Source organism: Vombatus ursinus, unplaced genomic scaffold (genome assembly GCF_900497805.2).
Source record: "Vombatus ursinus unplaced genomic scaffold, bare-nosed wombat genome assembly UNPS02014781.1, whole genome shotgun sequence".
In the NCBI taxonomy this organism is placed as follows: Eukaryota; Metazoa; Chordata; class Mammalia; order Diprotodontia; family Vombatidae; genus Vombatus; species Vombatus ursinus.
The window spans coordinates 38,720,091-38,864,269 of NW_020954559.1; the positions used below are offsets into that span (position 1 = coordinate 38,720,091).

General features: G+C 38.6%; 2 protein-coding genes across 2 annotated transcripts; one reads left to right on the forward strand and one right to left on the reverse strand.

Annotated features, from left to right (window-relative positions):
- Positions 1-4,835: 4,835 nt before the first annotated feature.
- LOC114046246 (lysosome-associated membrane glycoprotein 1-like) lies at positions 4,836-29,749 on the forward strand. Its single transcript, XM_027866506.1, has 9 exons — positions 4,836-4,943; positions 13,284-13,402; positions 14,341-14,563; positions 14,666-14,821; positions 24,026-24,231; positions 25,940-26,062; positions 27,866-27,932; positions 28,038-28,208; positions 28,685-29,749. The coding sequence occupies exons 1-9, from the start codon at positions 4,889-4,891 to the stop codon at positions 28,822-28,824; spliced, it is 1,260 nt and encodes a 419-aa protein (XP_027722307.1). The 5' UTR covers positions 4,836-4,888; the 3' UTR covers positions 28,825-29,749.
- Positions 29,750-37,253: 7,504 nt separating this feature from the next.
- LOC114046107 (growth hormone-regulated TBC protein 1-like) lies at positions 37,254-115,946 on the reverse strand. Its single transcript, XM_027866361.1, has 8 exons — positions 115,084-115,946; positions 113,284-113,435; positions 95,603-95,761; positions 91,366-91,490; positions 86,908-87,004; positions 50,179-50,351; positions 49,871-50,056; positions 37,254-37,664 (listed from the first exon to the last, which is right to left on the reverse strand). The coding sequence occupies exons 1-8, from the start codon at positions 115,173-115,175 to the stop codon at positions 37,575-37,577; spliced, it is 1,074 nt and encodes a 357-aa protein (XP_027722162.1). The 5' UTR covers positions 115,176-115,946; the 3' UTR covers positions 37,254-37,574.
- Positions 115,947-144,179: the final 28,233 nt, after the last annotated feature.

A 144,179-nucleotide genomic window follows, 5' to 3' on the forward strand; every position in this document is an offset into this window, starting at 1 on the left:
CTCAATGTACTAGTGTGTACTCCAATTAGTCTATATTTATTTTGTATGTGTACATAAACTTATGTGTGTATGTGTTATTTCCCCTAATAAAGACAGAAGTTCCTTAAGGATAGGGACTGTTTTATTTTTGCCTCAATATCCTTACCGCCTAGCACATTCTATGACACACAGTAAACACTTATTGGATGAATAAATGTGAAGGGAGGTAGTCCTTTACCTCTGGAAATTTACATTCTAATTGTATAAACAACATTGAGGAGACCACATGTTTAGGCCGGGCATTAAAAAATCAACTTGGGGGGCAGCTAGGTGGCGCAGTGAATAGAGTACCAGCCCTGAAGTCAGGTGGACCTGAGTTCAAATCTGGCCTCAGACCAGAAACTTGACACTAGCTGTGTGACCCTGGGCAAGTCACTTGACCCTAATTGCCAAAAAAGAAAACAAAAAAAAAATCAACTTTATAAATATGAGATGGGGGACATATGGGAGTCTGGGGAGCTTTAGGGTGACTCAATAACCATTTATTAAGTGCCAACTATATGCTAGGCACTATGATAAGCACTGGGGATACAAAGGAAGCTCAGTCTAATGAGAGAGACAATATGCAAACGACTATGTATAAGGAAGCTATATACAGGCTACATCGGAGATAATCAACAGAGGGAAAGCATTGGAAGTAAGAGATGTCAGGAAAGTCTTCCTACAGAAGGTGGGATTTTAGCTGCGACTTGAAAGAAGCCAGGTGAGCCAGGAAACAGAGATGAGGAGGGAAACCATTCCATTGAAAATGTCAGGATTTGAGAGATGGAGTGTCTTATTTGAGGTACCAAACAACCTAGTGTCACTAGATCCCAGAATATGTTTGGATGAGGTGGTGTGCAAGGTGTAAAAAGACTGGAATGGTTGGGATGGAGGAGGTTATAAAGGGCTTTGAACAACAGGAGACCAACCAGAAGACTATTGCAATAGTCCAGGCAAAATTGACTGTCTGGATGAAGGGGGCCTGGGAGAGTGAAGAGTAGTGACCTCTAGGCTTTGAGTCTGGGTGACTGGGATGATGGTGGTAAATAGGGAAGTTAGAAGAAAAGAATTTGTGTGGGGGTGGGGGTTGGGGGGAATAATGAGTTCAGTAAGGGACATGTAAGCTCCTTGAAGTCAGGATGGTCTCCCTTTTATATTTGTATTAGCAGTCTTCACTGTTACTCGCACCTCAAATAGCACTTTGCTGTGACATTTTATTTTATTTTAATTTTGACATTAGTCCTACTCTTCACTAGAGAATTAACTGTTTTTTGGACTGGACTGATGGCTTCTTTGGGTAGTTTATGGTTTTAGTTGCTTGAGACACTGAGGGATCAAGTGACCTGTCAAGGGTCATACACTCAGAGGTGGGACTTGCACCTAGGTCTTCCTGGCTTTGAATCTAGCTCTCTATCCACTACTCCATGTGCTGCTTCCACAGGGAACACGATTTAGTCTTTGCCTTCTCTCTCCCAGCACAAAACTAACACACAGTACGCAATGAGTAAATACTGTTGAGGAGACCACAATCCTTCTAGGGACCCAAGTTTGCAACTGCAGTGTCATCACGAGCAAAGAGGCCAGTATGGCCAGGATCCAAGAGCATGTGACTGAGAGTAAGGCGTAAAAAGACTGGAAAGGTAGGAGGGGGCTAGGTTATAAAGATTTTTGAATAGCAAGAAAAGGATTTTGTATTTGATCCTGGTAGTGGTAGGGATGGAGGTGGCTCAGCGGTTAGAGTGCTGGGCCTGGAGAGGACCTGAACTCTAATCTGAACTCATTCACTTACTAGCTCTGCAAGTAACTGGGCAAGTCACAACCTCTTTTGCCTTAATCCACTGGAGAAGGAAAAGGCAACTGCTCCAGTACCTTGGCTTAGGAAACCCCATGGATGGTCCACAGGGTCACAAATAGTCAAGAATAAGAACAGTGATAGGGAGTCATTGGAGTTTACTGGGTGGAGTGGGGTGTGTGTGACATGGTTGAACCTGCACTTTAGGAAAATCACTTTAGCGACTTAATGAGAGATTGGAGTAAGGAAAAGATGGCTTGAGGCCGGAAGACCCACCAGCAGGCTGTTGAAATGATCCAGGTGTGAGGTGCTAAGAGCCTGAACTAGAACAGTGGCAGTGTCAGAAGACAGAAGGTAGACTATTGGAGAGAGGTTGCAAAGGTGAAATCGACAGGCTTTGGCCACAGCTTGGATACATAGCTGTTGAGAGATAGTGAGATGAGGATGACTCATTCCTAGGTTTTGAGCCTGAAGGATCAGAAGTTTGGTGATGTCCTCTGAAATAATGAAAAAGGGGAGGAGGATTTTGAAGAAAGATAATGAATTCAGTTTTGGACATTCATTTATAAAGTAATTACTATGTGCCAGGGACCGAGCTAAGTTTTGGGGATCCAACGACAAAAATGTAACAGCTCTTGCCCTCAAGGAGCTTATATTCTATCACAACTTCTCTTGAACCTGTCCCCTTTCTTCCCCATTTGAAGAATCACTACCCTAGTTGAGCAGTTTATCACCTCCAGTATGGGCTACAATAGCCTTCTGATTGGTCTTCTGGTCTCAGGTCTCCACCTCAAAACCATCCTCCTCCATGCAGCTGCCAAAGTGAATTTCCTGAGGCACAGGCCTGACCATCACTCCCTTACTCAATAAACTCCAGTGGCACCCTATACCCTGTAGGATCAAATATAACCTTATGTTTGCCTTTTTGAAACCTTCACAAGCTAGCTCCGAACGACACTTCCTTCCCTGTTACACATTACTCATTTTACAAACACTTCAGTTCAGCCATACTGGCCACCTTACTGTTCTTCATGCAGGACACTCAATCTTCTGTCTCTTGCCTTTGCACACATGCTGTCTCCCTATTCTTGTTCCTCACCTCAGACTCTTCAAATCCCTTTTTTCCTTTAAGGTTCAGTCCAAGCTCCTCATCGAACAGGTTGCCCTTCCTGGCATCCACCCTCCCCCAATGATCTTTTCTCTCCTTTGTATATACAACTATATTAGGCAAGTGTCTCTCACAGAGAGGTTTTGAGTTCCTCTAGGGTAGGGATTGTTTCACTATTTGTATCCTAGCACCTAAATCGGGTCCTGAATCCTAGTAGGCACTTAACAGATGTTCTCTTTGACATATAAAGCCCCTCACACTTTTGGAGCGTCTTCCTACATTTGACTCCCCCGAACATCCTCTTAAGCATCCAGCCTCACTGCCCTCCTTGCAATTCTTCCCCGTCGTTTCTCTGGCTGCCCCTCACACCTGGAATGCTTGCTGCCCTTTGCCCTCCCTCCTACTGGATCCTTTTTGTTGTTCGTCCTTCCTTCTCGAAGAGGACCACAGCTGGATTCAAAGCTCATCCAACCCTCTGCGGGAGGGCTTCTCTCCTTTCTTTTTTATTGCTGGTGCCTTCCCTCGGGGATAAGCTCCCATTTTACACTGGTTTCTATCTCGAATGTACAGCGTTTTGCAGAACGTCTCCTCCGTTAGCTAAGTGAGCTCCTCAAAGGCAGGGGCCACGTTTCTTTTCTTTTTTTTTTCCTTCACATTTCCCAGTACCCCCCAGCGCTCAGAACAGAGCTTGACACACGGAAGGCTTGATGGACACTTGTTTTACATTGCACTCTCCTCCCCACCCAACCACGCGGGCCTCCCTAGCTGATCTTGGCACACGATTCTGTCTTTTCCCCGGGCTGGTGACCTCTATCGATTGGCTGATAACGAAAGAAGCGGTTAGTTCTTCAACCCTGAAAACCCTAGGGTTAGTGTGCCTATCAGCAAGCTGTCAAGTCACCTCCTCGACCCCTAAAGCAGCTAGATTAGGGCACCCTGCTCACACGCAAGAGATAACAAAGAGAAGGTTCCTCTATTAGAGACGTGGTCTTCTAATCTAAGCAGCTTATTAGTGAAAACAAAGCTGCTGCAGCAAAGTTTCCACTTCCCCATTCCGCTTCCTTTTTCCTCTCCTCCCCGGAAGTACTGTCCATTTTGTCAACCTTTCCTTTTCCCTTCACTTGCTTGCTTTCTCCTTTTTTCCCGCTCGGCCTCTCCCCGCGCTGAGCTCTGGCTCCGGTGACCAGGGCACGGCTCCAGGAAGGTCAAGCAGGAGGCCATCCTCCGGCGGGGCTCGCAGGAAAAGACGCCTTCCCTCCCTACTTCCCATTCCCAGAACCACCGAGCCAGCCGGGGTCACCCCCGCGCCCGAATGCAATGCTCCACAGACCCCGAGATAACCCCCTGCCCCGGGAATTCGGCCCAGCCCTTCTCCACCCCCACCCCAGGGAAAGGAGGGACTGGAGGGGAGCTGGAACATCAGATAAAGCGGGAAGCCTCGGGCTGGAATAACGGCGAGAGCGCAGGGGCTTCGAGCTTTAAAAGCGCAAAGTAGCCCGGTCTCCCCCGGTCGCTCGGAACACGTCATCTCGCGAGAGCTCTCCACCCCCACTCCCCCGCCTTCTCCGCAGGGGCTCACGTGACAGCGTGGGGGGATGGGGGGGCGGAATCGCTGCGGCGGTCACATGACCGGCAAAGCTGTCCGCCGGGGTCTCCTTGAGCTGCGGTTGCCGGAGCAGCAGGGGCTCCTTCTTTCGCCGGCTGGGGAGTCATTTGCCCCGCTCTACCCTTAATCCCCTTTCCCTACCTTCCTTCCTCCCTCGATCCACCACTTCCCTTCCACCCTCCCGCCAGCGCGCCCCTCCTCGGCGGTTAGCAAGTCGGGGTGCCCCTGGCCCCTCGCCGCCGCCGCCGTCACTGCCAACCGTCGCCCAGCTCCTTTCCCGAGCGCGTCTCGCGCCCCCGGCCCGCTCGGCGCGCCCTCTCCGCCGCATCCGTCCATCCGTCCGTCACTCCTTCCTGCACCCATGGCTGGCCCTAGTGGCGCCCGGACGCCCCAGCGGCTGCTCCTGCTGCTTCTCGGTAAGATGGAGGCGGCGGGGAGGGGCCCGGGCCTCGGCGAGAGAGAGGACCGGCGCAGGTCGGGCTGGGGGGTGGGATGCGGAGACGGAGGCCCCTGCGCCGGGCCTGGCTCTCTCTCTCCGGCCCGGCGGGCCGGCGTGGGCCTTGGTTGGCTCTGCCCTGCAGGAGCTGCAGTGGATGAGGACGATGTGGGCCAGAACGAGGTACGGGGTGGGGGGGGCGCCTTGTAGCATAAACGGGTGTTTTATGACCCCGAATCCCCCCAGTAGTAGCGATCAGCACCAGGCCCCGGAGGCCTGAGGAGAGGACACGGACTGGAGCCTCGGATTTGGCCTTTGCTAGCCCCCCAGGGAGAACGTTTTAAGTTGAGATTTAAACTAAAGCGAAACTTTTTTTTTTAAGCCCTTGCCTCGTATTTTATCTGTCGATTGGTCACTGGTTTTGAGATAGTTGTCTTTGCTGGCCTTGTCAGCGGGGCCAAGAGCGAAGGAAAACATGCGGGCCCTGCACTTGCTGCCTGTAAGAAGTTCGGATCTTGCCGGAGAAATCGACCCACCTGGTTGAGACTCCAGTTAATGCCGTGGCTTTCCCCAGGGAGAGGCCAGGAAAGTGATTCCCAGGGCCTCTTGGAGTGCGGCCTTTGATTTCGCAACACCACCCCCACCCCTCCCTTTCTTTGGTTCTTAAAATTAGATTGAAACCAAATTAATGTCGGTTTGGGAATTTTTTGAGATTTCGTGTTCAGCCTTGAAATATAATGGGGTTGCAAAAACCAGGATTGGGAGTTTTTTATAACATGCACGCTGTACGCTTTTGCTTCTCTGCTAGAAGTGGCTCCACATAATGGCCTTGCAGTCATGAGACTCGGGTTTCTGATTTTCTGACACTTCCCACAGCTTGTGGGATTCTTGGGCAAGTCACTTGTCTCTCTGAGCCTGAGTTCCTTGTCTGTAAAACTGGAACAGTACTGTTCACTGCCTTTCTCCTCTCTGGGCTGTGAGAGGAAAGCACTATACAAATAAATGAGTTGTCTTATTGACTTAGATGTTCTACCTCTCAAATGATATGTGCAGCTTCACACCTGAACCTCAAAAAGAGTTTAAGGACTTCTTGGAAAGCACTCACTGAAGAATAGAGAAAGGAAATGGAAAGAATTTGGCACCTATTTTCATAGTCTAAATACATCTATAATACCTATAAAACATACCTTAAGCAAAATATTGAGACCCATTCCCCCCATCACCTGTTTACTTATCTATGTGGTGGTTCCTCCCTTCCCCCCGTTACTTTAAGTTCTCAGCAAATCAGTGTTAGAAATGTGTTTGGTTTTTTGGAAGGTAGAATGTATATAAATGTGTGTGTATATTCACACACGTGAAATATGCCTTAAACTTTACCCTGTTTAATCAGAAATCACCACCGAGCGTACACTAACTTAATTCTGAATCTTCTATAGGTACAGAGATGACCTTGTTCCAGTAGTAAACTTGAAACCTTTGCATGTGACCAGTGAACCTTGCCATTGTGTGTAATTAGTTACAGGTAGAGTTGTTTGAACAAGTCAGCTCTTTTGTCAAGTCACCAATACAGTACCTACTGTGTTTTTATTAGAAATGCATACAAGTGTTATAACTTTCATTCTTCGTGTTGTTTTCAGAACTAACCTGTATAAATATGGGAGGAAAAGCCATTTCTTAGTCATGCACCAGTAGCTTATTTCCTTTGCTGAATTCAGAAGTAAGATCTTGAATTCCTAGAACCCAGGCAGCCTCTTGAAAGTGTTTGGAGGATGAGGCTAGAGTAGAGATCAGCAAGTCCTTCCTTATTTACCCCACCCAAAAAAAATGGAGGATATCGAATTTATTTCCAAATATAGACCATAAGATGCTATATTGATAATATGAGTTGAATTCTTGTTTTCTCAAGATATAATCCATCTCTCAACCATTCACTTCTTTTCTTGTTAAGTGTGTCTCAAAATTACATAATTGCTTGTTTTGTGGAAAGGCTAAGTCTTATTTTCACACCCTGTGTTTAAAATTAATTTAATTTCTAGAAATAAAATTAATTTGATTTAAGTGAAGTGGAGCCTAGCAAAAAGCAAAGCTCCTTTAGACTACATTAAAAGGAAAAAATTATATTCCTTCATTGACTACTGTTATCACTCCTAATCTTATGACAAGTTTTTGAATGGATTAAGAATCAATTGACCCTTCCTTAAATGAAAGAGAAGGCATAATCTACCACAGGTTTACAGTGTCTTCATTGGTTTATTATAGTCTTTCCATTTTTCCTTTCCATTGGGTGCATTGCATTGTGCTAGGTACTTGGTTAAACTTACTATGTATGCATTTATTTTCAGTTGGAAGACTTTAGCCAATTCAAATAATTTTCTTATAAATGATTGGGGTTTTTTTTTCTTCCCTAAGGGAAATCAAATGGGCTGGGCCTTGTTGCCTAGGGAACATTTTTATTTAAATTTAAATCAAGAGGCCTGTATCAGGTTTTTTGATACAAGAAGACTTGTATCAGGTTTTCTGCTAAAAGTACAACTTTAGGATTTGGAGCTTTAGTGCATATGATATTCAGAATTGTGTAGGTGTGGATTTCCATTTTATAACTATGTATACACTATTTAGGAGATATTTTTGTGACATCTACCATTAACAGATTTATTTAAACGTGTTTCCCCTCTGACTTTCTCCCTCAAATACATTCGTAAAGCTAGCTGTCATGTAATTTTGGATATTTTACTTATTTGCAATGTGTGGTTTTGAGAAAGCCACACAAAAATAAAATAGGCAATTTCAGCCAGGTCACCATTAGTGTCTAATTTCTTTTCCTGTTGATTCATAGACTGGGAAAGAGATTAGTTTTCCTGCCTTTAACTTCTAAACAATTTCTTAGTTTATCATAAAGGATAAACTTAACAGGAAAAGGAGTGAGTGGTTGAGAGATGGATTATATCTTGAGGAGAAAAGGTCTAGCAACCCGTGGAAAAAAATATTAACAAGCTCACAAGAAAACCCTAAGGCAAACTGGATAGATGTTCCTAGGAGGATTCCTGAAGAGACAGGAAAGACCTGTTGGGAAGAAATACCTATCTACACCAAAATTATGGATTTATTATGGTTCGGAGGAGGAAAGTAGTAACCTTTCTAAATCTAATAAAACTGTTAGATTTTGTTAGAAGAGTATTACCACTTAAGCATTTTTATTTTGGTAGTTAAGTGATTTCTTAAAAAGTGCCTTAGCAAACTTTCTTAATATATTGGAATATATTACTGAAACTGTGGGAAACTGATTTGTAAATAGTCCACTGACTTAAGGATAAATACTTGTACAAAGTATTTTCGATATTGGCAAGAATTGTGACCTACTTGTAAATTTATTCTTTTTTTTTTTCTTTTTTCTTTTTTCTTTGTTTAGGCAATTGGGGTTAAGTGACTTGCCCAGGGTCACACAGCTAGTACGTGTCAAGTGTTTGGTCTGAGGCTGGATTTGAATTCAGGTCCTCCTGACTTCTGGGCTGGTGCTCTATCCACTTTGTAAATTTATTCTTTAGAAAATTACATGAACATGGTTAATAGTTAAATGTGATAACCTCTCTTCCATGCTGACTATTTTAAATCAAAACTGTGTAGTTAAATGTGTATGTATAAGCATTCTAATAATATTTTGGTATCCCAGGGACTGGGAATTGAAAGCTGCAAGGGGATGTAATGGAGCTAATCTAATCCCCACCTCTCATTTTACATATGAGGAAATAGATTTGTACAAGTTAAGTAATTTATTAAGGTCATACCACAATATAGCTTTTAGAACCTTGACCCCAAACCCAAAACTTCTGCTTTTTTATTGATTTTTATGCAACTTTTCCCATCACTCCTGGTTTCAAGCATTCTAACTGTGATTGTATTCCAAGCAAGAAGTTCTTGGTTCTGATCAAATTATAGGAAGAACAACCTATCCTCGTTTAGATAAACAGGATTAAGTATAATTATACAATGGGACTTTTTGCGATCACAGACAAGATAGGAAATCCTTCTATTTTGGGCTGTTCCAGAATGAACTTTGTAGGGTTCCTTTAAGTCAGTTTTGTATTAATTGATGAAAAATAGAATAAGTAATTCATTGGTTATTTCATCTTGGGACTTAAATTTAGTATTTGGGACTTCTGGAAGGAAAATTGACATAGTATGGTTTATCTTGAATTTATATAGAGGTATCCAGTTTTAAGAGAACAAAAATTCAGGACCCACCCAAATAATATGTAAGCTTCTTGAGGGCAGGGAACGTTTTGGTTTTGTCTTTATGTCTGCCCCTAGTATGACAGCATATAGTAGGTACTCTTAATTGATTTGATTACTTTTTGCTTATAGAGGTTCCCTCAGGCCACTGTCACTCAAAGCTTGTTTTTGATTTCGCACAATTTTGGTAAGATTGGTTATAATAGTTCTAGGGAGATGGGGAAGGAACTAAGCATTTATATGGTACTTTGTGCCAAGTGCTTTTACAAGTATTATCTCATTTGATCCTCACAACAAACCTAGGAGGTAGGCGGTGTTATTATCCCCATTTTACAATTTAGGAAACTGAGGTAAACAGGTAAAGTGACTTACATTTTAGACTGAATTTGAATTCACCACTCCCACAGAACCTTAGAGATAATCTTTTTTCCCACCTCATACCTAATTTGAGCTATGGTTCTAGAAAATCAGGTATGCAAGGAAGCTGACATTAGTGCTTAAGCTTAGTGTTCTGGGATTATTTAGTGTAGGGACAAACAACCCCTCCACACCTTTGATCACTATTTAAGCACCACTATTATAGCAGCACTGTTATTATAGCATGTATACTGTAGCACAAGGACCTCCTCATTCATTATGAGACAGAGAAGTTCAGTGTCATATCCACAAGCCAAGGAAGCATGGAATGCAGAATATATTTAAGTTCCAGCTCTACTCCTCGTTTTAAAGACTGAAATTTGACTACTTTGGCTGATTAAAAGTCAGGGTGGCTGTCTAGGTAATTCTCATGTATTTAGACTTTTGGCCATAGGCCATTGCATTTATTAAGCACCTCCTGTGTGTCTCTCTCTTAGTTGCTGGTGATAAAAAAGACAAGAGTGAAAAAGTTACCAGTATCAAAGACCTTAGAATTCTCTGAGGGTAACAACATGAATCAATGAGTGAGTGAATGAATGAATGAATTTATTAAGTGCTTGCTAAACAGTTGGGATACAAAGAGAAAAGCAGAAACAGTTTATGTTTTCAAGGAAGGGAAGTTAGGGAGTGAGCAGGAAACATTTCATTTAGATGGTGACTTTCTAGCTGAATCTTAAAGGAAACTAGGGGATTCAAAGAGGTGAGAATGAAGAGGGAGTACATTTCTGGTGTGTGGGACAATCGGCTAAGAGAACTTAAGAGAGGAGAGGGCCTAGGACAGAGGCATGATTTGGACGATGCTCCAGCAAAGGAGACCAAAGGAGTGGTTAGAAAGCTAGGAGTAGGACCAAGAGAGCAGTGTCATGAAAATCCCTGGAAAGGAGAGGGACGTGTAGGTGGGTAAAGTTTTCAGTGTCAAATGCTACAGAGAAGTCAATAAGGATGCGGGTTGAGAGAAGGCCATTAGATTTGTCAGTTAAGATCGTTAATGCCTGGAGGGGGCAGATTGAGATGATGCTGATGAGGTCAGAAGACTGGAAGCATGAGAAATGCTCAAGAATGAAATTCTGAAGACCCAAAAGGAGAAAAAATCCAATGAGGAAGAAAAATGGGATTTTTTTTTGAAAGTACTGATTTGGATGCACAAGAAACTCACCAGCCAACTTAAATTAAAAAAAAAAAGTACACAGGATAGAAGGAGAGCAGGTTAACAGAAGATGAGTATAAGAGAGTTACATAGATCCATAAAATAGTGTAAAGAATGTTAAGCCTCAAAATAAGCTGAGGCTTTTTAAGTTATATTAAGGGGGGGGTAAAAAGGATGATCAAAGAAAGGAGATAGGACCTTTTGCTTGATGTGGATGGGATGATAAACTGACAACAGAGAGAAAGCAAACTGGTTCTTGTTTCTGTTCCTTCTTCGAAAGAGAATCAGTTTTACCCTGGAAATGACAACAAAAAGATGAGGAGGTAGTAACATATGACTTAGTTATTCTTGGTGAATTATTATTTTGATACCTATCTGAGCATTGCCTATAGATAAACTACATTCTTGGGTTTTGAAAGAACTGGCAGATGTGATTGTGCAACACTCAGTGATATTTGAATGATTGTGTGGAAAAATAGGGGCCACCATGAGATTGGAGAAAAGCAAGTTTTGTTTCTCTTTTCAAAAAAGGGAAGAATATAGAGTCTACAAAACTGTAGACCAATGAACTTGACTTAAATTCCTTGGAAAATCATTAAAAAGGTGGTTGGTGAATACCAGAAAGGGAAGTAGTGAATATAAAAAGTGAGCATGGCTTTCTCAAGAACAAGTCACTCTTGCCAAATTGACCTCATTTTCTTTTTTTTTTTTAAGGACAGAATTACTAGTAGATGTGGGGAATACTGTGGATGTGGTTTATATGTGGATTTTTGTTGTTCAGTGTCAATTGTATCATGACTCTTTGTGACCCCATTTGGGATTTACTGGAGTGGTTTGCCATTTCCTTCTCCAGTTCATTTGACAGATGAGGAAACTGAGGCAAACAGGGTAAAGTGACTTGCCCAGGGCCACACAGCTAGTAAGTAACTAGGGGCAGATTTGAACTCAAGGGGATGTCTTCCTGACTCCAAGCCTGACACTCTATCCACTGTACCACCTAACTCCTCTATATGGATTTTAGTAAAACTTTTTTTAAAGAATGTTTTTATTTTCTTTTTCTCAATTACATGTAAAAACAATTTTTAACATTCATTTTTATAATTTTTGAGTTCCAAATTCCCTCCCTCCCTTCCCTGCTCTTAATAAGGCAGGCACTTTGATATAGGTTATATATATGAAGTCATGCAAAGCATATTTCCTTATTAGTCATGTTGCAAAAGAGAACACAGACTAGAAAAAAGGGGAAAAAACAAGAAAAATAAAGTGAAAAATACTTCATTTCTTTCTCTGGAAGTGGATAGCATTTTTCATCATAACTCTTTCAAAATTGTGTTGAATCATAGTATTGCTGAGAAGTAGTAAGTCATTCATAGTTGATCATCATACAATATTGCTGTTGATTTTAATAAAACTTTTGATAAAAATATTTCTCACCATTCATGTGGGTTACATGATCATATATAGAATCAGAACTAATTGGCATTCTAGACTTAGAATAATGGTTAACTGTTCAGTGTCATGGCAAGGAGGTATCCAGTGGAGGATCCCAAGGATCTGAAAGTGGAAAGATAGTGCAGTTTAACAGTTTTATTAATGATTGGGATAAAGGCAGTGATATTATGCTCACCAAATTTTCTGAAGACATAAAAGGTAGAGGGAATGGCTAACATACTACATGACAGAATGGGGATCCAAAAGAGTCTTGACAGGCTAGAATGTAGGTCTGAATCTAATAGATAGGTAACTATAAAAAACCAAGCCCCCAAATAAAAGATGGGAGAGGCAGGGGTTAGCAGCAATTGTGAAAAGCATCTGAGGATTTTAGTGAACTGCAATCTGTTTATGAGCCAGGGGTGTGATATAGCAACCAAAAACAGTGAATGCAATCTTGGGCTGCAGTAAGAGGGGGCATCCCTTCCAAGAATAGGGAGGTGATATTTTCATCCTACTCCCGCCCTTTTCAGACCTCATCTAGAGTACTGTGTTCAGTTCTGGACACCGTGGTTTAAAAAGGACATTTATAAGTTAAGAGTGTCCAAAGGGAAGGAGGTTAGGATGGTGAAGGGTCTGAGGACATGATATGAGGATCATTTGAAGGGATTGGGCCTGTATTTGAGAAAACACAGAAGAGACATGATCACTGTGTTCAGTATTTGAAGGGCTGTCAAGTGAGGGAAGGATTAAACCTATTTGAGAAGAATAGGTTGAAAAGAGGTAAATTTAAGCTTAACATCAGGAAAAACTTAACAGTTAGAGCTGTCAAAGGGGAGTGGGCTGCCTTGAGAGGTACTGGCTTTTCTCCACCCCCAAAAAAGCAGAAATTCAAGTTTCTTTGAGTATAGAGGATATTCCTTCAGGTATGCATTAGATTGGTAGGTGACTGCTGAGGTTTCTTCCAGCTCTCAATTTCTGTAATTCATGATTGGGGGGGGCGACGACGGACGGACCACCCCTCAGTTTGAAATGACCTGTTTTCCAAAAGATAATTTTATTTGAATTCTTGATTTTCCCCCCTATTGTCAACAGGACTCATACATGTTGCATCTTCAATATTTGTGGTGAAAAATGAAACTGAAACTTCGTGCATAATGGCTAACTTCTCAGCTGCTTTTTTTGTGAACTACAGCAGTGAGAGTGGTATTGTGGTAAGTAATGGCTTGATTTGAACAAACATTGAATTTCATCTTATTTTTTTTGACCTTCACCCAGAGCCATGGTTTACTTTCAACTCTTTCTTAACCAGCTCTTAGGTTGACACTATTGTCATTCTTACTCTTAAAGCAATTTTTAACCTATTGTTGGAAGGGTAAAGAGGCTTAGGGTTTTTTTGACTAAAGTGTACCCAAATGACAAGCTTTAAAAAAAAAAAAGCCTGCCTTCGGGAAGAGTTTAATTGGGATCTGTCTCTCTATTGGAAGTGGTTCTTCTTTAAGCTGATGCTTTGCATGAATGTCTGCTCTGCACTTTCCGGGTAGTCTTATTTCAGTGAAAAAATAGGTTGTAAAAATAAATGGGCAGCTTATGTATTACATTTTAAGTCAGACATTTTTCTCACTGTAAGTATCGGTAATTGAAAGCAGATACAGAATGTTATTGTCAGGTAATATTGGGTTTTTGTTTTTGTTTTTTTCATTTTTTTACTTAAATACAGTGGAATGCCATTCCTTTGAACATATCAAGGTGTTTCATTATAATACAGTATTATTATTGTAACATATAATAGGCTAACCATTTTATATCATGTTTTTGCTGCTATATTTCATTTGGACTCTTTTTGACTTAGGGTCTTTGTGAGAGAGGTAAAGTGGCCAATAAAAAGCTACCCTTAGAAATCAGAGAATCCTTGGGTCATCTCCCACCTCTGGGTCATACCTGTTGTGTATAGTCAAATCACTTAGCCTCTGAAAGGCATCTTACCTAAGAATATGTGTTGTGGGACAAGTGCTGATCTGTATTGGTATAGAGGGAGTTCGCTTATGAGTGAGTTCCCTTATGAGTGAGTGAGCTCTCCCCAACAAATCACAGGTACGTATCCACTTAATAAACTTTATTCTAACAAGGTTTCAATGTAATTGTCTTGTAGAATACAACTTTTGAACTTCCACAAAATGCAGTGGTATTGAATAGCAGCAGTTGTGGTAAAGAGAATGCTTCTAATCCCATCCTAGTGATTGGTTTTGGAAAAGGACATACTTTGACTATGAATTTCACAAGGACTCCAAAGAGTTACCAAGTTCAACTATTACGTTTCACTTTTAACTTGTCGGATGAAGCTTTCTTCCATAATGCAAGTAAAAGTTCCGAAGGTAAAGAAAAATGTATTTGATCAGTTTATGGAGAAAATTTAGGGAGGGAACTTTTGTGAAATTATGCAATATTTGTGTTTTTTTGTTTTTGTTATTTTACAGAAGTGAGTGTGGAATCCAAAACTGATATTCAGGCAGACATAGATAAAAAATACAGATGTGTCAGCAGTAACCAAATAACTATGAATAATGTAACAGTTACCCTCAGTGATGTCACCATTCAGGCATACCTTTCAAATAACAGCTTCAGCAAGGAAGGTAAGTACTTTTAATTACTCTGTTATTTTGGCTTGTTTGCAGTGACTAAACATTACTATGTTCCTGTCACACTATGTCTGGGTAAAATAATTTGTGGATAAGCATTCATATTGGCAGACAGTAAGTTGGTAAACTGTACTGTTTAAGTAGAGCCAGACCAGCTCAGCTTTCAGCTAAATTGGCCTTTCAGATTAGGGTTGATGAGTACTGATGAAAAGGGTAAAGTACTGGGAACTTGTACCATCTTATTAGCTTCTCTCTGGGCCATTCTAAGTTTGTTTCTTGGTTAACATTTTGTACCTCTTGTTCCAAGCTGTTAATTTTCTTTACATTTTTTTTCATAGCTCTTAGATTTCTAGTTTTTCCCTTTAGCACTCTCATTTGATTTTTTTAAAAAATCATTTTTAATACTTTTTAACTATTGCTTCATCTCTTTCAGGAACTGTAGTTGAACTTGTTTCCCAAGCTGTGTTTTCCTTTGAGGTTTTGCTTGTAGATTCCCTTCTTTGGGGTTTGTGTCTTCAGCTTCCCTGTCAATATAGTAGTTTTTAATTGTGGGGTTCTTTTTTTGTTTGCTCATTCCCCCATCCTACTTCCTCATTTCAGACTTTATATCAGGGCTGAATTGTATGCACTTCTGGAGGGAAGCTGTGGTCCTATTGCTGCTTTCTTGGGATATTGAGTGTTGTATTATTCCAAGACCTCAGGGATATCTCAGATTGGGAATCTGCAAGCTTTTAGTTCTCCCAAAGTGGTTTAATCCAGGACAAAGTCTGAACATTGCAAATTCCTGACTTACGGTTAGTTGTGAGCAGTAGTCGTGTGAGCTTGCCCCATTTGGAGTTTCAGTAGACTCCTGCTGGATTCAGTAAATAGCTGGCTGTTCTGATGGTTCAGAGTGACAGAATTGCAGGTTCTCTTTTGGTTTAGGATTCCTGCCCTGGTTATGCCAGTGCAGGCTTCAGACTGGGCTGGAATCTGAAACTGATACCTCATTTTGCTCCTGGGGTTAGAACCACACAACTGCTGCTTGCTTCTGAACTAACTGCTTTCTCAGAACACAGCCTAGACCTAGGGCATGAAACTATTCCTCAACCTGGAATGCCACCCCTAAACATGAGTTCCTTCCTCATTCTGCTCTGCATCTATGACCCAGAACTGGGTATTGTGCAGAAGAAGTGCCAGTTGGCACTGTTCCTGTACCCTGCATGAGTTTATTCCCCTCTCTTCTGGATTCGAGACCTCTTCTTACCTGGTACACAGCCTTCCTGCTAGATCCCATCCCCAGTGTCTACAGATGGCTCTGATGTCCAAAGTTCACTTGTGCCAGAAAAAGGGCTCACTGTAATTTTTTTTCTTGGATTTCCCAATTAGAATGAAATCTAGTTCATTTTCTAGATCTGTTTGGAGGAGGCAGGGAAGTAGACCTTGTCCATGCTTCTTCCCCACTGCTCCTCAGTCCTGGTTCCCATTACCTTATGAGAGCAAGCTAAATGCCCTAACCCTGTCTCATGTATAGAGGAGAGACCACCTCATCTTCATGAGTAGGTCTAGAAAATAATTTGGAAGTTTGCTACCTTTTATAGAATTTTAGACTTAGAGAGTTGCTTACAAGAAAACTGAGGCTTAGAAAGATTTTTGGTTTGTCCATGGTCATATAGCTTTGGTTAGTGGCAGAAGTGGAGTGGAGTTACGTTTACTGACTCCCTTCTAGTCCATTGCCTTCAGCTTTCACAAACAGTGGTGCAGTCATAGCTGGCAGTTCTTATAGTATCACAGGATATACTGTTTGTTTGGGTGAGGTGATTTAATTCTCATTGAGTGCAGCAACATTTTCTTTTATCTCCTTATTTCTATGGGATACCAACTTCTCACGAGCCATTGTTATGTCATTTTCAGTCTAAAATGTATTTTCCTTGGCAGCAAAATCAGGCCAAATAAGAAATTAACAGCTTTGCCTTGTCTCTTGAGTTGTTTACCCTGGTGATCTTATCTTTTCTCTGGTCCTTCCTTTTTTCCCATAAGATGGAGAAACTTTGATCATTGTTTACATTGTTCTGCTTCTATGTACTTTGCTCTCCATCACTTCACAGGTTTTATGGTGCAATAATATCCCATTACATTCATCTGTCACAATGGATAGTACCAATTAATGGGCGTTCCATTTCCACTTCTTGGCCACTGTAAAAAATACTGCTATTGGGGGCAGCTGGATGGAGCAGTGGATAGAGCACTGGCCCTGAAGTCAGGAAGACCTGAGTTGAAATGTGACCTCAGACCAAACACTTGACACTTATTAGCTATGTGACCCTGGGCAAATCACTTAACCCCAATTGCCTTAAAAAAAAGTACTGCTATTAATATTTTTATATATAGACAATTTTTCTCTTTGGAGTATATGCATAGTGGTGCAGGCAATGGGTCAAAGGGAATATTCAGTTCAGTGGAAATATTCTCCAGAACAGTTGGACTGGTCAATAGATAACTCCCTCAATAATCCATTAATGTGCCTATCTTTCCTATCTTACTACAGTCTTTCCAGCATTTACCATTTTTGTCCTGATACTATTCATACAAAATTGTGCCATGTTTTTCTATTCTTACTGTTACCTTCCTTTGCTTCCATCTTTTGGATATTGATCTCAACCTAATTTCTACCAGCCTACTTTGTAGTTTTCACATCAATTCCTTGTCTTTCCTAAGTAATATATATTTTGGGGTTTATCAAATACTGCGTTACTGAGTTCAAATTAATTCTGATTCTTCTGTGTTTAGTCTTGTTTTATTGACCTATTTTTTTCCTTTTTTTTTTTTTTAACCAGTATTGAATGGTTCTGGTGATTATTGCTTTATAGTGTAGCTTGCATTCTGGAAATACTATTTCAATACCCTTCATTCCTATCTTTTCCCAGCATTTCCCTTGATATTTTGCATCTTTTATTTCTCCAAATGCATTTTATTATTTCACCTAACTCTGTAAAATAGCCCTTTTAGCTTATGTAACAGTTGATTTCTTAGTAAATTTAAAAGCAAAAGTCAGCCCCCAATCTATTAGGGTTCAAAAACTTCATTTTTATAAATTAACTTTTGGATATATTTCCCCATAGACAACAGTTTTGGTAAAGTAATTACTTTTTTGATAAGATTGCCTCATTTTGCAGGAATGTCACAGGCACCAAATATTAATTTATGGGCTGGGTGATAGTGTAGTGTAGTTGTATTCACAACTGATTGACAATTCAAATAAGTGGATTAATAGAGCAGAGTCAACCTGGAGAGAGGTCTCTAGTATTTTGCAGCAGTGATCTAGGTTTTATTTAATACTTTTGTTGATTTGGATGAAGTGACAAAAGCCATACTTTTCAGATTTTTTGGATTGCAAAAGCCGCAATCAAGATAACTAAATTCTGTCATCCGATGAATTAGTTACCTGCCTCATAAGATTTCTGTGTGGAAGGTACAATCTAACTGTAAGTTATTAATCAAGATTCACAAAAATCTTAGTGGGCTAGAATTAACAAATTGAAATATAATAAGTGTAAATGTAAAGTCTTATTCTTGTCTTCAAAAACAGTGGTAAAAGAACAGGCCTCATGGGGGAAAGACCTAGGATTTTTAGTAAATGTGAGTGCATGACTGCCAAGAAACCATTGTAAGATCAAGCTTCGTTCATAAATATACGATGTCCAGAATAAGTGAGGGTAGTCATTTCATTGTATTCTGTGTTGGTCGGACCCACGTCTGGAATATTGTGGTCGGTTCTGTGAATACATTTTAAAATGGTTATTGATAAACTACAGTGTACCCAGAGAAGGGCTCCTAAAATAAGGGGTCTGGAAACTTTGGCAGGGAACAAGATTCATTGCTGTTTTTGATAGAATGACTAGGTTACAAAAAAAACCATTCTTAGCCTTAACCGTAATTTTAACCAGAATTTGGGATCCTGGGAACAAAAGGTCACGAGACATAAATAAGACTTCTCTTTTGAGGGGGATGAAAATTATACACAGACACTTGGAAATAGGTAAACTTGGTTCCTTCTCCTCAGAACCTCGGTCTTATGGTTCATAGAACTAGAAGGGAACTTAGGATTATCTAGTAATAAAAAGGCATTTTACCTGTGAAGAAGCTAAGGCCCAGAAAGGAAGTGATCTCTATAAAATTAAACAGCTAGTAAGTGACAGAACTAAAATTCAAACCTGTGTTCTTCTAAGCCCTTCTCTACAACTTTCATTTTAGGCTCCTCCTGTCCCTTTCCTAACTCCCAGAAAGCTTCATGCTGCAAAATTAACCTGTCTCCTTTCCTACCTTTCCATTCTGAATTCAGTTAAACAGCTTGTGGATGACAAAAGCTGGCATCCAGATAACTACATTCTGTCATCTGATGGATTACTATGGTTGCTGTAAGGAAAAATTGATCTAAAAAGGAAAGCAACATAAGCCAAATCTCAGTAATACTAATACCATATAGCCTCCTTAGTCTTATAGAAGTATATGCATTTTTAAAGAGTTAATATTTGTTTTAACCCAAGGTTCAGTTGAAGAAGCAAAATATTTTTAATAAGAAGACTATGTCCCTGTCATTCCCTCCTTGCTTAGTGTTGTGTTCTATGAGTCAGTACTCCCAAACCATTCCTACTTTTTCTCTATTTCTTTATCTTATACTTTTGAATCTACAGATTCCCTGTTGCCTTGAGGCTACCACAGCAGGGAGAGAAAGGTCAGAGGATCCTAGAGGTTTGGAAGGGACCTTAGAGGTCATCTTGTCCTCTGTACCTTCGTTATACAGGTGGGCCTGTCTGCCTTGTCTCTCTTCACTCAAGTTGTCCACTCATCTACCAGAGAGCATTTCCTGGTGTTGAGGTCTGACCATGTTCTCCTTCTTTGGACCCAGCCTTTCCATGCCACCTCCAGTCCCCTCAGTAAATTCTTTTAGCTCCCTATTACCTCTAAGATCGAATATAAACTCCTCTGTTTGATATTTAAAGCCCTTTACAACCTGGCCACAGCGTGCCTTGCCGGTCTTTATGGTTGCCTTCACAGAATCTAGAATCCAGCTATACTGGTCAACTTGTTTCCAGACAACACTCCATCTCTTTCCTTCCATACATTTGCACTTGCTGTCCCCATACCTGGAATTTCTCTTTTCTCACTTGCTTTTCAGATTCAGCTCAAGCTCCACCTTCACCAGGACACATTTCCCTGTAGTCACCCTTCATGTCCCTTCCCTCTGAGACTCCCTCCCATTTTCACTGTATATATCTTGGACATACCTATTGATTTTCACTTTGTGTTTCCCATTAGAATGTGAGTTCCTTAAGAGCAGGGACTGTGTTTTTCTTTTTCTTTGTATTCCAGGGCTCAGCATAGTGTACATAGTTCATAGAAGGTGTTTTAAATAAATGCTTATTGATTGATGAAGAAGCTGAGTCCCAAGAGGTGTGAAATGACTTTCCCAGGCACACAGTGGCAGAACCATGATATTTCAGCCTTTTAACTTCAGATCCAGGGTGCTTTGTACTTCATTGTGCATCATCTTAATTACCATTTGTATTTATACCACATTGGGGCGCCTAAGTATTAGGAGCTCGAATGTAGTGGTTCCTTTCTCACTGATAATAAATATAGTCATAGAAATGTTGAAAACTGTATTCCATTTACATTTATTATCCAGCCAGTTTTATCTGTGGATGTCTTAGCATTGTATGAATGTTCTTAGCATTGTGTGTTTTTCCCTCACCCACCATTTTATACAGTAGTACTGCCTGTAGTCTTTTACCACTCTTCTGTAGTAGTTTACAGTCATTACAGTTATTAGTGTGGCCCTTTGCTGCCACATTTCTCTTTAGGAAGGAGAGCAGATGTTAGCTTGCTTAGGTTGTTTCTGATCACTTGTTTTTGTTTGTTTGTTTTTGCAAGGCAGTGGGGTTAAGTAACTTGCCCAGGGTCACATAGCTAGTGAGGGCTATGTGTCTGAGGCTGGATTTGAACTCAGATCCTCCTGACTTCAGGGCCGATACTCTGTCTACTGTGCCATTTAGCTGCCTCTCTGATCACTTTTAGCCTCTTTGTTCGGTGGCTATTTTCCATTGCTTAAAGTTGCAGGAAGCAGGGGAGATCCTAGTCCAGAGGTGGGGAACCTTCGGCTTTGAAACCACATGTGGCCTTGAGGCTCCGGGTTCACCACCCCTGTCCTAGTCATTATATTGTTGTCTTTTTTCTATTTTCCAGTTTTCACTTTTCACAAGTCAGACTGAAGTTGTTAAACGTTGCTTAGTATCTCTCCCTCATCCTTTGATAAGTAACTGGAAAACGTTCTTTTTTTGTTTTGTTTTGTTTTGTTTTTAGTGAGACAGTGAGGTTAAGTGACTTGCCCAGAGTCACACAGCTATTAAGTGTTATGTGTCTGAGGCTGGATTTGAACTCAGGTCCTCCTGAATCCAGGGCCGGTGCTCTAGCCACTGTGCCACCTAGCTGCCCCCTATGACACATTGACATGAAGCTTCTGAGTGCTTTTTACATTTTTGGCCCTTGAAGTAAAACTTCAAATCTGAACCATAATTTCTGACATTTACTGACATCTCCATACACATTCATTCCACCATCTCCTCTTCTCCAATATGTGTTGATGAATAAATTTGTATTTCTTCATCTTTTGTTCATGTTTTTAAAAGGGCACAGCAAAAAATGAGATGACCAAGTGTCCCATGAAACCGATTCAGACTACTTCTTTTTCTTCCCTGGCAAAGAGAGCCCATGAAGCTGTACCTCCATTTAGTGGCAACTTTTTTTTTTTCTAGTTTCATTTATCACAAAAATACCAATCTTGAAGTTATTTAGCTCTTCTAATAGTATGTCAGTTCAGTGATCACTGGACATAGATCTCACATCCAGAATAACTACATGAATAGTTATAAAGACTCGAGTTCCAAAATTTTCTTTCCATCTTTCCCTTTTTTCTACCACTCCATTTAATATTTCTTTGGAAAGGGAACCACGAGACTAAGGTGCCTTTTTTGTTCTAGAGAAAGTTAGGATCTCTGCCTTTGCAGTGCTTTAACAAGCACAAACCTCTAATTTCATTACCAGACCCAACAGTATCAGTACATGTAGGGCACCACCTTACACATACAAATTCAGAATTCAGGTTGTCTTGAGTGTATTTAACACTAAAATTAGCTGAGAAAGACACATTCCCTGAAATTACATGGTGATAGTATGCATACAACTCCAGAGGTTGTTATAAGTTTTTTTTTTTTTTTTAAAGAGGCTTAAGATTCATTAAAAATATGAAAGGCTGAAAAAACTATGGGACAGTTAATTAAAGCATGGGACATTAATTAAAGTAATTAGTGATAAAAATTTCAATTGCAAATTGTCTTTGTAAGCAGATTTTGCTCTGGTTTAGGCAGCCACAGACCTAATGAAGAATGTTGACCCCAAAATCAGGAAGACCTAAGTTCAAAACTAAATTCGGAGAGTTACTAGCTGAGTGACTCCGGACAAGACACTTAATCTCAGTCTACTTCAGTTTCCTGAACTGTAAAATGGGGATTAATTAATAGCATTTATCTCTCAGGGTAGTTGTATCAAAAGAGATAATGTTTGTAAAATGTTTCGCACAGTGCCTGTGGTAGGGACTTAATAAATACTTGTTTCCCTTCCTTCTTAGTAGCTATAGTCCTCACTAAACTTCTGTTTTCTACTTAGGCTTTTATTTCTATTGTACTGCCATTGGATGTATTTTACTTGTGTTTTCTAAAGTTTTATTTGTAGAATAAACTCTTTCATGGACCTTGTCAAAAAAAAATTAGGTTTCAAAATCAGTACTTCAGAAGCATGTTTCTTCTCTGAGTCTTCTGGAATTGTAATTGGCCATTATGTTCATAAGTTCCTAAGTCTTTGAAAGTTATTTGTCTTTACAATGTTACTGTTGCTGTATAAGTTGCTTTCCCAATTCTGCTCATTTTGCATCAATTGACACAAATCTTGGCCATGTTTCTCTGAAACCATCCCCTTCATCATTTCTTATAGTACAATAAATAGCCTTCTGTCATATACATATACCAACCGTGATTTGTTTAGTTATTCCCCAATTAACAGGCACCCCCTCAGTTTCTAATTCTTTGCCACTGCAAAAAGAGCTGCTGTATTTTTGTACATATGGATCCTTTTCTTTCTTCGATTTCTTTTGGAGTGTTGACCTACTAGTGGTATGGCTGTGTGAAAGGGTATGCACAGTTCAGTAGCTTGTATCTTCCCAAAGCCTTTCAATATGGACTTTTTATTATTAATCAGATGATTAATTTCTAGGTGTGAGATGAAACAGAGAGAGTTACTGATTAGCTTCCTCCTACTTAGGATGGACTAGATTCTATGGGCTAGATACTCACTGCCTAATTGACAAAAAATGTTGGTAGGATAAAGCAAAAAAAATATTTGGGTAGTAGATGCTATTTGCAACTGAATAACAGCTTGACAGTTTGAAGCAGTAATACATTGGTGTTTTCTTTGGATAATCCTCACATTTTATTAACTAAATTATAAAAAAGAAACATTATGATCATATGAAGTTAATAGTACCTTGTGAGTTGAATGTATTTTATTTTAGACAATTTAAAATACTTAAAATAGTAGTATTATTCTGTTCAAAAAACATCTATCATTCTGGTTCTTCTTCAGCTAAGGTTTTAATTATCTTTGGGGTTTTGGGGTCAAGTTACTACCCTAATTTAACAGACAAAGCCACCTTTGTGAACTATTCAAATATTCGGGGACAGCTGTTACCATTATTAATGGCATGTTGGTTAAGCAGAAAAACAGACATTTTCTCCAGATTTAGATGAGTTTTTATTCATAGGAGAGTGCAGTTCTACTAAAATAGATTAAGAGGATATGGGTAAACTATAGCAAAAGCAACTTGTATTAAAAAAATTCTCTGACAGGTGGTATTTAATATTTAACATTGACTAACAAAGAAGGCTGTGGAATTTCCTTCTCAAGAGCTCTTTAAAATTCTACTGATGGCTTTAGATATGTTATTTCCTTCATCTCTCATGATTTCTTCCAGTCCTGTGAATCTAAACAGATCAAAGTTTAGCCCTATTTAAAGACACTAGATTTTATGGGAGTTAATGGTTATAAGAAATAGGAACTTTCCATTCCTTCCATCATCCACATTCAAACCTCTCCTTGTTCCACCAGAAACTCGTTGCAGTCAGGACAAACCTTCCCCAGCCCCAGTGCCTACTACACACCCAACAACTGCACCTATACCAGCACCTACCACACCTCCTACACCAGAAACTCCAGCTGTTTCCAAGTATAATGTGAGCGGCCCAAATGGAACCTGTCTGCTTGCCAGCATGGGCTTACAACTGAACATCACCTATGAGAAAAAAGACAATACGGTATGTTTTTTTCATTGCATATGACATCTTTAGTGAGATATTTTTGTTTTTTGTTGTTGTTTTTTTTTTATTTGTTTTTGTGAGACAGCTGTGGTTAAATGACTTGCCCAGGGTCACACAGCTAGTAATGTCAAGTGTTTGAGGCCCTATTTGAATTCAGGTCCTTCTGACTCCAGGGCCAGTACTCTATCCACAGTGCCACCCAGCTGGCATGTGATAATTTTTCTACATATAGAAATTTAGGTTTTATATAATTGATACTAGTAATTCTTTTCCAAGTTTTAAGTCTAGTATAAGCTTTGTCTTCTTAAAAATCTTACATTTATTGATCTTTTTTATGTCACCTTCATTTCCAAATATACACAAAAGAAGCAATCGCTTTTAACAAAGATTTAAAAGGAGATAAAGCATTTCAAACCAACCAACATATGTAACAGTATGTGCATTGTTCTACACTAATAGTCTCCTCCTCCGCTGACCCTGCCTCCCTACCTATGTAAAGAAGCAGAGGGAGGTATTTTCTGGATTCAAGCTTTGTCTTAATACAGTTATCAATACTGTACTAAGTGAATACTTTAGGTGAAAAATTGAGTTTTTCTCAGACTCTGGTTACCTAGGACTCATTAATGACTCATCTTTTTGCTTCCCTAGTCAAGTAAATTGTGTGTGTCTAACTTTTTTTATTCTGGGTTATAATGGTCTAGAGCAGGGGTGTGGGAACCTGTGGCCTGGAGGCCACATGTGGCCCTCTAGATTCTCAGGTGCGCCCTTTGACTGACTCCAAACTTCACAGAGCAAATTCCCTTGATTAAAGGATCAGCTCTAGACTCCAGAGCTGACCAAAGTTTTGGAGATGTGGGCTATGGACATTTTTTTGTTAGACCTCTGGATGCTTCATTCTTTTATACTAGTAAGCAACATTTTTGGAATAACCAACAACAGCAGAGGATAATTCTTTTGAGATAACCCAGAGATCTGCACATTCATATACTTTTAACATTTTTAATGTGTTCATTTTCTAATATGTTCTTCCTGCTGGTCTTTAAAAAGATATAACAGCATAGGATTGTTTCTAAAGAATGAATGAAAAAGTATCACGATATAGGAGAAACAGTAAAAAATGAGGAAGAAGGAAATTAATTGAGAGCACACAATCTGGCAGGAGCAAGGAATGGGAGAAGTAGTTGAAGTTTCTGCTATTAATGTACATGTTATATTAATATATTGCTATATTATACATATTATGATGTACATATATGGTTGATATTTGTTAAATTATTACTGCCACAGTGAGGCCAGCATACAGGAGCACTTAAACAACACTTGAGAAACACAGCCAAAATGGAAAACCTCAATGTGTGATCAGTTATTTGATCCTTTAGCTAGTTTTGTTATCCACGTCGATATAGATCAGAGTATAAACAATGGTTTTCAGAGCTGTCCACCATTCAATCAAATTAAGTAATGCCTGTGAAGAGATTTTTTTAATAACTTCATGCTGTTTCTGTCTCTGTGTAGTGTTAGGGATTTGCTCAGAGACTTCTCATTAATTTTAAAAATAATTTCTATGGCACTGTCTACATTTGTCATAATAGAGCAAGGAAGAAGAAAAAATAGTTTATTTGGAAACAGTTTGAGAACAAACCGTAATGTAATTTTTTTCTACAAATGATCCATGGAATAATAGCTAACTTTTTTTTCCCATTAGAGTGTTAGAAGAATATTTAATATCAACCCAAATAAGACTGCTGTAAATGGAAGCTGTAGCCCGAAAGTGGCAGTCTTGGAGCTGTACACTGAAAATTCCACTCTTGTTTTCCGTTTTGGAATGGTAATAATTTTCACTTGGAAGAGGGGCGGATGGAGGAGGACTTTGAAGGGGATACTATACTTGCTTCAGTTTAGCCAATCTTTAGGTGTTTTAAGTCTTAGCAAAAAGCAAGAATCATTTTGATAGGTGACTGCATATCGAGGTCCTCAGATGACTCAGGGTGAAAACAGAAGAGCTGACAGGTTTGGCCTTGGCTTCAAAAGGTGTATTTTAGGAGGAGCAAGTCAATCTTTCAGTATAGTCATGTTGGAATTAATTGAGGACCTTGGCCCCGGAAATTCATGGATCTGTTGCTGTAAGGCAGTAGTGTCAAACTTAGAAACGGGGGACTGTATACTCTAGATTTAGTTTTTCTTAGACACTGGCAGAATAACAAAATAATTTAAAATTCTTGAGAATCTTATCCTAGAGCAGCAATTCTCAAAGTATGGTCCAGTGTGGGAAGTCTTCAATGTCAAAATTCTTTATAATGATACAAAAGATGTTTTCATTTCTAACATGATAAATATTGATAGATATAATTGACATGAACACAAGCTCTTTGGGGTCCTCAATTACTTTAGGAGAATGCAAAGGAGTCCTGAGAACAAAGGGTTTGATAGCAACTGGCATGAGAGTCATCCCTTTTTTTAATCACACGGCCACCATTCTATTTCAGGCCTTATCACCTCTCACCTTTTCATTTGTACTTCTGCTTTTCTCTGCAATCTCATTGTCCACACTTTTACTTTAAGAAACTTTTGTTGTTCCCTTTTGTCTCTAGGGTAAAACACAAACCCCTCCGTTTGGCCTTTTAAAAGGCCTTTCAGAACCTGTCTTATCCTTGGAGCCTGATTTTGCATTATTCCTTTAATATTCTCTGTGTTCAACTGAACTGACCCACTTGCTGTTCTCTGTACACAATTCTGTGCCTTGGCATACACTATCTCTTCTGCCTGGAATGATGTCCTTCTTTAGTCCCTGCCTCCCCTCAGCTTGAGTATGGCTCTTTTCAAAGCAGCTCAAATGCCCCTTCTTACACAAGGCCTTTTCTGATGCCCCCAATTGTCCCCACCCCCTCCAAACTACTTCCATATTTTCTTTGTATATATTATATCTATAACTACACAGGAATTCTTCTTCCTCCCCCAGTAGAATGCAAGCTCCTTGAGGGAAAGGGATTGTTTTCTTTTTATCTTCCTACTGAGCATCTGGCATGGTACCCAACACATTGTAGGTTCTTAAAAAATCCTTGTTGAATTGAGTTGATAATATGGAGTATTTTTTTTAATAGATTTAGGAATCATTTAGAAATGAGGAAGGGTAGGAATAGGTATTATAGTATGAGGCCTCAGAAAAAGAAAGACTAGGTTGAAATCCCACTTCTCTCATATACTGGCTTAGTAACATTGAACCGGTCACTTACTTTCCCTGTACCTTAGGCAAATTTAAAACTACACATTCCAGAGAGTGTTTGTTGGGGTGGGAGGTTGTTATCACAAATGCCAATGAAATCACAGGTCTTTTAAAAAAAATGGAAAAAATAATGGAATGAGTCTTTCATTCCCTATTCATGTTTCTTTTCTGTTTGAACCATCATCCAAGAAAAGTACCATTAGACCATGTTGCTTTAGCAAAATATAAGTTACTACTTAATTCTTCTGATTCTGTGAAGAGCTTGCTGAGGGAATTTATCTCCCTCATAATAGTTGCTGTGACTTCTCTAAACACGTGTAGGTTTATTCTGGTTCCAAACTCAGGGTTCTATTTGACCAGTCTTATTATCAAATATGTATAACATTTAATGTCTTTTTTTTTTTTAAGAATGCAACTACCAGCAAGTTTTTCCTGCAAGGGATCCTCTTAAATACAACTTTGCCTGATGCTAAACGTAAGAGTTTTACTCTTATTTTCATTTGATCGTGAGTAACTTACGCTTTTCTTAGTATTCTGCAGAATTATATTTGACTTTTTAAAAACTTTATGTATTATATAGAACCCACTTTTGAAGCTTTCAATGATTCATTGAAGGAGCTACAAGCCACTGTAGGGAATTCTTACAAGTGTAATGCAGAAGAAAATGTTCAAGTCACAGACTCATTTTCAGTCAACATATTCAGAGTTTGGGTCCAGGCTTTCAAAGTTGAAGGTGACAAATTTGGATCAGGTAAGTAAAACCTATTTAAAATATTTGCAGGTCTTCAGTAGTCTCCTCGAAAGCTTTAAAGTAATCTTACCAGGATGGGATCCTATGGATTAGTAAGATCATAGATTCCTGTTTTTAATCTCTTCTATAATGCTACCTTTCTTTTTCAAATCTAGACTCTATGGGGTGGAGAATTACTCTTTCTGTGATAAATAGCATAATTTAAGAGTTCTTTGTAACTCTTAAGTTATACTAAATGTTTAGGAACAGTGTAATTACTTTAAGGATTATGGCTCTTTAGTGATGGAAGGAATGGATTTGCTCTGCTTTGTATTTGCTGGGTTTGTATAGTCTGCTGTCCTCTTCAAGCTAGCTCCCCCCGCAATTGATATTTATATAAGTCAGGAATGAGGCTACAAAGTCTCTTTTAAAGAAGGGCTTAATTTTGGAGAAAAAAAATTCTCATTTAACCATTTGATGCCTCCTTTTCATTTTAGTGGAGGAATGTCTTCTGGATGAAAACAACATGCTGATCCCCATAGCTGTTGGTGGCGCGCTTGCTGGACTGGTCCTCATTGTCTTGATTGCTTATCTCATTGGAAGAAAGAGAAGTCATGCTGGATATCAGACAATTTAATGATTGCACTTATTTATCCACCACTATAGATCAACAGTAGTTGCAAGAAGCCTATGGTTCATTTCCCTGAGCTTAAATTGGTATTGAAAGGGAGTCACACTTTCTTGTAAACTACTGTCCCCTTCCTCCCCTCCCCCCCATCAAAGTCTGCTTTATCAAATGTGAAGTCCATCTTGCAACATTTACTATGCACAAAAGAGTATCTTCTGAAATGATGGTGTTAATTTTGCTAACTTGGTTAAATATTTTGCTAACTGGTTAAAGATTAATATTTACCAAAGTAGACATGTAAGCTAAGGTTAAGAGTGCTTTTCTAAATTGGCATTGACTTCATTATCATTTAACTTTTTAAGACTGGTGTTCATTTATTTCATTCTTTACTTCAGATTTAAGCCTCATAAAGGGAAAACTTCAGTCTTACTACTTATAGCTGCCCTGTGATGTAAGTTAGCAAATTGTTATGCTGATACACTTAAGAAATTCAAATAACAACTGAGAAATCAAAAACTAAACATTTTAAAGTACTACAGAAGGCAGGGCTCTGAAACTCTTTAAATTAAGCTTTAAAAACCAGAAAATGCCTGGCATGTGCAGAGGGTGAGCAATGCAATATTCAGACCTTATAATAGGAATTCAATTGGACAAAATATTTCTTTGGTATTTTTAATGCTCTGCCACTTAAAGAGATGGTACTTTTTTAAAATAAAATGGGTGTTATTTTTATTTACATTTTTTGTAAAGTGAATTTCACTCTTCTGTTTGAAGTTCCAGGGTGATCCTATTTCTGCACATGTGTACAATATAGATTTCACTCTGCTGATTTATCTGCTTAAAGCTTGGTTGGGGTTGTACACTTTAAGGATCAGTTCATATGTATGCATTGCCTGTAACAATGCTAATAAAAAATTCTTTTTCTTTGTTTGTCTGGACCTAGTACTCTTATCACCTGACATTTAGGTGTGTCAGTGGGATCATGTGTTTTACCCTATGTTGTATGTTTTTTTAGGTAAGGCTAATTAATTGGTACAATGTTTGGGGGGTGAGCCTCTTTGAAATTTAAGTGGATTATGGCTGAGATTGCACGCTCTGGGGGAGAAGGGGAACCTTCGGCCTCGAGGTTCCTGCTAGGTCCTCAGGTGCAGCCCTTTGAGTGAATCCAAACGTGATAGAACAAATCCCTGTAATAAAAAGATTGGTTCTGTAAAACTTGGACTCAGTCGAAAGGCTGCACCCAAAGACCTAGAAGGCCACATATGGCCTCATGGTCCCAGGTTTCCCATCCCTACTCTGGGGTAGATGTGTACTGGGTAGGGTGGAGGGGTGGGGGTGGGGGTGGGGGTGGCAACAGGAGCCAATTTCTTTTTTTTTTCTTTTTATCTTTCTAATATTTTTTTTATTATACCATGTTACAACGTTAAATAAGTTCCAATCTCCAGACTGCCATGCAGTAGTTGCTAAGATTTTGAAAGAACTTGTAGTTTTGATAATGGAACCACTCTTAATGATCTTTGAAGAATCTTGGAGAATGTGAGCAATTCTAGAAGCCTGGAGATGGACAAATATTGTTCTGGTTTTTTTTTTTAATTTATTTTGAATTATCAACAATCACTTCCATAAGCTTTTGAATTTTAAATTTTTCTCCCTCTCCCTCCCCACCTCCCTCCCCAGGATGGGGCACAGTCTGATATAGGTTCTACATATACATTCCTATTAAATATATTTTCACATTAGTGATGTTGTAAGTAAAAATTAGAACCAATAGGAGGAACCACCAGAAAGAGGAAACAAAACACAGTAGAAGAAAAAAATAGCAAATAGTATGCTTTGATCTACATTCAAACTCCATAGTTCCTTCTTTGGGTGTCGGTAGCATTGTCCATCATGAGACCTTTGGAGATGTCTCAGATCCTTGTGTTGCAGAGAAGGGTTGAGTCTATCAATATTAGTAATCGCACAACGTTGCTATTACTGTGTACAAACTTTTCCTGGTTCTGCTCATTTCACTCAGCATCAGACCATACAAGTCTTTCCAGGTTTTTCTGAAGTCAGCCTGTTCATCAGTTCTTATAGCACAATAGTATTCCATTACATTCATATACCACAGCTTGTTCAGCCATTCCCCAATTGATGGGCATCTTCTCAATTTCCAATTCTTGGCCACCACGAAAAGAGCTGCTATGAATGTTTCTGTACATGTGGGTCCTTTTCCCATTTGTATGATTTCTCTGGGATATAGCCCTAGAAGTACTGTTGCTGGGTCAAAGGGTATGCACATTTTTATAGCCCTTTGGGCATAGTTCCAAATTGCTCTCCAAAATGGTTGGATCATTTCACAACTCCACCAACAATGCATTAGTGTTCCAATTTTCCCCTATCTTCTCCAACATTTCTCATTTTCAACAGAAGCTAATTTCAAGGCTACTTAGTCCTTGCTCTGTGCCAGGGGTTCTTAAAACTTTTTAGTTTCAGGACCTCTCTCTGTAAAGGGCTTTAGTTTGTATATGCATTTACCATATAGCAAATTAAAGTGCATTAGTGTTACAATGAAAATAGTTTTGACCTTGCATACCTCTAGGGATCCCTGGACCACAATTTGTGCATTCATTCTGTGAGCTGAGTTATACTAGATTTTTTACAAATTCAACAGGTAGTTGAGTGCCTGCTATGCACTGTGCTAAGGATATTGAAAAACAAAACAATGTCAGCCTTCCCTTTAAAGGAATTTAATTGAAAACACTACTTTGAAACTCTTCTTCTTTCACTTAAACATTAATGTCATATAGTCCTTTTTGTCCACACTGATAGACCATGTGTGTTTTACCTATAACATGAGGAAACGAAGAACTCAACATCCAAGCCCATTTCCACAATGCTGTCATCACAGGAAGCATTTTTAGAATTGCCTTCAGAGTTGTCTGTTTTACAAGGAGGGTAAATCTTCATTATTTGAGGATTCAATTTTGGAAGACAACCAAAAGTCAATGGTAATTAAGTTTGATAGATAAAAATGTAAAAACAAACCAAAAAAACCAGGAGAAATCGTAGACTTTGCCAAACGTACCTATAGAGTTTATTATGCTAGATGAAATGCCAAAAAAGACCTAATGAAGGAAAGATGGCTCTGTGAAGGAGGTATCAGCCAAAGCAGTCATTAAAAGATGGGTCAGAATTCTATTTGAATATTAGGGTGTGCCAGTAACCTTAAAACATCCTGAAACACACACACACACAAATGTCTTCTAGGTATAATAGTGAAGCAGCATACACCTAATAATTGGGGGGGAAAGGGAAACTCGCCCACACTGGGGAAGGAGTAGGTAGAGAGCTTCATATTGGAGGAGATGGTTGAGTTTAGCCCTGAAGAAAGATGAGCAGAATGTTTGGCTTCCTACTTGCAGAAGCTTTTTGCCTCAAAGTTAAGGATAACTAGATCCAAAAACATTGAGAGGCTAGACTGTTACACTAAGTTTGATAAGCCAGGGATACAAAGCATTAAACACGAGTTCAAAGATTCATTTCCACCAATATTGACCGAAATTCAAAGGGTTTTAATGTCTTTGTGACCACCTGATCTACTTGTTCTCTTCATCCCATCCCTCCCCCACTCTTTCTTTAATCTTCCCTCTGGATCATATCCTCTCCTTATCAGGCTCCTTTGTTTTCCTGTAAACATAGTCCTCAGGTCTTCCAGATTTGCAAAATCTTCAATTGCTGCCATCCCTTAGACCTACAATTAATCCTCTATCTCTCCCCATCCAAATAATACTGCCTTCATTACCATTTATTCCCTTGCAACCTAACCTTCTGTTCCAACCCTCAACAAACTTCTCCAAGGACTAAATTTGATGGCCTTTTTTCTTAAACTTTACAAACAGCTGCTTTTGACTCGATGGCCTCACCTGATAGATAGCGTCTGGTTTTCGGCTGGTTCTACCAGTTTGTTTTCCTGTCTTCTTCTGGTCATCCATGTCTTTTGCCCTAACTTTGTGTCCCTCAAGCTCTGTGCTGGGCCCTTTCTCTACACCTCTGTTTTCATCAGTGACCATGTATTTAATTATCTTTCCATGTATGTCTCCCAAATCATATCTAGGCTTAGCCTTCCCTCGTGATCAGATCTTCAAGATAGCTCTATGTGGCTGTCCCATAGGTGTCTTTTTTTTTAAGGCAATTGGAGTTAAGTGACTTGCCCAGGATCACACAGCTAGTAAGTGTCAAGTGTTTGGTGTGAGGCCGAATTTGAACTCAGGGCCTCCTGACTTCAGGGCCAGTGCTCTATCCACTGTGCCACCTAGCTGCCCCCCATAGGTGTCTTTCAACATATTCAAAAAAAATTTCATCTTTCCCTTCCCCTCAAACCACACCTAGCAAACTTCCTTTTTTCCTGATAAGGTCGTTGGTATCTAAATAGTTTCCTAGCTCATTACCCTTTCATTGCACTAGGTCGCCACTCTAGTTTAGACAACCTTATCTCCTCTCACCTGATCCAAAGCAAAAGCCATTTCCCTGTTTGTAGTCTCTTCTGTCTCTATTCTTATAATTGTTAAAATAATCTTCCTAAAGCACAATTTTGACCTTGCCACTACTGTACTCCAAGGAGTATAATTGCGTTTTGGATAAAATACAAACTCATCTTCCTGAGTTTAAATCTGGCCCCAGACGCTAGCTATGTGACCTTGGGCAAGTCACTTAACTTTGCCTCAGTTTCCTCATCTGTAAAATAAACTGGAGAAAGAAATGACAAACCACTGCAGTATCTACCAAGAAAACCCAAAAAGGGTCACAGGGAATCAGACACAACTGAAACATGACTAAACAACAGAAACTGCTCAGTTTGGTATTTAAAAGTTCTTCACAATCTGGTTCAGTCTAACTTTCTGAACACCACAGACTTGACACTCCAGTAAAACTGGCCTGCTGTTCCCCAAACCCAGCATTCCATGTTTTATATCTTCTTTTGTACAGGCTATGCCTTAAGTTTGGAATGCTTTCCTAGCTCAACTTTTGAGAATCCTTCACATCAAGACAGCTCAGTTTTCACCTAAGAGAAGCATTTCCTGGGCACCCACCGCCCAGTTACTGCTCTCCAACTTCAAATTATTGACCTATTGAACAATTTAGCTGCTTAAATGTACCCACCAGTACAGCCTGAGTTCCTTTGAAGTAGGGATTGCTTTCTCTTTTTATCGTTGTAAATCCAGTGCTTTTCAAAGTCCTTAATGTACACCCAAGAAAGCTGATATGATCAGGCTCTATTAAGAAACATGGGATCCAAAATGCAAGGTAATTTGTGAAGGGAGAGTGTATTCTGCCCTGTTCAGACTATATATGGAGTATTATGTTTAGTTCTGGGCCCCATATTTTAAGAAAGCCATTGGTTAGTTGGACAGTGATCAGAGGAGGACAAGGAGGTGAATGAAAGACCTCTGTCATACCATATAAAGATCATTTGAAAGAACTAAGGATGTTTAACCTGATGAAGGGTTAGTAGGGACATGCCAGCTATCTTCAAGTTTGCCTCTTTGCAAAGAGGCATATTTAGACTTGATATCTTGGGAGAAATGAACAATTAGAGCTATTCAAGAGCAGGATGGACAGCCTTGGGGAGAAGTGGGTTCCTCCCTGTTGGAAACATTCAAGCCAAGGCTTTGTGACCACTTTTTAAGTGTGATGTAGTTGGGGTCCTTTTTCCACGTGTGAGTTGGACTAGAATAGCCTCTGAAGTTCCTTCCAATCCTTAGCTTTTGTGACAAAAGACATACAGGCTCGAATTTTAAGCCCTTCTCAATTGGACTATTTAGTTTTCCATCCAGGTTTTCACATTACTCTTCTCTCTCTCCCCACCCCCCCATTCTATCTTCAACCTTTATGCTTTGTGCTGTTTCTCATGCTTGAGATGAACATATTCTTCATCTCTGCCTCTCAAAAACCTTATTTTTGTTCAAGACGGGTGCCATGTTCTGGTTGAATACCTCACTGATTTACATAGTTTTTATCTGTTTTCCATTTAGCTATATGCCCCCAGTAGAATGCAAGTTCTTTGAAGGCTTTCTTTTTTTTTGGTCTTTGTATCCCCAGTCCTAGCTTTAAACATTGTAGATAACTTAATGCATTTTTATTAAATTGAATTAATATGATTTATGCAGAGATACTATGAAGATATAAGCAAGAGGAGTCAGAACTAATTGGATATGGGAAGAAGGTGAAGGACAGGAGAGTTTAGAACTACTTGCAGTTTATAGACTGGGAAGATGGTGGTGCTATATCAGTAGAAAAAGCAGTAGGGTTGAGGGAGGAGTGAGGTGTTTAGCGGTTGACAGGTCACTGGCTAACTTGAAAAGTTTCAAGAAAGTGGTAGGATCAAAAGTCAGATTACAATTAATAGACAAATGAATGGTGAAGAAATGGAAGGCCAAAAGAAGTATGAATTTAGCAGTGAAAGAAAAGAGATACAGGACAGCTTGAGGGTATGGCAAGGTCAATTGAAAGTTTTTTTCTTATTTTTTTTTTGGCTAGGCAATGGGGTTAAATGACTTGCCCAGGGGCTCACAGCTAATAAGTGTCTAGTGTCTGAAGCCAAATTTGAACTCATGTCCTCCTGACTTCAGGGCCGGTGCTCTATCCACTACACCACCTAGCTGCCCGGAAGTTTTTTTTTTTTTTTAAATATGCATTACTGTATTTGCAGACAATTCAGCAAGTATTTATTAGATGACAAGCATGGTGCTAAGTGCTAGAGACAAAGAAAAAAAATCAGCCCCTGGCCTCAGGGAACTTAATATTCTACTGGGAACGAAACCAAATGACAGGCAGAGATTGAAGAAAAGAGGAAGGAAATGGTTAGTGTGGCAAGATTCTGAAGGAAATGGGATAGAATCAGACACAAGTGGAGGGGTTAGCCTCAGCCACCTCTTTCTTAAAGCCTGGGGTGAAGAAGGTAGCATGTGCTTGATAATTATTTTTAATTTTAAGGAGAAGGCTAATAAAAGACAGAGTATGAGGTGTGGAATAGGAGGTTGTGTGAGTTCATTTTGTTGGTAAAGCAGGAGGTATTATAATCTGTTGAGGGACAGGAATGTGGCACTGAGGGCTTGAGGAGCGAAGTTTGAAGCAGCTGCTTTGCAAAATTACGACAGTCAATCATGGAGGGGAAAAAATGCTATGCAAAAGAGAGGGCCCATAGGAGTTAAGGTCACATGTATTTGTAATGGACTTAGTCACCTCCTTTGGGTGCCTTTTCCTAAGGCATTCAGCAGCTTAGTGGGTTCCAAGAAAGCAGATGGGAGGGTTGATCCATGTTTAAGGTTTGGTGGGTTTGAATGGCAAAACAGGGGACAAGGGATATGAAAGACTGACAACAGTATATGACTGTTGTCCTTCATTTTTTAAGAGGACCAATGACATCACAGGGTGACATCTTCACTCATGCATGAATTGGATTTTAAGTGAGGCAGAGTTGCAAAGTCATCAGCCTATCTCTTCCAGAGTTATCGATGTCCAGCGGCAAGACAAAAGTCAGGATGACTGGCGATGGCCTAGGATTCAGTGGATAACTTTGGCATCTTTGATGTCTGACCAAGCTCAGAGGGTTCTCCAGTGCCTGTTTCAGCTGCCTTCATGGCCATTGGAACATCTGCCCATTCCTTGGGGGGGATTCTTCACATACTTGAGGCAGACACCACACTGGCTTTGTGGCCCTTTGGTTGTCTTCAGCCTGGTTTAGCCAACTGCTAAGACAGTTTTACTGCAGTGTGGCCACTGAGCATGCTGCAGCTTCTTGGAGCCACAGGTGAGAGTTGAGTGCCAGGTGGACATCGAAGGTGGATGAGCAGCCCTGAAAAGGGCTTGGCAAGCCCTCACACCAGAGCTCAAACAACTCTTTGAACAACCATACACCCTTTTGCACTGATATAAATGAAGTAGCTGGTCTTGGAGATGGTCAGCATTGCTTCTCTCCTCAGCAGTAGCACCCTTGGAGGGGCTAGAGGGCACCCTACCCTACTAAAGAGTTTATTTTTATCTTATGAGAGATACAGTGAAGTAGGGGATCTGAGCACCAACCAAACTGTTCACCCATACCTGCAGCTCATGTTTTTTTCCTCAGGCTGTCTACCCACCATCAATAAGGATGACAGGACATATTGAGTAAGACTAGGTTTCTGGGCTAATATTTAGAGAATGAATGTAGGCTACATTCGAAATTGGCATTGTTATTACAAAGATAAATGTCTAACCACAGGAAGACTAAACAAAATTAGAAGCAAAAGGTAGACAAATCAAATTATTTGTAGATTATAGAAAACATTTGAATTTCACCCTGTGGTAAACAGAATGGGCCTAGTTCACTGTTGTGCCTGTCCTTATGGGACTTCACATGGATCCACATCTTTTGAAAGCTGCTGGTTGTGTTCAGTCACAAAGAAAGAACCACATGGGTTGACATAACTTTATTTAGGTACAAATACTTATACAATGTGTACAGATAGTTTAATTTTATATTATTATTATTAATGCCCCAGATAAAAATATTTCTCTTCAGAAATCAATGTGTAGCTCACATTCTAAGTGGAAAACAGAATGACATGATTTTGAATCATTAAAAAAAAATCATTATCAAAGTTTAGTGAAAGAGTGTGAGTATACCCACACATATGAGAGAAGCAGTGAAAACTTGGTCCTGTCCACTCTGGAAGAGACAGTTCTCTCAGCCAGTGCAAATGTGGGAGGAATGTGGAGTTGAAGACATAGTTGGTTTATCCCTGAACAAGTAGCTTTTCTCTACAGCTCTTTCGAAGTTTGGTGATGGTGGCTGTGGACAAACTTCCAGGTTCTGTAAATATTTTCTGGAACAGAGAAAATTAGTTAGGAAATGGTTTGCAGGTTCTTAACCCACCAGTATTACTGGATGGAGGATTTATGGAAACAGAAGATTCAAAGAATATGAGAAGGCTTGGGTGGGCTGACATATCAGTTACCCTGATAGAGGGAGTACCCATATGGCAAGATCACAGATCCAGTAACATCCCTATCTACTCTTAAAGCTATTCACTAAGTTGAAATGGATAATTACAATTTACTAAGTGGTTCCTATGAACTGGACTTTAACAGCTTCTAGACAAATGAAAACCCGGGCAGAAGACCATGTACATAATATAGTTCATCTAATTAAGACAAAAAAATCTGTTGTTTTTTCCTGTTTTCCTAGAGCATTTGTTTCTGTATTTCTCCTTTGCCTCCATTATTCCTTACCTAACATGTAGAATTCCCTCTTTCACATAAAAAGTCAGCTTGTGCAGGGCAGAGGCTATTCCATTTAAAAAACAATTTTTTATCCCTTGGGCATAGCACACAGTAAGCATTTAATAAATTTTTACTGAAGAAATTAATGAACTCTTTAGATTTTTTAATGAATTAGTAATAGTATCAAAAGTATATACAATTAAATCTTACAAAAAGCACCCTCTTTATTCAAAATACTTTAGTTACAAAACATTAACATACTGTACTATATGTCATTGACTTGATATGAAATTGTGGGAAGGTGGCAATAAGGACCAAAAGGAGCATAGATCCACCACAAACACCCCCAGGTAAAGCTCAAAAAATGCACCAGAAGGAATAATAAGGAGAACAAAAGAGAAATAGCTCTAAGTTTCATCGTTCTGCCTAGAACCCCATAAAAAGACTGCCAGAGTGAGGATGCAGCCCAAATGCACAACAGCAGACAAGAGATCAGAGCCAGGCCCAGGACACCTTCACCTTCTGTATCTCCAGCCAGAGGAAATACCAGGGTAGCAACTGAGAAGCAAAGGACCTGGGGTCTTGTAGGAGGCTTGCTCTCAGGACAATCAGAAACATCTGACTGGGACGTTTCAGGGTCACAGCAAGAGAGAGAGTCAATTCTAGCTTCAGAATGATGCAAAGAGGAGATGGAGAAGGGGTTGAAGCCAAAACCTAAGTTAAGCAAGTTGGAGACTGAACCAAAAACCCAGGAATTCTTACAGAAGGCTGGTCCCAGTCTTGGGGCTTGTCCATACCATCCAAAAGTAGATATAGATAAATAAAGCATTTGTTAAGTGTGTACTATGTGTCAGGCACTATGCTAAGTTCTGGGGATACAGACAGAAGCAAAGCAATCCCTTGCCCTCTCATTTTAATTGGAGAGGACAGGACATTAAAGGGAAGCTGGAAAAGGAGAAGGAAGGGATATGTATCATGGAGGGGAGATTGCCAGGAAATGGTATGACGACCTGGTTCCTAGCAAAATAAGGTCAACATTCAACTATCAGAGTCAGAGGATGCAGAGGCTGAGTACAGGCTTGTATTATAAGGAAAAGAAACTAATGGCCAGAGAGGAGGCAGTATGGTTGAGAAAATGGTGGGGGAGCATTTGAGAGGAAGCAGAGTATGATGTAAACATAATGCCCCCATCCACAAATGAGATAGAGGATATGAGCAAACAGAAGAAAATGACTCAACACTTAAGGGGAAGAGAGTAACTCCAATTAAGTCCAAGGAAAGACTCAGAGAAAAGAATGTTCTGGCCACAGAAACTATTAGAGTATCTGGCAGAAAAGAAGTTAAAGATAAAATGTAATTCTAAATGAAATTACAACTAGGGAAGAAAGAATGGCAAGTGGAATTAATAGAAGGTGGTAATCTTTACCCAAGAACTGGTCTTCCTGAAAACTAGAATGACCCAGAAAGCAGTAATTATATGAGAAAACAAAACTCCAAAAGATTAAAAAAGTAGAAAAAAATATAAATGATATACTATCAAAAACAACTGACCTGGAAAACAGGTCAAAAAGACCTGATTAATAGTCTAAGATTCACCTGAATCTTAAGATTTCACCTGAAAATTCTGACCATAAAACAAAATAAAACTGAGATTCCATATTTCAAGAAATTACAATCATTGTCATCATCCTCATCATCACTACTATTTATATACTATGTCTAAATTTTATAAATTTATAGATTTATTTATATGAATACATTTTACATATTTATTAAATTTTATTACTTAAATTTTACTTTAAAAGTTACAGACTACTTTGCTGCTGGTTCTCCTCACAACAAATTTGTAAGGCAAAAAGATGTTATTACTATCCCCATTTTACAGATGAAGAAACTAAGACTTCTTAGAAGTTCATTGATTTCTCCAAAATCACATAGCTAGTGAATATTTAAAACGGGATTCAAACTCAGGTCTTTCTGACCCCCAAGTGCAACACTCTATCTATTGCACAACCTAGCTGCCTCATAAAGGAAAACTGATCTATTAGAGCCAAAGGACAAAATGAAAATAGAAATGATCCACGGTCATCTCCTGAAAGAAATTCCCAAAGCAAATGAAAAGTGGACAACTGACATTTCTCTTTTAAGGGCAAAAATAGTTTAAACTGTGTTAAAGCAATGATGAAATTGAAAGAAGAGCTGAACAAATGGGTAGTGTTATGCTATATATTCCCTAACAGACTCAAACCCCTATTTATGAAAATACAGAAGGGTTTTTTCCCCCACCAAAGCTGTACCTTAGGACAAGGGACTGATTTTCCAAACTATAAGATTCGCATGGCAAGAGCAAAATAAAACTCCAGATTAATGACAAACAGTAGTTGCATGAACAACTCAAAAGAAGGAAGAAGTATCAATGTGGGAGGATGATGTTGAGAGAGAGGACAGAAGAGGAAAGAGGGAAGAGAGAAGAAGGGAGGTAGGGAGAGAGAGAGAGGGAGGGAGGGAGAGAGAGAGAGAGAGAATAAGAATATATATGGGAAGAGAAAGAGATGGAGAGATAGATGATAGGTGAAGACAGATAGATAGATATTATACATTTACCCTGTGCCAGGCATTCTGTTAAGCAGTAGAGACACAGAATCACAGAGTTTCAGAGTTGGAAGAGACCTTAGTGGCTACCTACTCCAATCCATACTCCACAAAAATATCCTGCTTATAGTACACTGGTCATCCAGTTCAAGCTTGAAGATTTCCAATGAGAGGGAATTCACTTTTTCCTAAGGCTTCCCACTTCGTTCCACTTCTAGATGACTCTTAATTGCAAGGAAACTTTTAAATAAAACCTAAATTTGCCTCTTTGTAACTTTTACCTACTACTCCTAATTCTGTCCCATGAGGATGAGCAAAACAAGTGTAAACCCTCTTCCATGTGACAGTCTTTCAAATACTTGAAGACACCTATTGTGTCCTGCTTCCTCCCCACTCTATTTTCACTTCTTCAGGTTAACCAATTTCTCCAAATGACCCTTGAATAAAATGAACTCAAGGCCCTTCATCATTTTGGGTGACCTACTCTTGATGCTCTTTGGCTCACTGACATCCACCTTAAAATATGATTCCCATTGACCACAATAATTGTAGTCACTAGAGGACCAACTACAGCGGGTACTACCACCTGCTTATTCCTGCATCCCTGGTCTGCTTCTCGTTATAATCCAAATGAGTCAAATGACTTGAACTTAACAAGGGCATCCAGGTGCTCCTTATTTATCATGAGTATCAAAGTAGCTTCCTATTACCACCAGAATCAAATATAAAATCCTGTGTTAGACTTTTAAATTCCTTTATAACCGAGTCCCTTCCTTTCCACATAATCTGGGATCCAGCGATAATGGCCCCCTTAGTGTTCCTCAAATACAACATTCCATCTTCCAACTCCAGTTATTTTTACCAGATGTCCACCTTATCTAGAATTCTCTTCCACCTCCTGGCTTCTTTCCTTTACAGCTAAAGTCTTACCTTCTACAACAAGCCTTTCCTAGTCCTTCTTAATCTTAGTATCTTCTCTATGGAAATATTCCCAATCTATCCGATATGTATGTTTTTTTAAAATTTTATTTGTTTCAATCAGCAAAAATCCACATTCTTCCCACCCCTCCCAAGTGAGAACATAAGAAAAATAAAACCCTTTACAAACATGTATAGTCAGGCAAAAATTTCCACATTGGCCATGTTCAAAAAAATATTTGTTACATTATGAATGCAATCTTTCACCTATCAGGAAGTAGGTAATGTATTTCACCTTTAGTCCTCTAGAATTATAGCTGGTCATTATGTGGATAAGAGTTCCTAATTCTTCCAAAGTTGTTTGCTTTTACAAAATGATTGTCCATTGTGTAAATTGTTCTCCTGGTTCTATTTACTTCATTCTGTATCAGTTCTTACAAGTCTTCCCAGGTTTTTCGGAAGTCATCTCCTTTATCATTTCTTACAGCCCAATAGTATTCCATCACATTTATATACCATAACTTGTTAATTCATTCCTTAATTAATGGGCAGCCCCTCAGATTCCCATTCCTTGCCACTCCAAAAAGAGCTATAAATATTTTTGTACATCCTTAGAGGTTGTTTTGCTTAGGACTAATCCCTCCCTTAATCTACCCTTCTCTAATTCCCCTTCCCCTCCTATTTCCTCCATTGAATGAAATATATTTCTGTGTCCAATTGTGTGTGTATGTGTTCTTCCTTCCTTTTACCAATTCAAATGTGTCAGCTGCTTCTCCCACTTCCTCATTGTTTGTATAGTTGTCTACTGGAGCATCCTAATCACGTAAGATAATTTTCCCTAACCTTTCTTTCCCTTCTACCCCCTCTTCCCATCCCCAGTGTTTCCTCTTCCCCTCTCTTTCCATTCTTTTCTGAAGATCAAGACAAACCAAATCACTCCCAGGCCTTGTCTATTTAGGCTCCCTCTGTGACTCCAATGACAGGGTTTAGTAGGTTCACACCTATGTATCATCTCTCCATATTGGAATGAAAGTCATTTGTCCTTGTTGAGTCCTTTATCACTATTCATTCATGTTTATCTTTTTATGATTCTCTTAATTTCTGTGTTTGAACTTCAAAGTTTCTATGTAGCTTTAGTTTTTTCATCAGGAATACTTGGAAGTCTTCTATTTCATTAAAGGTTCATGTTTTCTCCTCTGGCATTATACTCAGTTTTGCTGGCTACGTTATTCTTGGCTGTAAGCCTACATATCCTTTGCCATCTGGAATACTGTATTCCAAGTTCTTCACTTCTTTATAGTAGTGGCTGCTATATCATGTATGATCCTACTGTGGGTCCACAGTACTTGAATTATTTTTTCCTGGCTGCTTTGTAATTTTTCTTTAACTTAGAAACTAGATTTTCACTATGATGTTCTTGGGAGTTTTCATTTGGGGGTTTCTTCCAGGAGATGACAAGTGGATTATTTCTACTTCTACTTTGCCCTATTGTTCTAAGAAATATCTGCAGTTTTCTTTTAAGATTTCTTGACATATGATGTTTAGGCTCTATTTTTGGTCATGATTTTCTAGTAGTACAACGATTCTTAATTTTTTCTCCTTTGTTTTCTACATTAGTAGTTTTTGCTATGAGATATCTTACATTTCATTTTATTTTTTCAATTTCTTGACTTTGTTTTCATGGAGTCATTGGCTTCTATTTGATCTGTTCTAATTTTCAGGGAATTTGTTGCTTGGGTAAGATTTTTAATATCTTTTGCCAAGCTATTCATTCTTTTTCCAATTCTTCCATAGCTGTCATTTCTTTTCCATTTTTTTTTTTTGCCTCAAGCATTTATAAAATATTTTAACTCTTTTTTTAAACTTTTGGTTCATCTCTTCTAGGAATTCTAGTTGAGTTTGTGCTCAAGGTGTGTTTTCTCTGAGGCTTTGCTTACAGATGTTTTGGAATTATTTTCTTCCGGTTTCTATTTATGACAACATAATAGCTATTTATAGTAGAATTCTTTTTTTATTTTTTCATTCTGCCAAGCCAACTTTCTGACTTTGGGCTTGATGTTAGGGCTGGGACTCTACTACATTTCTGGAGGGAAGAGCTTTCTTTGTGTATTGAGTGTTGTGTTATTCCAGAATTTGTGACAGACTGGAGACCTGCAAACTTTCAGGGCTCCCAAAGTGGTCTAATCAAGGGCAAAGTCTGATTGCTGCTCCCCTGGTCTGAGAGCTGCAAGACTGCTGCTGGACTCAGCTTCTGCCAGCCAGCTGGAAAGCTCCATTGGTTCAGAGTAACAGAATTATACATTTCCCTTTGGCCTGGGATTCCTGCCTTGGTTATTCTTTTGCAGGGTAGGCTAGATGCTAGAATTGAGACCTCATTCTTTTCTTGGGATCTGAGGCACACAGCTGCTGCTTGCTTGTGAACTTTCTCTTTTCTAGGTATATCACCCAGGGTCTCCCTACATGGGAATGCCAACCCTGTACAGGTCCCCTTCTCAATCCACTTTGAAGTTCTGAGAACTGGGTAGTAGACCCAAAGATACTGGTTTGGCATTGTCCCTCTCATAGTATCCCATTATGGTTCTTGCTGTGGTGCACAGCCTCTCCCAGTCCTGGAGTGCTCCCCAATTCTCCTCCCCTCTCCCAGTCCCCACTGTCCGCAGACCTCTCTGTCTGCTTACGCTGGACAGACTTTTTCTAGATTTCCCCAACAGGATTCAGTCTGATGTATTTCCAGATCTGTTTGGAGGAGTCTTATGGAGGGGAGCTCAGTTGTATTGCTTTCTCCTACTCTGCCATCTTGGCTTTGCTTCCTATCCCATATATATCTTCTTATACATAGTAATTCGTATGTTTTTTCCATGAGTCAGTGAACTTGAGAGTGGAGACTGTGTTATGCTTTTCTTTGTATCCCTAGAACAGTATGTGGCACATAGAAGGCACTCAAATTCTTGCAGACTGACTAAATGTGTAATGGTCCCTTATCCATGTTTGCTCAATAGAGTTTAAAACAACAAAATCATCTTTTTTAGGTCAACATTCCTTACTAGTTTCAGCTCATTCTGAGCTCTAGTACTCAACACCATTCTTACAGGAATATATATATACAGGAATACATATATATATATATATACACACATATATACACACATATATACACACACACGCACATATATACATATATATAATATATATGTATACACACACACACACACACACACATATATATATGTACAGGAATATAAGAGGCATTAAAGCCCTTTCTGATAATTATAGCATATGCAATTATAATTTATGGATAGAAGAATATTGCATGTATCTATGGAGTTATCTCCATACAAATTATAAGTCTAAATAACATTAGTGTCAAAGGTTTCCTCCTGGCTTGAAGGGCCTAAATACACTTTGGAACTACTTATTCTCTGACTTGTAGCACTGACAACAGTGCAACCTGGACACTTCAATATCTGGTAATCCACCAAGGGTAACCTCCAACTTCCCTTACAAGCACTCAGGTTAACAAAGCTTCCAAATACAGAATAATTCTAGTTAAATAGTGAAGTATACAGACAAGACTTTTACTCAAGCCCATAGACAGAGTCAATTGGATCCATTCTTCTATGGGTCACTATATTTCCAGAAATCTATATGGTTTCCATGATTCATAGTTCTGTCCTTGGTAGGGGCCCCAGATCCAAAATACTGAGTTTTGCTCCTAGATAGCCATGCTCTTTTCCATAGTCCTTTCATCTGCTCCCTTCCAAGTTCCCATGTGGGTCTTTTGCTCTCCTCCAGTCACTGCTCCCCTGTAGTTCCTGGTAGGTCACATGGGTCTATTATTGCTGTCACTCAATTCCATTGCTATCTTCAGTTCAACTCTTGTCTAGCAGATAGTATTTATTCTTTTCTTTTCTCTTTAAGCAACTAGCTCTTCCTTATTTGTTCTACGGAATGAATCTCAAAGTACAAAATCTTTTTCATGCTTCCATGGCTTCTTTAGATAGCTGGGGGAATTCCTTCCCTCCATTCTGGGTATAATGACTCCCTCACGGTGAATCTGCCCCACTTGCCTCTTCTACAAGTTGAACCATGTACCTCCTCTTTGCATCAGCATCTTCCAATGAGTCTTGGAGTTTAAAAGGGGCAGTCTTATTTTCTGTTTTCCCCCAACACAGAAGACCCCATGGCTTCTTTTTGAAAGCTCTCCAAAAGGGAAGGGAAAATGGGGGACCTGGTACCTATAGAGGGACAACCCTGTCCTGAGGTTGAAGATTTAACATTTAACCAGTAACTGCTGGCAAAACTAAATGAAATTAGAAACATGTTCCTAAAATGAACTAATATTTCAACAATTTAGGCTTATTTTTTCTTTAGCTTTTGTTTCTGCTATATTTCTTGCACCAATTTCCTCCCCTGATTTCTCATTGTGGCATGCAGATGACCCTGGTTCCCAAAGGCTATGCCATCATAGCACAATCTCTAGCAGGTCCTAACCAAGCTGAAAAAACTTTGAACATGAGCCTAGAGATGGAGTGATTTGTCTATTGTTAAAAAACTAGCTTACCTAAATTCGAATTATCTTCCAAGTCATAGAGGGATAGTGAGCTGCCTTAATGGAGGCATACCAACAAAATCATGTATCCTTGTAGTGCTTTGTTCATTTAGTGGGAGAAGGATTTCCGACTCTTCTGCTTATTTCATTTTGTTTCAGTTCATATAAAGCTTCCTTTGTTTTTCTGCATGCTCCATATTCATTATTTCTTAGAGCACAGCAATATTCCACTATATGTATATACCACAAATTATACTGTCATTTCTCAACTGATGGGAATCTAATTTATTTCTAATTTTTTTCTACTACTAAAAGAGTTACAATAAACATTTTTGTGTATATGGGACCTTTTGTCTTATCTTTAATCTTCTTGGGGAATATGCTTAGCAGTGGGATCTCTTGGTCAAAGAGTAGGAACATTTTAGTCACTTTCTTAGAATAATTCCATATTACTTTCCAGAATGGTTGAACTAATTTGCAGTTTCAACAATTGGCATATCAGAGTGCCCATCTTTCCATTGGCCTTCCTACATTAACTAACTCCATTTTTTGCTAGACTCTTATCTTTATTATTTTTTTTTTTTGCTTTTTGGTGAGGCAATCAGGGTTAAGTGGCTTGCCCAGGGTCACATAGCTAGTAAGCAACAAGTGTCTGAGGCCTGATTTGACTCTTTTCTTAAAAACACACATACCTAGAAACCCAATAAAATTTTTTACTGAGTACTACATTAAAGGACAGAATTAAAGACAAATACTAGGAGGACAGTCTTATTCAAATTGAAGCCATTGGTGATGCTGAATGTATGGGCTACCAGCGAAGTCCAGAGTCCCTCACTTCTATTAAGTTTTTCCTGCCAAGGAAACAGTCCTGGTAGGATGAAAGCCAACTCCTAAGGCAACTAAAAGACTGGAGGCATTAGCTTTCACTCACAGTACTGCATTGTCACTGTTGAGGAAGAAGCAGCACGAGCTGAAACTTCCAGAGGGTCTTTACAATTTCCTCGTCCCCCAGTACAAACTGGTATATCTGTCATCTTAACTTTCTCCTTTATGAAGCCACAAAATTTTTTGATCAGCCATCTGGAAGCCAAAATTAACTGAGAACACTTATGTAAGCCCCCTAGAGAACTTGGAACCTGTACTAACTTACTCTAAATAGTCCTTTAATAGGCTCTGCAGCTGACAGCCTGTTAAGGTTTGCATCTTATTTAACAACCACTCTATATACCCTATAAGAGTACTATCTGTATCTGTATTCTACTTTGTTAATCTCATTAGCATGGGGATATATCTTTTAAATGGCTACATTCTTTCTCTAAGATTGCCTCCTAATGCAGGAAGGATGTTGCAGTCTGCATTTGTGTGGGAGCACCGACACCCATGAAATCCTGCATCTCTGAAATATCACAGTATTTATTTCTCTCAAACACACCTCAAAAAAGTCACTAAGATTCTTTTCTTTTCTTCAACAAGGAATCCAATCTTCCTTTGGACAAAAGTGTCCTGAATAGGGTTGGATTACTCCAAAGAATCAGGCCAGGAAGATTTCCATGACGCCAGGCCCCTAGGCAGAGTTTCCAGTCACAGTCCTAGCTGCTCCCTCTTCCCATCCCCCTCCGTACTCTTGATCTTCTTGATTTGGCTTCTTAACTGATTGTACTAGATCTATAATGGTATACTTAGCAATACTGTGAACTCTCAATTTTAAACAGGACAAAATTAAATCCACTGAAATCTGGTCAACAATTTTAACCACTTTTTCTCCTGTCCTCCCCAGGATTTTTGAGAGATGCAACATAATAAATAAGTATTCATTTTAGCTTTCTCTCTGGAGGGTTTCTTCCCCTCCCACTGCCCCCATCCCCTACATAAAGGTAGAGTTCCTACTTTCCCTTGAGGTAGGTATGAAGAAACTGTACAAATCCACACTAGAGTACTTCCAGGGGAGAAGCCAAGATGGCAGAGTAATGAAAACCCTCAACTGAGCTCTCAACATTCCCCTCCAAACAATAAAATAACACTTCACATTGAATTCTTGTCTGTTCCTGACTATCAGACTATAATTTGGGACTAGGGGGATTATCTATCAAGTCTTTGATAATCCAGTTGCTATCAATCAATCATCAACAAGCATTATTAAGCTCCTACAAATTGGCAGGCATTGTGCTAGTTAGAGGAAATAAAAATACACAAATGAAGCAATCCCTACTCTCCAGCATCTTACATTCTATTTAGAGAGACAGGAAATTATACACACACACACACACACACACACACACAAATAAAATGTATGTATGTATATATGTGTATATCTGTATATCATAGAGGCATTAATCTCTTTCTCTCTCAACAAAAGGTCAGAGTGAGACATTCTTCTAACCCAACCCAACTTAGCAGATTGAAAAGAGAGATCTGTGATATGGGGGTGAAGGCCAGCCCAGAGCCAGTGGGGGGATACCAGTGGTGGGGCAAGGAGGTGGCTGCAGAAGCAGCCATAACTTCAGCACCCCTCAAGCTAGGGACAGTAAGGGGACCTGGCAAATGGTCAGAAAGAGGTTACAGGGACTCTTGTGCATGCACTGAATGCAGCACCGAATTCTCTTTGGCAACTCCATTGCCTATAACCATTCTGGATCATAGTTCAAGGGAGCAGAGGAGCACTTTTAGTTAAGAGGAAGGAGAAGCCCTGAGGGACAGTATCACTTTTGGTTACTAGGTATCAGGGACCTGAGAAACTGATCAATTGCAATCCCAAGAGATCAAGGGCCCTTTATCAGTAAGGACCAAAGTGCAAACCAGGAGAGCAGTGACCACATTTCTCCCCAGGTCGCACTACCTTGCAAGCACCAAAAACTTTTTTTTTTTTTTTTGATGAGGCAATCGGGATTAAGTGACTTGCCCAGGGTCACACAGCTAGTGAGTGTTATATGTCTGAGGCTGGATTTGAACTCAGGTCCTCCTGACTCCAAGACCAGAGCTCTATTTACTGTGCCACTTAGCTGCCCCCACCAAAAACTTTCAAATCCCAAGAATCAGCTCTGAAAACAGCAGTGTAAAAAAAGTCTGAAGCCTGAGACAGTTCTCCTCCCTCTCACTTCTCACCTATTTAAAAAAAAAAAAGGAAAAACAAAACCTCACCAAACTATTAATTTATCCCTTAATTTAAAATAACAAATATGCATAGTCAAGCAAAACAAAATCTTGTATTGGCCCTATCAAAAATATATTTGTCTCATTCTGTACCCTAAGTCCATCCCCTCTCTTTGAGGAAGTGGGTAGCCTATTTCATTATGGGTCCTCCAATACTGTGACTGGTCATTGGGTTAATCAGAGTTGTTGTTTGTCTCTACAATGTGATAACACCTCAATCTTCATATACTTCACCAGTTTTATTTAAAGCCCTAGAGAATATGCTGATGAGCAGTAAATTAGCTAAGCAACAGAATGGGGAGAGTAAGCAAAAGCCTTATCATTTAGATAGTTGGTGATCCCTGAATAAAGGAAGCATTGATGAAATATGAGCATAGTGTAACTTAAAATAGTATTTTTAGTAGCATAGGGATCAAGAAATTTTTAAAAATATAAACCATTCTTAGCTTATGGGTCAAACAAAAACAGGCAGATGGGCTAGATTAGGCCTGAGGGCTGCAGTTTCCCCATTTCTGGTCGGCATATTATTTGCAAAGGACATCTACTACTACAGCTTCTCCTCCTTTTAGATTAAGCATGAAACAAACAAAAAAAGCTTACCTGCATGAATGTGTGACATTCGGTGACAAATGGCCCCTTTGTGACCTGCTTAAATTTTTCACATATATCTGGGAAATTAGTGGCTTCCAAAATAGAGGCTTGGTGTTGCTTAATTAATGTTAAGGCCACACGAAAGATAATTTTTGAACCCTCATAGAATAAACAATCCCAAATTCGGAGTACCGTCTGTAGAAAAACAAAATTGGAAAAACAGACTACTGAATTGTATGCAAAATAAGTGAAATATACATTTGAGGATTTTAAAAATGCTAAGGGAATGTCATAATGAAATGCATTTAAGTCCTTACCTCTACTGGGAGTATATCAATAAATAAACAAATAAACCAACGGGAGACTACTAAGGTCCACATGACGTTGTGTCTGTCCATTAAGTTTGCTACAGATGGAATTTTCATCTTCACAAGCTCACCAAGAACTTCCTGATCCGTTTTCAGACCCATCATTGCAGGACTATAGTAATCTTTGATAGAGAGAACAGGGGAATGGAAAAAAAAAATAACGTCATTGAATATCATATATTTTTTTAAAAAGGTATATCAACTTAATCATAAAAGTCACAGGATTTTAGAGTTGAAAGGCACCTTAGTACAATTCTTTCCTTTCATAGATGAGAAAGATGAAGCCCAGAGAGTTTTAAGTATATTGACTCTTACAGAGCTGATATTAAAACCCAGACTCCAAATCCAGTATTCTTTGGACTCACAAATAGCTGCCACTTTCCCTGCTAACCTTAACACATCTCCTTTGTTCATTCAATTTTTAAAAAATAAAACTAGCACCATGGGACACACATTCAAAATGAAGACAAAAACCTAACACTGTTTTGGTCTTGAAGTCAAATAGACTTCAATAACTGCTTCTTGAAATGACCACTGTGGGGAGCACTGGTGCTTTAAAATAAAGTATGCTCTCAGCCATGCACTCACTGGCCCTGTCCAGTTTATCTGATACGTACAAACTGCACCTGCTGTCTTTCTTCATAACAGGAGGGCTGGAAACATGCTTGAATTTTCTGAACAATGGGCAATTCAATTTCAGTTGTAAATTTTTGGGATTCTGCAAATCATTTTCACTGGAGCCAACAGGCAATTTACTATGGTACTTTTCAGAGGGAATTTCCAGGGGAGAGCCTCGAAAACAAGGCAGCTCATCTTGAAAACTAGGAGGAAGGGATGCTAAAGGAATCAGTGCAGTGACTGGGGCAAAGAATTTGTGTTTTGCTTGTGTTTCTGTCTAAGGTGGTTGGTCACTGCACGTGCAGCCCCTGAAAGCTGATCTGCCTATTACAAGAGAAAATAAAGGGCTTGTAGAATACTTCTCTGTCTTTTAATTTAATAGAGAAGATGGAGAGTTTCTAGACAGGATGAAAGAAATAAGTCAGAAAGTAAATATGAAAGAAAAGGATTCTGAAGAGGCGATGGGAATCAAAACAAGTGTTGAGTAGAAGAACGCGGCAGAAGAAAAGAAGTGCTACTGTGCTGGAGAAACAAACAGATTCTTTAGACCCTTCCCAAAAAGGATGAATTCAGACCTTCTGAAGAGATAACATTCTGTTTTTCAGAGACAAGAAAGGAAAGACTAGGGGTGGCACAGAGGATAGAGTACCTGCCTTGGAGTCAGGAGGATCTGAATTCAAATTTGGCCTCAGACACTTGACACTTACTAGCTGTGTGACCCGGGGCAAGTCACCTAACCCCGAATGCCTCACCAAAAAGCAAAAAAAAAAGGGGAAAGACTTAAGAAAGTGATGGAGAAAAGGTTAATAATGAAAATTAAACTTAAAGGTTTATCCCATGCACATTCCAGAGAGCTGGTTGTTAAACACTTACCAGTACACAATTCTAGCATCTAGAAGGTACACAAAATTCCATTGGGGGCAGGAAGGAGGGAAGGGCATAAGCATTCATATAGCACCTACTATGTGCCAGGTAAAACAGTGCTAAGCACTTTTATCTCATAACAACCCTTTAAAGTAGGTGTTGCTATTATCCTCATTTTTACAGTTGAGGAAGCTGAGGCAATCAGTGGTTAAGTTGACTTGCCTAAGATCACATACCTAGTAAGAGTCTGAGGCCAGATTTGTTATAGAAACTTCTCCTCAGGCTGACATTGATCCATTAAGCAACACATTAAAAAGAAATGAAGGCATTAGAAATGTTTAACCTGGAGAAGAAAAGGCTTAGGTGGAACATGATAGCTGTCTTCCAATGTCTAAAGATTTGCTTCCTAGAAGATGACTTAGGCTGGTTTTATGCAGCTCCAGCGCACGGGACTAGGAGCAATGGGTAGAAATTATAGTGAGGCAGATTTTGACTCAACATAAGGTAAAAAATTTTAAACTGGAACTGCCTACATTTTAAAGACTTTGAGCTTACCATAATTTGGGTCTCTACAAGTAGAAAATAGATGATTGTTGTCAGAGTATTGCAAAATCAATCTCTTACACTGAGTGGGAGGTTAAATTAATAGTAACAGTTCATATTTAAACTATCCTTTGTAATTTAAAAAAATTCTAACTGGGACACAGAGATAAAAGAGAAACAGTCCCTGTCCTCATGGAACACACATTCTACTGGGGGAGGTGTATGTATGTGTGCGTGTGTATATATATATATATATATATATACATACATATATATATATACACATATACACACATATATATACTCAATAGTCTAATATACATTATAAATAGTCAAATATATATTTATTATAAATAGTCTATATATGTATATGTGTGTATGTATATATATATATAAAGTCTAAAAGTACCAACCAGAGAAGTTTCTATTTGATCCTTGAAGTAACAGGGAACCACTGGAGTTCAGGGAGTAGGGGAGTGACAGAGTCAAATCTGCTCTTAAGGGGAAATCACTGTGGAAAATGGATTGGAGAGGGGAGACAAATCAGGCAGCCACTGCAAAAGTCTAAGCAAGAGGTGATCAAAGCTTTAGGTGTATGTGTGGGTTAGAGATGGGAACAGATGGGAGATAGGTTGTGGAGGTAGAAAGAAAAACAACTCAGCAGCTGATATGTGGGGTAAAGTGAAGTGAAATGTCAAAGATGATGCCGGGGTTCAAAACCTAGGTAACCAGAAGGATGGTGGTTCCCCTGACAAAAATAGGGAAATTCTGAAAAAGGGTGGGTTTGAGGGGAAAAGATAATGAACTGTATTCTGAACAGTCTGAAAAAGAATTTAAGATGGCTGTGGGACAAGCAGTTTGAAATGTTCAGTCTGAAAGTTTGTTCAGTTTGAAATGGCTGTTGTTGATGTGAGATTCAGGCTAAGGAGACAGACTAGGTCAGGAAATATGGATCTGGGAGCCATCTGCATAGAAATGAAAACCCAACCCATGTGATCTGATGAGGTCATTAAGAAAGAGGAGAGAATCTAGGATGGAACCTTGGGGTACTCCCACAGTCAGGGTGTATGGGATGGTCATCCAGCAGAGGAAACTAAGAAGGTATAGTTAGGTAGGAGGAGAACCAAGAGAGATGTGTTTAAAAAAAAAAAAATCCCAGAAAGGACACCACCATTTTACAGATGAGGAAACTGAGGCTTTAAGAAGGAAAGCATTTTGAGTGGGAACATAGGCAAGTGTATATCAGAAGTGGATCTTGAACCCATCAAATTGGCTGACTTCATGTCCAGCTTTCTATTACAACACATTAAATGGCTTCTAAATGATCTAATCTCAACTGAGCCCTCACTGAGGCAAGGCAATCCTTTTATATCTCTCTACTTGATTCACTACTCCACTCACCACAGTGCCTTTTCTAAACCTTTTCAACCCTTCTCAAACTATCTCATGGCTTCCCTCTCAACTGAGAATCGTGCCTTAAATTTCACTGAAAAATTTGAGGTCATTCACCAAGAACGCTCTTATCTCATATCACTAAGATTTTGTTTCGGCTGTTATCTCCTATCTCACATGAAGAAGTGAGCGGCTGCTTGTCAAGGCTAACCTCTTTATTTGCTCAAGTAATCCCATTCCATTCCATCTTTTCCAGCAGATTGTCCCTTCTACTACCTCTACTCTCTCACTACTTTCCTTTTAAAAAAATTAATACTGATTTATCTTTAACATTCATTTTTTAAAAAATTTGAGTTCTGAATTCTCTCTTCCTCCCCTCCCCCACCCATTGAGAAGGCAAGCAATGTGATATCAATTATACATTCTCTTGTTGGTCATTTTCAGTTATGTCTGATTCTTCTTCATGACCCCATTTTGGAGATTTCTTGGCAAAAATCCTGGAGTGGTTTGCCATGTCCTTCTCCAGCTCATTTTACAGATGAGGAAACTGAGGCAAACAGTGACTTGCCCAAGTTCACACAGCTAGTAAGTGTCTGAGGCTAGATTTGAACTCAGGAAGTTGAGTCTTCCTAACTCCAGGCTCAGTGCTCTTCACGGTGCCACCAAGCTTCCTTACTCTTTAATCTCTCCCTAGCCCTGCTGTCTACAAACATGCCCAAGTCTCCCCCATCTTCTTTGATGTTCCTTGCACCATTGAACTCTATCTCTCAACATCAGGCATTTTTCCTTGCCTGTCTCCCATGCTGGTATACACTCTCTACTCATCTCCACCTTCCTCCATTCCCTAGCTCCTTCAAGTCCCAACTAAAGTCCCACCTTCTACAAGAAGTCTTTCCCAGTCCTTCTTGATTTTAGTGCCTTACTTCTGAGATTATCTCAAATTTATCCTGTATATATCTCACCTGTATATAGTTGTTTGCATATTGTCTCCCTCAGCAGACTGTGAGTTCCTTGAGGGCAGTAGCTTTTTTTTGCCTTTCTTTGTATCCCCAGGGCTTAGCACAATGCCTGGCACATAGCAGATATTTAATAAAATTATTAACTTATTAACTTGATTTGACTGGAATGAGGAATTGGCCTAATAGAAGGTAGGAGATAACCTTGGGCTCCAAACCAATTCTTGGAAGAGAATTAGGAGGTCAAGAGGCTGCCATTCCTTAGGGTCAGGAATAGGCTACAAGTTGTAGTGAAGAAAAAGAAGGTGGCTCTTCACTGAAGCTCTGGCTTTTTAGTAAGAGCCTTTCCCCAGACATGCAAATCAGCTAGGGGCTATGAAAAAGGAATAGCAAGTGGATCCTTTAATTCTTCAAAATGTCCCAGTGGTACAGTGCAAGTTAACTGAGGATACAAAAGCAAAGCACAAAACCCCAAAAAACCACACCCAAACCCAATTCCTGCCCTCAAGAAGCTCACAGTCTAATGGGGGAAACTACACGCAAATGACTATGTAAAAACAAGAAATAGGATAACTGGGAGATAATAATCAAGCGGGAGAAGGCACTACTTTAAGGGAGGTCAGGAAAGACTTCTTCAGAAGGCAGGATTTTAGCTGAGACTTGCAGGAAGCCAGGGAAGCCAGGAGGAGGAGGTGAAGAGGTAGAGCATTCCAGGCATAGGAAACAGCCATCAGGAAAACATCTGTCATTGATGGGCTTGTGCAAGGCTAGCAAGGATGCCAGCATCACTGGGTAAAAGAGTAAGGAGTGAGAAGGCTGGAATGATAGGTAAACATGGAAACTGCAACCTGAAAGTCATTGGAGGGAGCTGGACCAAGACGGTGAAGGTCAGCTCTGAAGTTCCCCTTAAACATGATGAACCTGTATTGAGTGATGAACCTGTATTGAGTCTGCCCCTGGCTCCCCACGTGGACACTGCTCTCAGGCGATCTGGGAATGATACTAGGACAATGATCGTATAATGTACAAAACTTGTTAACCAGAACCACACTGAATCTTAATTCTATCTGTTCCCTGTATATAGACAGCATATTCTCAATTATCTACACTGGATTTTCTACAGAAAAGGCTATCACCCAGTTGGCCCCCTTGACTCTTTTCCTGTACCTGTCATTCCAGGTCAAACTTTCCTTATTTTTGTTTTGGCCTCACCAAACCATCTCTTGTTTTCTCTGCCTTCAGCAATTTTTTTAAAAAACAGATACATCAGTTAATGCCGTTTACTGTTTATATATTTACCAGGAGATCCTAAAGAATATGCCAAACTCCCTTACCCTTATGAAACATGATGGGGGGAAAGTGCTAAGACAGGCAAGTCTCCCCTACCTTCCTCTGCTCCATTTTCATTATATAACATCCCACTTGCAGCTGGGGATAGGGATGGGAACAGTCTTTTAACAGCATTTCTTTTCCTTTTTACTGGAGTCTTTAGCACAGTCTTGAATTCTACAACCAATGCCTGTGACATCAAAAACAGCCTAAAATGAAATTGGCTTCCAGCATCCCAGAACAATAGCAGGATTTGCTGAGAAGAAAGGATGAAGACTAATCCTGCCATGACCTTGTTCTCAGTTACAGAAAGCTTAAGAAGAGGTTCCAAAAATAAAGTCACTCTATCTGAAACTGTAATATGCTTAATCACAAGGCTCAGGTCACCAAGGTATGTTAATTAAATTAAATCCAGAACCCTCTCCACTTTCCCCTCTTCACAAGCCTGAGGTAGGACAACCACTGCTGATTCTGGAACTGCCTGTAGGATGCCCCCACACGGCTCCCAACTCCCAATACTGATTCTTAATCAGATGGACATCAAATTAAAGAGATTTTAAGGAAAGGTAGCCCCCATGGCACAGCAGATGGAACATTGGTATTGGCATAAAAAAGCCCTGGGTTCAAGGCCTGACATAACTAAAACGATAAGCAAAAAACATGTTTATTAGTAGTTCTGCCTTTTTCTTCATAAGCCTGGTATTGCTACATATATAAACACATGTACATAAAAACATGTCTGTCTGTCTCTCACGAGAGAGAGAGAGAGAGAGAGAGAGAGAGATGAGGAAAGACAGAGATCTAGATCTCAAGTAGATCTCCGAACATGGAATAGGGTATAGAGTTATCTAGAGAATCTTAAAATATATAGATGTATTTTATACATATATATGTATATATATACACATGCATATATACTTATGTGTATACATACACATATAGTATAAACACACATGTGTATGTACTTAGATATAGATACTCATGAAAGACAACATGGAATAATGGATTGAAAGCTAGCCTTGGATTCAGGAAGCTCCAGATTCATGTTCTTCCTCTGACACAGGCTATATGATCTTGCACAAATCACTTCATTTTAAGTGTCCCAGGTGACTTGAAGACTATAAGTTACAAATGAGTTAGCTGCCTGCTAATTTACTTGGGTAAAAACACTGGGAATTCTGCATACTAATGAAATTTCAGTTCAAAGGGGAACCCCCCACCCTCCCAGAATGTATCCTTGCACAAATATGGATGTAAGGAACTAAAGGAAAATGTGTTTGGATGTCACATAAATATACTGAGTTTAAATGTTACCAGTAAACATTTTTTGCTTTTCTAATAAAACAATAGCAACAAAAACATAAAAAGAAAGCCTTGCACGAAGTAGGTACTTAATAAACAAATTTGTTTCATCAAATTACTATCGTCATCCTCCCCACCATTCTCATGAAAGTTCAGCATCTTTATGGACATTCACACCTTTGACAATAATTTAAGAGGCAGTTAGGTAGCGCAGTGGATAGAGCACCAGCCCTGGATTCAGGAGGACCTGAGTTCAAATCCGATCTCAAGACACATAACACTTACTAGCTGTGTGACCCTGGGCAAGTCACTTAACCCCATTGCCTAGCCCAAAAAAAAGAAAAAAAAGAATGATTTAATAATACAGTCATTTCTTCCTCTTTCTCCCTCACTCTAGAAACACAATAGAGAATTCTTTGACATTCCCTTCCTCTTAGAGGGAAGACATTAGCTAAACTCTGACATCTAAAACAATGTTCTGTGTCTTATTAATGATGCCTTCTATAAGAAAACAACCTTATGACATATGAGCTCCTAGAAAACAGGTGCCGCTTTTGCATACCCAGGGTACCAAATGGAGTAGGTGAGGGCTTAATGGTATTTGATGGAAATCTGTAAACAAAGAAAGTTCTATAAATCTCAATGCCTATATCTTTTTATACTCCCTACCAATAGTTTACTGTTAACCATAGTAAGAATTCATTCCTCCTCTTACATGGTATTTTTTTTTTTTTTTTTTTTGGTTCAGACCTGTGATTTTAGCTGTGTAGAGAAATACCAGTAAGGAAATTCTTTCCAATTCAGATTGGCAACTGTTCCGTAATTTTTAATTTTTTTTTCCCTTTACTCTCAGGTAACTTACATTCTTTTTATTTTTAAAAAAATTTTTTTAAATTTTATTTTATTTTTAATTTATGGAATAAAACAAGCATTTCCATAACATAGTATAATAAATGTAATTTTTAATCTAAAGACAATCACTTCAGACACTATAGTGTGATATGGAATAAAGAGGGCTGTATTTGGATTCAGATCCTGAATCAGTCACTTACTACACTGGAGACCTTAGGAAAATCACCTTTTAAACCTCAGTTTCTTCAATTCTAATTGCTAGATGAGTCTACACAGTCCCTGGAACAAAACTTGAATATTCTCATTTCCTTCTATGAATTCCCATTTCATTACCTCCCAACCATTTGGCAATCATACTAACCCTTGCCCATTATCAATCTTATACCTATACCTTCATGTAACAGTAGTTTGGGAATCCCAGGTATAACCCTGAGACTCCTAGGAAGGGAAGATGAATCAGTCAGTCAGTCAGTCAAAAGACACTTATCAAACCCTTAGAATTTTCTAGGCACTGTGCTAAAGGATAATATATTATAAAGGACATAATTATAATTATATAAGGATATAAAGTCCTTGCTTTACAGGAGCTCACACTCTAATGTATTCCCAAGCAAAATCCTGGCTTCACACATATACTTGCTCTCTGAGTAGTAGAAGTTCCTAAAATTATTATGATGCTGCCTCTAGCTCCTGGCCACACCATCCACAGCCCATAGAGACTCTCCAGGAAGTGACAAGACATACAACAGGCAACGTAGTGACATGGAAAGTGTAGTCAGAGAACCAGGGTTTGATTCCAGCTTGGCCACCTGCTGCCCATGTGAGTATGGAAGGATGTGCATTGAATTAAGGTAAATAATGTGAAGTAAAGAAAGCAGACCTATAAAAAAGAATATTTACAGAGTTAAGATATATGGGGAAAGTCCACACAAACACCAGGATGAGTGGATAAAGATAATACTTATTTATTTGGTGACTGTTTTATTAAAAAGTCAAGATTTAATATACATCTAATCTGTCTCTATATTTAAAGTTAATCACAAACTACTTGGACAAAAGAAAAGAAGAAAAAGGATATAGGACATTAAGTATTTGAAACTCTTTCCCAAACTGTGTTTGTGTAGCTTGTGACATATATGACTACATGCACATAAGTGATATGGCAACATGTCTAAGGTCTACATATGCAGTTTATATAGCCAAGATTAAGCCCAGATAACTTTAGACAGACACCCCAATGATTCAAACATGTGTGACCATATGTAGTTAAGTGGTAGGGAAATATATCCAAAGTTTTAAAATTCTGTTTATAATAGCTAAGATTAAGCCTGGATAACTTTAGACAGGTACCCTGGTGATTCAAACTATGAAGAGATAATTCTTCAAAAACTTTGGGCCTATCATCATTGGTTGATTTAATAAGTGGGTATAGGAAGCTTAAGTAGATGTAATGAAAAGACAAACAGGAGTTGCTGAGGTTAGGTCAGTTATCACACCTGCTAGGCCTTGTTGTGGGTGGCAGGAAGGTTGAGGTAGGAGAGGGGGAAGGTCTTGACTATGAGAAGAAACCCATGATATCCTTGGTTAGCATTAGAAAGTTACCAGTGGCAAAATGGCAGAGTACAGGCAACAACCCACCTGAACTCTTCCAACATTCCCCTCTAAAGAACTTTAAAATAACTCCTCAAATTAAATTCTGGAGTGGCAGAGCCAACAAAAGGTCAAGGTGAGACATTTTTCTAGCCCAAGACAACTTAGGAGGTCAGCAGGAGAGTACTGTAGTGGTCAGCCCGGAACACAGCACATGCCACAGCAACACCAGCAGCAGGCCTTGGAAATGACTGCAACAGCAGCAGCAGCAGCAGCTTCAGAAGCTCTCAGCCCACAGATGGTAAGAGGGTCAGACAGCTGGTCAGAAAAAGATTACATGGGACCCTTTGCTGGTGCTGAGTTGATAACGCTGTTGCATTGCCATATGCAGCTTCAGGGCAATGGGGAACACTAGTGCTTGTGGTCTCTGGAAAGCAGGAGCCCAAGTTACAGTTCCAAGGCCAAGAGGGGTATTAGCACTTGCCGCTGTAGAGGAACAAAGTCCCTTCCTGGGTAAAGACTAGAGCACAGAGCAGAAGAACAGTGACCATAACTCTCCTTGGATCATACCATCTTGAAAGCACCAAAAACTTACAGACTTCCAGAACTAACTCTGAAAACACCAATATGAAAAACCTGAAGCTTGAAAAAGTGGCCCCTCCACCCTGGGAACAGAGCCTGACTTTAACACAAAGTTAAAAGTTAATAAGTCAGAAAAATGATCAACCAACAACAACAACATAAAAACCTGACCATAAAAAGTGACTATGGTGACAGGAAAAATCAAGACATAAACTCAAAAGAAGACAATGGTGTCAAAAAAGCTATAAGAAAAGCCTCAAAGAAAAAGTGTGAATTGGACACAAGCCCAACAAGAATTCCTAGAAGAGCTTAAAAAGGATTTTGAAAATCAAATAAGAGAGGCAGAGGGAAAAAATCAGAGTGATGAAAGAAAATTATGAGAAGAGAGTCAATAGTTTGATGAAAGAGGCACAAAAAATACTGAAGAAAACAACACTTTAAAAAACAGAATTGACCAAATGAGAAAAGAGGTACAAAAGCTCACTGTTAAAAATTAGAGTTGGGCAAGTGGAAGCTAATGACTCCATAATACATCAAGAAACAATAAAACAAAGTCAAAAGAATGAAAAAAATAGAAAAACGTGTGAGATATCTCTTTGGAAAAATGACTGACCTAGAAAATAGATCAAGGAGACATAATACAAAAATAACTGGACTACCCGAAAGTCATGATTAAAAAAAAGACCTGACACATCATATTTCAAGGAATTATTGAGGAAAACTTCCCTGGTATCTTAAATCCAGGGGGTAAAATAGAAACTGAAAGAATTAACCAATCATCTCCTGAAAGAGATCCCAAAAGTATCATTCCCAGGAATGTTATAGCCAAATCCCAGAGCTCTCAGATCAAGGAGAAAATATTGCAAGCAGCCAAAAATAAACAATTCAAATATTGGGTAGCCATAGTCAGGATAACACAAGATTTAGCAGCTTCCACATTAAAAGAACAGAAGGACTTGCAATACGATGTTCTGGAAGACAAAGGAGCTTGGATTACCACCAAAAATAACCTATCCACCAAAACTGAGTACAATCCTTAGGAAGAGAAATGGATATTCAATGAAATAGAAGACTTTCAAGCATTTCTGATGAGAAGACCAGAACTGAATAGATAATCTGACTTTCAAAACAAGACTCAAGAGAAGCATTAAAAAAGTAAGCATGAAAGAGAAATCATAAGGACTACTCAACAAAATTAAATGGTTTACATTCCTATATGGGAAGATGATACTTGTAACTCCAAAGAACTTTATCATTATTAGGGCAGTTGGGAGATATACACACATTCAAAGGGTACAACAGTGAGTGTATTATGTTGGGATGATCCCCCCTCCCAAAAATTACAGGTGGGGAAAAAAATGCACTGGAAGAAGAAGGAAGTGAGAGGAAGATAAGGAAAAATTATCTCACATAACAGAGGCATTCAAGGAACAGCTTTTACAATAGAAGGGAAGATGGAGGGGTCATGGGCAATGCTTGAACCTTACTCTCATCAGAAATGGCTAAAAAAGAGAATAACATACACAGTTAGTTGGGTAAAGAAATTGATCTTATTCAACAGGGAAGTAGGAGGGGAAATCAGATAAGAGTAGGGGAGAGGGATAATAGAAGGGAAGGTGGATTAAGGCAGGGGATAGAAACAAAATAGACTTTTGAGAAGTGTCAGAGGAGAGACAGAGAGAAGGATAAACAGGGAGGAAAAGAGGATGGAGGGAGATACACAGTTAGTAATCATAACCGTGAATATGAATGGGAGCTGATAGCAGAATAGATTAGAAACCAGAATCTAACAATATGTTATTTACAAGAAATACACTTGAAACAGAGAGACACATAGAGAGTTAAAATAAGGGGCTGGAGCAGAATGTATTATGCTTCAGCTGAGGTTAAAAAAAATAAAGGCAAGGGTAGCAATTATGATCTCAGACAAAGTAAATGCAGAAATAGACCTAATTAAAAGAGATAAACAGGGAAACTACATTTTGCCCAAAGTACCATAGACAATAAAGTAATATCAATACTAAACATACATGCACCAAATGATATAGCACCCAAATTCTTAAAGGATAAATTGAATGAGTTACACCAGGAAACAGACATTAAAAGTATACTAATAGGGGACCTCAACTTTCCCTTTTCAGAACTAGATAAATCTAACCATAAAATAGATAAGAAAGAAGTCAAGGAGATGAATAGAATCTTGGAAAGATTAGATAAGAGAAAACAGAAAGGAAATAGAAAGAAGCATACCTTCTTCTCAGCTGTACAAAGCACTTTCATAAAAACCAATCACATATTAGGACATAAAAACCTCATAAACAAATGCAGAAAAGCAGAAATATTAAATGCATCCTTTTCAGACCATAATGCAATGAAAATTACATTCAAGAAAGGGCCATGGAAACACAGCCTAAAAATTCATTGGAAATTAAACAATCTAATCCTAAAGAATGAGTGGGTCAAAGAACAAATCATAGAAACAATCAATAATTTCATTAAAGAGAATGACAACAATGAGATAACATACCAAAATTTATGGGATGTAGCCAAAGCATTACCTAGGGGAAAATTTATATCTCTAAACACTTACACCAATAAAAAGAGAAAAAATAGACCAATAAATTGAGCATGCAATTAAAAAAAAAACTAGAAAAGGAACAAATTAAAATCCCTTAATAAACACTAAATTGTAAATCCTGAAAATCAAAGGAGAGATGAATAAAATTGAAAGTAAGAAAACTAAGATGGATTTTTTCCTTTTCTTTCTTTTTTTTTTGTTTTTAGTATTTTATTTTTCCCCAGTTACATGTAAAAACAATTAACATTTGATTTTTAAAACTTTGAATTCCAAATTCTCTCCCTTCCTCTCCTCCCCCCCACTGAGAAAGCAAGCAATTTGATATAGATTATACATGTGTAGTTATGCAAAACATTTCCATAATGGTAATGTTGTGAAAGAAAACATGGACTAAAAAACTTCAAGAAAAATAAAGAAAGTAAAAAAAAGTATGCTTCAATCTGTATTCAGACTTCATCTGTTCTTTCTCTGGGAATGGATAGCATTTTTCATCATACGTCCTTTAGAGCTGCCTTGCATCATAGTATTGCTGATAATAGCTGTCATTCACAGCTAATCATCTTACAACATTACTGTTACTTTGTACACAGTACATTTCACTTTGCATCAGCTCATGTAAGTCTTTCCAGGTTTTTCTGAGAGCATCCTGCTCATCATTTCTTATAGCACAATAGTATTCATCATAATCACATACCACAATTTATTCAGGTACTCCCCAGTTGATGGGTATCCCCTCAATTTCTAATTCTTTGCCACCAGAAAAGAGCTGCTTTATATATTTTTATACATATAGGTCCTTTCCCTTTTTTAAAAATCTCTTTTGGGATACAGACCTAGTATTCATATTGCTAGGTCAAAGAGTGCGCACAATTTTATAGCCTTTTTGGCATAGTTCCAAATTGCTCTACAGAATGGTTGAATCAGTTCACACCTTTACCAACAGTGCATTAATATCTCATTTTTCCCAGATCCCCTCCACCATTTGTCATTTTTCTTTCCTGTCCTATTAGCCAGTCTAATAGGTATGAGGTACGACTTCAGAATTGTTTTAATTTGTATTTATCCAATCAATAGTGAGTTAGAACATTTTTTTTCATATGGCTATAGGATAGCTTTGATTACTTCATCTGAAAACTGTTCATACCTTTTGGTCATTTATCAATTGGGGAATGGCTTTTATTTTTATAAATTTGACTCCATTCTCTATATGTTTGAGAAGTGAGGCTTTTATCTGAGAACCTTGCTTCAATTTTTTTTCATAGTTACTATTGCTAATTTTATTTTCCTCCATCCTATTTCTATTCTCTATTTTATATTCTATTCTCTCTCCTTTTACCCTGTCCCTACTCAAAAGTGTTTTGCTTCACACCACCCCCTCTCTCAATCTGCCTTCCCTTCTGTCACCCCCTCCTTTCTCTTATTCCCTTCATCTCCCACTTTCCTGTAGGGTAAGACAAATTTCTCTATCCAAGTGAGTGTGTGTGTTGTTCCCTCTTTGAGTCAACACCTCCCCCCTTCCCTTCCACTGTAAAAGCTTCTTCTTGTCTCTTTTATGTGAGATAATTTATTCTATTCTACTTCTCCCTTGCCGTTTCTCCCAATGCATTCTTCTCTCACCCCTTAAGTTTCTTTTTTTTTAAATATCGTTCCTTCATATTCAACTCACACCCATGCCCTTTGTCTACACATTCTCTAACTGCCTTAATAACGAGAAAGTTCTTATGAGTTACAAGTATCATCTTCCCATGTAAACAGTTTCACCTTATTAAGTCCCTTATGATTTCCCTTTCCTATTTCCCTTTTTATGCTTCTCTTGAGTCTTGTATTTGAAAGTCAAATTTTCTGGTCTTTTCATCAAGAATGCTTGAAAGTTCTCTATTTCATTGAATATCCATTTTCCCCCTGGAAGATTATACTCAGTTTTGCTTGGTGGGTGATTTTTGCTTATAATCATAGCTATTTTGCCCTCCAGAATATCATATTCCAAGTCCTCCAATTCTTTAATGCAGAAGCTGCTTAATCTTGTGTTATCCTGACTATGGCTCCACAATACTTGAATTGTTTCTTTCTGGCTGCTTTGCAATATTTTCTCCTTGACATGGGAGCTCTGGAATTTGGCTATAATATTCCTGAGAGTTTTCATTTTGGGATCTCTTTCAGGAGGTGATCAGTGAACTATTTCAATTCCTATTTTACCCTCTGGTTCTAGAATATGAGGGTAGTTTTCCTTGATAATTTCTTGAAAGATGATGTAGGCTCTTTTTTTTTCAATCATGGCTTTCAGGTAGTCCAGTAATTTTTAAATTACCTCTCCTGGATCTATTTTTCACGTCAGTTGTTTTTCCAATGAGGTATTTAACATCATCTATTTTTTCATTCTTTTGTTTTATTTTATCGTTTCTTGGTTTCTCATAAAGTCATTAACTTCCATTTGCTCAATTCTAATTTTTAAGGAATTGTTTTATTCAGTGAGCTTTTGTACCTCCTTTTCCATTTGGCCAAATGTACTTTTTAATGAGTTTTTTCTTCAGTGAATTTTTGTGCTTCTTTTTCCATTTGGCCAATTCTGCCTTTCTTTCTTTCTTTTTTTTTTTTTGGTGAGGCAATAGGGGGCTAATGACTTGCCCAGGGTCACACAGCTAGTAAGTGTCAAGCATCTGAGGCCAGATTTGAACTCAGGCCCTCCTGACTCCAAGGCCAGAGCTCTATCTACTGTGCCACCTAGTTGCTCCCAATTCTGCTTTGAAGGCATTCTTCTCATTGGGTTTTTGGACCTCTTTTACCATGTGGCTTAGTCTGCTTTTTAAGATGTTTTTTTCCTTAGTATTCTTTTGTGTCTCCTTTACCAAGCAGGTGACTAGTTTTTCATGATTTTCTTGCATCACTCTCATTTCTCTTACCAATTTCTCCTCTAACTCTATTACTTTATTTTCAGAATCCTTTTTGAGCTCTTCCATGACCTATCATTTTCCTTTCCGTCATATTAGCCAATCTGATAAGTGTGAGGTAGTACCTCAAAATTGTTTTAATGTACATTTCTCTAATCAATAATGATTTAGAGTATTTTTTCAATTCATCAGTTGATCAACTCATATTTTCTTGGAGGCTTTGGACATAGGAGCTTTGACTTTGTTATCTTCTTCTGAGTGTGTGTTTTGATCTTCCATGTCACCATAGTAACTTTCGATGGTCAGAATTTTTTTCCATTGTTTGCTTATTTTCCCAGCCAATACTTGATTTTTAACTCTTCGTTAAGGTAGGACTCTGCTTCCAGTGTAGAGGGTGCACTGTCCCAAGCTTCAGGGGTTTTGTGCAGCTGTTTTCAGAGATACTTCTAGGGACCTGGAAGTTTTCAGTTCTTCCAAGGTGGTATGATCTAAGGAGAGGCATGTTTACTCCTCTCCCGGCCTGTGCTCTGGTCTGCGAGTGACCACAAGCACTCTTTTTTGCCCTGGAACTGTGAGAAGGGTCCCTGCTCCACGTGGCCACAAGCTCTGGTGTGCTAGTGCTCCTCCTCAGCCTTGGACTGAGACCAAGGACTGTGACAGTATGAGCAAAGCAACAGAATCCTGCCCCCAGTGCCGGCAAAGAGAACCCTGTAATCTCCTTCTGACCAGTTGGCTGTTTGTGGGTTGAGAGCTCTAGAAGCAGCCACTGCCACTGCTGATTCAGTGGCTCCCAAGGCTTGTTCCTGGTTTGCTGGGGTCAGGGCCGTGCTGGCACAGCCTGCACTGGACTGTGCTCCACTCTCACCCGGGTATGAGAGACTTTTCCTGCTGATCTTCTAATTTGTCTTTGGCATCTGTAGGCTGAGAGGTTTGGAAACCACCAATACTGCCACTGATTCAGTTGCCCCAAAGCCTGCTCCTGGGGCTTTCTGGGGCCCAGTCAGTGCTGGTGTGGAGCGTGCTCTTCTCTCATCATGGTGCGACAAACCTTTCCTTCAGACCTTCCAAATTGTCTTGGACTGGAAAATTGTTTCATTCCATCTTTTTGTTGATTCTGCTGCCCTAGAATTTGTTTAGAGTCATTATTTAAAGGTATTTGGAGGGAAACTGGGGAGAGCTCAGGAAAAGTCCTTGCCTTTGCTCAGCCATCTTGGCTCTGCCTTCCCAGGAGCTGGTTTTATGAAAAAACGAAACAAAAAACAACCAAAAGAACTGATAAACCATTGGTTAATTTGATTAAAAATTTTTGATTAAAATTTGATTAAAAAAAGAAGAAAACCATATTACTAGTATCAAAAATGAAAAGTTTGAATACACTACCAAAGAAGATGAAATTAAAGCATTTATTAGGAGCTATTTTGCCCAATCATATGCCAATAAATCTGAGAATTGTGTGAAACAGATGAATGTTTCCAAAAATATAAATTGCTCAGATTAGCAGAAAAGGAAACTGACTACTTAAATAAACCTAGCACAGAAAAGACATCAAACAAGGCATCAATGAGCTCCCTATGAAAAAAACAAACCCAGGATCAGATGGATTCACAAATGAATTCTACCAAACATTTAAAGAACAATTAATTCCAATATTATGTAAACAATTTGGAAAAATAAGCAAAGAAGGAATACTACCAAATCTTTTTATGATACAAATACGGTGCTGACACCTAAACCAAGAAGAGCAAAAAACAGAGAAAGAAAACTATAGGCCAAATCAAGGTAATAAAAATGACAATTATACCTAAATTAATTTATGTATCAGGGCCATACCAATCAAACTACCATAAAATTATTTTATAAAGCTAGGAAAAATATCAGAATTCATCTGGAAAAACAGATTAAGGATATCAAGGGAATCAATAAAAAAATGTGAAGGAAGGTGACTGAGCAGTACCAGATCCCAAACTGTATTGCAAAGTAATAGTCATCAAAACAATCTGGTACTGGCTAAGAAATGGAATGGTGGATCAATGAAGCAGATTAAGTATATAATCGTATACTACAGTACACAGTAGTAAATGACCATAGTGATCTAGCAGTTTATAAAGCCAAAACTCTAAGCTTTTGGGATGAGAACTCACTATCTGACAAAAATTGTTGGGAAAACTGGAAAACCATTTGGCAGAAACTCGGTATAGAGTAGGGCTTCTTAAACTTTTCCCTTTGCGACCCTTTCAGTGCTTTTTAAACTGTGGGTCACGACCCAGTGGGGTCGTGACCCACAGTTTAAGAAGCACTAGAGATCAACATCTCACATCATATACCAAGAGAAGGCTAAAATGGGTATATGATTTAAACATAAAGGGTGATAACATAAGCAAATGAGGGGAGCATAGAAAATTTTACCTGTCCGATCCATGGATAAGGGAAAAATTTATGACCAAATAAGAGACAGAGGGGATGACAGGATGAAAAATGGATAATTTTGATTATGTTAAATTAAAAAGATTTTGCCCAAACAAAACCAAAAGCAGGAAATGGGAGGAAGGGGAGAGAGAATTTTTAGAGCAAATTTCTCTGATAAAGGCTTCATTTCTCAAATACATAGAGAACTAACTCAAATTAATAAGAATACAAGTCATTCCCCAATTGATAATTTGTCAAAGGATATAAACAGGCAGTTTCCAGAAGAAGCAATCAATTCTATCTATCAGTTCAGTCATTTTGTAATCATGTCTGACTCTTCATGACTTCATTTGGGATTTTCTTGGCAAGGATACTAGAGTGGTTTGCCATTTCCTTCTCCAGCTCATTTTACAGAGACATACAGTAGTAAATGAGGGAAACAGAGTTAAGTGACTTGCCTTGGGTCACACAGCTAGTAAATGTCTGAGGCCAGATTTGAAATCAGGAAGATGAGTCTTCCTGACTCCAGGGCCAGCACTCTATCCATTGCACTACCTAGCTGCCCTATCAAAGCTATTTACCATCATACAATCATTCTTGATTACAGAAATGTTAATTAAAACAACTTTGAGGTACTACCTCACACTTATCAAATTGGTTAATATGACAGAAAGGAGAATGATAGATGTTGGAGGGGATATAGGAAAATTGAGACACTAATGCACTGTTGGTGGAATTATGAACTGATCTAACCATTCTGGAGACCAATTTGGAACTATGCCCAAAGGGCTACAAAACTGTACATACCCTTTGACCCAGGAATACCACTATTAGGTCTGTACCCCAAAGAGATTTCCAAAAAAAAAGGAAAAGGATCTATATATATACAAAAATATTTATGGCAGTTTTTTTATGATGGTAAAGAATTAAGTGGAAATTGAGGAGATGTGCATCAATTTGGGAGTGTCTGAACAAACTGTGGTATATGATTGTGATGAAACACTACTGTGCTATAAGAAATGATGAGCAGGATGATTTCAGAAAAAACCTGGAAATACAGGAACTGATGTAAAGTGAAGTGAAAAGAACCAGGAAATCATTGTACACAGAAATAGCAATATTATATGATGATCAAGTGTAAATGAATTAGCTATTATCGATACAATGATCTAAGAGAATTTTGAAGGACTTATGATGAAAAATGCTATCCATCTCTAGAGAAAGAACTGCTATAGTCTCAATGAAAAATAAGCATAATTTTTTCACTTTATTTTTCTTGCTTCTTTTTAAAAACATGGCTAATATGGGTTGGAATCATTAATCCATATTTCAGTCTACTCTGTCCTCCAACCTTCCTCATCATACTAACAAACCTATTTTAGAAATAAAAGTGTTTATACTTCTTTCTCTATACTGTTTCACCACAAAGCAGATGTTTGTCTATAAAAGTTGGCAAAGCCACAGAATCTTCCTTTTGGTTACCACCCAATTCCATGGTGCAATTGGCTGGCTTAGGGACATTTTCATGAGGCCAGTACCCTGACTTCAAAAGGAAAGAGATACTAGTAACAACAATTCCATTGTACCAACTCCTAGGTGAGCAGTCTGGTTTCTGTTAGATGTTAAGACAAACAAACTTTCACTTCCTTCCTTACATATACACACACAGTCCTTCCCAAGAACAAAGTGTACTCATTTTATTTTGTGAACAAAGAGTAAAATGACCCAAGATTTCCTACTACATCAGTGCATTAGGGTGCACTGTGATACACCATGAAGTTACCACAAAGGGGGTAATCAAGCTGGATGGGAAGGTAAGTGGTCAGATTTTTACAATGTGGTTTTGTTTTCTTATAAGCTTTCTGAATTCCCAGAACAGTAGAGATCCTGATATTTAAAAATTATAGCAAGACTAAAGAATAGCAGTCTGTATGTCACAATGTAGTAGATGTGTTTTATGGTTAATCTGTGGAAAGACATAGACAACAATCACACAAGGCAGATAAGGGCTGTAATCTGTACTGACACAAGGAATGCCCACATCCATAGGATCCCATATTCATCTAAGTACCTGAATAAATAAGTAAACTTTCCAATCAGTCAATCAGCAAGAATTTATTAAGTACCAGGGACTATGTTAGGTGCTGGGAACATAAGACCAAAAATGAATCAGTTTCTGCCACCAGGGAGCTTACATTCTAATGAGAAAGCTGATATGTATACATAAAAATATACAAAATACAGACAAAATAGTTTCAATGTAATTTGGGGAGGAAGAACATGGAGGGAGCCATAAGGAGAAGGCATTGCTTGGGCTGAGTCTTCAAGGAAAAAATAAAGATTCCACACACTTGGGCTGAGAAGGGAGGGCATGCCAGGCATGAGGAACAGTAAGAGTAAAGGCACAGAGCTGGGAGATAAAATATCATGTGTGAATTTTGAAGGCCCTTTTGGCTGGCCCATGAGGTATGGGAATGGGGAATAATGGATAACAAAGCTGGAAAGGTAAGTTGGAAAGGTCACGTTGAGCTTTAAATGCCAGAGAAATATATATTTTATCCTAGAGGCAATAGGAAACCACTGAAGTTTGGTGAGTAAGGGAATCAAACCTGAGCTTAAGGAAAGTCAAAGAAAGTATAAGTGATTTTTTAAAAAGTAATTTATTTTTAGTTTTCAACATTTGCTTTTATAAGATTTTGAGTTCTAAATTTTTCCCTCCTCCCCAAGTCGACATGCAATCTGACGTAGGCTTGTATAAGTGATTTTTAAAACTAGACATCATTTGGGATTTTTCACACATCTACAGACAGATGAGAATTGACTATCTATAGAATCCATTTTAAATGACAGAAAAGAACCCGAAGAAGGAAAACTCAAGAACTGTACTGTCTTTATTCTTCTTCCCTTGATCCTGGATAAAGTGAAAAAGAGAAAGAACGGGAGATGAGGAGGAAGAGGATGATTAATATTTATACCATCCTTACTATGTGCCAGGCACTCTGCTAAGTGCTTTACAAATATTATTTCATTCAATCCTCATAACAATCCTGGGAGGTAGATGCTATTATTCACATTTTACTATTAAGGAAACTGAGGCAGAGAGTGCTCAAGTGATTTGTCCAGGATCACATAGCTATTACATGTCTGAGGCTGTACTTAAACTCAGGTCTTCCTGACCATGACCAGTGTCCTATCCACTGCACCACCTAAAGGAGGTAACTCCTAAACTTATACCTGCACCTTGCATCTTTTACCCTAACTTGAATCCAACTAGCTATGAGACATCTGTATGCCTCACCTGAGATCCATCACATCCAAACCAAAATTTCCCCCACAAAACTAGATCCCCTTCCCAACTTCTGCCCCTTTTAGTCTGTAGTACCACCACTCTCTTAAGTCACGCAGGTTTGAAACCCAAAGAAATGGAAATAGTACTTAAGAAGATGAAACTAGAATGAGTGCCTTGCCTAGGCTAAACCAAGATAGAAGTTCACTAAAGGTGACTGAATTTTAAATATGCTCATGCTATTCAAGATGCCTCAAAGATGTGAGGCAGCTAGGTGGCACAGTGGACAGAGCACTGGACTTGGAATCAGGAAGACTCATCTTCATGAGTTCAAATCCAGCCTCAAACACTTACTAGCTGTGTGACCCTGGGCAAGTCACTTAACCCTATTTGCTTCAGGTTCACCACCTGTAAAATGAGCTGGAGAGGAAAATGGCAAACTACTCCAGAATCTTTGCCAAGAAAACCCCAAATGAGGTCACAAAGAGTTAGACACAACTGAAATGATTCAACAACAAAGATGTGAAAGTCAAAAAGAATGGAAAAGATCACAGAAAATAAAGAGGACTGGTTTTGAATTCAGATGAACTGGATTGGCATCACAACTCAGTTAATCACAATTGCTCGATTCCTTTCTAGGCTATACTCCTGACCCTCCACAGGACTTTATCCACCCAGCCACAGAAATCTCTTCACTCTGGAAGCTTACTCTACTCCTGGACTACTTCTCACACTGTAATTACCCTCTCACTCCTGATTCTCCACAGGATTTTGTCTATAACTCTCCCCTTATATACCTTCATCTCCCTTCCCCCTTTCAATTTTATCTCCCTTTTTTGTGTTTTTCCCCCATTGGAATCTAAGATTCTTGAGGGCAGATTGTCTTTCTTTTTTCCATTTTGTTTGTATTCACAGTGGTTGCCCAGTAGTAAGAGCTTAATAAATGCTTGGTGACTTGTTGACTTCTGTCTATGTGGCTTTGGGCAACAGCTTTCCAGCCTTAGTTTTCTATAGTAAAGTGAAGAGATTGGACTAGATGATTTCTAAGACTTTTTTTTAACCCTAAATCTATAATCCTGATCCTATTCCTGACTAGGAAACTGAAAAGACATCAGCAACTACAAACCCTTACGCCACATGACTTTGTCATCATTATAAAATCTTTTGAGGATGGTCTAAGTAGGTTTCAAGGGCATCCTTGATGAAAACATGTGAAGGAAACATAAGCTTTTTGCATATGATTTTCCTTTCCTTTCCTTCTTTTTTCTTTTTGAGAGAGAAATGAAATGATTTATTCAGAAACACGATTTTAACTGACGCCTTCCTTACTCCAAGTCTAACACCCTATACACTGGGCCACTTAGCTGCCAGTATTATGTCCTGCTACATAGGACCTTAATACATTTTTGTTGAATGAGTTGCATTTGACTTTCTACAGTAGAACACAATGAAAATACAAGATCCTCCATGGCACCCTTCCAACAATTCCCAGTGCCACAAACACATATCTTTTTAACTTTGATGTTATAGTGGTGACACTGATGTATGTGATCTGTGAATCATGGGTAGCCTTACAGGAGTGGGGAACCTGTATCCTTGAAGCCATATGAGACCCTCTAGGTCTTCAAGTGTAGCCCTTTGAGTCTAAGTTTTACAGAACAAGTCTTTTTATTAAGGGGATTTGTTCTGTGCAGTTTGTATTTAGTTAAAGGGCCACACTTCAGGATCTAGAGGGCCACATGTAGCCTCGAGCCCACAGGTTCCTCATCCCCTCGAAGAATCAAAACTTAAGTACACAATGTTATCAAAGCAGAGCCCACATTTGGATTTTGACACTTATATTTTAAAATGAATTACAAATAATTTTCTTTACAATTAATTTTGAGTTAAGAATTTCATGTTATCCCCTGAAATCATTTGGGGACATCCTGAGTTATGTCCCCAGATCAGAAGTAAATATCACCATTCTTAGTACACTGCACACAGTAAAAGCTCAGTAACTATTGACTGATGGGTCTTTATTTGGGCTACATGGCTCCTTAAAAATGCTAATGTAGAAAGGATAATTTATCAAGTACATGCATCTAAATGGAAGATACCAGTGCCAGTTGTGGAATTCAATAATTACATAGAGGAAGAGGACAGAATATGCTTCTTGAGTACAAGATTAAAGTGATGGATTATCTAGAAAGAGAGAGATATTTGATCAACTAGTTATTTAGCAAGAATTCATTGTGAAGTAAAGAAAGAATGCTGAATGTTCTTCTTATAAACATTTGCATGATAGTTATATGTTATTATATCAACACTATTTATAGATATAAAAGAAACTATCCAGGCTTTTGTTGAATACCTAGGTGCTATGCTCAATACAGAGGACGTGCCATCTCACCTTTGGGAGTTTTATAGTTAAACAGAGAAACAATTAAAGAATATATGGCAATCTGTAATCAAGTTCTAAACTGGGCTGGACAGATAATAAGTAATGTAGGAATTGAAAGAGGGCAACTGGGTAGAACAGTTGATAGAGCACTGTGCTTGGAATTAGAAGACTCCTCTTCATGAGTTCAAATCTGACCTCTGACACTTTCTAGCTGTGTGACCCTGGGCAAATCACTTAACTCTGTTTGCCTTAGTTTCCTCGTCTGTAAAATGAGCTGGAGAAGGAGTTTTGGTATCTTTGCCAAGAAAACCCCAAATGGGTTCACGAAGAGTCAGACATGACTGAAAAATGACTGAACAACAACATGAACTGAAAGAAAGGGAAGGCTACAACAGATAGGCCTGGTCACAGAAGAAAAATGTGACTTGGATTGAAGGTTGAAAAGATAGGGAGGATTTGGCTAGACAGTGGAATTTCTATCTTCTCTTCCCGTCAACATACTGTTCCCATAATTTCCTGCTGTTTCCATTTCTCCAGCAATAAATAACATTAAGGGTTAGCTAGTTGACATAGTGGATAGAGCACCGGCCCTGGAGTCAGGAAGACCTGAGTTCAAATCCGGCCTCAGACACATAACCCTCACTAGCTGTGTGACACTGGGCAAGTCACTTAACCCCAATTACCTTGCCAAAAAATAAACAAACAACAAAAAAAAGTGATATATTCAAGGCCATATTAAATATTATTCAAAATTATCATTCAGCTATAATTCCTATCACAATGACTTTTAAGCCCAGATCAGAGCTTTAAAAAAAAAAAAAGGCTTCAATTGTCTTATTCAATTTAAAGCAAAAAGCCTGCAATGGATGCCTACAATGTACTTGATACTCAGTGGACAAAATAAAAAAAAAACCAGTTCTGGCTTAATTCTTACATTCTACAGTAGCGATACAATATTCACACAAATAAGTACATAAAAGGTCATTTGAGGAGGGAGAAAACACTAATGAGTAGTATCTGACACTTAGAATTACCTCAACCATATTTTGTATTTACTTATATATCTATGTGCTATTTCCTCTGCTATAATGTGAATTCTCTGAGTTAATTCATTTTTGTTTTAATACTTTAAACTTAATACCTGTGCCTACAACAATGCTTAACACACAAGTAGGTGTTTAATACATACTTATTGATTGATCAGTTGAGATCTATCAGCCTATCTTATGGTAGGAGGAAGCACCTGAATCTAGTGTTGAAGAAACTTAGGGATTCTAAGAGGTAAGGTGAGGAGGGAGTCTATTCTGGGCATGGGGACAAGCTATGCAAAGACAATTTCAATGAGACATAGACTATATAAAGGGGAATAATAAGTAATAAATTTGGAAAGGCAAAGAATGAAGGGCTAAAGAATGAATAAATTTATTCTTTTTTTAAAAAAATGTTTTTCCCAATTTCATGGGAAAACAATTTTTAACACTCATTTTTTTTTAAATTGAGTTCCAAATTCTCTCCCTCCCCTCCCCCCTACCTAAGATGGCAAACAATTTTATACAGGTCATACACGTGCAATCATACAAAACGTATTTCCTTATTAGTCGTGTTGTGAAAGAAAACAGAGACCAAAAACAAACAAACAAAAAAAAAAAACCCATGAAAAAAATAAAGTGAAAACTAGTATGCTTCGATCTGCAGTCTGATTCTATCAGTTCTTTTTCTGGAGGTGGATAGCATTTTTAGTCATGAGTGATTTGGCACTGAGATTAAAATATATTCTACCTATCACATGAGGTTGTTAAAAAATGGATAATAGTTTAAAAATTTGGCAAGGTACGCTGTGCTTAGAATAATTTATATTCCATAAATAGAATATAGTTACAAGTATGCCTCTCAGAGTGAATTAAGCAGATGAAAATAATATTAACAATAACTACAATGATATAAATGGAAAGAAAAAGAAATTGATCACTGCATATTTATAATGACCAATTTTGGCCCTGAATAAGAATTGGGAAATGCCTTCCTTTCTATGAAGAAATGGGGGACTATGAGTCTGGAATATTGTATATACTGCCTGAAATGGTTTACCATGTGCTAGTTGGTTTTGCTGAACTGCTTCCTCCCACCCTCCTCTATCTTTTTAAAGTCTTTGTTACAAGGGCAGGCTCACTGTGTAAGGAATGGGGGACTGAAATAAAGGCAATGTAAAAAGAAAAGCTATCAATATAAAACAAAATTAAAAATAAAGATGGATTAAAAATAGTATATGTCTTGGGAATTTGACAGTGGCAGTTCCATAAAAAACCACCAGCACGACAACAGAGCTTACAAAACACAAGGATGACAATGGAGCTGAAATCATGTTCTTTAAATTAGATTTCAAAATAATTTCAAATATCAGAAAAATGCTCTCTACCTCCAGAGAAAGAGGTAATGGAGTCTGAATGCAGATCAGAGTATATGTTTTTTAACTTTATTGTTCTTGGGTTTTTTTTCTTTTGGTTTGTGTTTTCTTTCACAACATGACTAATACAAATATGTGTTGCATGACTCCACATGTATAACCTATATCAAATTGCTTGCCTTTTCAATGAGAGTGGAGGGAGAGAATTTGGAATTCAAAATTATAAAAAAAATGTTAAATTTTTACATGCAATTGAAAAAAAGTAAAATATTTAAAGTGCAATAATTTCAAACATCAGAAAGAGGTAGGGAAAAAAAAGGAATTGTCCTTTGGCATTAAGGAAAGCAATTTCCTGAACAAGATGACTTAGCTGATAAACTTATTACTATTCTATCTTAGGTCTGTATTCAAAAAGGAAAAAAAAAAAAGCTTGAGCAGGTATACAGTAAACTCACCTATCTGTGCTGATTATGAGGATTCCTTGTATACTCGACCCAAGAGACAAGATAATCCATAATATTTACACAAAAAGGATTTATTGAGCACCTAGTGCAAGCCACTGTGTTAGATCCTCTGGGAGAAACAAAGAAGAGACAGAAGGAAGTAAAAGCAAGATACTAAAAATTTTGATAATAATAGACTTTCTTTCCCTCCCATAGGAAGACAGCTATTGTAGAGGCAGGGTTGCACCTGAACAAGGTACTATGTTCTCCTTTCCCACCATGGCAGAATATGTGTTACTGACTGAACATGTGGGTACAATATTATTTCAAGTATCCTGAGGGTTAAATAGGCTTCTGAGGAACAGTCTGGGAACAGTACAGGGTGCTTGACTTTGAGAAGATGCAAGTTCAAATCCTCCTTCTGATACTTCCTTATTTTATGACCACAGGTAAGTGGCTTCCCCTTTCTGAGTCTTTACATCATCCATAAAATGGAGATAACTGTATGTACCTGACTGTTGTTTGTCTATCTTTTTAGAAGAGGACCAATGACATCACGGGGTGAACTGAATTTGGTAGAGTTGCACAAAGTCATCAGCCTTACTCTCTTATGGCGTCATTGAAGTCTAGTGGCAGGACAAAATGGCCTGGGATAAAGTGGATGACCTTGATGTTTTCGATGTTTGTCCAAGCTCCACACTCCACAGCACCTGCTTCAGTCGCCTTCATGACTGTTGGAACAAGTTGTTCTCTTCTGCCCATTCCACCAGGGGAAGTTCTCACATGCTTGAGATAGACATCCCCCCTAACTCACCAAGGGTTTGAGGTCTGTTGGCTACCCTCAACATGGGTTAGCCTTTCAGTCAAGCTGGTTTATTGGAGATATGACCACTGAGTATACCACAGCTTCTTGGAGCCCCAGGTGATAACCGAGTGCCAGGTAGACACCAAAGGTGATCAGCCCTGAAAAGGGCTTGGCAAGCCCCCATACCAGAGATGACAGTCTTCCTTGAATACTCCATATACCCATGTACTTGAAAGACTTCTTGTGAAGATCAGATGAAATAATTGTACGTAAAGTTCTCTGTAAACTTTAAAGGGTCATATGTCAGTAATTTTATTTTTTTCCTCTTTGGGAAAATGTATCTGGCATTTCATATGACTAACTCAACTTACAAATGCAATTTTACAATGTATCTTGTTCAGTAACTAGAGACTACTTGTAATGAGATGATGGTTTTTTTTTAGTGACAAAGTTTAACCTTGCAGTTTCTTCCTATAAAATTTCTATCCGTGAACACAGTCTTATTTTTATTTTTAAATTATTTATTTTTAACATTCTTTTCTTTTTAAATTACAAGTTCCAAATTCTCTCCCTCCCTTCCATCCACTGAGAAGGCAAGCAATATGATATCAATTATACATGCAAAATCATACAAAACATTTCCATATTAGCCATATTGATGATGATGTAGTAATAATGTCTAGAATTCATATAGTGCTTTAAATTTTGTCTGCAAAACACTTTATTTATCTCACTGGATCCTCAAAACAACTCTGTATAATGTAGGTACTCTACTTAATTATGTTAAGAATTTGACAATAAAATCTGCCATGAATAAAATGTCCAGGGACTACTTATAAAATGCCAGTATAACATGGCCTCACTTACAAAATGAAAATTACAAGCTGCATGACCCTGAGCAAGTCACTTAACCCTGTTTGCCTCAGTTTCCTCATCTGTAAAATGAGCTGGAGAAGGAAATAACAAATCACTCTAGTATCTTCGCCAAGAAAACCCCAAAAGGGGTCACAGGGAGTCAGACATGACTGAAAAACAACTGAACAAGTATAAAACATATGCAAAGAAAATACAATTTCAGGGGTGAAGGGATAGGACTAGCAATTGGGGCATCAGGATAGGTGTCATATAGGAGATGGCACCTGAGATGTGTTTTGAAGGCAGTTAGAGATTAAAAGAAGGAAGGAAGGATATGTGGGGGATAATCTGTGCAAAGGGACAGAGGAGGAACAGAACAGCAAGTCAAGTGAATTGTATTTAATTGAAGCAGGGCTATGCAAAGTCATCAGCTTTACTTAATGAGCAGAAGTCACAAAGAAGCAAATTTAGGCTTAATATCAGGAAAAATTTCCTAACAGTTAGCAATGTTTAAAAACGGATTGAGCTGCCTTGGAAGATAATGAGTGTTCCCATCATTGGAGATTTTCTAGCAAAGGTTGGATGGCCACTTGTCTGCTAAGTTGTAGGGGAGATTCTTTTTTGGAGTTCACGTTGACCTATATGACCTTTGAGGACCCTTATACCTATAAAATTCTATGATTCTGTGAATTAATCTCCTTTTAGTTCATATAGCCCTGATTTAATGGAATGGAAACAGATGAATAATCATGATATACAAAAAAGAAAAAAAGTTTTGATTGGCTTAATCTGCTGAAAGATTTCTCTCACCTCCCCCCAACTTAAAGTGGTGATTTATTCACCTGTTAATCATATTAATGAATTCACACTCTTACTCAGTCAATTCTGAGTGTGACTGTACTTGAAAAGGTGAAACATCCTCAGATTTCCTGTATTAAGTAAAATGATACAATATGAATGATGATGAATAAGCCATATTGTTGGTTGAATTACAATTAATGTAAGATAATAATTACTTTAAAAGTACACTTTTATAAAAAAAAAGTCTACTGATAATTGGACGAGATTATGTCTGCAAAGAAATAATTGTCAGGAAAAATGAAATTGTGTCCATATAAAAGAGCTAAAAAGTCATAGTGCTTCTATCTAAAAAAATTGCACAGCATAAGTCAAACCCTGGAGAGAATATTAAATATCTAATTTTAAACTTATAAACAATTTGCTTTCAACCTAGTATGCATACATATATCCCTTCCTAAGTAATCAGCTTGCGTATCCCGTTAGTGACAGATAATAAGCTCTCTCCAATACAGAAGAAAAGATTCTTTTCCAACACCTCCTGCATTCTCCTCCCCCGCAGCCCTGTATACCTCCCATCCTCAGGAAAAGAAAGGAGCTGGTTTCTGTTCCAGGACCCACACTGTTGGCTGCATACCACAACACAGCACATATTAAAAAACCCTACCATTTATGACAGCAAAACCAACTTAAGCCTCTCCTCTTCTACTCTTTGTACCAATTTTATGCTTGTCCATCCCCATAAATAGGTACATGTGGGATGGGGAGTACAGGATAAGGAATGGGCATGAAATTGAGAGCATAGCCATCCAGTAATGTTAGAAATAACAACTGTCATTGTGGATTGTGTCCCCCACAGAAGTATACCCACAATGGAGAATGCATCTGCTCTATCATCCCAAGCCTGGGTGAAGCTGTCCCTAGATGCTCTCTGTATAATGAAGGAAGAATCAGGTTTAACCAGATTTTCAGGCCACTCATATATTACCTTAACTGCTCCAGGTCAGAATGGGACATCCAGAGAGATAATCATACAGAATGGCTCCCTGGGCTCAGTGTTCTAGAATCAGTAATGGGGTACTGCTGTATGCTTCCTGCCTCAAAATTCCTACTCTGCTTGTGTGCTAATAAAGTAAACAAATCATCTTTGACCTGAAAATGTGGCAGAGCCTGCACTTTTCTCCCTGAATCCTTTTCAGGGAAGCTTGAGGGAACTGAGCCTTGGCTTAACCACAGTGATTAATTGTGAAAGTCACTTAGAGACTTCGAAGAAATATTTGTATCATTGAAGTCGTAAGTAAAGCCCTGGAGGAACAAAGGAAAATGCAAATTAATTAAGTTAAGCACCTACTAATATTGATTCCTAACAGATGGTCAAGAAGTGGTCATGAAGGGAGTGACCAAGATGGCACAGTTAGAGAAAGTAGCACAGCCAAGCCTTCTCTTAATAATTACTCCAATAAATATCTAAGTAGAGCATCAGACCAAGTAGTGATTAGGAAATCCAAGGGGAAAAAATATTAAGTCAGTTTTGTAGTCTAGGGAGCAGGAACAGGAGCTAGCTAGGAGTTGTGTTTGACTTGGATAGCTAAGATTTAGAAGGAGGCATGAAGCTAGGCACAGCCAGACCTGAGGCTGTGTTCTTGGGCAAGGAGTGGTCACAGATCCAACAACGATTAGTGATAGTATGTACCTTGCAGGGTGCAGGAACAGGAGGCCAGCCAGTCTGTGCCTCTGTGACCTCAGAACTAGGTTGGAGACACATGTGGCCCTGAGGCTAAGGGTGAGGCTGACTTGCAGCTGTGTTCCAGGGCAAAGAGAAGTCACCTACCTAGGGGATCCACGTCCTAAGGATGTGTACTGGGCAGGGATCAGGAACAGAACCAAGCAGCAGGTATAAGGCAATAACTCTAGAAAGAAGCTGTGGATTCAGACCTAGTCCACTCTGAGGACAACCTGAGAGATCAGGGTAGGGAAGAAGCTCTGTTGCTCCAAATTTGAAGATTCTTGCAGCTAGCAGACAGAAGCTATGGCTTGCTCCAACCAGGGGCAAGCCTACAGTTGTATCAACCAAACCCAAACTGGGATTTGCAAAATGATCACACTTCACCCTAGAACAGACTGCTTAGGGTGCATTAAAGTATGCAGGTCCCTGGTCTGAGGGGCCCCTGTGATCTCTGAAGAACACAATACTCAACACCTTGAGAAAGCAGCATCAGGACCCAGAAACTATAAAACAGGACTGAAAAAGGCCCTGACTTTCCCTCCAGAAGTATACAGAACTTGGCCCTAGTACAATTCAGGAAGTAAACTGGAAGAAAGAATAAAGAACAACAACAATAACAAAAAGACTTCCATGACAAAGAGCTATTATGGTGATAGATGCTCAAGACACAAACTGGGATGGAGAAAATAACTTCAAAACACCTACCGGCAAAGCCTCATAGAAAAACACAACTTGGTCACAAGGTCAACTAGAATTCCTGGAAGGAAGGAAGCAAGAATTTTTTTAAAAAAAAGTTTTAAAATGTTACAAATGAAATGACAGTGCTAGAGGAAAGAACTGGAAAGGAAATAAGAGTTTTGGAGAAAAGACTTGAAAAAAGTTAACAGCTTTGTACAAGATGTACAAAACCTTACCAAACAAGAGAATCCCTGGAAACTAGAATATACCAAACAGAAGTTAACAAGTCCATGATACAAAAAGAAATATTAAAGCAAAGTCAAAATACTGAAGAAGTAGAAGGAAATGCAAAATATTGAGAGGATTAAAATTGATCCTGTATCATTTTTTTAATTGATCCTATTTACAATTAATTAATTTTGTCCTGTAACTGCCTAAGTCACAATTTTCTGCTTATGTAACCTAGTTCAGAATTCAGCTGGCCTGTAAGAGGTTAGGTTTAGAAATCCAGTTCTCTTACTAATCATTGTTTTGCTCTTGCCTCAAGGGATTTAGTTAATCTTGGGGGAGTGGAGCTTAATATCTTTACACCAATAAGCTATCCTTCAAGGATGTCTGGTTTGCTGTCCAAAGAAGTCTGGGACACTATCTTACAGGTGGACTCAAACAATGAACATTTCTTAGTCGCAGGAGGGAAGAAGAGGAATTGTTGCTAGCCTCCATTACCAACTTCAACCAATCATATTGTTCCCCATGCCTCAGCTATGTAAACAATCCATGTTGCCTTCAACTCCATGATGTTACCTACCCTGTTCTGTTCTTTGTTCTGTACTCCCCAAGAACCCACAAAAAGGGAGCTGTCATTTTGCTCAGGGTCTTTGGCTGGAAACTGAGGCAGTCATTGACCCATCTTATTCTCAGGCTGGTTTTGATAATAAAAAAGTTATCTTGCTCAGAGAAATATCTCAGTTTACCTTTTTGTTAAATCTAACAGTATATCATAGAAAAAGCACTAACCTGGAAGAAAAATCAAAGAGAGATAATTTAAGAATCATTGGACTACCTGAAAGCAATGATTCCCCACTGCCCTCCCTCCCTAAAGAGCCTGGAAATCATATTCAAGAAATAATGAAAGAAAACTGCCCAGATCTTTTAGAACCAGGGGGCAAAGTAAAAACAAAAAGAACCTATTGGTCATTCCTGAAAGAGGCCCCAAAAATGAAAACTCTCAGGAACACCAGAGCCAAAACACAGAATTTCCAGGTTTAAAAAAAAATATACTGCAAGTAGCCAGAAAAAAAAAGAGTTCAAATACTGTACTTAGAAATCAGAGTCAGAATTACTCAAGATTTAGCAGCTGCCACTTTAAAAGGAGCAGAAAGCTTGGAATATGGCATTCCAAAAAGCAAAAGATATAATAAGCTTACAACCAAAAATAACTTATCCAGCAAAACTATAAATACAAAGTGGGAAAAAGGATCTTTAATGAAATAGAAAACTTACAAGCATTCTTGATGGGAAACCCAGAATTGAATAGAAACTTTGAAATACAAATACAGGAGCCAAGAGAAACACAAAAGGGTAAATATAAGTGAACAATCAGGAAGGGACTATACAAAAATGAAGTATTTATGTTTCAGTGGGTGAGTTGATATGTTAACTCAAAACCCTAATAAATCATGGTTTATTGAGGGAGTTAAACAAGACAATAGACCTATGAATGGTTTTATTATGTTTTACTGATCACGAAAGAATGAAAGGGAGGGAAAACAGAAGGGAAGAAAGGAGAAGGAAAGATTCAACAACTTATCTTACATAACTGGGTTGAGTGATAGAAAACTATACACAAATAATGAGAAAGGGGTAGAGGGAGTGGTTGTCACTTGACCCTCATTTTCATCTGTACCAGTCAAAAAGAGGTAAACACAAACATACATAAACATATAGAGAAAGAGTTTGGTGTAGAAATATATTAAACTCAACAAAGAAATAGGAGGAAGGGAGATGGCAGGAGTAAAAAAAGTAGGTAGGTTTAGGGATGTATTAGTTATAAAAAAAAAAATTCTAACTTCAGAGAGTGGATCATGAAGAGAAGTTTAAAAGGAAAGAAAGGATAAGAACCTGGGATTGGGGTCCTGATGAAGGGAAGAGAAAAGTGGCAGGAGAGCAGAAGAAGATTATTTGAATTACAAATCACTAGTGCTAAGTATACTCCTCTCTTGCCACATTCTTTGTAAAGAGAGTTTAGGGAGCAAAGAGGAGAAAAAATATAAGAAAACTCGATGGTGGGAAACATATAATTAGTGATCATAACTATGAATGTGAGATAAAATTCACCCATAAAATGGAAGAGGATAGCAGAATAATCTAGAAAGCGGAATCCCATAATATGTTGTTTATAAGAAATATACTTGAAACATAAAGACTCACACAGAACTAAAATAAGGGACTACAGCAAAATCTATCATGCCTCAGTTGAACTAAAAAATTGGAGGGTAGTAAACGCGATCTTAGACAAAGCAATAGCAAAAATACTCTTAATTAAAAGAAATAAACAGAAAAACTACATTATTCTGAAAAGTAGCATAATGAATTAATATGAATACCTAACATACATGCATCAAATGGCAAATACCTAAAGGAAAAGGAAAAAGAAGCAGAGATAATAAAACTATAATAATGGGGCACTTCAATGATTCACTTTCAAAGTTAAATAAAATCCAACAAAAAATATAAGAAAGAAGTTAAATACCTGAATAAAATTTTAGAGTGGTTAGATATGATAGAACTCTGGAAGTTACTGAATGAGAATAGGAAGAAGTATATGTATGTAAGTGTGTGTGTGCATGTGTGCGTGTGTGTGTATTTCTCAGCTGTGCATAGCATATTTGTAAAAACTAACTATGTATTAAGGCACAAAAACCTTAGAAACAAATACAAAGAACCAGAAATATTATACAACACCATTTTCTGACCACAATGCATAAATATTATATTTAATAATGAGCCATTGAAGAAAGCATTAAAATGAATTGTAGTCTAAATGACTAAACTCCAAAGACTTGGTATGTAAAAGAACAATTAATAGAGACAACAGACAATTTTATTAAAGATCATGACAATATTAAGATAATATACCAAAATTTGGGTGATATAGACAAAGTAGACCTTAATGGAAAAAATATTTCTAAACACTTTCATAAATAAAAGAGAAAAAAGATATATCAATGAACTAGACATGTAACTAATAAAGCCAGAAAACCAATATGTCAAAAAATTCAATTAAACACAAAAATGGAAAACCTGAAAATCAAAATAAAGGTGAAAAAATTTAAAGAAAAGAACCAATGAATTAATAAATAACACTGGGATCTATTTTTGTTTTCTATAGAAAAACCATTAATCAATTTGATTAAAAGAAGAATGAAGAAAACCAAATTACCAGTATCAAAAATCAAAAGGAGAATTTACAACAAATGAAGAATAAAGGAAATTATTAGAAACTATTTTGTCCAACATATCCCAACAAAACTGACAAGTTAGACAAAATGGATGAATATTTACAAAAACATAAAATGTCTCAATTTATGCAACAAGAAATAAAGAATTGATATAAACCAATCTCAGAAAAATAACCTTTCTAGGATCTCTTTTTGGACTCTACCAGGCCAAAAGAGCTTCCTTAACCCTAAAAGTTCACTCTATTCCTGTGGTCCCTTCCTCTTATTGGCTGTTTCTGTAGGCTAGATTCATGAATAAGTTACTGCCAAAAACAAAGTTGTATAAATCAGCATGCATCTGAGCAATGGATCAGTACTGGGTCAAACTGAGCAAGGCCTGAAAAAGTAGTAATAGGAAGATAAAGATTTTAACAAAAATGTATTCATGACACTTGTGCTATGGGTCTTGACACACAGGTGTTCACTCACTATATTATGAGGCCAAAATCTAAACAATACAAGTTTCCCCCCCCCAGAAACTAAAGGACAAGGCTGGTTTAATTTGGATAACCAGATGTTTGCTTAATATTCGAATATATATATTTTAGAGTACGTAGCTGCCTGTCTCCCATTCCATTTGGGTGGCTCCATATTGTTTGAAAAAATAGCCTATTTCAAAGCAAATTATATTTGGGATGGAGGGGATTTACAGTGTGACATAATTACCATAAATCTTGGCCCCCCTCTAGTGTTTTTCCTGGGACTGGAACTGATATAGGATTTCAATTCAATATCTGAAGGCTAGGCTTGTGGTTTCATCAGTATAATGATCTTTAAGTATGGAAACTCCCTCCATCTATGCAGACCAGGAAGTTGATAGTCTTTTTTTTTCTTTTTTTTTAGGCAATCGGGGTTAAGTGACTTGCCCAGGGTCACACAGCTAGTGAGTATCATGTATCTGAGGCCAAATTTGAACTCAGGTCCTCCCGACTCCAAGGCTGGAGCTCTATCCACTGCGTCACCTAGCTGCCCCTGGAAATTGATAGTCTTAAGAGAGTTGCCTGGAGCCCTGAAAGACTTGTCTAATGTCACAAAGTCTGAAAGAATTACAAGCAAAACTTGAACCTAGGTCTTCCTAACTTCCAGGCCAGGCTTCAATCCATTACACCATGATGTTTCTTAACCATCAAATACTTTTAAAAAATAGTCATTGCTTTACACTTCTCCTTTTTGGAGCAATTGGGGCTAAGTGACTTGCCAGGGTCACACAGCCAGTAAGTGTCTGAGGCTGGATTTGAACTCAGGTCCTCCAGACTCTAGGGCTGGTGCTCTGTCTACTGCACCATCTAGCAGCTCCTATACTTCTTTTCAAGACCTCTGTAGTCATGATTGTGTCCTTCTTTCTATTCTCCACAGTGACTTACTCAGTATTTTGTGCAGAATAGGAAAGCAACAAATGTTTACTGATGGACCCAAAAGATGGGGAGGGGGGTTTCCTTAAAAATAATGTCCTTTTAATTGACAGTGTCTAAGAACACATTAACAAGTAAGCCCCTTTCATCTTTTCTAGTGGCTAGGAAAGAAAATAGCTTAGCAAGAGATCTAATATGTCCCTTGAAGTTTCATTGTAATGGGCACAGATTGACTAACAGATGATCAAGTGTATGGTCTTAGTCCAACACTGGGATCTGAAAGGAAGAGGGAATAAACTGCAATAAGTACTAAAAAAATTCATCTGTTCTATCTGAAAACAATCTGATTCAATATTTTTCCTACTTCCACCTGAAATGCAATAAAATGATAAACTTCAACTCCCAAACCACTGAACTCTGTTTTAGCTAAATGCTGACTCATTAGCTATGCCAAAAAAACAAAAAAACAAAAAACAAAAAACCAAACCAAAAAAAAAAACTGATGGCTGGAAGAAAATCCAACATTATAGAAGGAGCTTTCAACATACCAGGCAATATTCTTCCCACAAGAGCATCCAGTAACCAAAAGGACTGCTCTTCACTCTTTGTAATGAGAAGCAGATATCCCGCCAGGAAATTCATTCCCTACAATAGAAAGAACAATGAAGAGGAATTCATAATGGGTCTTAAAATATTCTTTAAGTCCACATCAAAGACCAGTTTCCAGTTTATCCTGTTTGACCCAATAAATATAATACTCCAGATATAGAAATAATCATAATAATAAAATGGAACTCTGGAAGCCATTAGCATTCTATCCTGTCTGGTTATGAATTACAATCAAGGACATAGTCTCTTTGGAAAGGACTAGGAAATGGAGGAAGGAAGGAAAAGAAAAGATATTTATAAAACTATTCCAACACGTCCTTTGAATATTGATATTTAGCAATAGTTTTCATAATTTGATGACAGCCTAAGGGAAGAAATCACATAACCTATACCAGGTTTTCCCAAACCTTAATCTAATATATGAGGTGTCTCAAAAGTCTTTAATAGCTTAAAACTGCACTGACTTTTGGGACATCTTTTAAATCAATCACATAAAAATTATCATAGAGCATAAAATGTACTAGACAGCTAAAATTCATATGGAAATAAATAGTCAACAAGGAAAAAGTCTATTAAGAAAAGTAGCTAAAAAAAAATAAAGAAAAAAATAAAAAAATAAAAGGAGCTGTAATGATTGTCAGAAATTTAGAAGATAATTTGGAGATCAAAACATTATAAATATAGAAACAGGGTTTTTGAAGAAAAAATAAATAAGCCTTGTTAATAAAAGATAAGGTTTCAGTCTTTTCAACTCTAACAGGAACAACAGTTTTAGCTTCATACATTCAATACTTACATGTATACAAAAGAACGTGTAAAACTATGATCCAGTGAATTATTTAGATGCAGTGATAACCAGTATCTATTACTCTTCTTTGAGGCTGGCTTTTTGAAAAGCATCTCTTATTTCATTCCTCTCTCCTGTACTTTCCCTTTCCTTCCTCCCTTTCCCCCAGAATTAATCTGTGATGACAGGCAGCTAAATGGCCCTGGGTTCCTCAAACTGTATCCAACCACAAGAGAAAACAGTGTTCCAATTGGAGTAATACAGCTAAAATCAACCAGATTCTGCTGGGCAGAACTCTGCATTAAGCAAGTTACTAGAATCATCTTGCAGAACTGAGTTTTAGGTTGAGGCCACAAGCTATTTCAGTTATCTGTCACTGACCCTTTGCGAAAATCTTTGAGTCAGTCTGGCTTTCTCTGTGTGTGCCTCCTGCACGAAAGCCTAAAAATCTCAAAAGCTGTTTTTCAGTTCTCATGACAGCAGATAGCTTGATGCCTGCAACCATGGTGACAGAAGTCTGTTTGGTGCTTTCAGAGTGGGCACAAAAGACAGCTCTTCTGAAAACATTCCAGGAGGCAGCATTTCAGCAGCCAGCAAGGTCTGCAGAACAGAAGCTTACAAGGCTGGACTGGCCCACACCTTAAAACTCTCTTGGTTTTGTTTTTTTTTCCCCTAGCCTGGTGCTTTGACCTTTACTCTCTAGTGAGCCCAATAACTGAAAAAGGTATTATCATAGAAAAAAATGCAGACAATCGAAAGCATATACACACATAAACATATAATGTCTGACTCAAACAGCTTCATTAGATGTAAGAAGTAGGTGTTTTTCAGACTGACATCACTTTACACGTAGATCACTGGCAAGGATGTTTTTTCTTCAGTAATTCATGCAAATTTATACTGAAAACTAAGAACATGATGAAAGGTTAAAGTGCTTTACAAATGTTAGTTACACTAATAATAATATTAAAACCATGTGGAACCAGGACATTATGTCTGCTGTTCTATCTACAACTAGGGTGGCCCTAAAGATAAGTGAGCCTATAGAAAATGATCTTAGATCCCAATACTCTCTTCCAATTACAAAAAGCAGGCATTTTACCTACCTATTTAACAGTTTGCATAATAATAATAGCATTTATATGATGCATTAGGGTTTACAAAGTACTTTACAAATATCTCATATAATCCTCACAACAACCCTAGGATGTAGGTGCTATTATGATCCCCATTTTACAAATGAGGAAACCAAGACAGACAGCAGTTAAATGACTTTTCTAGTAAAGGTATAAGGCTGGATTTCAACTCAGGTCTTTCTAATTCTAGGTCTAGAACATAAAAGAATAGTAGCAGGATAGAGACTTTCATTCAATTACAGAAAGCAGTCATTTTACCCACCTATGTAATAACAGTTTGAAGAATAACAGAGCTTAAAAGAATAGTAGCAAAATAGAGATTCATCCAAGGAATTTAAAATCATTGTGTATGAATGTCATAAAAAAAAATGAGAACAAAATATTATTACATATCATTTTTGATTGTCCTGTCTGCTGGAGTTATCCTGAAAATGCTTTCCATGAGCATATAGAAGACAGACTGACATTCAGATACTTTAATTCGATTATTAAAAGCAGTTAAACATTTAACAAAATGACTAATAGTATTTTAAAGTTTGTAAAGCATTTTATAGACATACAAGGGTTGGGTAGAGCCCCAGTGAGACCAGCAAAAACGTAAAGGTCTGCAGAGGCTAAAAGTCAGAGACCCAGAAAGGTAAAAGTGAGAAAACTTCAGGTGGAAAGTTGAAAGGCTGGGAGGGGTGAGTAACTCAATTGCATATTATGGAAGCATATTAAAAACCTCCTTAGCTCAAATGAAAATTACATTTCTCAAATCTAGAAACTTTCTAGACTTTCTTTTTTTGAAAATGTAGAAAAGGTTAAGAACAAGAGCTAAAGTTCTAGAAAATAGATCAAAGGTGATCATCAAATTTAACTCTTGCCTTGTTTAGATCATTGCCTTCCTACCTCCTGGAGTTGAGCTATTAAATTACTCTTCTTTCTCCATTGATTTTCCATTGAGAAAGGATTAATATACTCATGTCAGGGAGGAGGTGTCTTTGATTACTCCAGGAGAACATTTCATGGGAGTGGTCAAACAAGGGATCGAATAGTGACTATTATTTTGGAATATTAACCCCAAACTGTATTTTAATATATAATTATCTTTCCCTTGTCCAAAACATCTATAAATATAACTTTCAAATCCTCTTGGAGAGAGGGATATCTGAAGTCATGGTGGAGGAGAGTGCTTTGCCAGTTTGGACATTTCTCTCTTTAGGACAAAAATGTTAGTATTTAGAATAATGTTTTTTTAAAAAATGGTTTCTGGAAGAATTGTTCCTAAAACTCAGAGTACAGTATTAATATGTTTTTCTTGACAATATGAAGAAGCTAGCAAGATGATGAATATGTCTCTAGGTCATAGAAAGCATTTATACCTTTGTTTCTAGCCTGTCTTCATAAAATTCCAAAGGAGAATCGAAGGTAAAATGACTTGAATTGAAACTGATTACTCTAAGGCAACAACAAACTAATTATCCTAAGTAGCTCATGGAGGGAAAGGACTTTGGAGAAAGAAAAAATGTTGCCATAGCTGAAAAATCTTGGTGTTACTCTAGCTGACTTACAATTTATCCATCAAAAAATGAGTGCAGGAGATCAGCTGATTGACCAGTCTAGCAGAAATGTTGTGCCCTAAGAGTGTAGGCAAGAGCAGCATTGGAGACGGGTAAGGAGCCCTACTTGACCCAGCCCAGTGGCAGATTGTCCTTCCAGCCAACACACAGAACCCCTAGGAAAAGCAACTAAGTTGCAGGTCAAGTAGAGCCTTTGTGCCCTTCGAGGAGCCCGCCCAGCAAACTGCCAGCCCAGTTAACAGCAAAATGAATTGTAGTGAACTCCACAAAGACCTTTGGCCGCATGGGCATCCTCCACTTGTACCTCATTACCACTATACCTTAAGTTTGTGCCCACTCTTTTTGACCTTAGACCTGGTGTATGTATGGGAAAGCATGCTCCTGGCATTGAAGCAAATGTTTTCTAATCACTGCCCTTGCTAAGCCATTTGATTAAATAATGACTCTGCTAAAGAACTGAGTCTATTGGCTAATTAAGGAGAAATACACCAGTGGGGGCTAGTGAGCTGGTGTTCAGGATAGCCACACACAGGGTTATCCCTAGATCTCCAGAAGTAGTAACAGCTATCCCTCTGGGGACCCAACCTGCTAGTGCTATTATATACATGATCTTATTTGAGTCTCATAACAATCCTATGAAGTAGGTGCTATTATTATCCCGTTTACATATGAAGAAACTGAGGCTTTAAAAGGTTAAATGACTTACTTAGTCACATAGCTAGTAAGTGTCAGAGGTAAGATTTCACAGTATGTCTTGACTAATTCCAAGACCAAGACTACATTCCCTCTATGTCAGAAATAATTAATTTCCATATCTGCAAGGAACATAGCTCTTAATGTTCAATATATTCGTGGCTTTTACTTTTTCATCTATGTAATACAATTATTTACGGTAGCTTAGACTGTACTTACCTGGCAATATCCTACACCTCGATTATGATGTCCATATGCTACCAATACATTGTACAGGGTATGTTGTAAGCAGGGATCAGCAGTCTGTCTGAATTTTACATTGTCTGGAAATGTCCTGTTCATGTCTATGGATGAATATGAGGAGAATAAGAGGAAGGTATGAACTGGGAAAACAGATAAAAACATGCACTCAGAATGACTGTATGTCTAACACACACAACCACTGGGAATGCTCAGGACCATGCCCTGTAATGTTCTTGTAGTTTATTCGAATTCAATTCATCTAATAACCCCTTCTTAAGGAAGGGAAATTTTATAATCCCAAAAGGATTCAAGATGGAGTAGTGATTCCTTCACTATTGGATTCATCCCTTAAGCACTTCTAACTTCCTTTAAAGTAACTGGCTTACACGAACTCACTCCTTCAAATCAGGGAAAGAAATAAACACACTCCTGGGTTCTACTGATGGGAGTGCAAGGTTGGGTTGACAAAGGACCGTTAGGGACTGCTGGAGAAAGACCTGAAGCTGTCTGCTCCATCATCTGCTGCAACTCAAAGCTGGAGCTCTGTGCAGGGAACCCATGAAACAGGACAGGAATGAGTGGGATTCTTGATGCCCTTGCTCTGAGGGTCATAAGAACATGTACGAGAAAAAGAAAGGTCAAAAATGCTATAGAATTTTGTCTCATCCCTTCCCTATCCCTCTCTATGACTGTAAGCAAATTCCTCCACCTCACCATACCTCACTCTCTCAAGTTACATAAATATGCTTTTCCTTTTCAAGTTATTCTCATAATAGAAGATTAAGGTACACTCAGTTAAAGAGGATTTTTAACTGTAAAGGCTATGGGCTATGAACAATAATAGATGAAAACTTTTTTTTTTGCCTGGGATTTGGAAAGGAAGTCACAATTCTGTCAGTTCAGAAAAAGGGGAGATTTTTGAGACCTCTTCCAGAAATATAGAAAAGAGACAAACAAAATTAAATGAAATTAAATGCAAACCTTCCTCCCCACTTCTTTGCAAAGGTGGGATGAGGGTAGGGAACTACGTTTAGGGAACACATCATGTATTGTCAAACACACCTAATTTATTATTGGTTGCTATTTTTCTTCCTTTTTTATTCTTTGCTTCAAGCTATGGGTCTTTAGGTGGGAGGGTAGAGAATATTTGGAAATCAAGGTAAGAAAACAAAGGATATCAATAAAAATTAAAAAAAATTTAAATTGGTTTAAAAAACCAAATTAGATGAAAAGCATTAACCTGACCATTGTGTGCCCTTCACTGAAGCCTCTTCTAGGCCAGAAGAGCCTCTTTGCCCCACCCTCTTCCTGCGGATGCTCCCCTGCTTCCTCCATCCTTTCAGTATCTCTCACACGTCCAATAGCTTTCAGCAAGGTCTCTCATTACCACATCATCTTCCTTCTGATCCACTCTCCACTGACAACCAATTCTGTAAAATTTTGACATTTTAATAGTTTTTCAGAACTTACTATTGCCTTGTGAGTGGCCCGACATCACTAAAAATAAGCAGCAACATTTTAAAACTGATTCTTAAATGTTAATTTTGTACATAAGCAGTAAGAACACAGATTCAATATCAATTCAGTGTTTTCCCCCCTCCAAATCTGGGGGTGGAAACTCTCATTTAGATCAGTAAGTGTTTGCTATTCCATTATTTATGGTAATCATAATGGACACTGACAATTTTACATGAAAATCAGACCTTTGGATCATAGCTTTAGAGCTAGACGGGACGTTTGAGAATCTTTTAAAAATTGTTTTGATTCTTCTGTTTTTTATGTCATAATAGTTATCCTCTCCCATTCTCTCCCTCCACCTCCCAGAGAGTCATCCTATTGAACAAATAGTATTTTTTTTAAGAGGAAAATATGATCAGCACGATTGATTGAGACATTGAAAAATATGTACAATATACAACACCTGTGGACCTCCCACCTCCATGGAGGAGTAGGTGGTGGGCATTCCCAACCCCTTAATTTTATAGATAAGAAAACTAAGCCATGTGGAGGCTAAATGACTTGCTGAAGGTCACAAAGGGAGTGTCAGTGAAACTAGCTCCTCTGATCTTGGAACCAGAGTCTGTTAGACTGTACCAGGCTTCCTCCTTACTTGGAGCCATCAAATAAGAAATATCCAGACAGCTCATAACACCACAATGAAAGTTATCATGGGGATCAAATGAGAGTAAATTTCATGAATTATCATGGATTGTCTATAACTCACTCCGGGTTTTAATTCCATTCAATTTTAAAAATTTAACCTCATTGGCAATATGGCCGAAGAGAAAGAGGACCAGACGGGTTTAAAACAACAACAACCTCCCATTCCGTTTTCCTAATCTGAGCATTCTACCCCAAACCAGGTTTTATTGTTCCAAATTCGGGATGGGCTGTTTTAGCCATGATGAGTGATTAACCGCCAGGCTGATTATCTGGGGAGTCAGTTACCACCTATGCTATGAGACCTTTGGCTGTACATTTGTTCTGTACTGACCTCAGCTGACCAAGAATTCTGAAACCTGGGGACAGGTTTACAACCATTGACCAGAACGCCTGTTCAGCTCTCAGTTCTCTGGCCCTCGGCTGGAGGCCCTTTGAACTTTGAGTTCCAGGTGCTGGGGAAAATAGTCATAATAAGATCACAGGACCAGGAGCTATTGCAATGGAGGACACACTGGACCAAAGTCTCATTGATATCCAAGGAAATGCAACTTTTGAATAATTACAGGTTCTTTTAAACTCACACCATTAAAAGTTCATTTGATCTCCAATAAGACATTAAGTACGATAGGTCTACATTTTTATTTCTCTCAAAAAAGGTAAGATCTAAGAGGCAGAGCTATTTCAAAAGAACATAGACACAATACAAAATGTGATTTTTTTTTATAAGTTCTCTCAACTGGCAAAGTACATTCTACTCTCACTTTTCCTCTTTCCACCCTTTGACAACTGATTGTCATTTACAGTGCAGAAAGGTATAAAATGAGAGGTCTATGGGTAGTAGGAATATTTTGAAGAACTTTATAAATAAAATATAACTAAATGAATGATTAGGATCAAAACTTTTTACTAATATAAAGAATGAACTTTCATCTTATTACTGTTCCAGTGAATAAAGACTGGATTTTTTTTGGGGGGGGGGGAATAGGGAGCTGTTGGCCAGTTAATTCTAAAATATCACCATTCATCATTTTAGTTTAGTCTTCAAAACTCTCATATCCTGTTACCTGAATTGTGTTACAACCTCAAAAAATACTGATTCTTCCATATGAAATGAGAAAACCAAATGCTAAGAATCATCTTCCATTGATAATTTAATGGTAACCAATTCTAAGATGATGTGAAGATGAGGTAGACACAGGGATAATAGATGAATAACATGAAAGCAAATAAGAGAATAGGAAAATCAGCCTCCTTGGAAACTTATTATAGATTGAAACTAAAAAGGAGGTTCTAAAAATTGAAACCTAAGTGTGAGTATCTATATATCCCCACCTTCCCCAAATGTTCAACCCTGCTTTTTTGTTGTCATTCTGTTGTGATTTCCCTAGTGGAGGGGAACTCTGGGTATGGAAACTCCCTTCACCAAGGTAGAGTTATAACCTGTCTGCTGCTTATAGTCTTAAAAGGTTGCCTTGAGGGCATTGAAAGGTTATGAAAATTGCCGAGGGTCACACAAATAGCATGTATCAGAAGAAGAATTTGAAGCCAAGCCTTCCAAAATCAAATGCCCTCTAACTACTACACCTTTCATTCCCATCTTCTCCCACTCATTCCCCCCTTTTAAAATAAGACCTGTGATTTTATTGGTGTAGGGATCTCCTAGGGAAGGACTTCCTCTTCCAATGCCAATCTTTGCCTGTACTGCTATTTTGAATCTAAGGGTAATCCATGGCCCTGAGAAGTTAAATAACTTGCCTAAAGCCACAGGTCTTCTGATTCTGATTCTAGCTTTCTACCACACTGCCTCATATTCATTTCTCCCTCATGAACCACCAAAACCATTTTCTTAAATGAGTTGCATTTTCAAATTAAGAACAATTTGTTGATCTTCATTATTATATTCAATATATTATTTCATTTGCTAGTGCTAAGTCTAATTAAATGAGTCAAGCTGTGAGAGCAGAGTTTGTTGGCCCCTACAGCACTGTCTAATCTTCATCACTTAACACTCACTGCCATTGGTGAGAAGTAGGAATGAGGAGGACGTCACCTGTCTTGATCGACTCCACCAGTTTGTCATTTCTTTCACCTTCCAATAGCTTCCGATAATATCCTGGGTTCTGGTCCATCTGTGCCTGGGCTCCACTTATGGCCATCCAGACAAATGCTCGGTGTTCATTGGGAACACCTTTCCTTACATATCGCTTTACTGAAAGAAGAAAATACAATAAAGTCAGTTTTGGAAGGAAAAGATAAAGCCTAAGTAGAACTAGAAATTCAGAGAAAAGAAGGACCTTGGACCAAATGGTAATGAAACTCAAATGCTTCCAACCCTTGCCACATAAGCTCAAAGACAACAACAACAAATACCTGATACACCTTCACCAAAAATTGTACACACTCCAAAACCTACTTTTAAAAATAAAATATGCATAATCAATAAGCAGTACACATTCTACACCAAGGCCAAATTATTTATCAATCATATCAACCAATAAGTTATATGTGCAAGGCACCATTCAAAGAAAGCAAAAAACAGTCCTTATTCTTGACTAACTTACAATCTAATGGGGAAGACAATTTTATTTATTTTTTTTTTGTTTTTCTTAGGCAGTTGGGGTTAAGTGACTTGCCCAGGGTCAAACATCTAGTAAGTGTTAAGTGTTTGGTCTGAGGCCGGATTTGAACTCAGGTCCTCCTGACTTCAGGGCCGGTACTCTATCCACTGTGCCACCTAGCTGCCCGGAAGACAATTTTAATAACACTGTTCTAGGTGTGTTCACAGGGCAGCTAGATGGTGCAGTGCATAGAGTGCAGGACCTAGTCAGGAAGATTCATCTTCTTGAGTTCAAATCTGGCCTCAAACACTTACTAGCTGTGTGACTCTGGGCAAGTCACTTAACCCTGTTTGCCTCAGTTTCCTCATCCATAAAATGAGCTGGAGAAAGGAATGACAAACTGCTCCAGTATCTTGGCCGAGAGAATCCCAAATGGGATCACAAAGAATCAGACACAACTAAAATTGACAGGTGTTTCAATGCTACTAGTTGTCTTGTTATTATTTTAATAAAAAGTCGTGAGCCATAAGGTGTTTATCAATCATTAAACATTTATTAGGCATCTACTGTATGCCAGTTAATGTGCTAAATATTAGAGATACAAATACAAACACGAAACAGTCCTTGCCCCTGAGGAGCTTATAACAAATATGTAAAAACAGGTATTTTAAATGTAGATAAAGGGTGATTGGGGGTAGGTGGTGAAGTAGAAGATATTAGAAGCTGGGGAAATCAGGAGAGGTTTCATATAGAAGGCGGCCCCTGAACTGAACCCTAAAGGAAACCAGAAGATAGATACAACACTTAGGATGTCATTACTTTAATAGTAAGCTCTCTGTTCTCTCTTCTTGCCTAAACTATTGTCAACCACGCCACGTCTCTCTACATTCCTTTTCAGGACCTAGTCCCAAAGTCACCCCATTTAAGAAGTCTGTTGACCAAACCCTACTGCATGGTGATTATTGCCATGTCTTATATCTCTCAGAACTCACACATAGTCTGTATGTCCCCACAGTACTGTAAATTGTTTTTGCCCCCTAAGGGTTTCTTGTCTCCTCAACTTGAATGAAAACTCCTTGAGGGAGGTCCCTGTTTTCTACCTTTTAATGCCTTCTGGAGCCCTCAGAACAATGCTGTAAGTATAGGAGCCATGTAACATGTTATTGAATTGGTTTGGAGTAAAGCCATTAAAATTAAATCAGATTTGATCAATCCGGAGGTTAAGCGACTTTCTCAAGGACAAATTAATATATGATGGAGGCAGGATCCTTCCTCTGTCTCTAAATCTGGTGCTCTTTCCCGGGTACCACACTGCTTCTGTTATGAACACCCACTCAAACCACTGGCACATGCATGTGCGCACACGCGTGCGCGCGCGCACACACACACACACACACATACAGGAAGTCAAAGAAAAAAGAAACGCAATCGTTTATCACAGTATTGTTTTCTAGAAACTAAGAAGACATTGGTAAAAATAAATAAATAAGAGGAAGGGATACCTAAGTAACCTTCCAGGGATAAAGAGACAAAATTCATTACAAAGCACCAAACAATTGAGGCCCATCTACTCTTCAATTAAGGTTCTTTGTAGTCACAAAAGCCCCTCCATCATATGTGGAATCAAAATTGGGATTCTTTAGTTCTGAGGGCTCTAAACCCTCCTGAAAGTCTGAACCAGACTAAAATGTAATTGGGAGCGATTTAACAAATTTTTTTTAAAAATGTGGTTTTCTAAGTCAATATGTAGCCAGCAAAAATCTTTATTTTTTTTAAACTTTGTTTATTTTTTTTAACACTTTTTGGTACCCAAAAGTATTGATTAAAAGTTGTCTCCTATCCTTTAAAAAAGAAAAGAAATGGTTGCTCCTTTGGTTATAGGCTTGTTGCCTATAACTATGTTGTAACTCTGGAAGTGTACTTGTTGCAATGAATGACATTCTTCCTATCCAAGTCAAGGTGGAGGAGTGAAGAGTTTAGCACGATTTGAAACAGTATCCTCACCAGAAGAAAGGTGTCCTTCCAGCAGAATGTACTGGAAAATGCTTTTATTTCTTTGTGCTCTCCCAGTTTCACCAAGCCGCTCTCTTGTGAGATGTTAGATAAAACACTAGAAACAATAGTCCTGAAAATGTTGAGGTTTAGGGTACACCCCAAAATGTTGGGGTACAAGGTCATCTTGAAAAGAATTTTCTCAGGCTGTCTCCAAATCAAGCAAAGGCATTTATTGTGGATAGCACAACACACCAGGCAGGCTCCTCCACTCCTTAAGGGAGACTCAGCTTAAAGGAGACCCCAGCTTAAGGGGGGTGGCAGCTCCCCAAGGGAGAGAGTTGCTTCAGGGAGATGGCTCCTTAAGGGATATGATCCCCCCTTAAGGGAGATGACCACTTAAGGGGGACAACCACTAAAGGGACATGCCCTAAATCTTTAGCTATGGTTTAGTGGCCCTGTTTCTATCCAATTTCTGACATCACTCTTTTAGGCTAGCCTATTCCTAACGCCTAATTTTAGGCAGATCAACCTGAATTAAAGAAGAAGTTTGTGACTTTTTCAAGTCAATCCACAATGTTTAAGAGGCATCTTGTTGTTTTGTTGTTGTTTAGTCCCATCCGACTCTTTGTTGACCCCATTTGGGATTCTCTTGGCAAAGACACTGGAGTGGTTTGCCATTTCCTTCTCTAGCTCATTTTATAGATGAGGAAACTGAGGCAAAACAGGGTTAAGTGACTTGCCTAGGGTCACATAGCTGGTCAGTGTCTGAGGCCAGAACTGAACTCAGGAAGACAAGTCTTCCTGACTCCAAGCCTAGCACTCTATTCACTGAGCCACCTAGCTGCTCCTAAGAGCCACCTAACACATAGTAAAACCAAGAATGGTTTTGGATGCAGAGGACATGGCTAAAGTATCACTGCTTACCTAGGGCAAATCATGTCTCTTCACTGTGGCTCCATTTCTTCCTTTGTATGAATGAAGGGCTATGAATAGATAGGTGACCTTTATGCATCTATGCATCTCTAGATCTAAATCCTATGATTCTCAGGTATGCAGTCAAATAGCCAGACTTTTCCACCTTATTTTGGCCAGAGGGAAAGGATGCAATGAAGAAAATGCGTATCTTTGAAAGGCCAGGGTCATATGCAGAAAATTTGTACTAATATTCAGAAATCATTATGGAATATACAAAATTATATAACCTATTTATACTATATAGTATATACATACATAATATTTTTACTATATATTTAGTAATTATGTTATAATTATTTACTAAATAATTATAAAGATTTAGTAACTATATATTATATAAATATGTTTATATATAAATATAACATTCTAATTATAATATATTTACCAAATATATTTTTACTAAATATATTGTATTATACATGTTACATATGTTATATAAATATGAAATATAATTCTGTGTATTCCATAATGATTTCTGAATCTATATTAGTACCCATTTTCTGCATATATACATATGTGTATTCTATAATTATTTTATATGTCCCTATATGTATAAATCATATATAAATATTAAATTTTGTGTGTTCTATAACAAATGTAAAATATTCTATAATATATAAAAGATTCCTCTATATCTTTTGTTCTTACATCACTCATATTTTCCAATCTGTCTCTCCTCTCTCCCCCTCCCAGAAAGCCATCCCTCATGACAAAGAATAAAAAAGAGAGGTGAAAAAACTGCAGCAAAACTCAAATAAGATTTCAAAAAAGTCTGACATATGTAGTATTCTACACACATAGTCCCCCACCCCTGCAAAGAAGTGGGATTCGGTGCCTTCTTATATGTCTTCTTTGAGGTCAAGCTTGTTTATCAAAACCCAGTATTTGGTTTCATTTGTTTTGCTGTTCTTTCCATTTAGAAGCAGCTAGGTGGCTCAGCGGATAGAGAGCTGGCCCTAGAGTCAGGAAGACCTGAGTTCAAATTCCCCCTCAGAGTTAGTAGCTATATGACCCTGGGCTAGTCACTTAACCAGTTTGCCTTGGTTTACAGCAGGGATAGTAACAACACTTATCTTGCTGGGTTGTTGTGAAGATCAAATGAGATAATATTTGTAAAGCACTTGAGAACAGTACCTGGAACATAGTAGGAACTTATTCTTTTCCCTTTCCTCTTCCCCCATTTATGTTGTTGTATTCGTGGTGTATAGTGTTTTCCTGGAAACACAAAAACATCCAGGTATCTCGGAGCAGTTGGGAGAGGATTTTCCTGGCAGGTCTCAAAGAATGTGATATGAACCAGGGCCATATGCTAAGCATGATTACAGCCCATAAAAGAATACTCTTAAAAGAGATGGATTAATATAAGCTATTCCAATGTTAGTATTATGATATCAGTATAATAATCAGCAGGTGGCTGAGTGTATACCATCAGTACCACTCATGGAAGAGAGGGGCCTTCTTCCTCCCCCCCAGAGCCTCTCTGACATTCATGGCCATTGCTATCTATGCCTTTATGGGTATCAATTACAACTATTTCTACACATATAGCACCTGGCACGGGCTGATGGCCAGTGGTGACAGAAACAGAGTCACAGAAACTCACCTGCTGCTACCAACTCTCTAAGAACACCCAGGAGGAGCTTGATACAGTGACTTGCGGTTACCTGGTGAGTGGCCCAGCTGTCCTTTTGCAGGAGGGACTCTGGCAGGATAGGCTGATTGCTCTTGCCTCCCAACTCGGGCAGCTACCACTACTCCTTCCAGGAACGGAGAGCTTACACTTCCTATTTGACTGCTGTCTGTCTGAATAAGACTGTCCCGTGCCCTTCCCCCCAAAAAAGTTCTGAAAAGTTGTTTCTTGCTTCCCTGTGTTCTATTCTACACCCACCATTTTCTAAGTTGCTAACATGCTTGAGATCACTGCTTCCCTCCAAGGTCCTCTGGTGCTGCCCATACTCCAGCTTACACTACACTTTTTTTACCGATAATCTCGCTCATCCTACTTACAGTTCTGTCTTCAGGGAGTCCTTTAATCCTCAAACCTATACTCCTTAAACAACCCAATGACACCCTTCCTTTCAACATTAGATTTGGTGGTTGATAACTGCCTTTACCACACTCCCTCACCCATCTCAAATTTTTACTATTCTCAACCTGCTGACCATTCAGCCCAGCATCTTTCTATTACCACCTCCTTTTGTTCTACACCCATGCTACATGGCACCATTGGAGGTGATTCTGCAAATGAAATGACCATCTTCGTGACTGGTTTACCTGTCTCACCTTGCAGCTTCATCTCAGGCACTGCTAGACAAGGTTATTACTTCTTTAGGGATGGATTCCTTGGCTAGCTCCCCACACTGGGTGCTTGAAACCTTGCATGATACCGTAGAAAAGAGAGCTGGAATTGATATCAGATAACCTGAACACACACCAAAGAAAATCCAGCCTCTGCCAATTACTACATGTGTGACCAAGGAGAAGTAATTTCAACTCTCTGGGCCTTAGTTTACTCATCTGTAAAATGAGGAATTTGTTCTAAAGTAGGCATAATAATAATACCTATCTCATAGGGTTGTTTTGAGGGTCAAACATATGTAAAGTGCTTTGCAATTCTTAAAGCAACATACACATGCTATTATTATTAAAGGTTCTGCCTAGGTGATTTCATTTCTCTTCTTAAACTTGCTGCCTTCCTAGATAACTTCATACCTTACCTTCATTTACCTCAAAACAATCAAGGATTCCCATTAACATTTCAGTATATCTCTGAGAAAATGCAATTCCTCCTTTCTACAAAGGCAGAGGAAGACTATGAAGATAGAATACTCCATATCCTGTCAGATACATTTGCGGTATTGGTTTTGCTAAACTGATTTTTTTCCTCTTCTTTCTTTTTTAATCTTTGTTACAAGCATATATTGAGCAAAGAAAGGCAAAGTGAAAATAAGAGATATATTTTTTTAAAAGAGAGGCTGTGGAGGCAGCTAGGTGGCACAGTGGATAGAGCACTGGCCCTAGAATCAGGACCTGAGTTCAAATCCAGCCTCAAACCAGACATTTGACACTTATTACTTGCATGACCCTGGGCAAGTCTCTTAACTCCAATTGCCTAAAAAAACAAATGATGTAAAAAGAGAAGCTGTGTGTGGTATATATAGCGGAGAAAGAGCTGGCCTCTGGGTCAGGAAGATCTGGATTCTAGTCCTACCTTGATACATACTCTCTGAGTAGCCCAGGGCAACCCATTTAATCCATTAGTGTCCCAGGTGACTTCCTCACATTCCATATTGCCAAGGAGGTACAGATCTTAATTGGAAGAGGAAGTTTGTTTACCACAAGTTCCCTACCCTAATAAAATCACAGGATTGGTAAATGAAAAAAATTAGTAAAAATAAGATAAAAAACCCAACAACTTCAACATCTCTATACCTCAGTGTCTATCCTTTCATACATTATCACTATCTTTGAGCAGGCATCTCTTCATATCTTAAAAACTAGCTCTTCTGTAGCCCATACCTTGCTGCCTGTCCTATGAAGGGTCCCACTCCTCCATTCAAATCTTCTGCCCACTCTGGCATTTCTACTCATTTCTTTCAGTAACTCCTTTATTTAAAACAACAACAACAACAAACAGAAAAATGTTCACTTGACCATGTTCAACTCTCATCTTATTTTTATCTCCTAACAGGAATAAGCTTCTTAAACCTTATGCCTTACTCCTGCTATATCTCTTTTAATTAATACTCCTCCCAGCTCCCTAGCTAGGTGGTAGTGTATAGAGTGCCAGCCTTGGAGTCAGGAGGACCTGAGTTCAAATATGGTCTCAGATACTTACTAGCTGTATGACCTTGGGCAAGTCACTTAACCCTGTTTGCTTCAGTTTCCTCATCTGTAAAATGAAGTGAGCAGAACCAGGAGAACGTTATATACAGTAACAGCCACTTTGTGTGATGACTAACTTTGATAGACTTAGCTCTTCTCAGCAATGCAAAGATCTAAGATATCTCCAAAAGTCTCATAATGGAAAGTGTACATCCAGAGAAAGAACTGTGGAGTTTGAATGCAGATCGAAGCATACTATTTGCTCTTTTTTTTTCTGTTTTGTTTCCTCTTTCTTGTGGTTCCTCCTATTGGTTCTAATTCTTCCTTACAACATGACCAATGTGAAAATATATTTAATAGGAATGTATATGCACAGCCTATATCAGATTGCACACTGTCTTGGGGAGGGAGGTAGGGAGGGAGGAGAAAAATTTAAAACTCCAAAGCTTAAGGAAGTGATTGTTGAAAACTAAAAATAAATTAATAAAAAAGAAAAAAGAAAAAATCAAATATGAGTAATAGAAGAAAAAGTGGAAAAAAATAAGAGCAATGTGAGAAAATTATCAAAAGACAATTGGTAAAAGAGGCACAAAAGAAATATTGAAGAAAAAACTTCTTAGAAAGCAGAATTAGTCAAAAAGGAAAAGAAGTATTAAAGCTCACTAATGAAAATAATTCCTTAAAAATTAGGATTGGGCAAGTGGATGCTAATGACTCCCTGAGAAATCAAGAAACAACAAAACAAAGTCAAATGAAAATAGAAGAAAATGTAAAATATCCAATCAGAAAAGCAACTGACCTAAAAAATAGATTCAGAAGAGATCATGCCTGAAAGCCTTATCAAAAAAAGAGCCTACATGTCATATTTCCAGAAATTACAAAAGAAAACTATCCCAAAATCCTAGAACCTGAGGCTAAAATATAAACGGAAAAAACCCATCAATCACCTCCTGAAAAAGATCCCAAAATGAAAACTCCTAGGAATATTATAGCCAAATTCCAGAGTTCCCAGGTCAAAGAGAAAGTATTGGCAATATATCACAAAAATCACATACTATAACCAGATGGGATTTATCCTAGCAATGTAAGACTCATTTAATATTAGGAAAACTATAAACATAATTGACTATATTAATAACAAAACAAAAAAATCATATGATTATATCAATAGATGCAGGAAAAGCTTTTGATAAGATACAACTCCTCTTCCTATTAAAAACACTAGAAAACATAGGAATAAATGGAACCTTTCTTAAAATGATAAGTAGCATCTATCTGAAAGCAAGAGCCAACCATTATCTATAGTGGGAATAAACTTGAAGCCTTCCCAATAAGATCGGGGTAAAGTAAGGATGCCCATTATCACCACTATTATTCAATACTGTATTAGAAATGCTAGTATAGTGATAAGACGAGAAATAAATTGAAGGAATAATGATTCTAGAGAATCAACTAAAAACTAGTTGAATTAATTAACAACTTTAGCAAAGTTGCAGGATACAAAATAAACCCACATAAATCATCAGCATTTCTTTATATTAACAATAAAACCCAGCAGGAAGAGATAGAGAAATTCCATTTTAAAGAACTGCAGACAATGTAAAATATTTAGGAGTCTATTTGCCAAGAAAAATCCAGGGACTGTAAGAACACAATTACAAAACACTTCACACAAATGGGGACAGATTTAAACAATTGAAGAAATATTTATTGCTCATGGGTAGGCTGAAGCAATTTAATAAAATGACAATTTTACGAAAATTAATGTATTTATTCAGTGCCATACCAATCAAACTACCAAAAGACTTATTTTATAGGGCTAGAAAAAGCAGTAACAAAAATCATCTGGAAGAACAAAAGGTCAAGAACATCAAAGGAGTCAATAAAAATAAAATGTGAAGGAAGGTGGCCTAGCAATACCAGATTTCAAACTATATTACAAAGTGGTGATCATCAAAACATTCTGGTACTGGCTAAGAAATAGAATGGTAGATCAGTGGAGTAGATTAAGTATACAATAGGTACCCTACTGTGCGTACTGTAGTATAATCTCATGCAACCTGGCTTCTGACCTCATCACTCAGCTGAGGCTACTCTTTACAAAATTACCACTAATCCTCTTAACTGCCAAAGCTTAGTCCTTATTCTTCTCAACTCTTCCGTAGCATCTGACACCTGAAACACCCTCACTTCTTGTATCCTCTCTCCTCTCTCAGTTTTTGTGACATTGCTCTCACTGGTTCTTCTTTCCTTCTCAATTTCCTTTGCTGGATCATAATCCATACTCAGTCCCCTGAAGTAAGTGTACTATAAGGCTCTGTCCTGGACCCTCTTCTCTTTTCTCACTTCATTTCTCTCACGTATCTCCTCTATACTCACAGGGCCATCACTCAGGTTCAGGCCCTCATTACCTCTCATGTGGATTACTGCGATAGCCTCAGAATTGATCTTCCCATCTCAGGTGTCTTTTTCTCCAATTTATCTTCCATATAGTGGCTCCTTGACTCTAAAATGGGGGAAGGTGAATACCCATTTATATAGCACCGGCTATGTGCCAGGCACTGTGCTAAGTGATTTTATAAATAGTATCTCATTTGATCCTCACAATGACCCTGGAAGACAAGGGCTATTATTATTGCCATTTTTGTTGTTGTTCAGTCACTCGCAGTTGTGTCCAACTCTTTGTGACCCCATTTGGGGTTTTCTTGGCAGAGGTACTGGCAGTGATTTGCCATTTCCTTCTTCAGATCATTTTATGGTTGAGGAAACTGAGGCAGAGGTTAAGTGATTTGTCTGGGTCACACAGCTAATAAGTATCTGAGCCTGAATTTGAATTCAGGTCTTCCTGACCCCAGATCCAGTGCTCTATCCACTGTGCTACAAACTGTCTCTGATCAAATATAAACCCTTCTTTCAGTATTTAAAGCCCTTTGCAACCTGATTGCAACATGTCTTTCCAGCTTTATTATACATTACTTCCATTCAAATACTCTATGTGGATTAGTCCAACTAATCCTCTTACTGTTTCTCAGACTAAACATTTCATCTCACCTCTACACCTTTGCATAGTCTGTTCTCTATACACAGACAGCACTTCCTTCTCCACTCCTCTTAGAAGTCCAGGTTCAGCTCAAGTAAAACCTTCTACATGAGGCCTCTCCTGATCCAGACACCTGCTTATTCCTCCCTCCCTAAAATTACTTTGTACTCAGGCATGTGCTGCAGTTAGCAAAACTCCAACCAACTTGAGAATTGCTAAATTTTCAATGCTGAATATTTACACCTTGGAAATCAGCAAACAGTATAGAGAAAGGCTTGATTTTTTAAAAATGTCTAGACTTAAGAGAGTGATAAAGAAAATGTCAATATTCAGATTAAACTTAAAAGTGTGTCCTGGATACATTCTCCTCCACCTCACCCCAGGAAAGCTGGTTGTTAAATAATTATCAGAACACCCCCTGCCTGTACTTATTTTTATATACTTATATATGTATCATATGCACGTGCGTGCACACACACACACACACACACACACACATTCTTTAGGGGAGAGAATGCAAAAAGCTCTTGAGGGCAGAATTGTTCTTGACTTCGCAAAGCCAGGTTCCATGCACTTAGCCTGGCACATAATAGCTGCAATATAATCATTCCCTACCTTTCCCCCCAAGTGAGATTCAATAAATGCTGGTTAATTAATCCCAATCAATTAGTCCATCACTCTGGGTGGCTTTATCACTTAACCTTTCAGTTTATAGATATACACTACTGATGTGTTGCTTTGTAATTGTTCTCATATGCAGGGTATCCCAAAAGTCTTAATAAAGTTTTAAGATTTGGTAAACTGCACTAAGACTTTTGGGACACCCCATATGAACACAGTTCACAAAGGACCTTACGGATCACCTAGTCCAACTTACATAATCTAGAGATTAGGAAACAGGGTCACACAAGAAGCAAGGAACAGAAATGGGCTTTGAATTCAAGTTATTTTCCTAAGTTTTGTTTCCATTGTAACCTGAAGGCACCTTTACTTCTACAGGATCAGGGACCATGATTTTACTTCTTTTTTTATTCCTACCCCCAGCATCTTCTATAGTATTGTCCACAGAGTAGGCCCTCAATAAATGCCTAAGTCACATTAGACTAGATACTCTCCAAAGTCCCTTCTAGGTCTAACATTCTCTGATTCCAAAGTTTAGCACAGTACCTGGCACATAGTAGGCACTTAATGTTTGTTAATTAATTGATGGCCCTAGATCTAACTACTCTGATAGAGAACCTTAGCTAAAGGCTTAAAAGGATTTAAAGCTGGAAAGGATCACAGGGGCCAACTTACACAACCCTCTAAGGCCCAGAGAAGTAAAGCCTTGGCTTGCCAAGGCTCACACAGGTAGGTTTAACACATATCAGAATCCAATGCTCTTTCTACCAAGCAAATTTGAATACGTCTTTCTTTGTAAGAATATTAGTTAAGAGATTTGAATGGAAAAATATTAAATCTTTTGGTTCCTGAATTTCAGTTTTGGTGATTGCTCCAAACTCTCCTAAAAAGCATGTATACCAAAAGTCTGTATTATTGGCTTTATGTCAAATACTCATTTTCAAGTAAGAGAAGTCCTCATACAAAAGAAAAAACTAATATTGGTCTAGATATTTAAAAGGAAAAAAGCTTAGCACAAAAACTGTTTCCTAAATGGTAAAATCAAAAGAGTTATTTCATATTGATTCCAGCATATGGATTAAGCATTTCTAATGGTCATTTTAAATGGCAGCTAGACTGCTAGAAATTTGAGAAAAAAAGAAATTAATAAAAACTTTCTCTAGAAGAAACCTTTATCAGAAGGTTAATGGCAAATGCCTAGAAATCAGTGTAAAATCTGAGAAGGAGAAACAGTTCTTACTTTCAGGCAAATTTTATTTTGCTAAATTTCCATTTATTTTGGCACATTCTTTATCCTGTTTCAAATGTTTGTGTCATGGGTATTATGGGAGTATTCACTCATACATTGTTTGTTTTCCACTAAAAAATAAATCTAATTAGTCCTATACAAAGTGCTTTCTATGAATAAAAAACATGTGTAAAAGTGAAACTAGTACAATTTCTAATAAATATATAAACACAGAAGAAAGGGAGGGGGTTGAGGAAACTTGACCTAACCTATTTTTCATTAAGTAACCTCAGAACAAAAGGGACACTGTGTAGCTGACATTCAAATTACATCCAAGCCTCAGTGTACAACAATGTTATTTTGAGGATGTTGCCTTACCTTAAAAAGAAGCTACATGGTCTAACTAAAATAATGTAACTATTTTATTTTCCTTTAACAATGTTTTAAAGTACTATTTTCATATGCAATCATTGAAAAAAACCAACAGTTACTTATAATCAGTGAATTTTTTTGAAGTGAAAAAATAACCCATTAAAACTTTATGGTTACTATTAATATGGCCCAAAGGAATTTTTCTACTTCTTATGTTAACCATTAATTTCCCCATAACATCTGTGGGGTAGATATACAAATACCTAATTTCCTCCATTGCACAGATGTTAGGATAGGAAACAGAAATTAGGCAACTGTTAGTACTTTCTCCTCCTGAAATTACTTTATATTTCCTTATCTGTGTACATGTTGAATCCTCCAGTAAAATATAAGCTCCTTGAAGGCAAGGGCTATTTCATTTCTGTCCTTGTATCTTCGGCATATAGAACAGAATCAAACACAGAATATATACTTAATAATTGCTGAAATGAGATTACAGGGGGGAAAAGAGGAACAAGCATGTATAAAGCACCTACTACTTATTATGTATAGTTTTAGTCACTATGCTAAATACTTTACAAATATCATGAGGTCAAGAATGGATTTATGAGTCTCAGGAACAAAACTACTATGTCTTATTTATACTGGACTGGTTTACTGATGTCATAACTAAAATAGCATCAAGTAAGAAAATCTTGATGAATTTCCATTACTCATTCTGTCTTTTGCCTGGTATAGCCGGTTTTGCTATTTATGTTGTTGTTCAGTCATTTCAGTTGTGTCCGACTCTTCATGACCCCTCTTGGGGTTTTCTTAGCAAAGATACTGGAGTGGTTTGCCATTTCCTTCTCCAGCTCATTTTATAGATGAGGAACCTGAGGCAGACAGGGCTAAGCAACTTGCCCAGGGTCACAGAGCTAGAGAGTGTCTGAGGCTGTATTGGAACTAAGGTCTTTCTGACTCCAGGCCTGGCACTCTATCCACTGTGTCACCTAGCTGCCCATTGCTATATATGTATACATACATGGATATTGTAGGCACACTTCACATAGGTCATCTGACTATTAGGGGATAAAGCAGAGACTTTATAACAAGTAAATGTTATGTAGTAGTAGTTATATAGTCATGTAGTAACATGACTGTACTAAAATATATATATATTCATTTCATAATACATATACAGTTATGTGTATATATGTAATTGAAATATGTGTATATGTTTAAATACATAAATATAGCCAAATGTACATATGTAAGTGGGCAGCTAGATGGCACAATGGATAGAGCACTGGGCTTGGAATCAGAAAGACTCATCTTCATGATTTTAAATCCAGCCTCAGACACTTACTAGCTGTGAGACCCTGGGTAAGTCACTTTACCCTGTTGGCCTCAGTTTCCTTATCTGTAAAATGAGCTGGAGAAGGAAATGGCAAACCACTCCAGTATCTTTGCCAAGAAAACCCCCAAAAATGGAGTTACAGAGAGATGAACATGACTGAAATGACTCAATGTTATATGTATATATGCATATATGTGTGTGTGTGTGTGTGTGTGTGTGTATGTGCATGTATGTACATGAGAGGAGCATAGAATAGTGAATAGAAGGTTGGCCTTGGAGTCAGGAAGACTTGGATTCAAGTCCAACCTCTGACAAATAAATACTGACTGTGTGACTCCAGGCAAATCACTTAACTCTTCAGTATCAAAAGAAATTAATATTATAATTAATATCATGTGACAGTATGAGTTTCTTGATGTTTAAAAGGGGTTGGGGATCCCTATAGGATGCCATCTGCCTAATTCTACAACCTGTTTCCATTTACCATAACTTGTTATACACTGTAGCATAGAATTAAGAAGATTTCTGGAATTTTTTGGTAGCAAGTGTCTTATTTAAATGTATAATGTAGATCTATTTCTGCAGATGAGAATTAAATTATTTAATTTTCCATTCAGATTCTTGTTCTTTCCCAAATGCTACATTAGGTTTTTAGAAGACCAAAAATTATGACTTGGGGTAATGTGACCGAACCAACTCAAATGGCTGAAGGAACAGATGCCAGATGCCCGATACAATCAACGTTCAATTATCTACATCAAAAGGGCTGAGCAGTAGCACAGATAATTCAAAGGGTGAGAAAATCTCTAGGATTTCTTATTTTCATACTTTTAAGAATGTTCTTGCAATTGCCAATTGTGTATTGGTAAATATAGCATTCTGGAAATTGACAAGCCTCCCAGCCCGCTCCCCCCAACTCCCAAATTAGCCACACTGTGAAGCACTTAAGAGAAGCCAGAAGGTTATTCAGGCTTTGTCATCTTTTCTCCCTTATAGAAATATACTTTCCACTAATGAAATTTGTGTCAGAGTGAGAGGAAAGGTTAAAAGTCAACAAAAGGATAAAGAGACCTTATAAGCTTACTGGATTTGAAAGTGTTCCTTAATTTAGTTACTTCTTTCCCGGTCACTGGGCATAAATGAGTGTTTCCCCTTAAAATACTCTCCCCTCCTTTAATGGTTTCAGAGAAACCTGGGAAGACTTGTAAGAACTGATGACAAGAAAAGTGAAAAGAATCAGGAGAACAATTTATACAACAACAACAATATTGTAAAGACAATCAACTTTTAAAAAACTTATGAATTCTGATCAACACGATGACCAACCACAAGATTCATGATCAAACAGGTTACACATTTCCTGTTGAGTGATGGATTAAGAGAGAAAACATTTTTCTTTGACATAGTCAATGTAGGAATTTGTTTTGCTTGAATGTTTGTAAGAGGAGGGTTTTTTTGTTTGTTTTGCATTTAGTTAGGTTTTTTTTGCTTTCCTAATTTGGGGGTAGGGATGAGAAGGAACATCTTCATTTGAAAAAAAATTAAAAATTACTCTCCCTTTAGATATTAAGCTGAAGGAAAAGTAAAACAAGAAATATTTGATTGTAACACCAAATGATTAATACATATTCTGCTTACGCTAAAAGAACATAGAAGTCATATTTGTGGTTAATATTGTGAGTTGGAAACAGCAAGAGCTGGGAGGTAGAAACTGTCTATTCTTATTTAAATGTAAGGACATAATGATGGGGAAAATAATGAAGATGACAGGAAAATTGCAAAGAATTTTTTTTAAGCACAAGTTAATCTCCAGAGGGGAAAAAACAATAAAGGAAGGTCCAAAAATAGTCAGAAGTTAAAGAGCAGGACAAGGTGATCTGTGTGTATGTATGACACTTGTAAGTGTGTGCATATTAAAAATCAGTGACATGATTCTTAAAAATTATCCATTTGATTACTAATTTCTAGAGTGAACATGTATTATTCAGTTCCATGAAGGCTTTCACCTTAGGACGACACAAAGCTGATTATACTGAAGTTAACCTAAAAAACCAAAGGAGGAAAATTCATGGGATTTATGCATCCATAATTAGTCCAAGCATAGCAATTTTGTGCTTGATATTTAATCTGTAATGATGTGGTTATGCTATCAACCTTCTACCACTGACATACAAGAAAAAGAAAACCCAAATTCCAAAAACAAGGTTAAACACAGTATACAAAAGGATATCAAAAAAGGAGAAAAGATAAATGGGTATAATAGGTAGGATCTTAAAATAAACAAGCAGGAATGAGATCAGCAGGGGAAAGGACACTGACTTAAGAATCAGAGGCCAGGGTGTTGGTCCCAGGCAGTTGTCACTCATTAGTTGGGTCACTTTGAATGGGTTAAGGCAACCTGGAGGTCATATGAACCTAGAATGCTGGTCTTGGAGTGAGAAGGGCCTGGGTTCAAATCCTGTCTTTGACACTTACTAGCTGTGTGACCTTGGGAAAGTCATTTAAATTCTCTCAGCCTCAGTTATTTCATATATAAAATGGAGATAATAATACCTGTAGTATGTACCTTGAAGGGTTGCTGTGAGGCTCAAATGAGATAATATATGTAAATTATGCATGTAAATAATGCATGTAAAAAATTTGCAAACTTTTAAGTATCACATAAATGTCATTATTTTTTAAGACTGTAAACTAAAGGCCTGATTTAGTGAAGGGAGTGTCTCTTTAGAATAATAACAATAGCTGACATTTATATATTGTTTTGAGGTTTGAAAATTTCATTTGATCCTTATGAGGGAGAGAATACTTTGGTTGTTAGTATACCCATTTGACAGATGAGAAAAATGAGGCTCATAGACCTCACGGTAAGTGTCAGAGGTGGAATTTGAACCTACTCGCTCCTGATCTTGAGTTCAGGACTCTTCTACTACGGCAAAGGTGTCTTCCAGTTCTTGCACTTAACAGTGCCTGGCACATAATTGTTGTCACTCAGCTAGAGGCAGGTAGGTGGCTCAATGGATAGAGTAATGGGCCTGGAGTCAGAAAGACCTGAGTTCAAAATTGGCCTCAGACACTTACTAGCTTTGTGACCCTGGGCAAGTCACATAATCTCTTGTTTGCTTTAATCTACTGGAGAAGGAAATGGCAAACCACTCCAGTATCTTTACCAAGAAAATCTCATACCAGGTCACAAACATGACTGAACGACTGGCATGTAGTAGGTGCTTAATAAATGTTTCTTGATTGATGGATTCTAAATCCTTGGTCCTCTTTCCCCCTTCCATTCTCTACCCTTCTGTAGTAGGAAAGAATGCAGCAAAAATGCACAAAACCCTTTGCAGGCCTTCCTAGCAACAAGGGTGACCACCTTTGTAGAGAAAGCAAGAGCAGAGACAGCTAACTAGTCCAATAAACATTTCAAAAGCCTCAATCCAGTTTAAACCCGTGAAGCTTCAAAAACTTAGAAAAAACCATCTCTATTCACCTTCTTTCTCTGTCCCACAGAAATCCTACTTAATTGTCAGAGTGCCACTGAATTTCCTCAGGGAAAGACTCAGGTGTTCCTCCCCCGCCTCCCAACTCTTAAGTGCTCAGGCTGGACTGTTGCCTTGTAGCATTTTAAGTTCAACTGCATGGCCCTAAAAATATCTAAGCCAAAAAATTCAGCACATATCAACTTCACTGAAGTTGCTAGACAACGAAGTTTGTCCATTTTTAAAATAGCACTTGATGAGAATATGAATGAAATTATGTTGATGTATGCCAACTTAAAACTCACCTTTCATATTTTTCTGGACACTATTTTTTCCCTTCAAAAGCTTTGACCACTTGATTGCTCTGTTAGTGAGTATCCTTAGATAGGTGGAAAAAAAGTCTTCATAAGAGGCATAATCAAAGTCTGCAGGCCTTTCAAATCCATATGGATCAATCCTGAGATTAGGAGAGGAAACAATTACAATTAACTTCGTAAATATTTTGCATTTCTTTCTCTGTGTGAGTGTGATTTCATTCCCTTCCATCCCCATAAAAGCTCTGTGAGGGAATTTTTGTCTGTCTGACACTTCCAGAAGTGCCTGGAACATACTTTATGAATGCTTAGGGAATTGAATTGAATAATAATTTTAATTATAATAAATAATAAATAAAAATAATTTTAAATATAAAGATGATAGCTGCTAATAACTTCATTAGGCTTAGCTCAAAATTGTACTATCAAAGCAGGAAGTTAAAAGCAAAAACAAGAATTGGATATGTACATATACACCAATTTAAAAAATATACAGAATAAAACTTTCAATCACCTGCTTCTTTTTAATAGGAAAGATTTTATCATTAACTCAAGTATGTTTAAAACCCAGACACAGTCCGAAGCTTTTTTTTTTTATACATTTAACTGAAGCTAATCCTCCGTTTTTACATGTGGGAGATCTGCCCTAGAATGGCAACAACACAAGGCTATGTGGACCAAAAAAAAAGATAGTCTCATGATATGCCAATACTTAATATTTAACTATTTTAGACTGAGGAAAAACAGTATGAAGTAGGAGATCAGAGCTAAGAATTTGGTAGCAGAGTTGGGACTAGAACAGAGGTCTCCCATGTACGAGGTGGGGCAGTGAAAAGAGCCCCAGGATCCAGATTTGTATTCAAATCTGGCCTTAGACATCAGCTGTGTGACTCTAAGCAAGTCATTTAACTTCTCTCTGGCTCAGTTTTATCACCTGTAAAATGGGATAATATTACCACGTGCTTCCCTGGGTGGTTATGAGGATAAAATGAGATAATATTTGTAAAAACAATTTGCAAACCTTAAAGTGCTATACAAATGGCAACTATTATTATTATTATTACTACTACTGCTACTACTACTAGGCGTCAGATCTGGTTTTTCCTTCCAATCGTGCCTCTTGGACTAGCTTGCTGTGATCTCGACAAGTCACTAGGCCTTGGTTTCCTCATCTGTAAAATGAAGGGTGACCTTAATATCCCCTTCCTATTTCAAAAATCCATAGTTTCCAGAAAGGTACCATTAACCATCTCATGTTAGGAGACTGAATGAATGTCTTCTCTTCCTGCTTCTCAAAGGGAGACCACAGCGACCAGAATGGGCTGAGGCCCACTCAGGTGGGGGACAGAAGCGCTGTAGGCCCCTAGAACGAACCCCTGTGGTCCTGGAAAGAAATTGTCGTTCTGCCAACTAGAAGGGAGGCTTGTGGATACTATTCCAAGTGAAATGATTAGACAGACAGAGAGAGAGAGAGAGAGAGGGAGAGAGAAAGGGAGGGAGGGAAACAGGGAGGAAGGAAGGCAGAGAGAGGGAGAAGGAGAAGGAAAGGGAAAGAGAGGGAGGGACATCAAGCACCTATTGTGGGAAGGGAGAATGGCTCACTAAAAATCTGCCTGGAAAAGAATACGCCCTGTGCCAGGACAGCCCCCTTGTTCCTCACTCAGCCCAGCTCCGCGCAGCCCAACAGCGCACACCTGCAACCCTCCGGTCCGGGCAGCGGTTCGTGCCCTCCCTCTCCGTGGCCGACCAGAAGGGCCGGAGTTAGGGAAGCTCCGAACCCACAGCAGATACCTGGGGATCCGCTCCCTGGCCGCCTGCGATGCCTCGTCCTCCCCGCGCCCTGTTTCCATGGAAGGCGGCGGTGACCTCCGCGAGGGTTCCATCCCGAGCGAGTGAGGGCTGCAGTTCGAGCGCTGCGTCCCAATGTGGGGCAGGGGCGGGATGGGGACGCGAAAGAGCCGGGGTGGGAGGAGCAGCCCGCGGCCGGGATGAGAGGAGAGAGCACCGGCTAGGACGGGAGAGGAGGCTCTCTGCTCTTGGCTAGCTCGGGGCTGGCAACACCACCCGGCAACGCTAAGTCCCGTCGGAGTGAAAAGTGTCCTCACTAAAAACAGCGGCCTCCACAGCTCTTGCGGGAAGCCAGGTCAGATAAGGAAGCAGGAGAGCAGTGGAAGGAGGGTGGTGCAGGGTCCAAAGTTCATCGCCTGGGATTCCAGGAGCTACTTGTCTCCTCTCCGGCCTGAGAGCCACCGGGACGAGATAAAGCAAGCAGAAAACGGAGGGCGCGGGTCCAAGAGAGCCCAACGGACTGGGGGCGCGCCCATCATTTAGGACCTGGGGGCGGTGGGCAGGCTTTCGGCCCCATTTGCTCTGCTCCCTTCAGCCTCAGGTTCTTTGGCTCTCACCAAAAGGCCTGGAAGCAGCCAAGCGCAAAGGCGCAGGAAGTCACCGAGGTTGCACCTGGCCCTGATTGATTTAGACGGGTCAAACTGTGGCTTTGCAGCAGACAACTTCACAAGGAAAACTTGAGTTAGGACCCCAGGGACGACAGCGCACAAATCTCCTGTTCGCACGCTCCTAACCTGCTTCCTCTGGCTTCCCACTGGCAGCTAGCTCGCTTCCCCCGCGTCCGCGTCTCCTTTTTTTTCCTTTGCCTTGACCCAGGCTGTCAGTCATACGCCGAGGGCGGAGCCTGTCTCTCCACCCCTCAGTCTCCTACTTAGCTGCCCGAGGAGCTGGATTGGGAGTGGGCTAACAGGGAGTGGACTCCGGTATTACTTGGGCCACCAGCCTGCCTTGGGGGACCTGATGAAAGACACTGCTAACCGCTTGTGGGAGCTGGGTAAGGGGTGCTTAGAGGCGCTGCGAGCCTGAGGGGTGGCCCGGGACTTGTCGGTCCCTCCATCCCTCCTCTGACTTAGCACTGTCGTGGTTCCGGGCTGGAAGCATGCTGCTTGGACTGGCATTTGTAAGTTTAAGGCGTTCCTCCAGTCCAGGGGAAAGCGAGAGAGAGAGACCGACCTACCCAAGGGAAGGAGAATAAGGTAGAAGTGGGGTGGGGAAGGGAGGGTCACCAAAATAAAAACTTGAAAAAACCAGACGTAAACTAAACGCCCGTAAGAAACGTCCGACCTCTGTGATGCGGCCGGACGACTCAAATACTAGCTGCTTGGCAACCCCGGGGGGGGAGGGGGATCGCAGGGTGCGAGCCATAGTGTGCAAGAGGCGAAGGCAGGGAGCTCTCGTGGAATCCTGCAAATCCTGGCCACCAGTAGAATTCAGTTACTTGTGGTTTGCTTGCGGAGTGTCCTGCCTGCTTTTTAAGGAAAGAAAATGCTATCCCTCCTCCTCCCGCCCCACTCTTCTTGGAGCTTAGTAGAATGCGAATTTTTAGCTATAAAGATAAAGGCGAGTCTGAAAGCTCAGACTTAGTAGTTTTAGGTTTGTGCTTTTATTTACATCTGCAGAAGAGAAAACACTACTAACATTTTTCTTTTCTCCCTTCTAACCTCCCTTCTGACGTGTAAACAAGTCCAATAACATCACTTCAATACCCTCAAAACTGATTAATCCTGTATCCCTCCCTCCACTTAGAAAGCCCACCTAAAAGTGGTATGTCTCATTTCCTCTTTCCTTGCAGTAGCCACGAAAACACCCCCGGGGGTTTATAGCTAATTGCCTGAAACAGACTGAGAAACTGAACGAAAGGAGGCAAAGCCATAATCTTCTTCCTACTCTTCTTGCCTCCACACCCTTAATCAAATCCTGACTTTCCAGTGAGCCAGCCTTTGGAAAATTATAATTGCTGCCAGAGAAACAGTCTGAAAAATAGTCAAGCAATGGTTACTGAAAAGATTAGCAGATGGGATTTCTCAAAAGAAATAAATTCATGATCCCTGCCTAGTATGGATGAGGCCACCTTGTTGGTTAATCCCAGATGACCTAAGGAGATTGCTCCCAACTGAAAACGGAGATAACTATGAAGACTTGTTAATCTTTTCCCCTCCTCCATGTTACTTCTCTGCAACTTTACTGCCATCTTTCCAGACATCATAATTTCATAGTCTTGGGAACATGAGTCAGAAACCTAGGTACTTGCCGTACTTTTTGCAGGAAAATACAGATAAAATTGCCTTTTGCTTTTGGATCTTAAAAAGGCAAATAATCAAACTGTTTGTTGCTACAAAGGTTTTATCTTCCCTAGTGTAGTCCTGATTTACAAATGATGTTTGCGACTTCATCCCCTACTGAAGTGTGTTTTCCAGTCCTTTCTCAAGGAATTGACCTAAATGGGTATCTTCAGTAATGCAAATGTGTAGAGCTAAATGATTTGTGGCCCAGCTCTCCATTACTTTCCGCCTTCCCCTAACACCCCGCCCCACCCCCTTGACCCCGCCCCAGCACTCTAGTTTCCATTCATGTTGTATGAGTGGGTGGACCCCTCCAGATGCATTTTCCCGTAAAAATCAATGTTATACAAAAAATATAATTTAGGCAGTTTAAGTTTTGTGCTTAAAGTTAGTAAAAATTTGAGTATGAATCCATACTGTGTGGATTTGGACAGTTCACTTAATCTCTGAAATTTGATTTTCTCATCTGTAAAATGGGAATAATAATAATACTTGTATATAGTTAGAAGCCTACATATTGTTTCCACCAATAGAATGCAAGTTCCTTTATGTCCTTGTATCCTTCCTACCTAGTATAGTGCCTGGCATATAGTTGGAGCTTAATAAATGGTCATTGATACAGCCTATCTTACAGTATATTTGAAAGGAAAGTGCTTTGTACATAATGAAGTAATGGAAAATGTATCTCCAGTTTATTCTGTATATATCTTATTTGTACATAATTGCTTGCAAGTTGTCTCCCCTATTAGCAGGTGAGTTTCTTGAGAACAGAGACAGTTTTTTGCTTTTCTTTGTATTCCCACCTAAGCTTAAGCATAGTGCCTGGCACCCAGTAGACAATAAATGCTTGTTAACTAACAAAGTACTATAAAAATGTGAATTATTGTTTGACACATTATGGGTAGACTGGCCTAGGAACCCAACTACCATAAAGAATTTGTTTTTATGGGAAAATACACTGAGTTCCAAGCAAACTTTTGGGATACAACCAGTTTGTAAGCTAAAGAATACTATAGAAACTTTTTTTCCCCTTCTGAATTCTAACTAACTTTGAAGAATACTAAAAAAAGGTTATCATCTATTTTACCATAGCAACAGTTCCTGGGTGCCACTCGTGCACTCACTCTTAGTTTGCTGAGTGTGTAACCATAAAAAGCTTGAAGACTTTAGGCTCAATTGAGCAACCATAGTGTCCTTTTTCATTGTGTAAGTTTCTTTGTCTAAAGGTCCTCCTAAGACCCAAACGGTGTAACTTCGGAGTGGATGTAGGGGTAGAGAGTGGAGTCTGTATTCAAACATTTGAGTATGAAATATATGAAAGCATTCTGACCTCTGAACATTAAGAACATTAATGCACCTTGAACAGAGATTGTAAGTAAATCATTTTGATATTGAAACTGGTTAAAGGATTGCTTTTAAAAAAATTATTACAAACTAGTGACAGTCAGAGATCTATTTGATACGTAATCCATTTATCAGAAATCATTGCTCAGTTACCCCCAAGGTGGAATAGTGGCAAGAAGAAAGAATGAGTAGTCTGAAGACCTAGAGCTAGTCCTAGCTCTACCACTTAATAACATGTGACCTCTGCCAAGTCATTTAATCACTTTAGACCTCAATATCCTCCTTTGTAACATGGGACTAATAACATGAACGGTCCTTATTTTAGGGAGTCATCATAGGATCTCTGTTAGGTTACAGACTAATAGTAGTAAGGGACTTTAGGGATTACCTAGTTTATCCCATTAATTTTATAGATGCATTGTAGAGTGTTTCGATGGCTTGAAGCATCACACAGCTAGTCAGAGGCTGAAGTAGGATTTGAACCCAAATCTTCTGACTTTGAATTCAGTACTCATGCCACTCTCTTGTGCTGCAAGAGGATCAAATTGAATTTAAGAAACACTTGTGAAACATGTATTGTGTACAGAACACTTAGACACAAGAATTTCTATATCATTACTCATGTTTCCTCTTTTGCTCTAGTTTCTGACAAAGAGGTGGCCAAGGACAGTCCCTCTACTTGTTGCTATCTTCTTCCACTGTTCAATTCTCTCCACTCAAAGTCACCATCCTAGCAGAGACCTTATCACCTTGAACCTGGAGTATTGTAATAACCTCCTAATTGGTCTCCTTGCTTCAAGTCTCTGCTCATTCCAATCTATTTTTCACTGATTGTTCTTGTTCATTCTTTTTTTTTTTTTAGGCAATTGGGGTTAAGTGACTTGCCCAGGGTCACACAGCTAGTAAGTGTCAAGTGTTTGGTCTCAGGCTGGATTTGAACTCAGGTCCTCCTGACTTCAGAGCCAGTGCTCTATCCACTGTGCCACTTAGCTGCCCCTTTCATCCTTCATTCTTGTTGAGGACCAAGGACTTCAGGAGGGTGATGTCTTGTCTTGTGAGGGAATTGAATTTAAGTGAGGCAGAGCTGTGCAAAGTTATCAGCCTCACTCTCTCCTCTAGAGTCAACAGAGTCCAGTGGCAAGACATAGGTCAAGACAACTGGCAATTGCCCTGGATGCAGTAGGAGACCATGGCCTTTTTAGGCTAAGCTCTTTCCCACTTCTCAGTTTGTCTGAGACAAGGCCCATTCAATAATTAAAAGTAAGGTAAGATCTGAGGCAAAAGATGGCCTAGTTTGCCTTTACAAAAGACTCAATCTGGGAGGGGAAAAAACTCAGAATTTCTGGCCAGAACAGAAATAGTTGCTATTTCCCATCTCTTCTTCACACTGCCGTTTAAGTGATTTTCCTAATGTCTGAGTCTGACCATGCCACTCTCCTATTAAATAAATTCCTCTAACTCCATTAACCTCTAGAATAAAATATAATTTCCTATGTTTGGCTTAATTTTTTTTTAAACAAGGAAACCTGGTCCACTCCTTTTCTATTCCACTGTTGCCAACCGTATGTTGGCTCAACTTTCCCCCCAAGTTAGCAACAAATTGTTCCTGTTCAGAGAAGCATTCTAATCTGTTGACATTGTCTTCTGGTAGTCATTTTGCCTTGGGACCACCACTTTTGTTGAATGTGAATATTTAGCTTGGAGAGGATAAGTCTATGATCAGTTCAGCACTCTGTGCCACATGTTGCCTTAGTCACTCTCATATCCTGTCTGTCTCATCTCCTTATAATAACGTAGTCTATTAAATGTCAGTGTTTGCTGGAAGGGTGCATCCAAAAAGTTTTATTGTATTTAGGTAAATGGAAAACAGTATTGGTAATGAGAAGGTCATGAGATACACAAGTCTTCAGTAGCAAGTGACCATTATTTTTGCTGTTTCCAACTCCATTCCTCCTGAGGACTCCTTGCCAGGTCTGGTAGTCTGAGCCTACGCTAGCATTTAAGTCACCCAGAATTATAGGCTTGTCCTCTTTTGGCACATTGATGATAAGGGTCTCCAGATCTTCATAAAATTTTTCTTTGACCTCATCAGGGTTCATCATGGTGGGAGCATAGGCACTGATGAAGGTAACATGGCATATTCCTGCAAGTGGCAATTGCATTGTCATGAGTCTGTTGTTCCCTCCTTTTGATAGGCATACAAGCTTGTTCACTAGATTAGTTTTTATTTCAAAGCCTACACTATCTTCATGGCACCCCTCTTTACTGCAGCCACTCCAGAAAAAGGTGTATCCTGCTCCAACTTCAGTAAGCTGGCCTTCATTTGCCAGCCTTGTGTCACTCAGGGCTATTATTTTGATGCGATACCTGCTGAGTTTTCTCACAACAAGAACTGTTCATCTTTCAGGCCTATTGGATTTTGTGTTATCTATTAAGTGTGCACACATTCCATCTACCTATGGTGAGTGGAATCATCTTTGCAGAAGCTTTTGTGTATTTTTTTTGTGTTTTAACCACAGGGTGGGATCCTTGCCTGCTGCAGTAATCAGGCCAGGGTTGGGTAAGCAGACAAGTTTGAGAGCACCTTTTCTAGCCCCTTCCTCACACCAGTGCGGTCCTTAAAAGGCTTCTCAGACACTGAGGGGACTGCCAAATCCCACTGCTACTTCCATTGAGAAGACAACCCTATGGCCTGGGCCTTCTGTGTGCAGGGTTGTGACTATAACTCCCAGTGTATGCACACTGCTTCATCACTTGCCTGTCAGCACAGGACTTTGAGATAGTAAAAATGGTATAATGGGGTATGGGTGATGTCTTTAGATTCATGCATAAATTGTATTTAAGTGAGGCAGAGTTGCACAAAATCGTTGACCTCACACCCTGTCCCAGAGTCATCACAGTCCAGTGGCAGGACAAAGTCAAGATGACTGATGATGGCTCAAGATGCAGTAGATGATCTTGGCATCTTCGGTGTCTAACCAACTCCACAGTGCCTACTTCAGCTACCTTCATGGCTGTTGGAACAAATTGTTCTCATCTACCCATTCTACCAGGGGAAGTCTTCACATACTTGGGGTAGACACTCCCTAACTCACCAACGGGGTTCTAGGTTACCCTCAATCTGGTTTAGCCCATGTGCTGAAATGGTTTACTGGGATGTGGCTGCTGCACATACTACAGCTTCTTGGAGCCGCAGGTGAGCGTTCAGTGGAACAGGTGGACACCAAAGGTGAAAAGTAACCCTGAAAGGATTTGGGAGCCCTCCCACCAGAGGTACTAGTCTTCCCTGAACATACCCTACAACTCAAACAGGGAAACCACATTATGTTTAAAAGTATAATAAAACATACCAAATGTATATACACCCAGTGGCATAACATCTAAATTAATAGGAAAAAAGTCAATTGAATTGCAAAAAGATATAATTAGTGTATCCATCATACTTTGACCTTATTCTCCCAGAGTAAGACCTGCTACATCTCTCCCTCAGGATTTTATGGGTATCCTGAGGCATTCAACCCCCCCTATTAAGTGTCAATGAGTAGTACCTTAATTCCATTTTAGCCACTTAGCATAAATTAGCTTACTTCAAAGATATAAGAAAAACAAAAGTAAAAACATTTCCCCCTCAACATGAAGGAGGCACACTCCCTTCTTGGTCTCTGGGGAGTACAAGGTCACTCAGCACAGATTCTGCATAACATTGTTCCCACCAAGTTCATGTCCACATGCATCTTAACTACTAGATGAGTTCTCATCTCAGCTACCGCAGGGCTGAGTCCCAAGGTCTCTCCCTGCCCCTCTGGGCATCACATGCTGAGCTGGTTGGGAAAATGGGACCCTGGGATACAGGGATGCTTGGATGCCCAGAAGTCCAAAATACTTGCCCTACTGATTTTTTGAAAACTCACAAGATCAGAGGCTCCAATCCTAAAATGGAAAAGAACAAAGGCAGAAGCCAATGATGTAGACCCATGGAGAAAGCCCTTCCAAATAGCTCTCCTTAAGCATTGCTTCTCACTCAATGCCGTCAATGGAGAGTCAAGTTATCAGAGTGAGGCCAAAGAGAATGGGTGAGGCTGTCTCAGTTCTTTTTGAATGCCTGCCTAGCCAATAAAAGGGCCTCCTATCCACCATATGATTGGAACTAGTAACCAAATATCTATGTGTGTTCCACTGTCCATTCATGGAACTGCCATACACATCATAATGATTCTGCCAGAAGCAAGATGCCCAGCCCTCCTGCATGGAGAAATTGCTCAGCCAGTCATGATGATGCACTCTAATGAATGTGGCTAGTCCCTTTTATATTTTCTCAGCAAATCAGCAAGGGTGTTTTGAACACATTGTCTATGTTTCTACTCCAGAACAATTCTTTTGGAGTCCTTGGATGGCATAACCATTGTCCTTTTGTTTGCTTCCTTAGTATCATACAGGAAAAAGACAACTTAATATGACACAACTTGATATAGTCTCACATGCAAAGGTAAAAATCACTAGCCAAAATTGTTCCCAAATACAAAATGATGCAGATTTAACAAAGAATATTTCACAAAGTTTACCAAAGTTTATTACTGTTTGCTTAGAATTTAGCAAGTGTCTCTCTTGGTACTCAAAATGGCCTTTCTGAGCCTGTAGGCAAAAAAGAAAAATAAAAGACGAAAAAAAGAACTTATTGTTTCTAAAGGAAACCTGGTTCTCATCAAGCTTTGCAGACTATGAATCACTTTCCCCAAACAGATATAGGACCTGAGGTATCCTGGAAGTCACCTCCTCACTTTCAGGCAAGAAACCAAATGAAATTTGGTGCCAGCAAATCATCTCTGGGTACCAGGAGGCTGGTGTACTTTACCTTTTCCTTATTCTATAAGGTATCTCTCCTTTTGGTCTGGAGCCAGACACAGAAAGTAACTCTATTTTTTTTAAGGCAATTGGGGTTAAGTGACTTGCCCAGGGTCACACAGCTAATAAGTGTCAAGTGTTGGTCTGAGGTCACATTTGAACTCAGGTCCTCCTGACTTCAGGGCTGGTGCTGTATCCACTGCACCCCCAGAAAGTAACTCTAAAGAAAAAGCAAATGAAACTTCCGAAGTTGGAAAGCTGAGTCCTCACAGAAATCCCAAAGCATGTAGGATTCTACATATATGGATTAGGGACCTGGGCTTGCCTGAAAGTCATTCCTCTGTTAAGCCTTTAAAACCCTTCACAATCTGGCCTCAACTTACCTTTCCAGATTTATTATATGTTACTCCCCTTCGATCATCCCATGGTTCAGTCAATTTGACCTCCTTACTATTTCTCATACATGATCCTCCATCCAATGCCTTTTTATTGGCCGTATCTCATGTCTAAAAAGCATATGCCCCCTCACTTTGACTTCATGGAATTACTCTGTTCCTTCAAAATGCTGTCTCAAGGACAGAGACTTTTACTTTTGTCTTTATATCCGTAAATGACCAGCACAGTGCCTGCTATATAGTAGATGTTTAATAAATGACTGGTAATTGATAGATTTGAGCTTTACCCTTTGAGCATCCTTTCTCTTTATCATTTTCTGTCCCTTTTAAATGACTAATTTTCCTTGTTGCTTATAAACATGTCCAGGTCTTCCCCAGCCTTAAAAAAAACCCTTCACTTGACCCTACCATGTACTCAAAAGATTTCCCTTTATCTCTCCTCTCTTTCTTAGCCAAGCTTCTAGAAAAAAAGTAATCTACATTTTGTTGCTTTGATTTCCTTACCTCCCACTTCTTTTAAAAAATTGATTCATTTTGTTTTGACACAATAAACACTTCCTGACCATCAAACACTGAACAAACCCATGTTCAAAGTAAATTCCTATTTAAAACAAAACAAAAGAACAAAAGAAACTTGGATGTAGATAATCTATAAGATGTTTTTGCTTAAATTGTTTTTATCTGTTACAAGGGAGAGTTCAGACTGACGGGATGGTATGTTGAAAATGGCTGATGTAAGAGCTAAAGGCATCAATCAATAAAATATCTCTTTTAAATGAAAAACAAGAGTTAGATTATTTTGGGAGTAGCACACAAGATTAACATTGATCACTATATTGGACTAGACTGTTGTTGTTTTCCCATGTTGGTGTTAGTTAACATCATGATGTCATAACATGTTAAAATACGATGTTATGCTTTAGTCTTTTTATCTATTGCTATCTTAACTCTGCTTTCTTCACCTTGAATCACTTTTTTTTTTGAGGCAGTTGGGGTTAAGTGACTTGCCTAGGGTCACACAGCTAGTAAGTGTCAAGTGTTTGGTCTGAGGCCATATTTGAACTCGGGTCCTCCTGACTTCCGGGCAGGTGCTCTATCCACTGTGCCACCTAGCTGCCTCCCACCTTAAATCACTTTATATAAATCTTTCCATGTTTCTCTAATGTCTTAATATTTGCAATTCTTTATGATACAATAATAATCCATTATATTCATGCACCGTAATTTGTTTACCCATTCTTCAGTCACTGAGGGTCTTTCAAGTTTTTTTTTTTTGTTATCTCAATCTAACTCTCTACTCAATCCCTTGCAATCTGCAAGTTACCAATCCTTTTAATCGCTAAATCCAAAGTCCTACTCTTGATTCTGCAAGACCTCTCAGTAGCTTTTGAAAGTATCAAATGCTCCTGGATACTCTTGTCTCTCATAGCTTTCATGACACTCTCTCCTGCTTCTCTAACCTGTCTGATCACTCTGTCTTAGTTTCCTTTGCTGAATCATCATCCATGTCCCAACCCCTAAACCATGGGTGATACCCAACCCTAGATCCTAGGCACTTTTCTCTTTTCTCTCTATATTTTCATTCAGTGATCTCGTTACCTTTCATGGATACAGTTACCATCTTTATGTAGATTATTGCTTAATCTATGCATTTAGCTCTGATCTCTTTCTGGGCTCCTGTCTTGTATCTCCAGTTGCCTGATAGGTTAGACATTTGTACCTGGATGTCTTGTAGACATCTCAAGATAAAATACAAACTCCATTTTAAATTTTTTACAGCCTGGTTCTAGCCAACTTTTCCAGACATATCTGACCCACACTGTTTTCTAGTCAAACTTGCCGATGTATTCATTCCTATACATTACTTTTCATTTCCCATCTCCAAGCATTAGCACAGACTGTCCACAAGCCCAAGAGGCATTCTGTAAAAAAAAAAAAATAGTTGACATGAATTGGTTAAGTGGAATTAGAGTGCTAATCACTGCTAGTCAACATTAGGAGAATGAACTAGAATCAGTGCTTGAGTTGAAGGAATTTGAGAGAATCACCCCAATTCTTTTGGGGTATCTCTAGAACTCTGAGGGGGAGATGTAACCAGCCTCACTCTGGGAGAGTAAGTCCAGATTATTGTTATATTTAGATATGCTTTCTTTCTCCCAATAATGTCATTTTGGTTATTTCAAGGTCCATCAGTCTAAATAATTAATATCCAGATACCTCAGGCTCACCAGGTCCTATGATACCAGGAAAGCAGCCAGGCGCAGTAGATAAAATGCTGAGCCTGGAGTCAGGGAGACTCAAATCTGGCCTTAAATACTTACTACCTATAAGGCAGTTAACTCTGTCTGCCTCAGTTTCCTCATCTGTAAAATGAGCTGGAGAAGGAAATGGCAAACCACTCTAGTATCTTTGCCAAGAAAACCCCAAATGGGGTCATGAACAGTCAGATACGACTAAAACAACTGAACAATAAATGATAGTAGGAACAGTGAAACATCATGATATGGGGAAAGCTTATTATTTTTGGTGTCATGAGACCTGGGTTTTAGTCTAGCTTCTTATGGTTACTATTGGGGTAACCAAGTCACTTAGCCTCCCTTAGTCTAGTCTTAGCCTCATGTGTGAGGCTATGAAGTGAGATTGGACTAGATGGTGTCTGAGAACCCTGGCAGCTCTAAATCTATGACCCTGAGGTATGTGGATTTTAATTATCTAGTCTCTCTCCATGATAAATGAACTTAGTTCAGTTCCACAAGTATTTGTCAAGGGTCTATTATATCTCAGGCACTATACCAGATGTTTGAGATACCTAAGCAAAACAAAACAATTCCCAATCAGTAAATCAATAAACAATAAACATTTATTAAATGCCTACTATGTGTCAAGCACTGTGATAAGTGCTGGGGATGAAAAAAAGAGGCAAAAGACAGTTCTTGCCCTCAAGGAGTTAAAATCTAATAGGGGAGACAAAAAGCAAAAAAATATATACTTACAAAGCAATCTGTATATAGGATAAATTTTGTTGTTGTTCGGTTGTGTCTGATGCTTTGTGACCCCATTTGGAGTTTTCTTGGCAAAGCTACTGGAGTGGTTTGCCATTTCCTTATCCAATTCATTTTACAGATGAGGAAGCTGAGGCAGACGGAATTAAGTGACTTGCCCAGAGTCACACAGCTCGTGTCTGAGGTCAGATTTGAGCTCAGAAAGATGAGAGTTCCTGACTCCAAGCCCAGCAATCTATCCATTGTGCCACCTAGCTACCCATATAGGATAAATAGGAAATAATTAACAGAGGGAGGGCCTCAAAAAACTTACATTCTATTGAGGAGTTACAGCTTATTTCCAGTTACATAAAGGTAAACTATATACCAAATTAATAAAATGTATTTGGGGGGAGGAGCATTAATTTCTGATCATCAGAGGCCATCAGGAAAAGTCTCTTGTGGGAGGTGGCATTGAGCAGAGCTTTGACTGGAGCTAGAGGTTTGGAGAGGTAAAGGTCAGGAGTGAGAGCATTGCAGAAATGGAGTACAACCTCTGAAAAGGCATGGAGGTGGGAGATGGAAATGTTGTGCATAGGTCAGTAAGTAGACAAGTTTGTCCAGAATGCATTGGGGGGAATAAAGTATAATCATCTTGGAAAGACAGTTTGGAGCAAAACTTTGGAGAGTTCTAAATGTCTAGAACAGGAGGTTGTATTTTATCTTAGAGATAACATGAACCACTGAAATTTCTTTCTTTTCTTTTAGTGAAGCAATTGGGGTTAAGTGACTTGTTCAGGGTCACACAGCTAGTAAGTGTTAAGTGTCTGAGGCCAGATTTGAACTCAGGTCCTCACTACTTTAGGGCTGGTGTTCTATCCACTGCACCACCTAGCTGCCCCCAGAAGTTTTTTAAGAAAAGGAATTCCTAAAGCACATTTTTGTGTGCTATTGTTACAGCATATTGTTACAGTCCAGACAACAGGTAACCCAGGCTTGAACTATGGTGGTGGCTATGGGAAGGGAAAGGATTAGATGGGTATGAGTGATGTTGTAGAGGTAGTCAACAAAGCTTGCCAACTTTTATATGGGAGGGTAAGGGAGAGTGTGACGATTTGAGGATGTTGTTGAAGTTGCAAACCAAGAACTGGAAGGATGGTGATGCTATAGTTAGAAATGAGTATAAAAAGTCTATTGTTAAATTTCCATTGCCAACATTTACACCTTGGAAATCTGCAAATGCTACAAATCCAGGCTCGATTTTTTTTTGTTTAATTTACATTATGAACATTTTCTTCATTACTTTATTAAATTTAGTTGATTGTTTAGACTTAAGAAAGTAATTGAGAAAATGTTCATAATGCAGATTAAACTTAAAATTGTAACATATGAAGGACAGCTAGGTGGCGCAGTAGAAAGAGAACTAACCCTGGAATCAGGAAGACCTGAGTTCAAGTCCAGCCTCGACACTTACTAGCTCTGTGACCTTGAGCAAATCACTTAACCCCAATTGCTTTAAAAAAAGTGTAATATATACTTTTTTTTGGTCCCAGATAGTCAGTTGTTAAACATTTAGCAATACACCCCTGGTTTGGGGAAAAGATGCCTAGGTGACATCCGGGCAGAGATGTCTAACTGACAGTCGATGATGTAGGGCTAGAGAGAGATAAAGGCTCCCACATGTACATCTGGGAGGCAAATGCAAAAAAATGACAATGAAACTCAAGAGGTGACCAAAAGAGAGTCTAAAAAAGAAGAGCAGAGGGGCCTAGGACAGAAACTTATTGTGCATATAGGGGCCAGGATGTGGATAATGATTGAGAAAAAGGAGTTGTCAGGCAGATAGCAATAGAACCAGGAGAAAGCAATATAATGAAAAACCAAGAGTATCTCTAAGAGGAAGGGTGATCAACAGTGTTAAATGCTACACATGAAAACGGATAAAAGGCTATAAAGCCATAAAGAGATTATTAGTGGCCTTGGAGAGAGCAGTTTTCGTAAAACTAGTGAGATTGGGAACCAAACTGCAAGGGACTGACAAATAAGTGGGAATTCACAAATACAGGCAGTGGGTATAGACACCTTTTTCTAGGAGTTTGTGAAGGGAAGGATTATGGGATCATATATGCTGAACTAAAAGAGATGTTAGAAGTCATCTTGGGGCAGCTAGGTGGTGTAGTAGATAGAGCACCAGCCCTGGATTCAGGAGGAACTGAGTTCAAATCCAGCCTCAGACATGTAATACTTACTAGCTGTGTGACCCTGGGCAAGTCACTTAACCCCATTGCCTAGCCAAAAAAAAGTCATCTTTTCCAACCCCTTTATATTACACATGAGAAAAATGAGGGCTTCACAGATATAACACCACAGCTTAAGGTAGAAAGGAAGACAGAATCAGATACCTCTTTGAGAAAAGAGAGAAAATGGTCTAGCAACTTCTAGATTACTGCCTCCTGGATCTGGATTCAAAACTGGTCCCTTATATTTACTATTCGTGTTACCCTGGAAAGTCATCTGAACCTGTTTCCTCATCTATAAGATAAGGAAGTTGTATTGAATGGCTTTGAGGTTCCCTTTCATTTCTAAATCTATGGACCCATGATCCTGTGATCTGGATAGGGTTCTATATCGGTACAGAGTGAATCTCAAAGAAAGGACGGTTGCTGAGTAATGATGGCAGGGGGAAAGTCTAGAAGTGAGAGGGAAAAGCATGAAACATGTCTATTCCTCCTGATGGGCTCACTGTTTAAGATAGCATAAAAAGCAATAAATTCAGTACTGTACTCAGGAGGATGGACATAGATGCAGCGTCCTCTAGGGGGAACTAAGTTTCTAACTTTGAGAAAATGGAAGGCATAGGACAAGAAGACATCTAATAAAAAGAAATGGCAATTCCATATAGCCCCATGGTAAGGTAGAGTGGGACCGGGATGCAGGAGAGGTAGGGCTGACTTGGATGCACATGAGAAACTAGGGGTGCTAGGAGAGGAAGGAAGTTTTCATCTGTGACTCTGAATCATAGGGATTCTGAATAGAAGACAGTTGGCTAGCTATAGAACAGCCAAGGGTCACACCCTTCCAAGGAGCAGTAGTAGCCATCCCCCAGGCCTTAGCCTAGAGTTGATTTGATGATCATTCACTTAGAAAAAAAAAAAAAGGGGGAAAGAGTTGAGACAAGGTGGAGATTGGCTAGCAAGAGGCCTGAATTGGAACACTGGCAACCATATACCCTGGTACTAAGGAGTGAGAGGGGGGTAAAGAGAGGTCAGATGACAAACTTGTTGAATGCGGGTTGGGGAGCAGAAAAAGATTCCTAGTATTATAATTTCTGTGGTTGGAATGACTATCTCATGCTGATTTTTTTTTCTTTTAGAGGGAGGGAAGAATAGAGATAGAAGAGTCTTTGGATTTAGGCCATAACCCAAATCTTCAATCTCTCCCTTTCTCCTTGTCTTCAAACATACCCAAGTCTCCTCTATCCTTAAAAAGCATTCACTAGACTCTAGTATCCCCTCAAGTATCATCCTTTCTCCATTTCTCAGAAAAACTCCTAGAAAAAAGCCATTCACATGCCTTTCCTTTCATTCATTTTTCAACCCTTCAGCATCTGACTTCCATTATCATCACACAACTGAAACAGCTCCCCAAAGTTACCAATAATCTTTTTTAAAATTAAAGTTTATTTTTTTCAGGAAGCAGAAAATCTTCCTTTTCTTCCCCACCTCACCCTCTAACCAACTGAAAAGGAAGAACAAAACTCTTGTTACGAACATATATAGTCAAGCAAAACAAAATTTTACCTTGGTCACGTCAAAAAATATGTCTTATTCTGCACTCTGAATCCTTCACTCTTCTTTCAGGGGGTAGCATGTTTCATCATTGGTCATCTGGAATGGTAACTGGTCACTATGTTAATCAGGGTTTTTAACATTGTTTATCTTTACAATAATTTTATCTTATAAAATTATATATATTTTTTCAGCCATCTCACCCTCTTCCTTCTCCTCTCACATAGAGAACAAAAGAAAAGCAAACTTGCTACAAATGTATTGCTGTTCAGTCATTTCTGACTCTTCATGACCTCATTTTGGGGTTTTCTTGGCAAAGATACTGGAGTAGTTTGCCATTTCCTTCTCCAGCTCATTTTACAGATGAGGAAACTGAGGCAAACAAGAGTTAAGTGACTTGCCCAGGGTCACAAGCTAATAAGTGTCTGAAGCTAGATTTTAACCCATGAGGATGAGTTTTCCTGATTCTAAGCCAGTGATCTATCTACTGTTCCACCTAGCTACCCTTACTAATATGTATGGTCAAGTAAAACAAATATCTGCATTGGTCATTTCCAAAGTAAAATTTGTCTCATTTTGCACTCTGAGTCCTTCATCTCTCTCTCAGGAGGTGGATAGCAAGTTTCATCATTTGTCCTTTGGAATTGTGAATAGTCATTACTTTGATAAGAGTTCTTAATTCTTCCAAAGTTGTCTTTATAATATTATTGTTTCATTTAAATGATTCTCCTAGTTCTGTTCACTTCACTCTCCATCAGTTCATATGAGTTTTCCCAGTTTCTCTGAAACCATCTCCTTTATAATTTTTTATAGCATAGTTGTATTCCATCATATGTATATACTATAACTTGTTCATCTGTTCCCCAATTTATGAGCATCAGATTCCTATTCTTTATTACTTCAAAAAGAGGAATGTTTTTGTATATCCTCAGAGTTTGTTTTGTTTGGGACAAATAGCTCCCTTAACCTATCCTCCTTCTAAATTCTCCCACCTCAGTTCTCTTCTTTCTCTCTTATTTCCCAGTTGAGTGAAATGCATTTCTATAGTGTCTGTGTGTTCTTCCCTTGATTAACCAATTCAGATGAAGGTGAGGTTGAAGTGTGGGTGCTCCCATCACCACCTCCTCCTTGTTTAACTTAGTTCTTTAAGTACTAAGATAATTTAAGTACTTAAATAATTTCCCCTAACTTATCTTTCCCTTCATTCCTCCCCCAGGTTATTCCTTTTCCTCTCTCTTTCCATTCTTCTCTGAAGATTAATATATTAATAGTACCATTTTTAGATCTTATCTACTTAGATTCCTTCTATGATACCTGATGATGATAGTGTTCTACAGAGACACATGTATTGTTTTCCCATAGTTGAATATAAGCAGTTTAGCCTTTTTTAGTCCCTTATTACTATTTATTCATATTTATCTTTTTATATTTCTCTTAATTCTTGTTTGAACTTCAAAGTTTCTATGTAGCTTTGGTCTTTTCATCAGGAATGCTTGGAATTTTTCCCCCATAGGATTATACTCAATTTTGCTGGTTAAGTTATTCTTGGTTGTAAGCCTTTTGTCTTCTAAAATATCATATTCCAGGCATGTCACTCCTTTATAGTCACTGCTAAATCATGTGTGATCCTGACTGTGACTCCTTAGTGCTTAAACTCTTTCTTTTGGACTATTTCTTTGATCTGGAAGTATTTTCTTTTAGGATTTCTTGAAATACGATGTCCAGGTTCTTTTTTGGTCATGTTTTTCAAGTAGTTCAATGATTATTAAATTGTTTCTCTTCAATCTGTTTTCTAGGTCAGTTGTTTTTGATGTGAGATTTTCTTTAATTTTTTTCAGTGTTTTAACTTTGACCAATATTTATTTGGCTCATATTTGGTCCATTCTAATTAACAAGGATTTTTTTGGTTGGGCAAAATTTTGTACCTTTTGTTCCGAGTTACTAATTCCTTTCCCAATTCTTTCTTCCATGACTCTCATTTCATTTCCCAAGTGGTTTCATTTCATTTGTAAATATATTTTTAAATTCTTAAATTTTTTTTTTTGCTCTAGCTCTTCCAGGAATTCTAGTTGAATTTGTGCCCCACCTATGTTTTTCTTCGAAGCTTTGCTTGTAGATATTTTGCAGAAATTTTCTTTTAAGTCTATGCCTCGAGCATCCCTGTCACCATAACAATTTTTAATGATGGGATTCTTTTTCTGTTTGCTCATTCTTCTAATCTACTTCCTGTATTTGGACATTTTAGGGCTGGGCTCTGAGCACTGGGAATGTCTGGGCTTGTTCTGCTGTTGCTTTCTTGGGGTATTGAGTATTATGTTGTTCCAGGATCTCAAGGATAACTCAGGCTTGAGACCTGCAAACTTTTGGTCCTCTTAAAGTGGTCTATTCCAGGGCAAAGTCTTGTCCTTGACCCCTAGTCTGAGTTCTGCAAATTTCTGACCTGGATTTGGGTCTGAACAACAAGCCTGTGAGTTTGCTTTGTTTACACTTTCAGTAGACTGCTGCTACCTAGGACAGCTAGGTGGCACAGAGGATACAGTGCCAGGCCTTAAATCAAGAAGACTCATCTTTCCAAGTTCAAATCTGGCCTCAGATTTACTAGCTGTGTGACCCTGGGTAAGTGATTTAACCCTGTTTGCCTCAGCTTTCTTATCTATAGAATGGGGACACACTAGAGAAAGAAATGGCAAACCACTCCAGTATCTTTGTCAGGAAAACCCCAAATAGGGTCACAGAGAGTTGGACACGACTTAATATGACCGAAGAACAACTGCTGCTGGAGTTAGCCAGTTCTCTGGAAAGCTCTGTTGGTGAAGAGTGCCAGAGCTGCTGGCCTGAGATCCCTATCTTGGTTATTCTGAGACCCAGTTCTGCTCTTGAGGTCTGAGCCATACAGCCACTGCTGTGCTGGGCACTGTATCCACGGTGCCACCTAGCTGTCCTAGGCAGCAGCAGACTCCTGAAAGTCTAAACAAAGCAAACTCAGAAGTTTGTTGTTCAGACCCAAACCCAGGTCAGAAATTTGCAGAACTCAGACTAGGGGTCAAGGATAAGACTTTGCCCTGGAAAAGACCACTCTAACACTACCAAAAGCTGGCAAATCTCAAGCCTGAGTTATCGTTGAGATCCTGGAATAACATAACACTCAATACCCCAAGAAAGCAGCTGCAGAACAAGCCCAGACACTCCCAGTGCTTAGAGACCAGCCCTAAAATGTCCTTCTATCCTGGATCTGGGCCCTCTCCTTGCCCTGAGCTGGAATGCTCTGCATCTGTGCTCCTGGCCAGACTCCATCAGGTACAGACCTCTCTATCTCTTTATGTCCACCTGGGCTAGGAAAAAAAAATATTTCAGTGTAATTTCTTTCTTGATTTTCCCAATCACAATTCCATCTGGTACATTTTGTTGATCTGTTTGGAGGAGTTATCAATGGTATCTTAATTGTCAAATTTGTTGGTTTTCATTTTAAAAGTTTTATTTATTTTCTTTGTTTTTATATTACAAATGTTTATAGATTCCTTCCTACTTCCTGAGAGATCCTTTGTAACAAAGTAAAACTAATAATACAGTGACCTTGTCTGAAAGTACATGCAACATTTCACATCTGAAACAACCACCTACCTCTCTATTTAAAAAAAATAACACATCTATTTTTTTCTCCCTTCCATTCTCACCACATTGAAAAAGAAAAGAAAAACAAAATTCTTGTAATATGGATAGTCAAAACTAATTCCCTCAATGATTATATACAAAAATATAAATTTCTTACCCTGCACCCTAAATTCATCACTTCTCTATAATGGATGCAAGTTTCATCATCATGCCTTTGAATCATGAATGAATATTGTATGGCTCATGGTACTTAAAGATTTCAGGGTTGTTTGTTTTTAAAGTGTTGTTGTTATTGTATAAATTATGCTCCTGGTTCTGCTTATTTCATCCTTAATTAGTTTATAAAAGTCATCAAAATTGTTCATTTTCATAATATTGATATTATAGTATAAATAATTCTTACAATTCTGCTTATTGTGCAATACATTGTTTCATCTAAGTCTTTCTGTTTCTTTTTGAAAATATTTACTTCCTCATTTCTTATAGCACAGTAGTTCTCCGTCATATGCATATACTATGATTCAGGCATTTCTAAATTGTTGGACATCCCCTAAGTTTCCAGGGTTTTGCCACCACAAAAGCTACTATAAATGTTATGCACATAAAGGACTTTTTCCCCTTTCTTTGATCTCTTTCGGGCATAGGCCTAGTAGAAGTATGTCTAGGTCATAGGGTACATATTATTTAGAAATTTTTTATATAATTCCAAATTGCTTTCCAGAACAGTTGTACCCCTTTCCAGGGCCACCAACAGAGCATCATTGTGCCTGATTGCCCATAGCTCTCCAACATTTATCATTTTCCTTTTTGGTCTTCTTCTCTGAAGAGTGTGAGATAGAGTATCCAGAATTGCCTTAATTTACATTTTCCTAATTAGTAGTGATTTTTTTATGTTAGTTTTTTTCTCTTTCCTTATCTTTCTTAACTTCTTCCTGCATTTATCACTCTGGATCATTCTCTACTCCTAAATACTCTCTCTTCTCTGTGTATTCCTGATACTCTTCTCTATTGGTTCTCCTATCTGACTGATTGATCCTTCTCAATCTCCTTTATTGGCTTATCATCTATATCAGAGGTTCCCAAACTTATTTGGCCTACCACCCTCCTTTGAAAATGAAATAATAAGATGGTGGAGTAAGCAGCAAGTTGCTCTTATTCTCCCTTATTGACCTCAAAAATCCAGAAAATATTGCCCCAGGAAAAAACCCTGGAACAGCTGAGCCAGCAGAGAGATGGATGCAGCAGTCTTCTAGCCTGGGAAGCTTGGGGGATTGATGGAAAAGGTCCCTCTTGCTCTGGTGGAAGGGGAGCAGTAGATGATAGGAGGTATACCAGCAAGCCAGCAGCAAGCCCCATCTCAGTAAACCAGTGGGAGATCCTTAGCTCCAGGGTGGTGGAGCAGGCAAGTGCCAACACCAGAATCTCCCCTCCCCTGAGTGCCTGAGCACAGGCAGGGGAACTGGTAGACTCCAGCTGGAAAAATCACTATGTGTGCCAGTGGGCAAGAGTCCTTCAGCAGCCAAACCTCCAGTGCTTCAGAGTAGCCCAGGCAAGCAGGCATCCTCCAGGGGCCAGATCCCAACCCCATCCCAAGAACTGCCATGTTGCTGACCCCAGCTCAACACCAGGTAAGCTGCCAGACCCCGACAGCCTCCAGCTGCCAGCACCAGAGGCCCCAGCACACAAAACCAGGTCCCTGGCCCCCAGCACTAGAAGCTTGAGTCAGTGCCCCCTATGTCCAGCAGGAGAGCTCAACTGTAAAAGCCAGGAAATAGGCAAACACCATGAGCAAAAAGCATAAACAGATGACCATAGATTCTTTCTATGGAGACAGGGAAGATCAAAACACAAATTCAGAAGAAGACAACATTGTAAATATACCCACGTTTAAAACCACAAAGGGGAATATGAACTGGTCTCAAGCCCAAAAAGCCTTCTTGGAAGAGCTCAAGAAGGATTTCAAAAGTCAAATAAGAGAGGCAGAAGAAAAATCAGGGAAAGAAATGAGAGGTATGCAAGAGAGAGGCAATAGCTTGGAAAATGAAGGACAAAAATTGACTGTAGAAAACAAGTCCTTAAAAAAAAAATTGACCAAATGGGGAAAGAAAGAGTACTCTGAAGAAAACAGCTCCTTAAAAAGTAGAATTGGCCAAATGGAAAAGGAAGCACAAAAACTCACTGAAGAGAAGAACTCCTTAAAAAGTAAAATGTACCAAATGGAAAAGGAGGTACAAAAACTAATTGAAGAAAACAAGTTGTTAAAAATTAGAACTGGGCAAGTGGAAGCTAATGACTCTATGAAACATCAAGAATCAGTCAAACAAAATCAAATGAATGAAAAATATAGAAGAAAACATAAAATATCTCATTGGAAAAACAACTGACATGGAAAATAGATCCAGGAGAGATAATTTTAAAATTACTGGTCTACTTGAAAACCATGATCAAAAAAAGAGCCTGGACTGCATCTTTCAAGAAATCATCAAACAAAACTGCTCTGAGATCCTAGAACCAGAGGGCAAAATAGTCATTGAAAGAAACCGCCAATCACCTCCTGAAAGAAATCCCAAACTGAAAATGCCAAAGAATATTATAGCCCAATTCCAGAATTATCAGGTCAAGGAGAAAATACTGCAAGCAGCCAGAAAGAAACAATTTAAATATTGTGGAACCAAGGTCAGAATTATGCAGGACCTTGCAGCTTCTACATTAAAAGATTGGAGGTCTTGGAATATGATATTCTGTAAGGCAAAGGAGCTTGGATTACAACCGAGAATCAGCTACCCAGTGAAATTGAGCATAATGTTTCAGGGGAGGAAATGGACATTCAATGAAATAGGGGACGTCCAAACTTTCAACAGAAAATTTGATCTTCAAGTACAAGACTCAAGACAGGTATAAAAAGGTAAACAGGAAAGAGAAAAACAACAATATGTTATTCAATAAGGGCAAACTGTTTACATCCCTACATGGGAAGATGATACTTGTAACTCTTGAGAACCGTATCTTTATTACGACATTTAGAAGGGGTGTGCATAGACAGAGGGTATAGGTACAAGTTAACTGATGTAATCATAAAAATCCAATTAAATGGTGAAAAGAGATTGTACTGGGAGAAGAGGAAAGGAGGAGGCAGAAAAAGGTAAATTACTTCACAATAGGAACAAAGACCTGTTACAGTAGAGGGAAAGAAGGGAGGGAGATGAACATTGAACTTTACTCTCATGGATTTGGCTCAAAGAGGGAATAACATAATCAGTGAGGTATAGAAATCTAACTTACCCTATAGGAAGTAGGAGGGGAAAGAAAAGGGAGGGAGTGGATAGAAGGGAGGGAAGGAGTATTAAGGGAAAAGGGAAAGAAAAGGGAGGGGGCTGATAGAAGGGAGGGCAAATTGAGGGAGGCAGTGTTCAAAAGCAAAACTCTAGTGAGGAAGGAAAGGGAGAAAGGAGAGAGAAAAGCATAAACAGGGGGCAAGGAATAGGATGAAGAGAAAGAGACAGATAGTAATCATAACCGTGAATGTGAATGGGATGAACTCTTCCATAAAATGGAAATGGATAGCAGAGTGGATTAAAAAACATAATCCTACAATATGTTGTTTACAAGAAACACATTTGAAGCAGAGGGATACACATAGAATAAAGGTAAAAGGCTGGAGTAAAATCTATTATGCTTCAACTGAAGTAAAAAAAAAAAAAGCAGGAATAGCAATCCTGATCTCAGACAAAGCAAAAGCAAAAAATAGATCTAATCAAAAAGATAAGGAGGGAAAGTACATCCTGCTAAAAGGTATCATAGACAATGAAGTAATATCATTACTAAGCATATGTGCACCAAATGGTATAGCATCCAAATTCTTAAAAGAGAAATTAAGAGAGTTACAGGAAGAAATAGACATACTATAACCAAATTAGGTGAGCAAAGAATAGTTTACCTGTCAGATTTATGGAGAAGGAAAGAATTTATGACCAAACAACAGATAAGAGAATCTTATGAAATGCAAAATGGATGATTTTGATTGCATTAAATCAAAAACTTTTTGCACAAAACCAAAGCCAATGCAACCAAGATTAGAAGAGAAGCAGAAAGCTGGGAAACAATTTTTTTTTTGCTTTCTTGGTGAGGCAATCGAGGGTAAGTGACTTGCCCAGCTAATAAGTGTCAAGTGTCTGAGGCCGGATTTGAACTCAGATCCTCCTGACTCCAAGGCCCGGAACTCTATTCACTGAGCCACCTAGCTGCTGCTGGGAAACAATTTTTTACAGCCAGTGCCTCTGATAAAGGCCTCATTTCTAAAATATAGAGAGAACTGAGTCACATTTATAAGAATACAAGTTATTCCCCAATTGATAAATGGTCAAGATATGAACAGGCAGTTTTCAGATGAAAAAATTAAAGTTATGTATAGTCATATGAAAAAATGCTCTAAATCACTATTGATTAGAGAAATGCAAATCAAAACAGCTCTGAGGTACCACATCACACCTATCAGATTTGCTAACATGAGAAAATGATAAATGTTGGAGAAGATATGGGAAAATTGGAACACTAATGCATTGTTGGTAGAGTTGTGAACTGATCCAACCATTCTGGAGAACATTTTTGAACCATGCCCAAAGAGCTATAAAACTGTGCTTACCCTTTGACCCAGCAATATCACTTCTAGGTCTGTATCCCAAAGAGATCGAAAAATGGGAAAAGGACCCATATGTACAAAAATATTTATAGTAACTTTTTTGTGGTAGCCAAGAATTGGAAATTGAGGGCATGCCCATCAATTGGGGCATGGCTGAATAAGTTGTGGTATATGAATGTAATGGAATTGTGCTATAAGAAATGATGAGCAAGCAGACTTCAGAAAAACCTGGAAAGACTTATATGAACTGAGGCTGAGTGAAATGAGCAGAACCAGGAGAACATTGTACATAGTGACAGCAACATTGTGCGATGACTAACTTTGATAGACTTAGCTCTTCTCAGCAATGCAAGGATCTAAGACAACTCCAAAAGACTCATGATGGAAAATGCTATCCACGTCCAAAGAAATATAGAGTCTGAATGCAGATTGAAGCACACTATTTGCTCTTTTTTTGTTTTGTTTTGTTTTGTTTCTTCTTTCTCATGGTTCCTCCCATTGGTTCTAACTCTTCTTTACAACATGACTAATGTGAAGGGGCAGCTAGATGGGGCACTGGCTCTGAAGTCAGGAGTACCTGAGTTCAAATCCAGCCTCAGACCAAACACTTGACACTTACTAGGTATGTGACCCTGGGCAAGTCACTTAACCCCAATTGCCTAAAAATTTAAAAATTAAAAAAAACAAACAAACAACATGACTAATGTGAAAATATGCAAAATAAAATAAAAAATTTTAAAAAATCATTCAGCACCCTTCCCTGGAAATCTAGTTTCTTTAACCTTTTAGCTTTTTTTTTTTTAATTTGTGTCATTTTTAAAAAATGGGATTTTTTTTTAAAATGATGCATCTTAAATTCAATAATTTATTGTAAATTTGTGGGTTTTTTCTTCTGTTGAAATTTTGATGATGCAATATTTCATCATGTAACCCTAGAGTATTGTATTATGAACAAGTCATTACACACATATGTTCCTGCTGATGTATGCTGGACTTCCCAACAACATGCAACACACTAGCTTACCAAAACTTGCTTGTTAAGACCTGTAGGCAAACTTGACCACTGATTGGTTATAACTTGCATTTTGTATATTTATTTGGAAAATAATGTAATAACTACACCTTTACCTCTGTTGTACAACAGATGAAATATGTATGAATATTTTTTCAAAATTTTCTTACCTTCTCTTCTTTCCTTATGCCCCCTTATTTTTATTCAACACCCCTCAGTTGCACCTGAAGCTACTTCCAACCCCTTGGAATGTTCCAGTGCCCCCCAGGGGTCAGTATTGCAGACTTTGGGAACCTATGATCCATATCATGCCCCGCAATTGTGAATGCTCCCCCAAGGTTCTGTCCTGGGTCCTTTTCTTTTCTCCCTGTTTCTCTTGATGACTTCTTTAGTTCCTATAGGTTGACTTGTCATCTCTGAATAGATAACTCAGATCTGTGTATTGAGTCCCAGTCTCTCCCTTGGCCTTTAATACTCCATCACCAAATATTTATTGGACATTTCAAACTGAATTTCCCAGAACCATGTCAAACTCAATGTGTCAAAAATAGAACTCATCATCTTGTTGTTGCTGAGTCATATTTAGTTGTATTTGACTCTTTGTGACTCCATTTAGGGTTTTCTTGACAGAGAGAGGCAGGTGATAAAGAGAGAGAGAGAGAGAGAGGTATTTAATATATATAATATATATACACAGATATATACATATACATGCATAAACACATGTATACATATATATGCATACATACATACATACATATCTTGTCTCTCTAAATAGAATATAAGCTTCTGGAGAGTAGGGATTGCTTCATTTGTGTATTTTTATTTCCTCCAACTTGCACAATGCCCACCAATTTGTAGGAGCTTAATAATGCTTGTTGATGGATTGATTGATAGCAACTGGATTATCAAAGCCTTGATAGATAATCCACCTAGTCTGAGATTCAGGAACGGACAAGTTTCCTGTTTCCTCACCACTCCCAGATCATAACTGATTCAAATGTCTACCCATTGCAATAGATAATCAAGAACTCTTTTATCATAAAGAATAAAAGAAACTTCACAGAACTAAGGCAGGTAGGCCCTGCATCAGTGTTATTGGATGATGGAATTAAGTTCATTAGTTACTTGTTGATAAAGGAAGTTGTCTCCTTGTGTTAAAAGCTTATTTATATTTGCTTAACTCAAAGCACACTGAGGCTATCAATCTCATTGTGAATTTAGGTTAACTGGTTTGCCCTAAGAAAATGATCTTCCTACCTTATCATCCCATAAATGATAAAAGTGGGGATAGGCAGAGTTTGGCAGTGTTCCAGCCTTCCTTTGGACTGTTGATGAAGCCTTTTATGTCAATTCATCCATTGGTGGTATGTCCTCTTGTTGGTATTTATATGAAATTTAAATTGTTAATTGGCTCCATAAAGTCTAGGGAGTGGTAGAGTGGAAACCAGATTGGCTTGTTACTTACTATCTGGACAACCTTGGGCAAAATTTCTTCACTTCCCTGGGCCTCAGTTTCATAGTCTTTAGGATGAGGTAGTTCAGAGGATCATAAGTCAGGAGTTGGAAGGGACCTAAGAGGCTATCTAGCCAATCCCTACCTTCTGCAGATGAGGAAACTGGGGACTAGTGGGGTTTTGGGACTTGACCAAGGTCACCCAGGGAGTGTCAGAGGCAGGACCTAAACCAGATCTTCTAACTCCAGAGCTAGTGCTCTGAACAGCGTACTGTGCCGCTTCCTAAGGACCCTTCCAGTTCTAAATCCTATCATTCTTCCCTTCATCAAGGTATTTGAGTGTTTTGGAATCCTAGAGATTCTGAAATCAATCTTATTTTTTAAACTAAATAACCAAACTCATTGGGGCAGCTAAGTGGCACAGTTGATAGACATAGGGGCCTGAAATCAGGGAGGACTCCACTTCCTGAGTTCAAATCTGGCCTCAGACACCTACTAACTGTGTGACCCTGGTCAAGTCTCTTAGCCCTGTTTGCCTCAGTCTCCTCATCTGTAAAATGAGCTGGAGAAGGGAATGGCAAACCACTCCAGTCATCTTTGCAAAGAAAACCCCAAATGGGATCATGAAGCATCCAACAAGATTGAACAACAACAACAAATCATACTAATTAACAATAACAACAAACCTTTAATATTTATATTTTTAAAATTAATTTATTTTTAGTTTTCAACATTCACCTCCATAAGCTTTTGAGTTTTGAATTTTCTCCCCCTCTCTCACCTCCCCTGTCCCCAAGATGGCATGCAATCTGATATAGGCTCTACATATACGTTCTTATTAAACATTTTCACATTAGTCAAGAAGAATTAGAACAAATGGGAGGAACCACGAGAAAGAAGAAATGAAACAAAACAAAAAAAGAGAGAGAACAAATAGTTTGCTTCAATCTGCATTCAAACTCCATAGTTATTTTTCTGGACATGGATAGCATTTTCCATCATAAGTCTTTTGGAATTGTCTTAGATCCTTATATTGCTGAGAAGACCTAAGTCTATCAGAGTCAGTCATAAATTGATCTATAATTTTCTTCCTCTGTTTTGACTCTTCCCAGTTTAGGTATCAGCACCAGATGTGTATCATAAAAAGAATTTGGTAGGACTCCTTCTTCGCCTATTTTTTCAAATGGTCTATATAGTGTTGGAATTACTTGTTCGTTAAATGTTTGATAGAATTCACTTGTAAATCTGTCTGGTCCTGGAGATTTTTTCCTAGGGAGTTCATTGATGGCTTGTTCAATTTCTTTTTCTGAGATGGGGTTATTTAAGTATTTTACTTCCTCTTCAGCTAATCTGGGCAATTTATATTTTTGTAAATATTCATCCATTTCACTAAGATTATCAAATTTATTGGCATACAGTTGGGCAAAATAGTTCCTAATAATTGTTTTAATTTCCTCTTCATTGATAGTGAATTCACCCTTTTTATTTTTGATACTGGTAATTTGGTTTTGTTTTTTCTTTTTTTAAATCAAATTAACCAAAAGTTTATCTATTTTATTGGTTTTTTCATAAAGCCAGATCTTAGTTTTATTTATTAGTTTAATGGTTTTCTTAATCTCAAATTTATTAATCTATCCTTCTAATTTGGTATTTAATTGGGGATTTTTGATTTGTTCTTTTTCTAGCTTTTTTAGTTGCATGCCCAATTTGTTGATCTCTTCTTTTCTATTTTATGAGGTGTTTTACTGCATCCTATAAGTTTTGGTATGTTGTCTCATTATTATCATTCTCTTGGATGAAATTATTGATTGTTTCTATGATTGGTTGTTTGACCCACTCATCCTTTAGGATTAGATTATTTAGTTTCCAGTTAATTTTTAGTCTGTCTTTCCATAGCCCTTTATTACATATAATTTTTATGGCATCATGATCTGAAAAGGATGCATTTAATATTTCTGCCTTTTTGTACTGGATTGTGAGGCTTCTGTGCCCTAGTACACGGTCAATTTTTGTGTAGGTGCCATGTACCACTGAGAAAAAGATATATTCCTTTCTATCCCCATTCAATTTTCTCCAGAGGTCTATCATATCTAACTTTTCTAAAATTCTATTTACTTCCCTAACTTCTTTATTGTTTATTTTGTCGTTAAATTTATCTAGTTCAGAGATGTGGAGGTTGAGGTACCTTACTAGTAGTTTTGCTGTCTTTAATATTTATATAACAGGGCTTTACTGAGAATGTCCCAAATACCTAAGATGGAAGCATCCATGTGGGAGATGTCAGGATTCTGCTTCTGAGATAAATAGCCTCATGTATAGCCTCTTTTTCTTGGCTTCATACTTTGAATAATCTGTCTTTAAAACTATCACAATGGAAATCTCTCTCTCTCTCTCTATCTCTGTGTGTGTGTGTCTCTATCTCTGTCTCTCTCTCTCTATCTCTGTCTCTCTCTCTCTCCATCTGGTATGATTGATATATTTTCCCAAACCTTTGCTGCCATGCATTGACTTGGTGCAGATCAAGGACTACCTTCCCCCTCTTCCTTTAAGATCCAAATGGCTCCAAGCTTCCTGTGCCACCAAGGTTTGAGCTTTGGGTTTTGATCTTTTGTCCTTTTCAGTTTTAAGCTCAGGTGGTGAAGTCCCCAGACTGAGGAGCTAGAGCCATAGTGACCTTAGAGGAAGGAT

Coding starts and splice junctions, on each gene's coding strand:
- LOC114046246 (XM_027866506.1), top strand. CDS start 4,889: ATGGCTGGCCCTAGTGGCGCCCGGACGCCCCAGCGGCTGCTCCTGCTG. Junction 4,944..13,283: donor GCTGCTCCTGCTGCTTCTCG/GTAAGATGGAGG, acceptor TATTGTCAACAG/GACTCATACATGTTGCATCT. Junction 13,403..14,340: donor GCAGTGAGAGTGGTATTGTG/GTAAGTAATGGC, acceptor ATTGTCTTGTAG/AATACAACTTTTGAACTTCC.
- LOC114046107 (XM_027866361.1), bottom strand. CDS start 115,175: ATGGAACCCTCGCGGAGGTCACCGCCGCCTTCCATGGAAACAGGGCGC. Junction 113,436..115,083: donor GCCAGGGAGCGGATCCCCAG/GTATCTGCTGTG, acceptor TCCTAATCTCAG/GATTGATCCATATGGATTTG. Junction 50,352..86,907: donor TGTGGGAAGAATATTGCCTG/GTATGTTGAAAG, acceptor TCTCTATCAAAG/ATTACTATAGTCCTGCAATG.